The sequence below is a fragment of the Netta rufina genome, assembly GCF_964035555.1.
Source record: "Netta rufina genome assembly, chromosome: 12".
NCBI classification, from domain to species: domain Eukaryota; kingdom Metazoa; phylum Chordata; class Aves; order Anseriformes; family Anatidae; genus Netta; species Netta rufina.
In genome coordinates this window covers 4,386,227-4,514,076 of record NC_140135.1, presented here as the reverse complement: position 1 = coordinate 4,514,076, position 127,850 = coordinate 4,386,227, and the positions used below count along the sequence as shown (strand labels likewise).

Genomic DNA, 127,850 nt, shown 5'->3' with positions numbered 1-127,850 from the left:
GTTATAAATGGCTCAGTCTTCAAAATAGGACTATAATCAAAGTTTATAATTTATTAAAGGAATAGAGGTAAGCAAACAGCGCTGGGTGCGCTGGGAGTCTCTGCTTCACCAAGACACACACCAGTTACATCAAGCAGCTGATTTTTATGCTCCTAGGCTAATACATATTCTTTACTACTTCTAAAAAAAAAAAACAGCGTTGTTATAATTAGTTTCCTGAATCCAAACTCTCCTACTGGAGCATGTGTATCAGTCTCCGGTGGTCCCTCTGGGGGTCTCTCGTGCTGAAGGCTCATAGTCTTCCTCCCTCTTGTCCTTCTCCTTTGTCCAACTTGGCTGGATGTCAGAGACTTGTGCAGTGTCCCCTGCAAGCTTTGTCTTTTAGTCGTTCTTCAGCTTTCCCCGTCTCCTTAATCTTCTGGCCAGATATCAGAGACTTGCATAGTGTCCCATGCAATAGTCATAATAGTTAGCAGTTATTCTGAAACTCCCCAGATATCAGAGACTTCAAGGAAAAGCCTACAAATGCATTTCCCTTCAAGCTCTCTATTGACACGAATTGCTAAAACATTCCTTTGCAAGATACAAGAACTATATACATTAACCACTCTGGTTCTCTTAGACTTGTGGTTATACAAGGGTATGTATGACAGAAGGTCACATTCATCATACCATGCGGCCCTAGCATTGTTCCATATTGACACAAATCAGATGAACATATTTCACAAGGCTGTCACTAACATGAACTAGGATTACTGAGGTTTATCCAGCTTTCCCATAACACTGCCTTGTTTCAAGGACAGCTGCCTTTGTACTTTGCTACTGTCCCTTTTCTCTTGCTACTGTTTCATTCAGTTTCCTTCCCAGATTTCCCTGTGTGGTAAGAAGGAAAGTGTCTTCCAATGGAAAACAAATCACCAGAAGGAGCTAGATTTAAAGAGCCATTTAGTTCGTAAAAAGGTGTGATTATACGCACACACACACCCCTATATATTTGAGAAAATACCAAAATGGCTTTTTCTTAAATGGCTTTTCTTCACAAAAACTGATTAATCCAGGAAGCTTGGTTAATGCAGCTGTAAAGCTTCTGGAAGTTGAACTGTACTTGCTATTGACAGTTTGTGCTTTCTTAGCTCCCTCAGTAAGTTTACCACTGCTTTGGAAGAAGTGAAGTCTGATAGTTTGATTCTCAAAATTGAAGTTGCCTGCTAAGAAAGCATTTCTAGAATGACCACACTAAAACAAATATTGCTGCAAATATTGGTGTAAGTGAGGGCTGGAACCTGACAGCACACACTGCAGTGACAGGCTGCCTTCCCAGCTGGAGAGCTCAGGCACCATGGGGAGTCCTGGGTGTCAGACACTGGTGAAAGAAACAGCGTGAAGTCCCAGGAAAGAAAACACAACAAAATGCTCTCAGGGGAACCATTTCTGAGTTTGCTATTAATGAAGAAAACATGAGGTATCTAGGGCAGACAGACTAGAACAGACACAAGGAAAACAGGAAACTACAGACTCAGAAGCAAACAAACAAAAAACAAAGATTCTATCACTGGCTTCCACTGACATTTTACCTGTCTGAGGTGAGCAGTTCAGTAGGTTTTTGCTGAACTGGTCACCTCAGCCTATTAAGCAGGGGAGAAGTCATATCATTACAGAGCAAACGCATGGCATGCAAGCCTATCTTCAAATGACTGAAGGCAGGAGCAAATTGCACACATCTCAGTGAGTGTGCTTGGGTAATTTTTGCCATGTGGAGACCCTTCCACTGATACCACAGCAACTGGGCAAGATGGGAAACAAGGAAAAAGAGGCAAATGTGGTTTGAATGCTGCAATTTATGTTCTGCTTTTATAGAGCAGACCCTTAATAATTTTGGCTATGTACACTGTCCCCCCAAAATCACAGACACTGGCAGAGACAAATCTGTCAGAGGAGCTGAAAATGTATATTATGTCCTGATTGCAACTCAGGGAAAAAAATAGAAGCAAAATTGAAATCAGGGCTAGGAGCTGTATCCTCCTGGTTTCTTTTCTCACTCTGCCACTTACCAATGGTAACACCTCTGGGAGGTGATCTTTTCTGTTTATCCACCTGCAAGGCAGTGTTTAGCAATTTATCACCTCTAAAGAATCCTGTGGAGGTGATTATATTAATGTGTAGAGAATTAAGACATTTAAAAGTCCTCACTTTCATTTGAAGCCATTGATTATTTTTTTTTCCTCCTACCCGCCTTTACTTGATCCTTTGAAAGGTCATCATTGAATACAGGTAGGTTTTCCCTACTCCATATTGCCTTTTTTTCTAAGCACACGTCTTTCTATTTCAGGCTGTTCTTACTACCATCTTAAGAAGACTGATGAAAAACACTCCCTTGAACAAACGCATGTCAGCTCCCTATGGGATATGATCTCAAGAGCCAGGGAATCAGGCAGGAGCTGAGATGAAAGATGAAAGCCTCTTCTGAAAACAATGCTGTTCATTGCTAAACTGCATTATATCAGTTGTGAAGATGAAGTCACTGGTAGATTTATTACGTCAGGTACATTTTCCCTTTGTGATGAACATCCTGTTGGGGAGGGAGAAGGGGAGAAAGAGTGTTTTAGACTCACTAACACCACCATTAAATCTGTTAAAATAGTCTTGTCCACTGAAGGCTAGGATAATCCATTAGCAGTTGCACAAAACTGAACTGACAGTTTTCTCAAGTGTAACACATTGTGTAATTCTACAGAAAGAAGCTACTCAAGTTAAACACCTAAATCTATTTATTCCCTGAATTAAGTTTAATAGATGAGGTCACAGTTGTATACACTGCTGAGCGTTCTAAGAAAGATGCAGAAAGATCTAGCTATCCTGAGGATACCTCTGATTGCCATGTTAATGGATCATTCACAATGCTCATTAGCCCCCTGTTGCTTTCATTTAGCATAATGAGCCACACTAAAATTTATTTCTTTTTTGATTAAAGCAAATGGTGCTGACAGCAGACACGGGGGAAGGGAAGGGTATTTTATCTTGAGAAACACATTGTTAAGCAAAACAATAATCAGCCCAGAGTGCACAGGGCCTTGGTGGCACCAATCGGCCTCACCCTGCTCTTACTGCTCTCCCCCAGGAAAAGCAAGTCCAGCACCAGGTGTGGTCTGTGTGATTCAAGCCAGGCAACGACCTCACCAGGAAGACACAGACCAACAGCTCCAGAAAAAGGCAGGTAGAGCAGCAATGGGACAGGTCCTATCAGCAGTCTAGAGACCATCAGGCAAGATAACAAGACACTTATAAGTTCAAGCCAGGAAACCCAAACTGTAATTCAGGAGTAAAACTATCTGCACCTCCCTGTCTTCACTTAAAGCCTCAGCTTAAAGGAAGCCCCTTGCACATGCACATACACACACTGCCCCCCAGCAAAGGGCAGGTGATAGAAGCCCCAGGTGATGCAGGTCAGGGCAAGTAAGACCTAATTAGTGCAGCTGGGGTCCTGGCAACTGCTGAATAAGTCAGGCTTTGGAGTGAAAATAAGAATGGTAAAGTAGCAGGTGGTTCAGAGATGAGTGTCAACACATCTGTAAAACTTTCTGAGAAAAGGTAGGGATAGGATATTTGAGTTATTTTTAAATAAGGATAGAATTTAAATATATTGGATATATTGGAGTGTTTTCCTGTCTATATCTTTTTTTTTTTTTTTTTTTTCTATATATATATATTAGGGTAGGTTACTGTAGTTCAGCAATTGCTTGTTTGTAATTAAGGCTATGTAGCTCACCAGGTGCATGCTCTTGCCCTGCCCAAATGAAAAATAAGCCTCACCATGGTGAGGTAAGTCAACATATTCATTCTGCAGTTATAACAAGTTTAGAGTTATTGTCACCGTTCCTCGCCTGTGATTTCACTTTCAGCCATCCACTAGTAACTTAAAGTTCCTTTAAAGCAAGGGCCTCTCAAGAAAACATTGTATGCTATGAGCAGCACATTGTTCATGCTTTTACTATTTGCCCTGTCAAACTCCAATAGTAGAAAATGTGTATTTAGTAAATTGAAAACATTTTGAGTAGTCTTTCTAATCCTCAAGTGAGAGAGAAACTGCAATGCAGACTGCAGAGTACTGTGAGTTACATTCCTATATCTAGGTTTGCTCTACTTATTAATGTTTAGATACAGAAAACTTTTTTTTTTTTTTTTTTTTTTTAGCTAATGGTGGTACATTCTAAAATCTGCTCAATTATTCTTGACAATGCTTTAGGGTATATTCACAAATTAAATGAAACTATGGACGTTTTAGGAGAATAACCTGTTAGGTAAGAATAAACCCGTGCATCTCAAGAAGCTGAAAAAAACAAACCAAAACAAATCACTCATCCTTTCTTAATCTTAAGAAATTCAGAATAATTTCTGTCATCAAAGCACTGCTCTTCACCTTCCAAATGTAGAAGACCTGATTGCGTAAGAGCACAGTGCTTCAAGGACAGCTGACCATATTCAGCGGTTTGCAGAAACAGACCTTATGTCACCAGCCTGTCAAATAGCATCTGTCTCCAGTTTTCTCAGTCAAAAATGTCCAAGAGTGAGTGCCTGTAAGGACAGGGAGTCCTTATGCTGAATCACTTTTGAATTACCTTGTAGAAGATGTTATATGCAGTTTTGTTCAAGATAAGGGTTAAAACCGCTACTTTTAAAATGCAGCATGTTTAGGATAATGGTGCATTGGGTTTTGCATTTGCTTCCATTGCTTTTTGTTGCACAAGTGCTACAAGTGCTGAATTTCACTTTTATGGGACTCTGTTTTGCTCATTTGCTTTCTAGAATGAAGATGATTCTGAAATTGCTGAAAGAATTTCTGAGGTATAGAGAGGGTCTGTGTGATTCCAGCCTGGTATTTTCAATGTGTCCCTGAAAAGTTAGTGTCTTCTGCAGTTTGTTCTCCCAGCATCATGCTGTCTAGGGACTAGAGGGAAAAATACTATTCACAGATAACATTGCAGTGACTTCACTTTGGAGTTTTCAATTGAGCGATGGAGGATACACTCCTCTTGCACATTGAATTAGGCTTGTTAGGGTAGTCTTAAACTAAAAAGGAAAAGGAAAGATATCCATTATGGGATTAACCCCATCCTCATTTGTACCTGCTGAACACGCGTAGCATGTATGTAGAAGTGCTTATTTTCTGGTCCATGAGAACTACAGATCGTTCACACAATGAGATATTTGGAGGTGATCCCTGCAGTTCTAAGGCAGTTAAAGATCCTGTAACCCAGAGTGGGTGTTGTGCTTTGTTCCTGGGTATTCACTGCCACCCTGCTCTTGTGCTTTTACAGGTACTCATACAACCACACAGTCATCCAGCTCAGAGAGTTGGTCTGACAGAAATGTCATTTGTTTGCAGTTACATTAGTTGTCTGAGTTGCACAAACATAAGAAAAAAGGCACAATTGTGTCACCTTGTACTTAGATAGGTACAATTCCCCAGTATTTAAGCTGTTGTTCACTTCTTCCTTGCCATTAGTCGCTGGGATTGTATTCTGCAAGCCATGTGGTTCAGGCAGTGAGTGACCTTTGGGACAGAGCTTGTGTGAACCAGTCCCCAGCTTGGGCTGAAGAGTCTCTGTGGAGCTAGTTGTTTCTCTCCAGGATGCGTGTACTGAGGGGATGGAGGGTCTTTATTCAAGAAATATGGGCTCAAACTGACATAATGTAGTCAAAGACCCAAGAGAGAAGTTTTGAGAAGGCTAAAACGGAAAATAAGTTCCTCTGAGAGCTTTCATCCATCTGTGCTTTATATGGTATAATTTATGTACTGGTATTGTCTTCCCATGGCAACATCTGGGCAAAAAAATGAAGATGACCTGAGTGCAAGCTGGTTTTTGTTAAGTGAGAAATGATGTATGCTTTCTTTGAAATGTTTCTTGGTTTCTTTTGATGGCCCAGTTTTGAGCACTGTCTCTTTGTGTTCAACTCAACTTGCCACAGTTTGCCCTGAAAGCTCCATAATTATATTACTCAGGAATAAGAAAATGCATGAAAATAAAGTAGTCAGTTCAATTCTTGGTTTTTGGAAAATGATACTGCCCTCAGGTTGCTTTTGAGGGCTAAAGACTAGTCACAACTGCCACAATTAAATTTTGCCAACTCCCAAAATGCATGGGCTGAAGACACTGTATTAAATAATGAAGAAATCATTTGAAAAAAAAATACACCAACAGAAAAGTAAATAAACCTCTAAGCCTGAAAAGTCTGATTTTCTTTGAGGGGAAAAAATACGAGTGATTGGTTAATTAAAGCCACAAACGTGCCTTTCCTTTGCTTTGTATTTTGTGCACATGTTGGTTCTCCTTTTGGCAGCACTGCAGTGGATCACATGAGGCACAAGAGAGCAATTGGATTTCTCCCCACTAAATTTACATGTTCAGTTGGTAGTACATTATGTTTCATTCCTTTTTACATATTTATGAATTGGCAAAATGAGTAAAGATGGCTTTACTCCTGTTTCTAGTTGGCTTTATATGCATTTGAACTGAAAAAATGTCCACTTCCTTTTCCTCTCTCATTTAGATATAGTGCTGTCCCTGTGAGGAATGGTATTTCTCTTACTGAGGGAACCGTCAAAATTAGATGGAGAATATTTTGGGGAATAATTCCTTCATATTAATGTGATTCAGAGATGCTTGGTCTGGGAAAATGACAGAGGAGCATTTGTCAAGCAAATTTAAATGGTATACTTTGAAATATTTCATCACAACATTTCAAATTTCATTTGAATTGTCTCTTTGTGGATTTCTTATTTCACAGTGGGGTTTGTCAGCCTATGTATACACAAGGGCGTAGACTGACTGGCAACAGTAAAGGGGATGTTAGATCACCTCTTCCTCAGGGCTGACTAGCAGAAGGCAGGCACTGGAGCGGCATAGAAGAGCTGTGTCCACTTACCAAATATCTCACATTTGAGGTGGGATGCTATGGCTTAGCTAGAATGAGTGTTATATCAGTCCATGATCTGACTACTCTCACAGATTTTTTCTGAATTTTGTGCTATTTGATAGCATACTTTAAAAGCCCAGGTTCTGGATTTTTAAATGATTTTAAGGCCTTATGCTTCTGGAGAGGAGACTGAAAAAATGACTCAACTGAATCTTAAGGTCCTGAAGACTAGCACATACATAATATTTATTACATATCAATAACCATGTATCCTCTTATTACTCCCATTCTACTTTGTTTTTACAAATGTCATGATTCTTTGAGACCTGATGTTTGGAAGTTCAGGGCTTACTAATTCATGAAAGTAAAGTGCTGCTGGCCTCTGCCCTGCACATGAAGCAGGAGGTTACCTTTATACTTGGATATAGCACAGACTCTGTTTCAATCCTTGTTATATGAAGTGTGGCTCAACTGATTTGTACCAGCTGCGGAGCTGGATCTTTACTGACACTTGATGCCTTTGCTAGGTTTCTGTCAAGGATAAAATACTTGCATTCTAGAAATAGAAAGTGGACTTCATATCAAATAAATTTTCTCAAAGCTGGTAATTTCCAATGAGCACTGAGGACGTTTGGGAAATTGTAAAGGAAATAATTTGAAGAATGGTTCCAACACAGGCTGGTGTGCAGACATAGGAGGGAGCCTGAGGTCTGTTGCAAGGAGCATTATCCTGGCTGTGAAGGCTCGATGTGGTGATGTCTCTTGGCAACTGGTCTCTTCAGCTTCCCAGGGAACCTCCACTAGTGACAGCCTGGCACTACTCCTTGCTGTCTGTGGAAAACACACCCTGCTATTTCTGCCCCCTAGCTACCAGCAAACACCTTCACAGCAATCCACTGTGTGAATGCTTTGCTCTTTCATATTCCTGCATAATCCCTCTGACAACCAGATCTATTAAAATTCATTTTCATCCAGGCAAATCAGACTCAAATCAATTGAGCTTTGTTCTCTGAAGGCAGATTGCTCTGGTGCACATGCAATCAAATCCTGAGGTGGCCTTGCATGTATTTTTACAAGCACTGAGATACGCTTTGTGTTTCAATTATTCTTTTTGATGCACAGTTTTGAAGGGAATTTAAATATTATGCTCAAGTAAACAGTTTCAGATCTTTGGGAAGGATCTCCAAGTGAATGGCGTTCTGCCCTTTTCCCAGCCAGCACCAACAGTATAGGTACATAAAAATGTCTGTCCTCACCACGCAGCATAGAAATAGGAAAGGAGGTGGCCTGTGAACCCAGTTTAAATTTCACCTCCCTTGTGCTTATTGTTTTCAAATACCTGGCTCTCAGCAGCAGTACTTTCTGTAGGCATTTTGAATTGTGTTTCAGAATTCTTCAGGGATGCCTGAGTCACTCTACTGAATAAGTAAAAGGATTTTGGAAGGATGGAGACTAGCTGAATATACCGTACAGTGACTGAAAAGCTATTTTAATTCTGCCTAAAAAGAAAATAGAATATAGAAAAGCACGGGTATTGGGCAAACATGACCAGCAGCGTTCATGCCACTAGAGGGCTGCCTGCATACGCTGCATCAAGGAAATAAAAAGGCACCAAGCACGCAGGCTCATTTTCGCTTAGTCTTCCCAGCACATTGTATAAGCACCTTTGCATTTGCAATGCCTGTTTTTATCTCCTCAAGCTGGCTACCAAAACCAAAGTGAAATACTGAAAGCATATGACATGCACTGCCCGGCCCAACAACGGAGGTAGCCAACACAGCTCAGCATAAGGCCTCAAAGATCAGATTATGCCTCGTGCATCGAGTCTGCCTATTTTCAGCAAATTCCTTTTTCAAAGGAACTGTACCCTCTGCATCGTTCCCAAGCCTTTGCAACAAAGGCAGGGGTGCTAGCAGCAGCAACAGAGCCATGATTCATTAGCCTGTCATTTTTGCACTAATAAGATAATAGTTTATTATTTACAGGCTGTCTAGTTGCCGTGAGACATTTGGGATCAAAGTGGCCACTAGATATTTGCCAAAACCATTGAGTTCAACTTGGAGATTCTTAAAAAGCTCAGTCTGGGCCACCATTTTTTTGTTTGCATGTTGATATAGCAGTGAATCATACCGAGAAGAATCAATACCAGAAAAGTCTTTCTTTGCACGCATTTCCTGTTTATGGCCTTCTTTTTACCACCAGAAATGCTACAAATATTTTAGGCAGAGGCAAACCAGAAGGTTAATATTTTACAGTAAATTTCACAAAGATGTGAAGATAAAAAGTTTTGGCTTTTATTTTTTAATGTCCTAAGGACATCCTGTATGCAGAGAGAAGCATAACAGAGACATCTATTAATGTTTACAACTGGCAAACTGCTTTGAGTTTGTGTGCCTGTCTGATTTACAAATATATCCTCTTCCTTAGATACCAACATATGGTGAAAGCTTCCTTCAGGATTTCTTGCATCATAATTCCAGGATAACATTCATCTGTTAAGGATAAATAATCTTGCTAGAAGTCACTCAGAAATACTGGACCAGATTCATTCCAGGTGTAATATAACGGGCTTAGATCTAAAACAGAGCTCAGTGTTACATTTGGGAGAGTCATTATTGCTGCATGCACTAATGTCAAAACAAGGCTGTTTTGCATTATCTTGTCCCTGGAGAAAACATTACCGAACTCAGGATAGTCCTGTTTGCTTCACCTTTCAGCATAGTTACGCATGGCCACCTGTACTTCCATGTAAAATTGCCTTTTCCCTTTCCTTGATAAAACTAAGAGATGTTCAAATACAAAATGTGACTGTTCATTTACATAAGGCTTTGTGTACCAATGTTTCCTGTTAGTGGCACACTACAAAGCGCTGTTCTTGTCACTGAGCCATATTAAAACAGTGATTCATCGTTAAAGAAATCGGTCCAAATGAAAGGCCTTGGTTTTGGTTTGTCTGGTATTTAAGTATATCACAGATTGAGTTGACAGCTGAGAGTAGGCTCAGGTCTTAAATCAATCCAAAAGTGAGGTACAACACGCTTGGCAGAAGTATGTATCGGTCAACTTTTCTCTGCCTTGTTTGGAAGATATAACTATGAGGTTGAGAAAATTCTTCATACTTCACATCATGGCCCATTTCTAATCCTTTTGGTAATGACTCTGAGCTTTGAGTGGAGGTGTAAGCAATTGGCCATCAGAAATTGGACTGAGGGTACTTGCAGGCAGCTGGGCAACCATTATATAGAACTGCCTCAGGTTGCTATGTGACTGTGTTGAACTTGAGCCAATGCCTTTGCCACGAAGCAAATAAAGTTCCTTTTCTGTCCCTTATCAAGTTGATATAATTGCCTGACAGCACCCACAGTTGATGTAATTAGACTTCTGGTATAACTAGTAAAATAAGTTATTTTTTCTGAATGTAAGGAGCTTTGATGTTGAAGAAATGATTCGTATCTATGATCAAAAGGAAACATTTTCTGAAGCGGTGTCCCATTTGCCTCCACGGCCTTAGATTTCTGTCACGATGGGCAAAGTTACTCTGTTCGGGTTCTTGGAACTTGGAATTTTATTTTTTACTTTGTGAGGCAGTGACTTGGTGAGGATTCAAGTGAGATCTTCGTTGAGTCTGAGACTAGTATTACACAAGGTACTTCTGGGATATATTGTGAGTCCCTTAATGTTTTCTGTTTATGAACAGCCTACCCCAAGGTACTAATTAGCTCACGGAATTGCATATACACAGAATACTATTTTGTTCTTCCATAAAAATAAATTCACGATTGAAGTGAATTTAACTGCTTGGCTAACTTGTGAGCATCCTGAATTTCTGAAAACAGCAAAGTAATGACAAACGTTTCTGAGATTAGTATTTTTCATCTAAAAATCTAGTTACACATATTTGGTTATTTTTTAGTAACACTACTCCCCGTTAATGGTTTGTTAGATGGAATAAAACAATCCAACTATTGTTATTTGTTTTCTGCAAAGCCTGGCCTCAGCGACATCTGACTTTGGTGGTTAGTACCTTTGTTCTATAGTTGTAATCAACTATTTTCTTTGCCTGTCTACTATGTAGGCTGGAACACCTTATTTTGACATACAGATATGATTTGTGCCAGGTGAAGCATTTCTTTTCTTACTTGAGCTCAAAGATGACTGAACAAGGAACAGGGGGGCAAAGCATGTCTGGCTGAAATCTGTTGCTTCTGAATTTAAGCAATACAAATGCAACTTGTTCTAAATTTTCTTTGGGGCATTCTGTTTTTTCTTCAGACTTCTCAGACAGATGAAGTCTTGAGGATACTTGTGGGTACTAAGTATAATGACATATCAGTTTTAAACTGAACACTGTGCTTCAGAAGTGGCTGCAATAGGAGGAACCAGCATGATCTCCCTGGGTTTATATAACAAAAATGAACACCAATTACAGTGTAGTTTTTCCACTGGGACTTAGCCCATCATTTTGTCTAATTATAGCATGAATCCCACAATGGAGAAAGCCCTTCTTCTGTAAAGAACTAATTCCCTTTAGATATGCTAAAAATCTTAAGGAACTCTAATTATAATACATTTCTCAATAGATAGAGAGAGCCAGAGAGAGTCTGTGCCAGCCACTTACCACAGGGAAAAAAGAAAAAACAAAACAGAAAAGAGATAAAGGACTACCCTGGGAAACAAGGAGGGAATACGAAGTAGTTTGTATAAACTCCTTTCCTCCTTTATCTACGCTCTTAAGAAATACAATGACTTCTCTATGCCTAAAGGCATTAGTGTCAATTGAAAGCTGATAGATTTATTGACATATACTCAAGCAATAATGTTGAACTAGAGACTTGGGAAACAAATGGCCAAAACCAATTTTTACTATAATCCTAAGAAATATTGGGACACTCCAAACTAGCTTGGGTACCCAGACTGCCCAGTCAGCTTTGTGTTGTAACTTCTGTCACCAGACATGTTATATCACACAGTGGGTTTCCTGAGATAGAAAAGGGAAAAACCTCTGATTTCCTCACTCCCACTCCTATTTTTCAGACCAAGTTTCAGTACAGATTTGGTTGGGTTTCTCTAAACCTGAGATAGTTCATTAAACTGCATTAAGCTCAGCTGAAGGTTATTCTAAAGACTGCTGAACGGCAAAGTCATCATAGAGAAGAGCTGCAAAGCTTCTTCAGCACAACAGAGGATGGTTATAGATGAGAATGGCAAAGAATAGGCTATAGTCACTCAGGGATGAGGTAACCACATGTATGCATGTCACAAGACATCAGCTTATTTTTCTGATGTTCTGTTCTGAGTTTTTAAATCTGCAATATTTAATAAAGACAGTGTTTAACATTGAAAATGCCTAAAATATGCCTTCCCCAGCTGTCCAGTGTAATTGAGTCCAAACTCTTATTTTCATTCAACAGAAGGGTCTCATGTCCTTACTAACACTGAATGAAAGATCTTCCAGACTCACTTATGAGAAAGAACAAACAGCCTTCCCAGGAGGAGGAGGACTTCATGTTGTGTTTATTTACAGGTAGGTCTACTTAAAAAAAAAAAAAAAAGAAAGATGATTACTGTTGAAAGATGATACCTGGGGAAGTGAAAACCCTGTATAGCTGGAACTAATCACCTGAGAGACAGACAACAGCTCTCACTGTTTCCTGTCCTTGGAGACATTTGTTTGCCATGTTTGTCTTTCCTTGAGGGGAACAACTGAGGTGATTTACACATGCACAAAGGCAAAATCTCCAGAAAGCAAAGTTTAGCAACTCAGAGGTCTTCCCATCTCAATAACCCCAAAGTCAGAGCATGAAATAACAGTCCAGGGAAAGCTGGTTGGCTTCTCATTTTACCTTTAAATTGCATTCAAAGAGCACAAAACTTTATTTAGATAATTTTTCGCTGACAATTTCCTGTGTTCTTTCTTAAGTGGTTGACACAGTGATATCCAAAGATAAATGGAAGGAAAAGCACATGGAGCAATCACAGACAAACCATGGACAGCTGAGTTGCATTTGCTGTACCTGGCCAAAATGCAAGGAACTGCTTGTTGAAAGAGAATTTCTCAAAGCAGGTTGTACTTATGAAAATAATCTCATAGTCAGTCTGCATTCCAAAGTCTTTGTCTGGCAGTGTAACATTGACTCTTTCGTTTGGTTTGGCTACTGCTGGTGTCTCAGAGTCTATTGCCTGCTACGAGAGAGGTCACATTGCTCTAACAAATAAGAAATTACTACCCTCTGCAACCACACCATCCCTTCCCAGCTGCTATGACTCTGCTTTATCCCCATAGAGGAGATGTATGAAGGTTTGTGCAGTTACTTGTGGTGGCTGATATGTCAAGATTAGCTAAAATCTAAGCAACCACAGGCAATGTACCAAAAAGATCATCTCTGCCAGTAAGAGAGTAATTGATTCCACAGTTGTTTTTGTTTCTGAGAGTGCCACTGTGTGGCTCTTCTGCCTGTTCTTGAATTCAGAACTGAATCATGAGTAAAACATACAGTGGGAGAAAGCTAAAGCCACACATCTGTGAACACATTTACCCATAACAGACCTTCCTTTGCTTTGCATGTCTATTTCAAGGATTTCTGTTTGTGTTATGGATACTTGTGTGTCTGCATAAAATGGACACTCTGAGCTAAACTTTTAATTGTAAGTATTTAGTGTGTATCTTACTCTGTTGGCTGCTTGTGAGGTGTGAGCCATTTCCGCGATCTTGAGTTTCCTCAGCAGGAGAAAAAAAAGAGGCAATGATGCTGAACTAATCAGTATTCATAAAATGCAGAGGCTTATTCAAGCCTTTAATTGACAGGAGTGACACCAACTTTAAAGGTGTTGTCTACAAGCATTATGCCTGAACTGTGACTTGCTCATGGATAAGGAAGGCAGCTTTATAGAGAAGGGCCTTCAAGAAGACATCTGGTCCAACCCACTACCTCAAAGCCAAATCAGCTCTTCCTAATCTCTTTGTTATTTCTGTTGTCCAGCATGGGCACTGAAAACACTGAACTTCCACTAAAGCGTTATTCATTTGGAGGAATTTTAACAATTCTAAACCAGGCAAAGTATATACTCTGTCAGGATATCTTTCCCAAATTGCTTTGCTGTGAGTTATTATTCAGCCTGATGCCAGCTGAGCTTGTCATGAGTGCTGTGTGGTGCCTCCTGCTAATGGAGATGCAAATCCTTACTGAGCAGTTTGAGGGTGGAGGTTAGTAGAGCAGCGGGGCAATGGTGTATCTGGTAGGGAATTGATGCATAGCTGTAAGTCAAACAAAGGAAAAGCAGCCTCAGTATTCTGATCACAGTGGCTCCTTCCAGAGCAGCTTGCAGTTGTGCATATGGCAAATATTGCTGTGCTGTATTTATTTGTCAGCTGTCCCTTCAGTGTTGGTTATGTTGTACAATAAACAGCTTTGAAATTCGGAATGTAACATGGCACAACCTTAGGCAAAATGAAAGGCATTCGGAATGCTTCTCTTTCCTTTCTCTGTTTTGCTGGATGCTTTCAACAACAGCAAGTCACATTTCTTTCCCACTAGGTGCCAACGTGAAGTAAGTGCGAACTGGTACACTGTTATCACCTGGACTCCATATGCTGACAAAGTCAGCACCAAAAGGGCTGTTCTGAGATTTTCCAAGCTGTGGAAGCATGAAAAAAAATTGTGAACAACAGCAAACCCACATCAGTTTGATTCTGTTGTGACAAGCTGTAAGATTTGCCAGTGAGCAGCCTCCTCCTGACTCAGATGCGAGCTTCCTGGGCCATTACCTCCTAGTCATGCCACAGCTATTTGGACAGGTTCCTGGTAAATTAAAGATTATGGAGTAACATTATAAAAAGTGCTGCACATTAACTGCAATGAGCATGAATTAGGTTGAATTAGGGTTGAATTAGTTTGAATTAAGGCAAAAGGAATAAAGTGGAGATCTTGTAAATTTTGCTTCAGCATTTGGCACCAAGGTCTGTGTTTTTCAAACTAGTATTACAGATTCACATAGAAAAGTCATTTCATTGCTACCATAGTACTGGAAACACCTACCCATGAGTTCTGAGACAAAGACAGGATTCTGATATGTGCATGATGTGTAAGGGACATGGGACGAATAGTGGGAAGGTGGTGCAAAATGTCAAAAAGCCTGTGATACATTCAAATCCAGCTCTTGGCTTTATGTTTTCCTGTAAGTGGAGCCCTACCTCCACACTCACTTGTCTACACAGTTCAAAGTCCCATTTGCTTCTGAATGTTGCCTGCCTTTTAAAGAAGAACTTGTCCATCTAAAGTCAGCTCACAAGGGTGCCTAGGGTACATAGGAACATCCCAGATAGGTGCTAGCTACGTGATCCTTCTGTAATGCTGGTAGGTATGTGTGTTCTTCATAAAACCACGAGTAAACATCAGCCAGTAGCTATTGAGGTGCAAGTGTTTCATGACTAGAAGAGGAAAGAGCTTCAGGACAACAGCCAAGATTAAATAAGAGAAATTTCTTGCTAGCGGAGAGCAGATTTTAAGTAACAAAGAATGTTGCTGAGGTCTCATTTGACTTGCAGGTGCCTCTATGTTGTATCTTAATCGATTGCTGTTAAATGGGACTCTGTGAGTAGGACTTTGATCTTGAAGACAGGATTAATGTAGAGAGAGTCAGTTTCGGAAGTCTGTGGCTATTAGCTTGATCAAATTATACTTTGAAAATGGGTTAATAAATCTAGAGGAGAAGGAAGGGAGGGAAAGGTCTTCTGAATTATTCATAATTTGTTTCTCTGTTGACAAGTTTACATACAAATGAAATTCAGGTGGGAGAACAGAGAGTGTAATTTATTAATTACATATGAATTGGACAGACCTCTCCCTGCCACATCAAGATCTGCTTTCACAACTCAGCATTGCCTATGTCTGGACAACTTATTTATGCTATCTGATAAATCCAAGTTGTCAAAATTCAAAATCAGTACAGGATTGTTTTTCACACGTAGCATCGACTGTCCCCCATCCTCCGTTATCAAGGGACTGAGGGGAAATTTGCATATAGAGAATTTTAGAGATCAAGTGTGCAAGGAACCGATTTATCAGTAGTTTTTTTTTCTTTCTTTTTTTTTTTTTTAATTTTTATTTTTTTTTCCCCTCCAGGGTTTATTCTTATATCTATGCTTACAGAATGAACTTCAGCAATTTTTCTGGTGTAGACAAGACATACAAGTAAGTTTTCATCATTGCTGACAGTTAAATGGATGTGTAACTTCACATCAATTTTGGGTTTCTATACTTTTTTATCTTATTTCAAGTAAAAGCAAAAAAATATCCTTTGGGGGGCCCAAAGGTCGTAACTCAGCTGAATTATGCTGTTAGTAAAATTACATTCTTCTTTGCAGCCCTGTGAGGATATGATAATATAAGTTTATGTTTATATATTCTGACAGAAAATGAATATATTCTAAATACCATCCCTGTCTGCTCGGTATTCAAGGGTTTGTTAACGCAGGATAGTCATGAACATGGATAGAAGTCATGTGGATGGGATTACCCGAGCATAAATCCTGTGGCATATATGTGGTCTGCGGAGTTACACTGTAGTCAAAAAGTGTGGGAGGAGTCCTGATTCCTCCTGGACGAAATGCCCTGGGAGATTTGGGAGCGGAGGTGGTTTTCTGGTGCTTGTAGGTTTACCCTGACCTCACAGTCCCACCCCCAAGGAACAGGAATGCATATTTGCTGCTCCTTCAGAACAACAGGTGGCTGTCTTCCCCCACAGGTGCAGGATGGAGGAGGTGATGAATTTGCTAAATAGTCATATTTGTTTCCTGTCTAAATTGTAGCAAAGATGGGAGCAAACTGTCTTTGTTCAAGTAATAAGTACAAACACTGATAGGGGGTCTTCTTACAGAGATGCCCCCTGAGGCCAACAATTAATTTGAAATCTATGGCACCACCTGAGCCAATACCTGCACATAAGCTTTTCTCTCAGATCCACACATTGCATTCTGGAAATAGGACAGAGCAGTCAGTGACTCACCACTGATTGTAGTACAACTCCTTATTTTTGTAAAAATAAAAAACCAATTGACTGTCTCTAGCAGATGGGTAAGTGGGAAGGAAACAAACCGGTGGAGGGAAATGGTATAGATGTCACATCTACAGACCCAGAAAAATCCATGCAGAAGTTACAGTTACCATTCTTGTAGCCAAAGAAAGCTAAAGCCTGCTAAAGCCCACTCAGCAAACACAGAGCAAAACGCCCCAAGTCTTTTCTCAGAGGCACCATATCTTCAACTTTACGAATGAGAATGAAAAGGGGGGAAAGGCACACTTCTGTTTTAAAATGGGAAATGTAGGCTTTAAAATTTGCTAACATTGTGCAGACAAATGATGCACTCTGGGACTGTAGACATATCAAGTTGGAGTGTTTGAAATGGAGCTTTACCAAGGAAAATTTGCCATTTTTGTCTTAGAAGATAGGACTGCCTTCTTTAGTAGTATTGTATAGAAATACGGTTTGCCTAATATATGATGTGATATAGTGTAATGATAGATCAAAATGATTGCTATTTTATTTACAATACATTTATTGAATGAGTTTTAAACAGTTACAGGTGTCTTCTGAATTAACAGAAGGCAAAAACCCAGTCCTGACACCTACTTTTAGGGGCTTTTCAGCTGACACCAGAGCAATCAGAATGCGGATCCCAGCTCCGATTCTGATACTATCATTTTCCACTAGTGGGCCTGATATTTTTTGTTAATATTTGAATCTGTCCTGCAGCTTCTTGGAAATAAAGCTTTTCTACAGATAGTTGTGCTGAAAGGTTGATGTGTTTTAGATGCTGATTTGATATGATAGTTCATTAATGATTCAAGTAAGCTATAGCTTTCAAATTGTGCATCAAGAAAATTGAGAGGCAAGCCAGATGTTGAGCCTGAGCTAGTCTGCACCCTGATGGCTGAATGCAGGATACATACCAGGCCATATGATCTGCATATGTTTCTGTTACACTTAAATGTCATTGACTAACTTAGTAGCCATCTGGCTTAGGTGGATTAATATTCAAATCGTCATCACACAGAATTTGGGCTCTTGTACAGTGCTGAGAGTAGCGTGAAGCCACAAGTGTGCTATATTTTCCTTGCACAGTCAACATGCTATTTCACAGATTAAACCTTATGTGGGGATTAATGGTGCTATTCAATATGAGGAAGCAGTTTTAAAATATCTTCATACTAAATACATCATTGAGAAAAAAAACTAGTCCTCCTCCCCATGGACCAACAGTATGTGGTATGGACGTTCCTTGCTGTTCTGTTCTCCCCACAGAACCAGCTAAAGAAGCCATGTTTCTAGTCCAAACAGCTCACAGGCTTGTAAAGGTAAGCAAAGAACCAGATGTACACAAAGCATCTGAAAAAAAAGTTTTTGTTACTATCACAAGTCCATGGAGTCAGTGTCATCTCTAATTTTAGCACTTTTTATTTTTATTTTTATTTTTTTTTGTGGGGAGTGTACATTTCCCAGGCCTTTGGAGAGGAGGGAATTGGCAAAAAAGTGCATAGAAATGTGGAAAGTACCAGAGGTATAGCAGAAACAATCTAATTTGAAGTTTTTCTGTAAGAGGTAGCAGCTCTTCCAGAAGTGATATGCCACATTTGATTCCATCTTTCCTATCCACAGAAATGAAGTCTACCTCTGTACATCTTTCATGGGTGAGAGCATTGGGTCAGGCTGTTGTTCCATAAATTTAAGTAATCATTTTTTTCCTCACTGTTCCAAACGAGCCACCAGGATATCTGAATCCAGCCCTGTCTTTCAGTGCTCAGTTTGCTTTCCATCTGCATGTTCCCTACTAGACTATGTCCAAGGCTGTTCACACTGTTCATTATTGTAGTGCCAGGTCCTGGCATTTCTTCAGCTTTCTTTGGAGGAAAACAACTAAAAAAAGCTTTGGAAGAACTGATATGTGTTTTGAGACAGAAAACCCAACACGAATATGAGAGGAAATGTTATTCTGAATTTGTGTCTGTTAGGAGAACAATGCCCGTTTGATTCACAAACTTTACACTGCATTTTAATTACTGAGTGATACTGGGAAGGCTGAAAGATACAAATGTGTCTGTAGTCAGCTCAGTGAATATAAAGGAGAGCAAGAAAAGAGAGGTAGGGTGTCTTTTAATATTTTTTCTCTCCTGCTGCTCATTTTCTGCTGATGCTTTCTTTTTATTTTATACCTTTGGTAAAGTTTACTTTTATTTCCTTCTTTCAAAAGTGACATCTCTTTCTGATATCTGGGATGCAACTGCTCAATGTATGGTGTTTAATGTCAGAAACCAATAGATCCAGCAGGTGATGAACCATTTGTATACTTCTGAAACTCTGTTGTGCAAATCTGCCATTCAAGTGGGAAAAAAAAAAAAAAAAAGGAAAAAAAAAAAAAAAAAAAAAGCAGTTAAGCAGTTTAAGGTTTTCCTTCCTGAATGGGAGAAATGCCTGAGAATTTCTGAACCACTGACCATTTCTTTATGTGCTCTTCATTTGAATAGGCTTTTTGCAGTTACATCACTTAACTTTGTTGAGTCATCTCTTTTCACAGCCAAGGAATTTAAGGACAGAAAGATAGGTCATCAAATACAGGGTCCAGCACACATTCTGGTATGAATCTCTCTGTTTTCTATTTGTATATATATATATTTGCTGTCATTCTTGTGACTTTTGCCATTTTCTGCAAGGACTTTTGGAGAGATATGAGTCTGTTGACAGCAGTAGGTTTCCATAATGTAAATTTTATTGAGGGTGTTGCACACATGTTGCCTGTAGTGTCAACAGCCAGCGTGTCCCAGCCAGTCAGTGTCTGAGTTGCATGACACTCACCAGCTGCTCTGTGCTGCTGTTGATGGTTGTGCAATAAGTTGTAGGGCTCAACAGGCACACAGAGATTCTTTCCACCCCAATTGTGCTGAACAAAATATGTTTTACAAACACAGAGCTTTCTTTGCATTGGGGTCTCTAAGTTGTAGGAATCCTGCTGCGCATTTCCACATCTGTGAACTGCTGAGCATTCTCAGTGCTCTCTGGAGATGTGGTGATGGGAGAAACAACGTGCTTTAGGCGCAAAAGCATGGTGAAAAGCAAAATGAGAAGGATAGCCAGAAGTGTTAAGAACAACCCCACGTAAATGTACAGGCTGGAGTATTTATCTGCTGTTGTGTCTACTTCTGTAGCCAGAGTTGGAAAGTGGACACGGCCAGTCAGGTTTCCACGGAATTTGAAATAAATCTCAGTCATCGCTCTCTGTCAGCTTTGGTCCATTTTCCCTATTTGTTGTCAAATTTCGTGTCTTACCTCACCAGACTAAAAGCAGGTCAAGAGAGGAGACTTAGAACAGATGGCAGGACGTCTTCTTAGTAGAATTCAGCAAGGAATGCTCCATCTTCTTGGTCTCACAACTGTTTCACAGAGTTAAGCAGACTGCATGAGACGGGGCTCTGTAAATCATTTTTCAAGATGCTCTTACAATGATAACAGGCACAAAAGTTGTGTATTGCACTGCCACCAAGCTTCTCTTTTGTCCTGAAAATGCTCGGGTCCTTCTTTCAGTAGGTCATCTCCAGAGTGAGCTTTCTGCAGCTTCTCCCACAGCAGGTGGTTTACCCCTGTATGAGCCGAGGAAGGTTGCAATCTTTTCTCTCCTCATCCACTTTAGGTTACTGACACTTGCTTAAAATACATAGTTTTGAGCTTCTCCTTAGGAATAGTCAACAAGTTGTCTTTCTAGAAGGAAGAAGCAGAGAGAGAGAAATGAAACTATGTACCAAAATAGCCTAGCCTATATGTGCTGTCTTTGGGTAAGGAAGGAGTTAAATCCCATGTTACGCTCCTGTGAGCCACCCAGAAGCACTCAGCCTTTAATTTTAGAGAAAGACCATGAAAATTTAAATGTTAAAATATCCTCTGGTAATACTTACTTCTTACTCATGGGCAAAAAGAGGCCCTACAGTCTATGGAATTAAATGTCAGAGAAGAAGGGAAGACATGAATCTATCCAGAGTCCTCCACCGTGTGTTTCTTACTACTTAACAGGACCCCTGTTTCTGTTCCAGGGTGCACTCAGCAGGCAGCCAGAGCCCTCCATGGCTCACTGAGGCATCCCGCCCCTGGACACTACAATTCAGTCACCCCTGGCAGCAGAACATAACAGAAATCTTATTTTGTCAGCACTGTGTTTTCTTCCAGCTGGGAAGAGAAAACCTAAATGCTGAAATTTCACTGTAAACAAAAAGCATCGTGTTCTGCTTTGATAAGACCAGAACTTCATTCTTAGCTGAAGCAAAAATGATAGCACTGAAACAACGTGATGCAGTCATTTGTAATGCTCACTGTGTACACACCTACGTGAGATATAAATAGATTAATATTAATGTGGTAACATATTGTGGCAGTCAGATTAAAATGAGACCTTAGGTCAAAATGACAAAAGCTCAGATGCTTTTATTTCACCCAAAAGACATATTGCTGCAAACCATTTTTAACTTTGATGGGCCCTCAGTTTCTAAAATATAGATGTTTTATTGACAAAGCTTGGTTCAGTTCTCCCCATGCACCAATGTCTTGCTGTTCTTCAGAGGGAGGTGGTTGAAATCTGGAGGCCTGAGTCATCAGGGAGCTGATTTTCAGGCTTTCGTTACAAGCAAGACAGACCAACTTTGGTTCATGTGATGGGGAAACATCTGTTGTGTTGAGCTTTTGGAGGAGGGATGCTGGGAGCTGTCTACTCTGTTTTTACCTCCCAATTTACCTTCTTGAGTATCAAAACATTTGAGAGGACAACAATCCTATTTAGGGAATATCGGGCCAATTTAGGGAATAGTGCTTGGTAATAGGCTTGCTAGGCTGGGCCAAATTGCTGATGGAAAACATTGCCTGGGGATTTGACTTCTGCATGGGCAGTGGATTTTGTGCTGTACTTTCTGTAGGAGGGTGTAAGCAAGCACAGCAGAAGAGGGGTGCTTAGTATTTTTCCGGGGCCTGACCCAACACTTTTGGAACCTTAAAAAGTGGGGAATGGAAAAGAAGAATCTGTGGCTTAGGCAGGGCTCTTTAGCACATCTTCCACCAAAGTCAATGCTTGTATACTTCCAGTCTATCAACCTGGGCCATGATGTCTAAACTATCTGACCAGGATCGATCAGGTGCAGTCTCCAGCAGACATGAATCATGCAGGACTGGAATGAGAAAGGGGAGCAATGGAAATGAGAGGCTGATTTTCAAGAAGCATTCAGGCATCATCAATGTGATTTGCACTTCAAGAATCCCCTAGCTCTGTTTGAAAAATCTCCCCTTAAACTCTCTTGGGCAAATAACAGTCGGGTTGTCAGGGTGCCTGTATTCAGCAACACCTGTTTTTGCTAGAAAAACTGAAGTAACTCATGTGTATTGCATGTTTGCAGCAAGTGCTGCAATCCAAGCCAAAGCATGTTTTTTATGTGCAGACCACAGACTTCTCCAGAAAATAAGGTTTACAGAATACACAGAGAAAACAAGTACAGTACTGTTTTAAAAAAAAAAAAAAGATTTTTTTTTTTTTTGTGGAGGGGAGGTTACTGGCAAGAAATTGCCAGCCCATCCAAATCTAGAATATTCACAGAAAGGTTTGTTTCAAAAGGCTCAGCTTGCTGCTGAACAGCGTGGAAGGATTTTAGGTTTGAAAGCTTCAGTCAGGACGTACTGGGGTTTAGTTTGGGGTTTCCCTCCTGTACACACTTCAAACGTCTTCTGGTGATTTCTCCAAACAACTGTTATCAGGATAAAGGGCAAACAAATTAATAACCCAGCCACAACTCTATCAGACTGAGCCAAATAAGAACATCCTCAGATTTCAGTGATTCCTTTCTGCAGGTGACTTTGGGTGCTTTAAAATAAAATACTTTAGGTATATTAGATGTATTCGGTTTACACTGGAATATTCCTAGTCTTTCAAGATGTTTGTTTTCCTAGATGTGCAACCCCAAACATGAAGTAACCAGTCACCTGTGACTCTGAAACATTATCATGTAAGCCTTTCTGTGATAATGCTAGGTTATAAGCAAGAAAGGTGTCCACAAAAATGTTGTAATTAGTTAGTAATACAGCTATTAAGAACTTGGTGGCCATTTTAATCTCTTTAGCTGATCAGAGGAGACGTGCAACACGTTCCTAAAGTAAGAAATGGAAGGTGGAGGCAGTTGGTCGTGCAAGTGAATTCACAGCTAGGGTGGAGAGAGGTAGCATGAAGTGTACTTTGGGGGTGAATGGAAGCATGAGGGCTCTGCCCTATGTGCCTGTGTGGATGCCTCGCCTTCCATGTGTCTACAGGTCCCAGAGGTACGTCTGTGCTGAACCCAGAGACCGAGCTTGTGAACTGAAGGTGCAGCGTGGGCCCCCACAGCCCTCTGCCTCTTGGTGACACAGGCACCCATGTGGGTGCTGTATGACACTGCCCTGCAGTGTGCCAGTGACAGAGCAAGTGGTAAGTGTGCTTGAGCCTTCAGAGATACGGGTTGTGGAGGTTTTGTAGCCTCTTTGTCTGGTCTCAAGATCTCTGGCAGTGAGCAAAATTAAAAGTAAGGGATCCGTGTCTGCAAAACTCTTGCAACCTTGTTATATCATCTGCAGCATTGACTCCAACAGCAGGTTTAGTGCTGAGGCAGAAGTGGGGGGACATGAAGGTGAGGGTCAAGCACTTTGGCTCTCAGTTATAGAGTAATACATCTTAACTCTGTGATTTTCCCCCTTTGCATATCTAAATGGAGATTGTTCCCTCATGAGGACTATTCTGTGTTACACAGAAAGTGGAAATTAGAGGGTATGAAGGTTACTGGCCATATTAAAGCTGTGTTCTTACAGTATGATTTCTCTATTGATAATGAAATGCAGCCAGTCTGGAATCTGACATATGCATGAGTTAAAGTGCAGAGCAATGCCCTTGCCCATCTCATCTGCTGTCTTACTGAGAGCAAAAGCCAGAGCTGGTTTCACTCCTTAAGGAGCAGAGAGCCTAATGGCTTTACTTCATAACATTAGACTGCAGAATGCTAAGGACATTAATCTTAAGTTCAATAATTAACTACAAACCAAGACCTTGAATTAACAAAGCTCTACTGGGCTCTTATTAATAAAGGGCGCAGATTAATAGTAGAAAGTATTAGCAATGGGGAGTTGGCACAGCTTTCATTTTTTGTAGTCTCAACTGTAGAATTATCAGGAGCAATTAACTATTCAGGCTATTGAAAGCTGTGAAATTAACTACATCATTTCCAGAAATAGTTCAGTAGCTCCAGGCAACCCCAAAGATTTTTGCTTTTTCAGTCTACCAATTATCTCAGTGAGTGTATCTTTTTGGATATTAGCAGATTCAAATTTACACACTCCCCAGTAAGGAATGTAAGCTTGAAGACCGTAGAGACCAATGGCATGTGAACGTAAGTGGGTACACAAAGACCTTGAAAAACCCATGTATAAAGCAGGTTGGCATTAGAACCTTGTATGACTCAGAATACTGGAGGCAAAACCCCCCTGGGTACCCTGAGAAGCCCCCTAGTCCATGGCCAGAGGTAGTAAGTAGAGGTTTATCATAGAGCAGAGCAGCATAACTAGAGCCCAAATTCCCCGCGATCCAAGTTGTTGATGAAGGCTTAGTCATTCTTCTCTGGCTGGACAATACATTCATTTCTGACAAGTGCCAAGCACCGCTAGTGCTCAGTAATGCTCAGCAGATACAGACCGATTCCAAGCAGGCACTTATTTAGCAGTTTGTTCTCATTTTTAAGCAGGGATTAAACACCACCACCACCACCACAAGAACACACAACGTATTTCATTTAATAAAAAGACAGTAATGAAAATAGAAGCCCCAAACAAAACAACAGTAAGTTTTCTCTAGTGTGTGTCTCACTGAGACAGCAAATTTGTGAGCCAAAACTTCAGAGCATTGAAATTACCATCCTCCTTCTGCAGCTACCAGGGTTTGGGGAACATCAGGAGCTCTCAAGATCTGGCCTGTTCTTAGGAAGCCTGCATGGCCCCTCTGCACCGTGTAGGTCACAGAGGAGCAGAGAGAAAGGAAGATTTTCCCCAGAACAGTGCAGACAACACAAATCGATTTTGCAACTACAATAAATGTCTCGTCTCGCCTACTCCCTTCCTTTTACTCCTGTATTCAGTTTAAGTGTCACTTGCTAGCAAGGCATCTTTGAAAGTACAAGCAACTTTTCCGAGTTCCCTTTTGCATTTCCACCCAACACTAAAACTACTACAAAGAATAAAGTGGGACAGAAAAGAAAGATTACTCCAAGGCTGTTTGTTTAAACTGCTCTGTGCTGACAAGTGCAGAAAGGTTTCTTTCTGAACACAGGCACTGCCGGGTGTGTTATGTCTAGGTGACCTTTAAATTAAAAATAGCATTGAAGAAATGCAAACAAAGCATTAAAGTATCAATTCTGTTCCTGGCTTGCATTTTCTCCAGGGAGGATCTGAGGGAGAGGAAAGAAAGGGGTGTCTCTTCTTCCAGTGGCGGGCGGTGTTTTTTGTTCTCATGCTGAAGTGCAAGGTAGGATGTCAGGGTCTCAGCTGTGAGCGTGCATAGGAAGAGAACAGAATAAAGCATAGTTACCTTTCAGAGCAGGCAGGGGTGTTGGGACTAGGCACTAGAGCAGCTGTTTCAGACCATGAGCTTGCTGGTGATTTATCTAGGAACATCTCCGCCCAGGTAGTGGGATTTATGCAGGAAAGGTTTGTTGTCTTACGGCTGGAGTCAGGATATTGCCTTTTTAGCAACAGGCGTGCCAAACGCACTTTCTTCTCTGCTCTTGAATTCACATGGTTTGCTGGCAGGGGTGGCTCTTACTCCAGGTCTTGAGATGGCAACTGACTGACCCAACAGCCCCAGCGCTGATGCCCTTCCTTCGCAGGCAGCAGGAGAAGGGGCAAGGAGACTTCTCTGCGTGTGCTTCACCGCCTGGATGGAGGCAGCGTGCGGCAGGCAGTCCCCTCCCTCAGCAGCGGCAGGCAGAGCAGAGAGGATCGGGAGAGCTCCGGCGCTGCTGCATCTCGGCAGCGAGGAGGGAAGGGAGGGAGGCTGCGAGCTCAGCTCGCAGCAAAGTTTGTGCAAGGTTCTCCTTAACCCTTTCGTGCTTGCAAGTGGTAACCAAGGCTGAGCTGCCTGCTGATTGCGGAGTAAGACCTGAGCCAGGAGGAAAGGGTATCGGTTTCTCTCTCTCTGATTTTCTGGAAGTCGCAGAGGTTTTTGTTTTGTGCCTCTCGGAAAGGGTTAGCTGGGGAGGGTTCCCAGCTGGACTCCTGTCTGGAACCATGGACAGGTGTTACTTCTTACCTGAACCCTCAGGATAGTCCCCAAGCATGGCTCTTTGGCATTGGTGCCTTTGGTGTATTTGTGCCCTTGTGTTTGGTGTCTGGGGAGGGCTCTGCAGCTGGTTTAGCTGCAGAGTTGCAGTTGCAGTTTCAAACTCCCCTGAGGACTCTGTGAGTAAACATAACCCCCGCTTTGCTGTGTTGTGGATAAAAATGGTTTTCAGCAACTTATGAATGCATGAAGCACAATCTACCTTCAAGTTAGGTAGCGTGGCCAGCAGGGCTAGGGAGGTGATCGTCCCCCTGTACTCGGCTCTGGTGAGGCCGCACCTCGAGTACTGTGTTCAGTTTTGGGCCCCTCGCTACAAGAAGGACATGGAGGTGCTTGAGCGGGTGCAGAGAAGGGCGACGAAGCTGGTGAGGGGCCTGGAGAACAAGTCCTACGAGGAGTGGCTGAGGGAGCTGGGCTTGTTCAGCCTGGAGAAGAGGAGGCTCAGGGGCGACCTTATCGCTCTCTATAGGTACCTCAAGGGAGGCTGTAGCGAGGTGGGGGTTGGCCTGTTCTCCCACGTGCCTGGTGACAGGACGAGGGGGAATGGGCTTAAGTTGAGCCAGGGGAGTTTTAGGTTAGATGTTAGGAAGAACTTCTTCACTAAAAGGGTTGTGAGGCACTGGAACAGGCTGCCCAGGAAGTGGTGGAGTCACCATCCCTGGAAGTCTTCAAAAGACGTTTAGATGTAGAGCTTAGGGATATGGTTTAGTGGGGACTGCTAGCGTTAGGTCAGAGGTTGGACTCGATGATCTTGAGGTGTCTTCCAACCTAGAAATTCTGTGATTCTGTGATTCTGTGAAGGCCCCATAGAAATGAGGCAGGAGCAACCATGGTTGGTGTGAGAACCCAAACTGTCCCGATCCTTCGCATTACCAAACCTTTTGGCCTGCATTTCTTAGCCCCCTGCACAAGGAAGGATGTTTTCTGTTTCTGTCCCAGTTCCCACACAAATTAATCTCTATCAATGAAAATTATAATTTGTCGTGTGTACATTCCAGGAGGGTGCCAAGGGAACAAGGTTTCCTTTGCTTCATATGCTTTTTGCGTGGTGGCTCAGTGTGCGGGGCACAGATGTCCCTTTGGGTTGCATTGCAGCAGGCTGCTGGGTTTTGCCAGCTGGAGGTGAGCAGCAGGCAGGCAGGGTGGCCACGGTTTGCAGCTGCAAAGCACCGAGCTGCCTGCGGCTGCAGCCAGCCGGGTTTCACGCAGCCTGAGCAGCCACGCTCCGTGTCCCTTGTGCCCCAGCAGCTGGGGTGGCTGGAGGCACTCACAGGGTGAACCTGACCCACGGGCCCGTGCTGGTTTGTGGCCAGTGCCTGGAGGTTGTTTTTCCCAGAGTGTGCTTGGGGCACTGGCAGCAAGGTTCCCTTCTGGTAAACGGGTCCCACACGGCTTTGGGAAAGGGAATTTTGTTCTCTCAGAATAGCTCTCCTGCTCTGCTTCCCCATGACCACACTGAGGAAGGGGGTCAAAGGGTAATGAAACACAGAGCTGCTCAACTCTTTCATCCTCCTGGGATGGAGGGGTGTCTTATAAACCCATCTTTCCATGGCCTTCAGTCTCTGGAGCTCACAAGCACAGTATATTATTGCAGCGTTGCACTAGTTAGCTAAATAACAGATAGTCTCTATACAAACCCTGATTCCTCCACACTTTGGCACCAGGTGGAACCTTCTGAAAACCAGGACTTTATACAGCAGCTTTGATTGCTGATTTATTTCACAATTCCTTTGTTGTAATATCATGTGCATTGCCCTATATTGCAGCCTGTGTCACGATTCCCTGCTAGGTACGTAGGAATGAAAATACAGTGATAAATCAGAAGGAATACTGTGTGCATTTTTCCCTGGAATCTGTGCAATTACTCCTTTACAAACTACCTGACAGCACCTCCAAACCCTGGACACGTGTCCTTTTACTTTAGAAGAAATAAGTGAGGGCTCTATTTAACCGGGAATTATGTTGCTGGATGATTTATGAGACCCAGAAGAGGCAGGCATGTGTTGAAATCCTGCAACCCAGCTTTCTATACAATGCTAATGAGCAGTCCTGAAATGAAAGCCTCTCTCTCCCTGTCCATGCAACACAGCTTCTCCGCTCAGCTCTTTTTCCCTTTGTTGATTTTGCAGTAAATTATCTCTCTCTTTTGTGGGACCAAGCTGCTGTTTGCTGGATGGGCACTCTTAGATTTCTTGTTTCCTTTGTAGCAGGGTATAATAAAGACAGATGAATTTTAGATAATGCCACAATTTATACCAGCTGAAGCTGATGAATGCTTGAGTGACTGATTGCTGAATTCCTGAATTGTTGAGAAGCGTGTAAGGCTTTCTCCCTATGTAAATTTTGGGCCAGTCAATGACAAATTTGTGTGACATAAATGAAGGTGTACAAATTGCCTTGGAAATACCCAGAGATATGAACCCAGTGAACATAATTTTTCAAGCAGTCGTTAAGAATTGGGGGCTGAAGAGTAGAGAGCTCATTAGGCTCCTTCCTTTGAATTATTTGACCTGTGCACCACGCTTTGCATCTGCTCATTTTACACATCTTTCTCATAATAGTCCCACAGCAATCCTCGAGTGAAATTTGGTTTTAACAAGGAGCAAGTAAGATATCGGAATGATTGTTAGTGGCTATAATCTGTATGTTTCTTTAGGGATTCTTCTGTTATCCAAATTCATGAATCCTGTGAACAAACTAAAGTATACTTTGGGTCTTTAAACATTTATTTCAGTGCAGCTGCAGTGAATGGAGAGAGCTGGGCTTTCCTCTCCCCCACGTTGCTTTTGCAGCAGACACATCCCAGAGTGGTTTATTCAAGTCCTCAGCTGCAAAGATCTTCCATCATTCGTGTCTGTTTGTGTGGGGGAGGGCCAGGGCCAAGCACAGGGCTCTTTTGCTGATGAAAATCATGTTTATTGAACCCTAGAAAGAGCCATGATTTGGTAGGTGCCCGTGCACACGTCAAAGATGACAGAGAAAACAGAAACTGTGTCTGAGTTTGTAGTATTAGGGGCAGAAAGTGTGTTAAATTAGAGCAGACTGAGCTCAGAGCTGAGTCCGAAATACATTGTGTGATTGGACACGCTTTCCACCTCTTGTATAGAGGTCACAGTTAATACCAGCTCACCGGTTACCTATTTATTAGCATCCTTACCTTTTCTCCTGTTAAAACAACTTCTCTCCTCTGCCCACATGATTAATCCCTGCCTGGAGGTGAGTTTGGCTGACAGAGCTGTTGTGCTGGCCCGAGGCAGCTTGGCTTGCCAGGAGTTTCATTAGCTTCAAGGGGAAGTTCGTGGAAGTTCACCCATTTCACCCTGTGGAGGACTGCTAGAAACCTGTACCAGGTGGCTTAGAAATCAACTCAGCACCGTGAGCTTCTAGCAGCATTCAGTACATTTGGCAGTAATACTCGTACTTAGCACTTCTGTATTTTCAAGACACTTCCCAGTTATAAGTCCCTTGGTGAGGTGCAGTCAGACGGCACTGAAGAGGACTGCCAAGCATCCCATTTTCCAGCAGCTTTTTCTGCAGAGCAGCTACTCACAGGATAGATACCTCCTAGAACAGGTGCCCAGGCCCTCTCCAACCTCAGAAGCCACAAAGTCCAATTCCCCAGGTGCCCAGCTGCTATTAGACCTTCCACATGGAGAAAGACCTGTTCTTACCCTTCCTGCCTTCCTCATCCCCTGCCCCAGCCATCCAGAGGTGCTAGGAGGAGGCCCCTTGCTGCCATGAGGAGAGCGAGGTAACTGGAACTGCCTGTGGTGGTTGCTTAGGGAGTTGTTCCTCCAAAGACTGGGACGGTTCCTGGTTTGCAGCTAGACCCGTACAAATGCTAGAAACAAGAGGGTAGAAAATACTTACCCTCTTGGAGGAGATACTGAAACAAGCGACTGCACTTGGTGCTGTTTGTCTTGGCGGAGTGGAATCTGCTGTTTTTATTTGAATGTGTTTTGTTTTTAGAGCCACAGCAGACGATCTATACCACAAACAGGCATGTGGAAAACATTAAAAAAAAAATAATAATGTCATGTTTCAGTAGGTTTTAGAACTGCAGTCTAGTGCATGTTTGGACTTATAGATATTTATTGCTCATTCAGATTTGCATGAAATAGGTCTAGCTGCCATCAGCTTTACAGGAGAATATCTATAGTCCATTGGATGGAAACCAGCAAAGGAAGTTTCCTGGAGCTTGTTTCTTGCTTAGGCCACTAAGGGTCCCAAGCAAATACACTGACTTGTCTCTGCATCATTTCTATTTCAGCAGAAGGGAGAATCGTTACTACCACTCCCCCACAACCAATCTGTCAATACAAAGTGCTACGCAAATGCACGCGGTCACGAGCCCACTGCTTGAGCAGGGCTGGCTGCCTTTCCCCCTCTGCATTCCCACGCAATCTTGTTTTGTCCAGTGCAGTGTGCCTCAAAATGCTTCTGTGTTTGGACTGAAAGAGTTGTGTTGTTTTGAAAGGCTTTGGGCTATTTTGACAATTTGGCTTTGTTTGGAACTTCAAAATTTCTGCAGTGCTTTCATTTATTTATAAAAACTCATTCTCCCACAGATAACTGAAGAAATTCAGCCTGGTCTGAAGTTCCTGCTAATTTTTAGGAACACTTCTGATTTGCCTTACTGTTGTCAGTGAACAGCTACATTGTCCTGCAGAGAATTCTGTCTGAAGCAGTCCTAAGCTTTATTTTCATGAGTGAGCTCGTGAAGAAGGTCGTTGCAGATCCCCCAAATGGTTAAACACCACTCACAGAAGAGACTTGCAGTGCTCTAGTTAAGTTGCTGAGATCTAGCTCAGGTAGGGCCAGGTGGCAGAGCGGGGGCTCACGTTGAGACCCCTGGCAGGGAGGTTTATCTAAAAAGCAGCTTCCACCTGGATCCAGGCTTAAAGTACAATGCAGCGACCCTCCACCAAGGTCCCCCACACATCCTTGTGGACCCTGACAAAAATCAGTTGAGCACTGAGTTAGGGCTAGAACTTAAAACAGAGCCTGCTCTCCAGCCCATGGTCTAGAATATTATGATTATTCTCTTGTAAGTAGGACAGCTCTTGCAGCAATGCCTATTTTTAGGGAGTTCAGCACAATTCCAAGACCCAGGAGCTTCAGGTAAGTCTGGAGAAGCTTTCAGATGTGCCGATCATCAGTTTTTGGCTGGCCAGTTGCTAAGAGACAACCTGAGAGGTGCTCACATGGCGGTGAGCCACTCTGTTTTAGTCGCTTAAAGCAGACACTTGTTTTAGCACTAAGAATCAAACTTGTCTTACAGCCCATCTGCACTGCTTACCGGATGATTTTAGCACGATTGATGACAATGCATAGTAATTGCTAATAACTGGGCCTTATTTTATTGACAAGATAACAAGGAGACTAAGTTGTTTCTCTGTGTGATGGACAAATAACGCATGTGGACAGTTCAGCTTTTGCTGAGAACAGAATTTTGTTCTTTCCTGCATAGCACGGCTGTTTCCTCAGGGGAGATTCAGCACGGACCTCAGTATCAAAACCAACAGCTAAACTGTGTGCACGCATGAAATGTGCACATTTTGTGCTTTGGTGCTCTGCCTGGTTCTCCTGAAACTCGGGATATTCTTGATGGAGCCTGAAAATCTACTTGTTCATTTTTTATTCCCACATTTCTTCACAGTCTGGCTCCATGCTCTGGCTGTGGACAACTTAGCACTGCCTTCAGTGCCACTTAACAAGGGTCTACGGGCAAGTGGGTGAGTCACTTACAAGGTACTGGACGTGCTGTCGCCACAAAGCCCATCTGAGCCCACCCAGAGCTGGGCCTCTCTGTGCAGAGAACCCTTTGACTCCTGTGGGCCTCACAAAGATTTCTGCCTGCAGGAATAGCTTGCAGCATTGAGGCTTAGATGTGATTCCCTGAAAGGTGCTTCACAGCACAGATGATGCCGAGGAGAGTCTTAGACACAGTCACACATGTTAAAGCATGTGCCTTTCCTCCTGTTACGGCTCAAGATACCCCCTGAACTTGCCAGGCAGCACCGTGGTTACGAAGCTGATCAGTAAGAAGCTTTTTCTTCAGGGCTCATCCTGAGCAGAACTTTCCTAAAGCTGGAGGTCGTTGTTATGCAGGGTGGTATTTTGGTCTGGGCCCAGAGCTAGCACTCAGGTATTCACTAACTCACTCTTGGCAGGGGCCCATGAGGCATTACTTTCATAATCTTTAAAGCATGAACAGATACTACCTGAATTCCAACCAAGTCCTCCCAGGCAGACCGTAAAGCTGAATGTACAGGGGTAGAGTATTGGGAATGCTAGCTGCAAAACAGTTAAACCCTTCCCTGAAGTCTCGGATGTCACATTATTTGCATGATTCACAGTTAACAGATGGGCTTATGCCTATATTCAGGGGGACCATTCTTCAATTGCAATCATTAAATAATAATTATGACAGTTTATACTGAAAGGAAAACAATTTTGTGATGACCCCATTACATCATTTTTTATTTCTTTGGTTTGTTTGTTTTAGTTCCAGTCTTAAAGAAGAAAATCCCTTTTCTCAGTTCTCATTTGCAAAATATGCAGCTAAGAGGACTTTGCCCACCCACACACTTCAGCATTTCAGATATCAGTATTTCCATCCAGGGCTGGATGAACTCTTTCTAAACCCGTCTGGAGGAAACATGGTTGAAATCTTTGCAGCAAGAGAGTGAAAAACAGTAGTAGATGCAAACACTGCCGTCTCTGCTCTGCCACCATTTTTCACTGCAGTTTTGAATAAACTGTTCAAATAATCTGTTCTATGCAGGAAAGCACAGCAAAGAAATCCTCACCCACTGCCAAGAGTTAGCAGAGTTATCAAGCTAAAAAATTCTTCAAATGATAAAAAAAGTCCTTGCTGCATAGCATTGGATTAAAGGGCATTGGAGTAAATCTTCCAGGAGTTCAGATTATCTCACATACATCTGCTTCAGAGCTTCTGACACCTTCATCTGGAGACATGCAATCTGGCCTTGCTCAAGCATGGGACTTGATGAACTGGACCATGAGTCTGAAAAAGTGTGTGGTATCTGTGCTGCTCCTCCCCATTGTCTCTGCCTGTGGCTACCCCTACAACACAGGAAAATTCAGCTTACAATAAGATGTTCCTGACAGCCTCTGTGTGCTGAGGATTCTGCTGCAGAGGGATATGATGTGTATCCTGGGGCAAATTTCAACATCGCAAATCAGTCTGGGAATAAGGCCTCAATTACATGCAGATTTAGCTGCAGGTGGGCATGGGAGCCCCTTGGTGCTTATCGTGGAAAACAGTCAAGGTCATCAGAGTGGGAGCTTTAGTCCTTTACTGTATTGTACTCCTTTGCTTCATAAAACAGCCATTCAGGTATTTCTTTTTAATCCACTTCCCAGGAGTGACCCATCCCAATAGCAGCATCCCTTCTCTGGCCTCAAGTCCCTAAGTCGTGCTCCTGCCTCTGCCTCAAAGCACCTGTACCCTAACATCTGCTGCTTATGGCCAAAGAGCCTCAGAGCTCTCTGCTGGGGCATAGACCCCATGCATTGCTCTGCCCCTGTGCAACCGTATCCCAATTTATGCTACGACACTGATGGAGCAGGGAAAGAGTTATGGCACAAACAATTTTGAAATCTGTGATTCATTGGATGAAAAGACAATACACTATTGTTTGCCAGCTTAGGTACAACAGTAGGAACCTAACATTACCAGTGATTTCTGCTTAGAGATGGATCTCGAGCCCTAGTTCCAAAGTTAAATCTCTCAGAGTACCAAAGAGGAGCAGAGAAGGCAGCATGAAGCCAAACGAAGAACAACCGCAGAGTGTGACTGTGTTTGTTCTCACTGTTTCACTGGAGGCCTCTTCACACGACAGCTTTTAGCATGTACTCCTTTCCAACAACACTGGAGACATGATGTCAGCTGAGACAGACTCAGTCTGAGCTGTGACGGCTGTTGCTGTGTATTAATGGTACAGCCAGGGGTGTTTCCATTTAATGCCTGTCTGATAGCAGTCACAAGTTCCCTCTTCCCCAGCCTCTGGGTCAGTAACAGAACAAGCTCACCGGCCAGTTCCACTTAATTACTGTTCGTTTTTGGTGAAACAAAGAATAAATGTTGCTGTGTGACCGTGTGCTTAACTAATCTGCCTGATTATTAATAGCCAGCTTTGGTTCCCCTCCCAGCCTGGGTGCCACAAAATACATTTCCCTACTGTCTCCAGGATCAAGCTGTCTGGGAAGCCACTGTTCTGTGAGGAGACTGGACAAAGACCTTTTTGAACTTCCTTCCATTTTAACAGAAGACTGATCTCCCTCTTTATTTTTAGCATGTTATCAACAAAAGTTGCTTTATTGCTTCGCTGTTCATAGATGAGGACATAGTTCTGATACAGACAAACAGCTCTACCCAGAAAAATTCCCCACATTGTTCTCCCACATGGCACACATGAAGTGCACTGCTTGGTTGTCTGGTTCTTCTCATCACAAGCCTCTCATGCCCACCACTCCACACAACCTCTCAGTTCCTGCTGAAAGCAGGAGGTGTTATCCATGCCCCAAATCCACATTCCCAGCCTCTCCCAGCCTCTTAAAACCTAGGCTTCTGTAGTGCCCAGGCATCAGCTCCAAACGCTGACCATTTGCAGATCTTGTACTGCACTCAGGTGATGCTCTTGAAGAGGCTTCTTGTCCTGGGCAGCTGTAGGAAGCCTCCTTGCTGGGCATCAGTGGCCAAAGAAGATGTGCATTGCACAGGGGAGAAGACTGAAAAGAGAGACCTTCTGGATGCCATGCTACTGCTGAAAACGAGCCTTTTCTCTGGTGGGTCCCTCTTATTATTTCAATAGCTATTCCATGTATTTACTTTAAAGGACTTGAAAATACATCCATTCTCCATACATCTGCATGACTCCCACTGGAGACACAAAAGCATTAAACCCTTCCACTGACAACAGCTGTAGGAAATATTGTGTCAATGCTTCATTTCTACTTCTTGAAGAGAGAGCCTTTTGCTACTTTACCTGCTAATGCCAACAGAATCCCTGTATCCACTTTCTAGGATTTGAGGCTTGTGCAATAGAAGGCACACTATCTGCTTCTCCATACAATTTATCATTAATATTTCTTCCTGCTTCAACTCTTCTAATAACAAGTTCAAAACAATTAAGGAAAAGAGTAAATTTAGGAATAATTCAACAAGCTGCTGGTCCCAGGCTGTAACAGGAGCATGTACAGTGGGTATGATGTGCTGGGACTCTAGCAGGGGTCAGTCCTGCTAAGATTGTCCTGGGAATAAATGTGTGCACTTAAATGAAATTACAGTGTAAGAGATTAGACCTCTGAGGTCCACTGCTTTAAAATGAGGAAATCTCAACTTCCATGATCTTGGAGCAGCCCCAAAATCAACAGCTATAAGATTTTTTTACGCAACTCTGTAGACATCTCTTTATGTGGACCCCACCAGACTGCAGTGAGTGCTCTGCCTCGCCTAGGGCAAATGACTGAGTTAATCAGCTGGATAACTGAAGAGGTCATTCACGTTTTGGTCAGATTCAAAGCCTCTGTACTGATGACCAAAGCTTGTGATAGCAATGCTTTGCTGGGCTGCACCATGGTCACTCCTTGGCAGAGCCTCGGTTTCCTCAGCTGGGCACTTTTCCACCATCTCTGTGCTCGGTTCCCAGAACTGGACTTCTTGAAGGAGCTGTTTGTGAATGTGATGCTGCTGACTTCATCCCTCACACTGCAGCTAGCTCCCAGCCTGCACACTGAGAGTGCAGTCCTGAGCACCAAAGGGAACTTTGCTGCACTTTAACATCACCACCAGGGGCTGGAGCTAAGCTTTGTGCATCCCCTGCACAGCTAGGCTGACGTTAGCACAGGGACTGGTTCTTTGAGCATTAGCCCAGCCATCAGCACTTGATGTACTCCCGGTTCCATGACTGCCAAAGCTGAGTTGCAGAGTTCTGGACGCTAGCAGACAGCTTGCAGCACCCAAAGGTGCTGTGTCCTTGGGGTTGCGTTACCCTGCCAAACATCATCAGGTGGCAGACCTGCAGGAATTCACCGTATCAGTGTTGGATGTTAGCACTGCCAAAGCACTGAGCCTGCAGCCAGGTGTGGGCTGGTGTAGCCCACTGACAAGTTCTGGTCGCCCCGCACAGAGCAGAGTTTGGCCTGTTAGCCATGGCTCGCAGGCTTTGTAGCTTACAATATAGCAGCTCGTGCTTGTGACGCTGGAGAAGCCTCGTTCAAAACCCGCTGGCAGTCAAGATAAATGCTTTTACAAGGATGGAAGGGAGCTGGTCTACAATTTGGTCAGTTCCTCAAGTCTGAGCTACCCCTTCTTATTTTAGCACCATTTGTGTCTGCCATCCGCAGCCCCCACTCCTGCCCCGCTTAGATTTCTTTCTTTTTCCTTATATCACCGTACAGAAAGCTGTGCATTGTCCATCCTTCTTCTTTCCAAGCCATCATTCCCCACCCCCAGCCCACCTCAGGCTCACACAAAGTTCACGGGAGCAGAGCCAATTCACCGCAATGTTCATATTTCAGCGAGTGGGTCATATTGGACAGCACTGCAGTGGAAATGCAGCAGTGGGCAGCTGTTTCCCATTTATTCACATGTAACCTTCACAGCACTGTCAGCAGAATATTAAACAAGGTTTTAGCATCTGCTTTTTTGGTTGGTTGGGTATCAGCCAACTGCTCCTGAATTCCAAGATTGACTAAGTGTCTGCATATCTCATTAGCAGGGTTAGCAAATGTTTATCACTCAGTGCCACAGCAAAACCTCAGCCACCCTTAGCTCCTCTGCAGAACATTATTGTTGGTCGCAAGTATCTGATTCTTGTGGCTTCTCTTACCAAGGCCCAGCATGAGCTTTCCTCTGTTTCCTAGGGACTGTAGGAAAGCTCCAGGCCATACCAGACTGAAAAGAAATAGCCACTCTTACCAAAATGAATGTACCTTTTCTTGGTCAAAAAAAAACAACCAACCAACCAAATAAGAAGCTTTAGCCTGCCCCCCAGCTGTTTTAAACCACAGTACAGAATTAACTGGGGACAGTGCAGAAAATTACTGTCTGATTCACTCTTGCTGGCCCCAAATGACATCCAGGAATTCACATCTCTGTTCCAGGTATAACCTCAAGGACATTCTGGAAAGTCACCATCTGTGGTGGTGGGCTGCAGCTCCTTCAAGCTTCCTTGCACCGGTCAATTCACACCCAGCTTTCTCACCCACTGTATGTTCAGGTAAGCAGTGGATATTCCAAGCACTCAACTGTCAGTAAGGAAAAGCAGGTGGAAAAAAACATGCCAGAAGGGACAGATGCAATCCTACAAGTCCCCTAATTAGATTTACACCTTCTCTCTGCATCTGGTTGTGTGTCTGCCCAGCAGTGAGTTGGGTGAACATATTCCCATCTTTTGTTACTGCTCTTTTTCACAGAAAAGCAGAGTCTCAGACCTAATTGTAAGGTCTGCAAGTGAATTACTCCTTTCAAAGGAAACCTGTGTTAATAAAACTTGGCACATCTGGCTCTACATTCACACATTCCAGTATGCAGCAGTCAGGACTGCCACTTTTGGAGACGCATCCTATTTTTTCTGGTAGTGGGACACTGAGGTCTTTCTCAACTCTACTGACATCTAATGATTCTCTTTGTTGCCCTGCTTGTTACCGTCAGGGCACATCAGATTCACTGCCATCTGAGGTAAGACTTGTTTTGTGAGTCTGACAAGAAATGTTGAAGTGTCTGAGGCACTTTGGATAATTCATCTGAGAAAGAGGGTGAGCTTCTTGCACAGGAAACATGCTAACCTGTCTGAAAGAACTACAGAGAAGCAACTGAAGAGAGAGTGTACACGAACAGAAAAATTCCAGTGCCATTCATTCAAGCAGCAACAGCAGCATTTCACTTACCCCAGCCTGATCTTTCTCAGGTTTCCATGCACTGAAATACCTCCCAACATTCCTAATGACTTGAGCACCATTTTTAGTTTCTCCTGTTGAAGCTTCTTTGCCCCCTGCTGCAATCTTCAACTCACTGGGGTAAAATGGGGATAAACTGGGGTTATATTTAAGTGGTACATCAATTATTGCTAACTTAAAGCTAATGATGGGCGAGGTGGTTTGCCTTGTTTGAAAGGTACGTGAATCTGAACTGAGCTGGGTTCCTGGTTAGGATTTGGATACCAGGCCTGGAGCTAGTGCCATGAGCAAGTAAGAGCAATGGTAGTGAGCTCAGACAGTAAGCACTGAAGGTGCCTGGGAACTGTAACCATGTCTTACTAGGTTTCTATGCAGCATATCAAATGCAACACTGAAAAGCTCTGGTTATGGGTGAGATAATGTGACTGTCCCCAAAAACACTGTAGATGTGGTCAGTGCATACCAAAGGGCTGACTGACAATTCATGATCCATTTCTCTTCAATGTCAGGAAGGAGGCTGGGATGTGGATGTAATATCCTAAGAGAATAGATAATGTTGGGTTGCCCGTTATTTCCATCTCTTTTCTACTAAGCATTGCTTTTTTTCTCTTTTTCTATTTTTTTTTTCTTCTTTTTCCAGAAATCCATGCCATATTGCCAATTTTCATGCAGCTATGCTTAAAAGTTTTGAATGTATTTTTTTGATCCCACTGTTTTTGGATTCTGTACTGCTACTAGGCTGGTGCAACCAGCTTGTCTACAGTAGTCTTCTGTGCTCTCCATCTTCTCATGATGCTTTAAACTGGATGTTTGGACACCTTCTAGGTAATCCTACAAATGTCCACTAATAATATAACACTTCTTCCTAGAAATGATTCCTACTGGGTGGTATGTTGAAGATCAGGCCTGGTTTTGGTTACAGCTCTGAGCTTTGTCCTAGATTTCTCTCGGTGCCTCAGTTCACCACTTAAACTGGCTTAATTCTGTGCTCTCCCATCTTTCTGTCTGATGTGCTTTTAAAACACATGATGGTGGCTGACTGTCTTTCTTCCGGTGACAAAAATGGCCTTCCGTGCTCCGTTGTCTCTTGAATACTTTGATTTACACATTGATTTCTACGTGGCTATAGATATGTCACATTAAGCAGAAGCTGGCGCTTGGCAACACAAATGATGGCAACACATCACCTCCCCTTAATGACCTTGGCCAGACATCCACAGGTAAGGGGTGTAACTGCCAAACTGACATTTCCCTCAGGAAATGCTCTGTCCCTCCTCTGGTTCCCCCCTCCCCTTCATTTGGAAAATCTTTGATAATTAAATCACTGCAAAGGCAAGTGATCTGTTGTTATAATTCATTCGATAATTCAGCCTAAGCCCCAGGTTTCTCTTTGCACAAATGAAATTTGCTCTGTTCACAAAAGATTGACTCCCAAGCTACCTGCTTACTCACACAACCCCTTTCTTAATTAGATGGCTGAAACTAGCAAAGCATGGCCTTCTTCCCAGCATAGATGACCTTAGGGAAACAAAAAGGCTTTTCATTAAAGAGGTCCTGGAGACTCTGCCATAAAGAAGAGAGATATATTCATTTCTGGAAGAATATACAAAGATACAATTGCTGTTTGGTCACTTACTGTAGGCAGCATCTCCTGTTCTCAGGCAGCAGAGAGATGATGGGTTCAGCTGTTACACTGGGGACCCCTTATTCTGGCTTCTTACATTTTATTTTATTTTATTTATTTATTTATTTTTCCCATTACTCAGCTATGTTTCTCTTTACTTTAGTAGGTTTTGCTTGAAAGAACTGGCTAAAGTTTTAATAAGTGTTGTCTTGGACATGAAGAACAGCAAGACTTGGTCTGGAAAGCACAACCTTTTTCCCCTGTAGCTAAAAGAGCTGCTCTGTAAGTGCCAGCAGACACTTTGCACTGCATAGTCCAACTACTCCAATGTGATGCAGCACCTGCAGGCAAGTTGCCACTTGAAAAAAGAACCATGGGAATGAAGATTTCTGTTGTTGATGTCTTCAGATTAAGCTTGGATATTTTCCCATTAGAAATCATAGTGGTGCACTGGCTGTTAGCTCCATATCCGTATTGAAATGTTACACTAAGGATCCAGCTAAGGACTTGAGGATCTAACCATTCTTTTTGGCTTTCGTAAACTACCAGTCTATTTGAAGATAAATTCCACATAACCAGGGTATCAGGTCTGTGATACCAAAGGACTGTACCTGGACTGAGGCAGGCTTTGAATTGCCTGGTGGGGAAGCAGTGTAGCTCCAAACCACCCTCAAGCACTGCAGCAGCGCCTGATGCTCAGCCATGCCATGGAAGTTGTGCCAGTTGGAGAGCTGAAAGCAGGAGCAGAAGAAGAAAAGAAAGAAGAAGAGAAAAGCTGCCATACCCTTTGTTTACTGCAACAGACGTTTCTTTACCAGCCCTCATGCCATGGGGACAACTAGAAAAATTTCTGCTGAATTGCCCCTGTGGCCTGTAAAATGGACTATAACAACTTTCTGAAGATTTCACTTCTGCATCTGTAAGGGCTAGAGATCAAACTTCTGCATTTAGTTAACACTCCCTGCAAACCAGCTTGTTCTGAGTCACCCATTGCCTCTGAACTCAAAGCACATTTGGATTCCTAATAGAAACAGCTGTCAGTTTTCACTGGAAATTTCCCTTTGCTGTATCCAGAAGGTTTCCCATTTCTTAGACGACATGATGCGGATTCCTTAGCAAGCTGTTTGAATGCCAGGGCTCTTTTTTCCTTGCTACCCATCTCTTGCTCAGGACAGTTGTTGAGGTACAGAGGGTAGAACCACATTCCATTTCCATTTATGTGTGAAATCCCTGCAGCGATAAAAGGTTGGTTCAGCTCTCACCAAGTACAGGATCTGGCTGATGTTTAAACTCACAGCAATAACAATTTCATTACCTTTGAGATTTCTGTCACTGAAAAAGAATGGATTGACATGCTAGAAGCCAAAAATATCACCCACATCTTCACTGCATATCCCATCACATTCTTTTATTTGGTGTCAATACTCATTTGCAAACAGCAGTAAGCATCAATAGGCAGTAATAAACTGGAATATCCAGTGACAACCACTTTGTATAGTAGATGCTAGCTGGAAGTTTTGAAATAACATCTCAGATTCATTGTTTCTGGATCCTGTCAAGTATCCCAGGGCTCCGAAACATTTCAGAGGTTGTTTAGACAATAAATACTACAAAAGAAGTATTTATAGATTTATAATTGAGTAGAAGGACCCCCAAACCTTTACAGCATGGAGCAACCACTAACCATCTGGAGCTGGCAAACATCCCAGGGGTAGGTTAGTGCCCAAGTGTTACTGCTGAGGTTTTACAGCAGCTTCAGAAAGCATCTGTCTTGCAGTGTCTGAGGGACACAGAACTGGATGAACCCTGACCTGACCTAGCTTTCTAGTTTGTGGCCAACCAAATCAGTTTTATCTGCTGGCCTCCTGATTGGTGATATAACTTTTCCTCCCTAGAATCAGCCCAAGCTAGCACATTTTCATTTTGGGGAAAAGGGCAAAAGTTTTTGTCATGTTTCATCTAAAAGACAGCTTGCCTCTTCCTTACAGAGAAAGCTTTGTTCTCATCTGCTTCCAGAGAAAGCATCCCAGCCCTGCAGCACAGCAATATTGCATTAGCGTTCTGCAGGCATGACTCTCACATGCAGTTTCATAAACAGTAATTTTCTTTAGGGAGCCTGAGGGAAAGAGGAGGGAAAAATAGGGGAGAATAGTGGGAAGACACTCACTAGACAACTTGACTTTTCAGGAAGATAGAGCCATAGGCTGATTTATATCCTTTTGCCAAGGGAACGCAAACGTGGTTGTCTTGACTTCTATATTTATTAGACTTGAACTGCCATTCCTTGCAGCACAAAGAACTCAGATTTTAAGAGCCCATAATAGCAGGAAAGTAAACCAGCATTCTTGTGTAGCAAGCTGTTGTAAAGTTTAAACAATATTTAAGTATTGCAATTTATCCACTATAGCCTGATACCAGTAAACAGCAGGGAAATCAGCCCGCCCAATTTCCTTTCAGTACTCTGAGCAGCTCCACCTGGCCTCTGCTCTGAACCAATCCTTGCCAGCAAGCCTCTGTTTAGAAGGTATGTAAACCTTTACCAGGGGCTGTTATTTGGTGTGTTCTGTAGGTGACTTTTTCCTCTGTTAGAGCCACCAAAAATTGGGAATCACTAAAAATTAGGACTTTAGAGCATGTTTCTGTATAAGACAAATAGCATTGTTTTAGCTTATGTTGCTGGAAAAAGCTTGCGTGTTGTCAGATTGTCAGACAGTGGCTGTTCTTGTGCTGGTGAGCTAGTTAGTCACAATACGGAGTTTTAATCTGAAAACAAATTTTGGGCTGTGAAAAAGACGTAGCTTCACCTGTGTGCTTTTCATACTGCAGCATCAGAATATCAAGTAAGGAAAATCTCTGATGGCATGAGCCACTTGGGCTAAAGACAACACGCAGTGTTCAGGAGGGCTGTACACCAAATATTAGACTCTGGGCTCCATCAGTGGGAGAAACAAAGTCTGCATGCAAATATGGCAGAAAATCATGCTGTGATGGCCCTGCTGTGCTTCTGGTGCTTGGGTCAGGGCATTTACAGTGTTCTGGAGTTTCCCAACTCAGTATGGGGGGGGGTGTGGTGTGAATATTTTCCTAAATGGTTCTTTAGCTTCTATACTTTTTTTTTTTTTTTTTTTCCAATCCTCCTCTGTGGTAAGGTCACCTCTTTATTTATCTTATGCTAGCAACCAGACTGGTAATCAGCTTGTTTCCAACATCTGCTCCTCTTAGGCATCACTTACAGCTTCTTTAAGAGTACTTCTCTCTTCCTTATTTTTTCTTATATGTCCTTTCCCTTGCTCTCCCTTCAGTCTCTCCTGTGCTTGTGCTCATTGCTCTAACTCACCCCTGCTCTCCACCTCTTCCAAAGCATCACAGCTCTGCTGGCAGTGGGCCAGCTAGCACTCCAGATGGCTGGCACTTGCTGCTTCTGCCACAGGCTGGGGTAACGAGCTAGCTATTTCAGTAACAAATCCAATGCGATTTGCTTCAGGGAATAGCTATACCAGAATGAGTTATTGCCTGCTTCATTTCTGAAGGATGTGTTTTCTGCTAGCAAAGACCTCTTTCATTAAGGTTCCTCTGAATCTACTCCAGAACTCCCTGGCTGAGGTGTGGAGCAGCTCGGTTTCTCATGAAGGTATAGTAGCACCCCTCCTCCACTCTGGGACTGCTCACCCTTAGCATCATACCACCCCATGGCTGGTTTTTTTTTTTTTTTTTTTTTTTCCAGCTGGTATGTAGAACAGAAAGGAATCAAAAGCTCTTTTGCCAGCCTGTGCCGTGATGCAGCCTATTCCGACTTGTGAATTCGTGCAGTATGCTAGGTTTCAGTGCTCTAGAGATCTTTTATGTTCTTAGAACCCGGGCATTAGGTCTCGTATATGACTGACTCTCCTCGTGGATCCCATTCTGTAGCTTCTGAACATTTTGCAAACAGCAGAGACTTTGCAGTAGTTGAGCCAAAATTTTACCTTGAAACCAGTTCTGATCCCTGGGAAAGTGAGTGGCAGCGTGTGGAATGGGCAGTGCATGGTGATGGGGCTGTGTATGGTGGGGAAAAGGCGTGTCTATAACATCGTGCCTCTTCTTGGGTGTCTGTACTCTGATGGGCTCTAGATGAACTGGAGAGGAGAGTTTTGGTGGGGAGCAGCAAAGCTTAAACTGATGGTCAGTTGCTTTCTAACAAATGCAGTCTGGTTTAGAGCTATCTACCTCCTTTTGGGGCAAAGGTGTACAAATGTAGTTACTAAACATGAGTGTGAGAAGCAAAGGAGAGGCTCTGAAACAGTTTCTCTGTGAGGGATGAGAGAGGCCATGAAGAAACATAAGGAAAAAGCTGGGAGCTGCCTGCTCTGCTGGGAACAGTAACTTGAAGTTGGTATGGAAAGCCCAGGAGGTGAAGACTGTACTTGCAGCAGCTGCTTGAGACGTCATGTGTGCTTGTCCTGGGGCCTGCCAAGTAACTTATCACTCTAGCACAAACACAAATATACCGCCTTCCACAGCACAGCTAGTGAGTTATCATCCATCCCTGTCACAGCGTGGGCTCACTCCTCTCTTAGAGACCCACATGACCCAACACAACCCCCTGCTCTGTAACAAATCGAATGTGCACAATGACACATCCACAGCCCAGTAAATCCTGCGGTGGATTAGGAATGTATTTATAGAAGCCAAAATGAATATTAACAAGCTGTCCTCTGAAATCTAATTGTGTCTCCTAAAATTGCTAGGTTTTTGGCCAACATAAATTAACATAAAACCACTGCTAACATCTCCCCTGGATGAGGGGGTGGAAAGCAGCCCTCCAACACAGTGACTCCAGATCCTAATTAAAAGCAGTAGTTCAATGAATGGGACCTCCTGTCTCCTCCCCTACTAATTAGCAGGATGTTGCTGTAATCTCCTCCCTTGCTAGACAGCTTACTCATCTCCCCCTTAATGACTCCAAAATGGTTGCTTTTTCAGTAGTACTTCCCTGCTGAGTTCTGCTTGGGAGTTACCATTCTATATGGGAAAAAATCATGTTTTTCAGTTCTTCAAACCTTCTCCAAACCAAAATAAAAACCTCAAGTTCCTGAAGCACTGTCAGGGTTTAATTGCTGGGAAGACTGATCAGTTTTTGCGGTTGCAGATCTAAACTTTCCCTTTGGAAATGCAGAAGCACAGGCTCTACAAAAGGCTGGGCTCCCGTATGAGGGGAGAAACATTCTGCATGTGCTCTGTTTGTGGGGGCCAGGCTGGCAAGGCGTAGCCGGCAGGCAGCATCTTTCTCCTGGCTCTCAGCATACAGCTTAGCTGCTGCCAGCTACATGGATGCAGAGCGGGTTGTGGCTTGTCTGAATTCGTGTGCTGGCTCTGGTCCTGGAGGTTCTGATGTACACCTGGACACCCTGCTCCTGTGTGTGGCTGGAATAAAGCATTGCTCCTACTAAAGAAGCTTTCATTTTAGCTTTGCAAGGACCATCAGACCCATTGACCCCTAGCCTTTAAATGTCTAGGAAGAATGCGAACACTTAAAGCACTATTCAAAATGTTTTCTGCGCATAAACCCTAAAACACCTCATGTCATGAATTGCTGGAGGTAAGGAAATGTCTGAACAGTAATTTACAGCGTAAAGTAGAGGTTCTCCTAGAGCTGGTTAAAAGGAAACCTCGGGCATGGGGACATGTAGAAAATGGTCTGTGTGTGGCTGTATAATCTGCCTGAAATGCCAGTGGGTGTCAATATAAACATGCACTTCAGAAGGTGCTGCTCAGAGGAAACTGCTCTTCTGCAAGGGTTTGGGGAGTAAAAAGGGAGACTGACACTGAGCCACGCCAAGCAGCAGCCACCTCAGGGTGAGGGAAGGAATTAGACTATCAGAGTGGGTTGTCAGTAATACTGCAGAGTGGCTGAAGTAGAGGCCAAACCAGCTGGATATCCTCCAGAGCCTCTGATCTCCTCCCAGGATTCAATTGCAGTGACAAAACTGCTCAAGTCCTCTCTCTGCCTTGCCAAGGCAGGGAGGCAGCTGCCCTGGGCTGCCCTCGCTGCTGGCCAGCAGGGCTCCAGCAGGCACGGCAAAGCTCTGAGTGGGTTGCCATCTGCTGGCTCTGCCTCTCACTGCTCCCTACCGGGGGGAGCAAAGAGAAGGGCATCTGCAAAGGGGGTGTGAGGCAAGCAAGCCTGAACTGGAACTGCCTGAGAACTTATTTTCTCGAAGTGTGAGCCACTCAACCAATTGCCTGCTGGTTTAGCAGGCCTTGCACTAAGGAGAAGAAAGCTTTGTTGGCCTGTTGGGAGCCTGTTCCTAGGATCTGTTCCGATTTGAAATGATTTACCACCACCACCCAACAGGCCATGTGAAACAGAACAATAATTTAGCTTCTGCAAAGCCTTCATTTTGTCTGACACGAATCAAATAAGTCCCATCACAATTAATGTTTTAATGTAATACTAAGCTAGAACTCTGCCTCTGGAGCTTGTTTCCTCACAGAATAGCTCAAAGCATAAACTGGTACAGCTTGAGCAAGGGGCATTCTGATTTTGAAGATCCTATAATGGGGAAAAAAAAAAAAAGTTCCTTTTCCAGTTTAGGCATAAATCACTTAATCCTGCTGTGCAAACTGGAAAAGGTGTGTGTAAATCTGGCTGTATCACTGCCAAGAAGCAGCGGCCTGGGCCTGACTAAGCACTGAGGATGATTTGAGAACTCAAACTCCCAGGCCCAGGTGAGCTTCCTGAGGCTGAGTTTGCTGTTGATGTTGTTGCAAATTATATTGCAGGTTATTGCAAATGTATAGTCTGTGCTGAAACTTGGACGAAGAATAGCCAGCCTATAGGAATTGGATTGCTGGGAGGAAGTCAAAACAAGTCTATCAGATTAGTTCCCTGAATTAAATCATTGTAGTTAAGTACTAAGAGTGTTGTTCAGGTTTTCCTGAATTTCTGGTCACAGGTGATCACTTCTAGCAGGAAGTAATGTGGTGCTGTACAGACACTGCATGTTATGGTGATGAATACTCATCGTATGGCCATCAGTTCTGTATCTGGGTAAGGAACAGCCCTCTGTGGGTGCTACCGCTCACTGAGCTGAGGGGAAGTGACCGTATTGCAGAGCTTGCAGTGTCCTTGCATAATTCCAAGGCAGAAAGCCAAGATCTTTCCTGTTCTAGCATCTTGCTTCTCCGCAAAGCGGGTAGGAGGGTGTGAAATGCAGTGTGTAAGGAGAGGTCATTCATTTCTTTTTGGCCACAGCAATTCATCTAAACAGGCATGCCTGCAAGTCCCTCCCAGCATTTCATGGCCCACAGCTACTGCACTGCTGCTGGAGCATGGTGCCTGCTTATCAGCACCCGTGTCCTTCCCTTCCCTTCCCTTCTAGGGACCAAACAGCACGTTTGGGAGCAGCAGTCACTCCTAACCGATTAAGGCTTGAGCAGGGATCACTTTTTTTCACTCCTGATGCTCAGTATTGCCACAGGGTGGCATCATTGTTGTCTTACAGACACCTATGGCCTAAAGAAGTGGCCCAAAGCAAGAACGGTTTGCAGTGAGGTCCTGATGATGACTGCTGCCAGCAGATGAGCTCTCATGGCTCTCCGCAGGTCTCTGCTGCTTTGCGAGGCACAGTGGAGGCACCTTTTGTGCACTGAACTTCTGCAGTCGCTCTCATCTGTGGCGCACAACCTCCCGGGGAGCCAAAGTGCACTGGTGCTACTGGCACTGTGAGAGTGATGTGTGTGATGTGGGTAATCTCTGTTGTGATTAACACTGCCCATGGTAAAAGGAGACCTCTCGCAAGGTTCCTCTTTCACACCTGTATGGAAGAAGCAAGGAAGGAGGCCTAAAATGGCTATCCCAAAGTGGAATGTGGGAAGTACGTAAAGTAGAGAATAAGAAATTTTCTCCAGTGTGACCAGCCCAGAGGTGAGTGGGTTTGTATAGGGCTTGAAAGTAAGGCAAGCCCTACTTTAATGACCGGCTGTCAGGGTTATGTCTGCAAGAAGTGGCCCACAACCTAGAGATTTGGGCCAGTGGCATGTAATAGCTTTATCTTAAATTGGGGGGGGGAGTTCATAATGAACAGAACATGTGTAATCTGAAGATGAAATGCCAGCAGAATCAACAGTGGAGTTTCTGGTGTCAGCTTCAGGAGAACTTCTGCCTGACGCCATCTCTCACTTGTCAGCACAACTCAGGCATGCATGCAGGGAGCAGATGAGCTGCTGAAGTTCAGATCAGAGTTTCAATGCTTTTAAGTGCAGCTATTTGGAAGGCAGTGTCTTAAAGTGTTTCCGTACCTTAACCCTTGTTTCAGAGATAAAACCTACGTGTAGCTCTTAGTCGGTTCTCAGGAGATATCTAAAATCACTGGATAGCTGCTAGAGGCAGGACTTTGCCTATCACATTTTTCTGAAACCTGCTTCCTTCATGTGCTTAGAGTACTCAAGGATGCCTTGTACCACAAACAGACAGGGAGCTGCTGGCTCCTGCATGCAATGCCCAGCTTTCCAAAGCCTTGTAGTAATTTAGGAGATCTGGTTCAGTTTAGCATGGTGTCTGCAGAGTTGGATCTGGTTGTTGGAGAAAGGTGACTGAAGATGTCAGCTACAGTGTATTTTTTCAACTATAGTGTATTTTTTTCATTCTGGCTGACTGTAATGAGTCTGTGTCCTCCTAGAGTGAGGGACTACATCTATGCAAACAAGAACGTGCTCATTGGTATTTTAACAACAATCTTTTTGTGCTTGTGTATTCTAATTTGTATGGGGTTTTGAGCAGATAACATCTCAGATTAAAATACATTTGTTCATTTCTGTATCTATCTTTAAATTTCAGTGTAGAATCAAAGTAATGATTATCAGTTTCTTAGATAAATGTGTGCCTGAAGAACAATAGCAAAATAGCTAAGCTGTATATGCAGCCATAAAAATAGCATTTGCTACTGTTCTCTGTGATTTTTTTTAGGATAAAACAGGTTGGAACCATCCCCTGGAAGCAATAAGACACCAGCACAAAAGCACTTTCCCACTCTGCTCTCTTCATTCTTGGAGAGTGTAAAAACCTTTGAGCTGCCTCTATCTCAGCTGTTACACTGGTGGAGGTGAGCAAGCTGAATGACAATTATTTCTACTATGTAGCTGACAGCTCAGCACCTCTGCACAGCAGCTGAGCTCAGCCAGAATCCGCACTCTAAATACTGATTGCTCATCTGCCAGCAGACAGGTTTCCTCAGAGCCTTTTACCTTCCCTGGGAGTTTGTCTCCCATGTGCTGCTGCTGGAGGTCGGGTGTGTTGGCACAAACATGGGCTGAAGGTGAGCCCTCTACTAGGAAGGGCTGTGTGCTCCGAAGACAGTGTGGGCATCAACTGAGAGTACTTACGGGCAATGTGTTGGGGTACATGGACATGAGAAATGCTTAGGACTGTGGAAAAGGAGGATCTGTATAGGATGGGGACTTCTTCACACACTAGGATGAGTTGTGATTCAAAACCAAGAGCATTGAGCTTGCCTTCCTACTCCTCTTGTAAACTTTGTAAAGTCTGCCAATCATACAGGATGATCACGATTTTCTTGCAACTCCAAAGTTCAAAATGAGCCTCAGAGGCTGAGAACTCCAGGTTGGTGTAATTTGCCCTCTTATTACTTATAGTCTCTGTCCTGTGCCGTGCTGAATATCCTCTCATATCATCCAGGAGTTCAAAAGTTCCTCATGTCTATTGAGGCCACAGAAGGCATTTTTCATCTGTTTAAAATTTTAGTCTTGTAGGTCAATTATCAAGAAACTTCTAGTCTTGGTCATGAGTCTCCTGTTATGATGCAGCCCGTGGACAACCTCTGTGAAAGGAGACATCTGGATTTCTTGTGGTTCCATTTGTCTTGACCTTAGCTAGAACTTGCAAGCCGTATATCATACTTAGCTTGGTCAGCAAAAACGTACTGTCAACCTCTGGGAGGCTCTGCATGTCCCCCAGGGTAGAGGCCATGCACGTGGCAGATGTTTCCATGGCTTTCTGCAAGCTTTGCAAATTGCTGTTAAGGAAAACCAGTGCCACTGCACTGCCACCAACACTTGGATTGTGGAACCCCCTGGATCTGGCAAGATTTGTGTGGGATAACACGGGGTGTTGTGTGTAATGTGTTGCATTTTCTGCTATCAGGAAATTTGTTTTCTGCTGCAGAAAAAAAACATTGATTTAGGTGGTTTGCTTGTAATAGGGAGGGGATGAGCCAGATGAGACCCAGTGCAAAAGGTTTTCTTTGGATGACGGTCGTGTGTTTTAGTGCTTTTTCATATCTGGATGTGTAGGGAATGTCTTCAGTGAGTCATTGAATTACTCATTATGAGCTGCATTGTTTCCAGATCCTTACGAAGGGTTTATTAGCCCAGGGAATGGCCTTTTCCCTTGCAGCATGCTTCCTGTTGATCCCACAGCGTATGCATGGCCCGTTTCTCCCAAATTTCAGCAGAACTTTATCTGAAGCCAAAGTAATCTGCTGAAGTTGAGGGGGGTTTGCCAAGGGTACAGGGCTGCAGCATGGAAACTCAGCACAGCTGGTGGGATCTGGAGGCTGGCTCCGGAGCAGTGACAAGTCCCATCCGAGGGGCGCTGGTGCTGGGAGGTGCAGGTGAGGAGCTCCACACGGTCAGGCTGCTGGAGGTGGCCGTAGAGCTCAGCCAAACAGTTGGAAGCTTCAGCTCGCACCCTCGCCTCCTTCCCCAGGCAGAAAGCTTTGTCCCTGCTGCTCCCTGGGATTTTTAAAGGTTCAGGCCATCTGTGACTTGAGTCTGAACCGCCTCTGCAGAGGTTACAAGGCTCGGAGTGGTGAAGCCATGCTGCGGAGGTATTCCTCCACCCTTCTCTCCCCAGCAGCAAGCTGACTTTGGCTCACTAGCATTGGTATTTAAAAGACTTTCAGATGTGTGTGGTCCCTGTAAAAATAAATCTCCAAAGGAAACAAATGTTATGTGGTGAAAGTCTGCCAAGTCCCCCTTGCTTATTAGCTCACAGTATCATGTAGGAGGGACTTAACTCTATAGGTTAGTACAGGATAGCTCCTCAACGAACTGTCAGCTCCTCTGAAAATTCAGGCTTAAAGCCTGTTGCTCTATAGGGTCGAGAGTGAGCCACTGACCTTACAGGCCTTACTCTTTGACTGCTCTGAGACATTTAGCAGAGCCCTGAAATGGTCACGTGTGATTTCAGGGGGCTCTGGCATATAAGATCTCATCAAACAAGGCTTTGAAAGGAGTGATCAAGGACGACATTTTGAAAGCAGTCCAAAGACACAGAGGTTAAAATAAGAAAAGTAATTAAACATGTGCATCTAAATAGACTGACTGGAGTACGATGACCCAAGACTTCCTTCAAAAGCAATGATTGTTTGATTTAATTTTTTCCAGAATTCTCATCTGTGGTGCAGCCAGACTTCAGCTGCTTATCACCCAAACTTACGTCCTGATGGGTGAAACGTGCTGTGCAACAGGGGGGTGGTGTTGACACAGAAAGCACTTAAGACTGACTTGTGATGATAGCAACTGGATTTTCTGCTTATATGTAGAGAAGTTAGCAGAGAAATAGTCACAAAATCCCTTTTACCTGCAGTCTGCTCCTCTCCAAAGTACCGCAGTTGCCCGGCAATGTCAACAAACATGTCTTCTTCCAGATTTAGTTATACAGGCAGAAGTTTAAATGTTAGCTTCCTGGAGGAAAGATGATTCACCTGATTTAAAGCAGATATTTTAATCCGAAAAGCTAAATTTATCTTTTCCTTTTATCTAGATGAAGTTATTGATGGGAAGATACTTTCCAATTCTCAGTATCTCATGCTGCCTAATATGGTTCAGATTAGTGTCTCAGAGGATACTCTTTTCTGAAGTTTTGACCAGCATTAACTCCTTGGGGGTCTCTGAAGAATCTCATCTGCCTGACCAATAAAACCAGTCAGAGTAGGCCCTTATACTCACCAAGAAAGGGTTATTTCTACACCATGTTGTGTAGCCCAGGAGCAAATGCCAGGTTTCTTGCCGGAGTAGTTCTGCTTAAATCTGAATGCTTTTAAACACAAGTGCCCACGCTCCACGAAGCTTCTGGCAGTGTCCTAAGCAAGCATGTCCATATACACACACTTCATCTTCTTACCAGTGGGCATGGGCTCAGATGTGGAAAGAAGTCAAAAGCCACCTGTTAGTGCTGTTTGAGACCACGTGCTGTCCTTGGCATGCCCCAAACAAGTCAAACTTGGGAGAAAAGTTGTACAATTCCACTGACTTCATGAATTTTTGTCATCCTGCCACGTTGCCTCTGACTAGTATCCAGATGCCTCATCCTGATCCCAAAGTTTGCCTCCTCTGTGTCAAAGTTATGTGCACCACTGAAGACTAAGTTTGTTTTTCTCCGTTCTTGCTCTTACTGCACTCAGCACATGCATAATAATTTGTACCTTTGCATTTAAAAAATATGAATACATATATGGTTACAACAGTACTATAGGGAAGAATTGATAATCCTGGACAGATTAAGCACATGGTGATGCATGTCCAGATATTTTCTAATTTGGGAATGGGAAGGAGAATCCTTGAACTCTTGCATCTGCATGTAGAGACCTACTGACGTGCCCTGGGAAGCACAGGTCCTGCTCTCTCCTGTGGTCCCCTCAAGTGCGAATTGCTGAGGAAGGAGAGCAGATCTGTGGCTTCCTCGTTAGTGATCCCACCAAGCACAAAGGGCAGCAGCTGACAGCTTTTGCAGAGGGTGCAGGGAACCTTATATGAATAAAGGGATGGTTTCAGGGAGTAAGGAAACTTTACAAATGTCATGTGTGAAAGTTGCTGGGGAAACAAAGAGGAGTTTTTAGTGGATTTGTCAGCATTCCTGGACTGTCATATACAGGGCAGACAAAGCTGGAATAAATACTAAATTTTTCTGTATAAATGAGCAATGCGCCAGAATGACAAAATCTGATGTTTTCACTCAAAACAGACACAGCATTGTTAGGAAAGATTTCCTTCTACAGATGGGTAGACCCTCCCATTTCCAAGGCTTATTCTTTTCTAACATAAAGAGGGGACCGGCACCAACAGGGTCAGGAGTGGGGCTCGCAGTGTTGCTCTTCCCCTGGCAGAATGGAAATCTTTGTCCAGAAAGCAGGTGAAAGATTTTGCTGTCTCAGGGAAGGAGCCTCTTGCGATTTTGCGACAGCTGAATCCTTCTGCAGTGGAATCCAAACTTCTCTTCGCTTGGGATTTGAGCCAGGTTGAATCCGTTGGGTTAAGCTTGTGGTGATTGACTCCATCCCCAACCCCGTGGGTACTTGAATGAATTCAGAGCTCTGGCTTTGGCTTATGTCCAATGTTAACGGAGAAAAATTATTCAGGGCCACTGCATGCAGAACCACCAAGTGAATTGTCCCTTCCTCCTTGCCAGTGTAAACCATGAAAGCTGTGTAAAACCCATACAGCAGCAAGACTGGGCCCAGTGCCACTGGTCAACTGTTTTCTTAGTTGCTTTCCTAACACACTGGAGTCCTGTGCCAGCATTGTAACGCATCGTAGGCTTGTAGCCATGACCTCCCTGTACTGGTAATCCTATAAAATTGGTGCATCAGTCTAATTAAGCTCTTTTTTCAGTGGGGCCAGATGCTTTCTTGGTGAAGCTGGAGCTAAGAATTTATTTCCCTTCAGAACACAAGCTCCAAATTTGCCCCCTTAAACTCTTTGTTTACCTGGCTATTAACATATCCAGAGCTGGAAAGAACACACCCGTTTTTGTTTTTCCCCCTCAGATACAGAGAAGACCACAAGCAGCTGAATGATGAGAGAGTAAAACCCACCGAGGCAAAGTTAGCATGAAGGGATCGAACAAGGCACTAGGACCTAGGAGGCGTCTCATCCACCCTGGCAGGAATTTCTTGCTTGGAGCTCAGACAACAAAGGCAGAGTGAGCCTGGTTTTCTTTCTCTCAGCATCTCCACCCTGTGCGCTGAAAACCGGTGAGTAGAGCTCTTTCGAGTGACTTGCATGCCGAAAAGTAACAGATGTCAGATGGAAGGAGGAATCTTTCTCTTAGTATCTTGCAGCATCTGCAGAGCATTTTTAAAACAAAACCCTTGCATCCTCTGATTCATTCCCAAAGTTGCTTGGATGTTTCATTGTTCAGCACATGACACAAGCCTGAATCTCCCCCAGCTAGCATCGTGGGGAAAACGTTCCAAATTTGGGGTTTTTGCATGGATTGCCTGCATTGTCATCTGCTTTACCGCGGGCTGGGGACAATGATTTTTTACGTACAGGTCACGGTGACATTGTAAAATGCAGGCAAGCAGCTCAGTTCTGGCAAATGTGAGGGGCGGGGAAGAGATAGCAACAGCTTTTCCTACATTTATACCTGGCTGCCGAGTGCGGGCTGTGAATGCAATTTCTGCCCCGTGTTAACATGCAAGCGACATACATGAGTTGCATGTTCCTGGCTGCGCCGAGGGAGTGGAAATCTTTCTGTTGCAGGGCTGGGGGATTCCTCCTCCTTTTGTGCTGGGGTTTGGTGCGGGAGGAAGGTTGTTCTTGGGCATAAACTAAGGGCTATGCGGAAATTCCTGATTAGTGGCTGTCAGCTCAAGTCCCCGCTTTTCTCTGCTCTTCCCCTGCGCTAGGAGCCCCCTGCGCTCAGAACAATGAAAGGTGAGCTGGCAGGGGCGGCGTGTCCCTTGGGCAGGGGCACTTCCAGCAATTAAATCACTTACGGCTGGAAGGGGGTTGGAAATAGCCCCTTTATTTTCTCCTCCTCATTAAACAGGAGCAGAAATGCAATTCAGAAGCGGCTCAGGCTGCTGAAAAGGGTTCATAGAAGCCTCGTTTCAATGACAGATTTTTTTTCTTTCCAGTCATTTCTTCTTAGAGATGTAGGCTGGTCCTGGGAATTGATTGATGGGCTAGGAGGGGGCTGCGGATAGGGGGAAGGGTGGGCTGGATCTCATTGCTAACCCTTATTGAACAGGCTGTCACAAAGAAACTGCTTATTCCCCTGTGACCATTCTTTCATAAATGCCAGTTTATTCTAATGTTAAATATTCAGATGCTCTGGTTCCTTCCGTGATTCGACAGATTGAAGGGCTGACTCACTGGGATCTCCTTGTTTTCTGTTGCCAAAGGAAACCTCACAGGGCTCAGAGGTTTAATTCATTGCCAACTGGTGTTTGGATGAGTTTTTTGGGGCCAAGCTGCAACTGTCATGTGTCCCTTTTGGCCCCGAGTCCCCTTTTACTGCACTTTGAAAACTCCCAGGTGCAGGAGCAGACTGCTCTCTGGAAATGTGTTCCCTGCCCCCAGTAGTTGGATCCCTTTCAAAAGGCGAGGACCACTCCTACCCTCAGCCCCCAGAATCGATACAAATCTGGGTCAGGGGAGGGGACGCTTCCCAAATACATCTGTCCTGCTCCAGGCACAGCGCTTGCATTAGTGTTGTTTTTCTCTGGCTCGTGGCTCTGCTTGGCTCTAACCTGTTCCCTTCACACTCCTTCTCTCCCCATCTTCCCGCTCAGCCTCAGATCTTTAGGGTTCACCAAACTATGGAACTTGATTTTGGACACTTTGACGAAAGAGACAAGGCGTCCAGAAACATGCGAGGCTCACGGATGAACGGGTTGCCCAGCCCCACTCACAGCGCTCACTGTAGCTTCTACAGAACCAGGACCTTACAGGCGCTGAGCAACGAGAAGAAAGCCAAGAAGGTGCGTTTCTATCGCAACGGGGACCGCTACTTCAAGGGGATTGTATACGCCGTGTCCTCCGACCGCTTCCGAAGTTTTGATGCTCTCCTGGCTGACCTGACCCGCTCCCTGTCCGACAACATCAACCTGCCCCAGGGAGTCCGCTACATTTACACCATCGACGGGGCGCGGAAGATCGGGAGCATGGATGAGCTGGAGGAAGGTAATTAGCATCGCCGCCTGGTGCAGTGAGGAGGCGGGGTGAGGAGGGGGCTGCACCACTCGGTCTGCTGCGAAGGTCACGTTTCCCAGGGGCTCGGGGATGCTTCTGCCCCTCTGGGCTGGACCTGCCCAAGCTCCTTTTACCCCTGGAGAGGTGGCAGCCCCCGGGGAGCACCCGGCACGCTGGCTCTGGTGCAGATGTGGAGCTGGAGGGGTGTGTCTGCCTCTTGGCGAGACGTGGCGGTATCCAGTGCTCAGGGGGCTGTCTGAGGGTGTCCCTGTGTCTGTCCAGGCTGCCGGGGGGGGGGTCCCACTGGGGTGGGTAGGTGTGAATGGAGAAAGGGGAGGTGCTGGGGGTGTCACGCAGCGTGTGTGTAACGCTGGGTGGGCTCCTGCAGTGTGTGTGATGGGGGTGGCAGGGATTTATGCAGTCGAGGGGTGCAGCGGGTGGTTTGTGCACAAGGTGGGGGGGGGACGGACGTGGGCTGGGCTGTGCAGGGGTGTTGGGAGTGGAGTCGAGTGGTGGGGTTCCTGCAGGGTGCCCGTGGTGGGGGTGTGGAAGGGGTGTGCGAGCGGTTCACGCCGCATTTGGGAGCGTGGAGGGGTGTGTCGGGTGCTCGCGCAGTGCGTTGGGGTTAATGAACAAAGCGCGCGCACGGAGAGGGGATTTTAGGGGGTGGCACTCGGCAAAATTTGGGGATTTATAGATTTGTGTGGAAGAATGTGCAAGGATGGTTAACTGCAGAGGAGGCGCTGGGATTCCTTGGGGGGGGTCATGCTCGGGGTGCGCCGCAGTGGCGGTGTGTGAAGGGGAGAGAGCCGGGGGCTCCTGCGTGGGGCTGTGCACGGGGGGAGGTTGGGTGGGGGGTGTAGGCGGGGGGATCTGGGGAGTGCTCCTGCAGGGGCTGCTGTGAGGTGGGCTGCTGTGGTAGGTTTGTGGGGAAGTGTGGAAAGGCATCTAAAGGTGGAAGGTGTGAGCGTGCGGGGGATGCTCGGGGCAGGTTTGCGCGTTCCCTGCTTCTAGAGGGGCTGGCAGTGTTGCCTGTTCCTCTGGGCATCGCTTAGGCTGTGGGATGAAGGATGAGCCAAAAATCCATCCTGTCTGGGATGGGTTTGCTCCCACGGAGCTCAGTGCCAGCTGTGCCCGTGTGTGGGGAGCTCCCTCTGCAGCGGGTGGGTGCTGCCAGGAGGATGCCCAGGATGAAATTGCTGCGTGGCTGTGCCCTGCCAGCAGCACAGCCTGAGCGGGGTGCATGGAGGACACCCACAGCGACTGCTTTTCTCTGCCTGGAACGGTTCAAATACTCCATCCTTTGTCTGGATGTACCCTGTTGCAAGACAAGAGGTGCCTTTCCCTGTTCTGTTTCCTCCCAAGCAGATCACCGGCTGATTCGGCTACCTCAGAAAAAGCACAGGGCTTTTGCTGTCAGTAAGACAATGGCTGTGAGCCTGTGTGAGCCACCGAGCTGCAGGGGCAGCCTCACAGCGAGTCATTGTGCGACCTTGACTTGAGCCTCTTTCCCTAGCTGTCTCTATCTGCAAGTGGGATACTCGTTTCCCCAAGATACTTGGTGGGGAAAAGCACACCATGGAGTGATACCGGTCTGCATAGAAGATTTTTACTGGGAACAAGTTGGTGCCTTTCAGAGAGATGACGCAGTCCTAGTGGAGTTATTCTCAGCTGAGTTACCATACAGCTGTCAAACGGAGGAGTGGCCTCCCTTAATTCTAGAGATTCTGCTCTTTGTTTCTGTGCTCTCTGTAATATGGCTACAGCCTTTCTCTAACGACAGCTCTCAGTCCTGCTTGTCCTAGCTTTTGTGTATGTCTTCAGGAGTAACTCTATAGGGGAAAATGCAGTTCTCTTACACTCTTCCTACTTTTTGTCAGAAGTTAACGGGCCTTTCATTATTATGCCTGGTTTTCACTTTTTTTCTTTCTGCAGATAAGTACTTAATTCCTGAAATAAATAAATAAATAAATAAATAAATAAATAAATAAATAAATAAATTTCCTGGTTGGGGTACAGGCAGGATGTGCTGACATCTGGGTTCTGGCTTTGTTCTGCCAAAACAGTAGCTGGAAGCAGCACTGAAGACGTGTCACTGCAACCAGGATGGGATTGTGTTGCGGTATCCCCAGCAGAGCATCAGCAAGGAAAATGCAATGAGCAGCATGAAAACAAAAGGATCCAGTGTCTCAAAATGCAACGGCAGACCTGTATGCTGTTACTGACTGTTTAATGATAACATTCCCGTCCTGCTGGAATGCCCCACGCGTCTATTGTAGAAAAGCAATCTTGAAGAGATGTTGCTTTTGGTTATTAATACTGTGGTTGCAGCCAGCCTTGTGGTGAGCGATGCTGTTAGCTTGGGTGTTCACATAGCTGCGTGCTAGGTGCACATGGGAACAGAACTTCAGAGCATTTACACTGTGGCATGCAAGCACAGGGTGGGTACTAACAGTACGTTTCCCAGATAAATTAGCTTTCTGGTTGGGGACTGAGAGCATCTAAAGCAGTTTAAGTTGTTGTAATGTGACTACTCTTGTAATTTCCTATGAACAAGTAGAACCTAGGAAAAAAGTCATGAAAGAGGGGTTAATCTCCGTTTGATCTGCACTCGCTGGTAAATGACCGATATTCTTTCACATCACACTTCCTACTTGATTACTTCAGCATGATTAAAAATGTTTGTTTGGTGTAGCCTGAGTGCACTTCTTTCTGTAGGGCAGAGGGGTGATGTTGCATAGTGTCAGTAACCTTGAGGCAGCATCTATTTCAGGTGAGTGAAAACACTCGGTGTGCTGCTAATTAAATGGTCCTTGGAAGTAACCCTTCTGGTCTCCAGAGCCAGACTTTGTAGGCTTTCCTCACCTGGCCTTAGGGGCCTTTCTCCTGAAGTTCTGGATAAACGTTTTACTTCCTAATCCGTCCAAAATGGAACGAGTGAAGTCTCTTCTGTTCTTCTGATCACATCTCTCCTGCCCATCAGTTGGGATGTGCCTCCTGCTCCTTTCCAGTACTGACCCCTAAAGCCTTTCTCATTTTGGAGGCCCACCAGGACTCTGCGAACTACGGAGTGCTTTCTGCTGCCTGCTGAGCTCTCACCTGTCACTGCTGCTTGTTCCATGCTGCCTCCTGTGCCAGAGTTGTCTATGTCCATGTCTCGCAGTGACCTTCTCTCAAAATCCACCATTGTTTTTTCTCTCCCTTTCACTTATAATGGCAGCCCCCCATCACTGCAGTCATTACCTTAATCTTGACCCCCCAGTTTTGATCATCGGTTTTAACGTATCTGTAAATAGTGCCCAAGTACGTGCTGCCATTTTCCAGGACTGCATTCCTCCTTAATCTACATGTTGCTTTAATGCAATACAGCATCCTCTTACTTCCCTCTTACAGCTGATCCTGACTTGTCGGTCAGTTGCTGACAGCACCCTCTCCTTGCATGCTCTCTTTGCTAAGTCAGGAGTGAGTGCTGGGCCCAAGTGCTGCTGTCTAGCATGGTCGTTCTGGTCAATGAGTGAATCTTGGAAAAGAGCACCAGGTGAACTTCATATTATAAGGGGTTCTAGTGATAGAGGCTTTAGGAAAAACATGAAGTTGCCTTTATAGATTACTGCTGAGCCACCGTTGTAACAGTTAATTCTGCACCTGGCGCTGTGAGAACTTGGATAGGAAAGATGCTAAAAAGGAAAGCAGCCACCTTTTCCAGCCTTGTTCACATTGATATTAGGGCAGCTTACATTGTCACTCAAGTTTCTACGAAAATCCTCGTGCCTTCGACAGGGTGACTTGTTCCTTGGTTCATTTTGAGCACCCACGTGCTTATAGACCCATTGCAATGAGATGGCAAATCCTCCCTGCCTCAGCTCCAGCTGCTCTTTTTCTTTGAAAGGAGGGCTGGGTAAAGGTGGAAGCAGATGCTACACACTGACTTCAGCAGCAAGATGTCTTCAGAAACTCCATGCTTGGCCATGTGTTCCGAACTCGGGTTACAACTTCTTGTCTCTGTTGTCCCACAGATGAGCTCTCTGTGGGATGAAAGATTATTTTTAGCCCACTCCATAATTCTGCTGCTTTCTCATGTGGCCCCACTAGCTTTTTCTTGACATAACGCAAAGGACAGTGAGCTGTGACTCGAGACAAAGCCCAAGCCCAGGGCAGACACTTTGCTGTTGAAGGCAGCACAGCCCTGAGTTAACTTCACCCCTGGTGGAGGCCGTGATACGTCAGTGAAGCGAGGAACTGATGCTTCCCCCAGAAGCTGGATTCCCCACCGTGCCCAGGTTAGATCTTTGTCGCTGCTTAGAGGCACTGACCAAACCGGGCAGCCTACTGTGCAAGGCACCATACAAATGTGTACAAAGAGAGCTTCCAGCCCAGGGAAGTTACAGTCTGAACATGTCAAGGTGGAAGAAGTTGTTGTCACTGCTGAGGAACTGAGATGCAGAAGGGCAGCCTGACTTGTTTGTCCCAGTTCTGTAAGATGGAAGTCAGAGCTCTGAGCTTTCTTGTTCAAGTGCTTTCATTTGTTTCCTGAGTCTTTCAGGGTCTGGTGAGAGGTCTGGAGGTACTTGCATGGTTCAGATATTCTATTAAAAGTGGACTTTGGACCTATTTCCAGAGAGTGATTTCATGTGAAGAAAAGGTCCTTTGCTGCATGTGAGCAGGGTCAGAAATAAGTGTGAAGTACGCATTTACTGAATCCAAATATCATGTAGGCATGGTGAGTAAAGGCAAAAATGCAGACTGTAGATGAAAATTAATACTTGAGAGACAGCGAGCAGTTGAAGCTGTAGAAATTTTCCCGTCTGAGCTCCTGGTGTGCCCAGGCCATTAGGCAGGGCAGAGCCCCCCTTGCGTTGTGGTTGGAGTGCCCATAGAGTGGATTCATGCCCTTGTCCTGTGCTGGGCTGCTCTAGTCTGAAATGAGTTTTTGCCTCAGTTTAAACGTTACAAAAAGCTGAATGGATTTTTTGTTTTGCTCGGTAGGGTTTAATTGCAAACGTTCTTGGGTTGTGTGAGATATTCCAGGAAGTGTTTCCAAGCTTTTGTATCCTGTCGTGCCCTGGGGAGTCTTTTCCAAAATCTTCTCCAGGAGTGTTTAAAGTAATCACAGGAGAGGCTCCACCCTGGAGCTGTACAGTGCCTGGTGTGCGCTGGGAGTGCGGGGTTTGTAGGAAGCATGATGAAGTCCCCACCCAATGTGTGTGTGCTGCAGTTTGCGTGGAAAGCTGAAGCTCGTGTAATCCAATATTGAAGCCTTGGTAACTTGTGGGATTGTTTTCTATGGCTGTTTTCCTAAGAGCTTGGCTAATTACATCCCATATAACAAAACACCTTCTTGTGGTTCTATTTCCTTGCTCATCCTGGCCACCACGCCAGAACTGGTATGGTCCCTGCAGGTAATCTGGCACGACAAATTCTTTATGGGCATCACATGGCTGTGACGGCAATTTGGTAATCACACATTTCTTTATTTCTATTTTTTTTCAAGAGAACAAGAGGAGCTTCTCTCATGGGAAAGCTCCCCATGGAACAGCCAGGGGGGAAGGAAGCTCTTCCACGGTTCATTTTGCTATGGTGGAGTAGGTCTTGAAGCAGAGGAAGATCATTTGTAATGCATAAAGTAGCAAGAAGTTCATGCATTTGATTTTAAAGGCCTGCTTCAACACAATATATAGTGAACTCTGCAAGGCATGCAGTCCATTAAATTCCTACTGGAGTAATGGTAAATCCCACGAAACACGAAAGCTGGGCACAGTAGCAAAGCCTCAACTTTGAGACAGTCGAGCTAACGACCAGAATAATTGACTGCGGCCTACAGAGACAGTTTTTGGAATACCTGTTAGCAGTAACACTTTCAAAATGGCCTCAGTCCAGCTTTTCCATTTTTTCTCCAGTACTGCACGTAGTTCATTACACTTGAAAACTTGCTGGTGCATGCAAAACTTGCTGGTGCATGCTGAGAGAGGATAACTTTTTTGAAAGCGCAGCCTGTCGTATTTAGTATTGTCAAAAAGAGCTGCTGTAAGAGGGTTGAAGGCTTAGCACTCATCTTGAGCTTAGAGTCTCGCTAAGAAACCTTCTCTAAGGCAAACCTTATCTTTGCTGAGATCATCCCTTCTGTAGGAGCTGAATAATCGCCTTGTGCTTCTATCAAATTGGCAGCACAGTGCCGGGTAACGCACTTGGAGCCAGAACAGTTGTGTGATACGAGCCATGGCTTCAAATGGCAAATGCGCTGATGACCTAAGGGCAAAGCTCCGCTTGCAGTCCCTCTATTGCTTAGGGCAGGACAGAAGGCACAAATAAATGCCTTGGCTGCTTTGGTGGCACGACACAAACAGTGACACCTCCGGAGCACGCTGCCGTGATGCCAAGTACACGTTGTCCTGCAGGGCTTTGGCTTCGCGATGCAGAAAGGGCATCTTGCACTGACCCAGCACTGCACGAGAAAGCTGCTGTCCTTCTCACCACTGGTGTCATGCCTGCAGTCACCACCAGCAGCAGTTTGGGTGTTGTCAGGGATGCTCCTAGCTTTTACCGAAGCCTCCTAGCTCTCGTGCAAGGCTCTCTTTGGGGCTGCTGCTCAGGGCTCTGTTGGAAGCAGTGACATGGCCGTTCATCATACCTCCTCAGGGCTTCTGGCTGTGCTTCTGCACGTGCACACAGCTGCTTGCTGTCTAACGACGTGCTCCTGAAAATATTTGTGCACAGATTTTTATATTCAGGGCTGGCGAGCAATGTACTTCTTGGAGCCGTTTCTTTTGCTCTTGTGTGGATCTCATATCTGCTTCTTCCCCTTCTTTGTTACGCTGTGCACTTCTACAGCCATGCTGTGCTGATCAGGTACATTTCTGATGGAGCTGTACACCTTCAGTTCTCACCATAGGCTTAGTACAGATGGATGTAGCAAAGAAAACGCTCCTCTCTGATCGAAATATCCTCCATGAGATTTCTCTCCTTAGAGATCCTCTGGGCACAACACGTGTTCAAAGCTGGAAAGTTCTTGTGACTTCAGACCATTTTTCTTGGTCCTGCTACTACCTTCTGGTAAAATTTGTGTGAAGCTCAGCTGTAGGAAGTAAAATAGCAAATGTTCCAGGCTGGCAATTGGTAAAAGAGATATGTCTTACTGAGGAACTTCAGTTATGTGGTTATTATTTGAGAGCCATAAACTGGATTTGGAAAGACATAAATTGTTATCTTTAAATGAAATTAACACTTCAGGTTACATCTGTAGGTCAGGGGAAGAAGGAAATGCCTCTTCCCTGGAGCTATCCTGCTCTAACTGGAAATGATGCTGAGAAGAGCTGCTATGCTGAAGGGCAGAGCCATGTCACTCCAAGCAAATTTTGGGCCAGTTTTAGAATTCAGTAAAATATCCACTAGGGGTTGGTTACATGAAACAAAGTGAAAAAGCTGATTAGATTTTCCACTTGTGACTGTGATGTAATCTCGAAGTGTGTATACAGTGACCTAATACTGCATTTGTGGAAACAAAGCCTAGCAGAGGAGTATTGCCTTATGCCATTACTGCCTTCAGCGTATGCTGTTCTAAATACACTGGACAGCTAGCTCTACTAAACAGACCAATAATCTCTTTTGCTTAATATAAAATATGGACTTATTAATAGAAAATATACTGTAAGACCTCATGGTTTGATAGGACACAGCACAAATACATACATTTTTCGTTGTTGCATCCCAAAGTATTATGTAAACAGCTTGTAGTCAAGCCTGGCAGCTCTTCAGCAGCAGGTATTGCTACTTCTACTTTTCAGGTAGGGAAGCAGAGGCACAGGTCAGGAGCTTCCACAGGGAGGCCTAGGGCAGAGGTAAGAGTAGTACTCAAGTCACTTATTCCTAGTATTGCATTTAAACACAGGAATCCCTTTTCTCAGAGCATCATGTTACTGTTCCATGGAGCGCCTCTGCCTGGGAGTTATTGGCTCAGGGAGGCTCAGGTTCTTGGAGTTAATTCCCCAATTTGAGCATCCCAAACTCTGCTGTGCTTCATGCTTTGTTGTGAAACTTGAGAGAAGCACAGGCACCCTCCACACCAGATGCCGCTTGGCTGAAGCAGGTAGATAAACCACAGCTTATCACTTATTAATGAGAAAGATTCATCGAATTGAGTGCTTTTGAAAAACAATCTATTTCCAGTGGGAATTCCTTACAGTGTATGGAACACTTTGGGGTATCTGTGCTTCTATTGCATCCAATTTGAGCAATGTGAGACACTAAGGAGCTTCAGCTATGAGAACCTCATAGTCTGAGTTTTTTTTTTTTTTCTGGCAGCATGCATGCCCCAAATATAGATTGGTATTCTTTGGTCAGGCCACCAGGACCTCCTGATAGGGTTATGTTAGTGTGGGGTACACGAGTTGAAAAAATGCCCAACTAGTAGTGTTCAACATGAAGCCTGGCAGCTTCCTGCATTCTGTATTTCTGTTGTAGTTCTGTTCTTCCTTCAGAAGGGAAAACAATATCTCCTTCTTGGTGATAGATGATCTCGGTCACTACATGGCTGCTGCTGGTGGTGTAATCACTCACCACTCACCACTTTCTGGCAAACAGGATACAAAATCAGGGAAAAACAAACAAACAAACAAACAAACAAAAACCTAAAACCATTCTGCATTGTTTCCATGGCTGCTAGTGACATCAAACAGCACAGTAGGAAGGACATAAGTACTATGTATCCCTTTGTTTTAAGCCTATTAAAAGGCTTCTATGGCATTTTATCTGTTAGTTGTCTTCCCATGTAGTCTTTGAACGGATCATAGGAGTATGTCCATCAAAAATGCGATTTAGTCAGCTGGAGAATAACTACATGAACACTGTGTACCAGGTATGCGTTACATGCCTGGACCATAACTTCTTCATGGAAATTGGTGGGCTCTTTGGAAATCCATATTTATACCCCAGCTGATTAGACATCAGATCCTGTCCTATAAGATCCCCTGGTAGAAGGCAAGGTTCAGGTGCTAGGCAGACTTTTCAAAGTTATTCAGGCCACAGAGTTTGCAGTAGGTAACCGATAAGGAAATGCAGCTAGTCTGCATTTGAAGAAGGATTTTTTTCTTATTCAAAATAGTTAAATCTATATTTTGATTTAAAAGCTATCACATTGTTTAAAGAACTTCATTCTGTAAGATCAATCCAATAAAGCACCAAAAGAAACTCCCTAAGACCCTACAGGTACCCATGTTATGCCTTCAGTTCCTATTAAAATTTTGTCTAATGGTGAGACAAAGGACAAAAGCTTCTTCCTCTAGCAATGACTGCTGTTTTTATTTTTTTATTTTTTTTTAGTGCATTCTCAAATGCTCAGCAGCCTGAGTCATTTCAGACTAGACAGCTACATTCCCTTAGGGAGACTGTTTTTACAGTCTCATTCTAGTAATAAGTCCTCTAGGATCCATCAGATTTGCAGGCCCCAAAGAAGATCCTACAAATCCTTCTTTAAGGTGATCATAAAACCTTAGGTAGATAGGATCCTATAAATTACAGACAAAGCTTGAAACTAATTTTGGATGGGAGATATCTATATATATGTATATATATATATAGTGAATTACTAATAAGACTGTGCAACATTTAACCCTTCTCTACTATGTCTAATTTTGGATTGAGTGTATTTTTGGTTGGTACCAGCCATTTTAAAGCAAGCAGTGGTATTTGGTGTAGTATTCTATCTCAGCTGCCAGTAGGTCTGACTTCTAATAGACCAATGACATTACAGCGAAGCATATTTGCTCTGCCTGCTAGCTTTATCAAAGCTGCTTTTGGTAGAGGTTACTCAGTACTGGATTTTCATCATTCTTCAGCCTTGACAAAAGAGGTGCCTTGTGGACGGATGTTGATACCCTCTTAGTAAGGGGTGACAGACTGTAGCCGTAGCTAGGTCTGTAAAGATGGAGAGGGAGCTGGTAGATTTACAAAATAATTTAGGTGATTAAATTAATTAGGTGGTTAGGAGCTTTTAGACAGCTTAGTTGCATCTTCAGGTACCTAATATCTTTACGATTCTCAATCTTGTTTAACCCCTGGTTCACGTGACTGAGTGATGGTATGTATTTGCTGATGCAAGTTGTGTGACTTGCTTACTTTCAGGAAATGCTAGATTATATTTCAAATAAGCATATACATTATAAAATTGACTTTTAATAACAAGCTGACATGGAAGTTCTAATGAAAACAATGAGTAATGTTTTGCATAGTTAATGGGAGAAAGATGTGTAGTTTCTGTTTCTCAGGAGTCTAATGGAAAGAACTGTGTGTTTATTTCTTTCAAAAGGTGAAAGTTATGTCTGCTCATCTGACAACTTCTTCAAGAAGGTGGAATACACCAAGAATGTCAATCCGAACTGGTCTGTCAACGTGAAGACGTCTGCCAACCAGAAAGCACCTCAGTCTCTGGCCAGCAGCAACAGCGCCCAGGCAAAGGAGAACAAAGATTTTGTGCGGCCCAAGCTGGTAACCATCATCCGTAGCGGGGTGAAGCCCCGGAAAGCAGTCCGTGTGCTCTTGAACAAGAAGACTGCCCATTCGTTTGAGCAAGTTCTCACTGATATCACTGAAGCTATCAAGCTGGAGACAGGAGTGGTCAAAAAGCTGTATACTCTGGACGGGAAACAGGTAGGAGATTTTACAGATGTTGCCTTTTATTTTCCTCTTATCTTGACACTTTGCTGACTAAGAGCAATTTTTGAAGCCTAAAATTAACCTGAGATGATCACTGCCATCTGTTCTCTTAAAATTCAGACTTCCCATGCCAGTGGTTAAGTTGCTAAATTTTCACTGATATTAATATCAAGTAAAGAATGCAGCCAACCGTCTGAGTGAAACAGATGCTTTGTCCTGCACGCCAGTGTGCAGTGCGTGTCTTCCGGACTAGCTAAATAAATAACATGGGGAGTTCGGCTCGCAGCCACCAGTTGATTTAGCTCTGAAGTAATTGCAGGAGCTCTCAAGCTCTGGATTCACTAAGTGAATGTGTTGTTTGACTTGCTTTGGCCTTGCTAAGATAAAGCAGTTGATACACGCATTCTCTTTTGGCTAGCTCAGTAATTAGCAGGAAAAATATGGAACTATGTTGCATTTTCTTGACTAAATGCATAAAGAGATAACATGCAGAAAGGGATTTGGGTCAAAAATATTTAGTGGGTTGTCATAATGTGCTTCATGTCTACATTTTCCTGGAACTGAATGACACATCTGTCTCTTATTAGCAGCTATACAGCAATAAGACATTTCATATTACTGTATCTATGAAAACACTTAAAGGAATGTGGAGGATAACTCAGAGGACTGGGAAGAGCTAGGTTCTTCAAGGAAAATTCTGAGCTTAATTTAATAGTTCTGTGTCTTCTGGAACTGAGAGATAATCTTATTTTTGCATCTGTTTTTCCTGCTCCACCTCTTGTGTTGGGGTAGGACACTGGCCATTCTAAGGTTTACTACTATTGCTTTAAATTAACTCTCGCTCCTGTCTTTGGAGAAAATTATTCAAATACCTTGCCAACACTAGGCAGTGTGTTCAAACAACATGTAGCCTTTACAAATGAAAATGTTCGTCCTTCCAGCACCAAACGTTTGTTCATGAGGTGTCCCAGTCCAGGTGCAGTATTTGGGAGCTTGAACGGAGCATGTCACTCTAGCCTGTTGGATATTCAGCACTTTTTCTTCATAAGTTGCATAGCTTATACAGGGGTGGGTGACTTTCCAGCTAAGCTGGCAGTGTGTTGTAAGTAAGCAGGGATACAGGGAGCGTTGTACTGGGAACCCTGAAAGTGGCTGGGGGAAGAGGGAGGGGCGGGACAAGTGATCCTTCCTCTTTGAGGAAAATGGTATGTGGGCACAAGACCATGCATCTTGAATCACGGCAGCTTTAAAAAGTGCTTGATGGATGGATCTGACCCGAAAGCAGTTGCCTCCTCCTGCTGACAGAGTGCTGTTGCACTGACAGTTGTGGATCAAGATCTTAATCTGAAGCACTAAATGGTTTCAGTTGTTTGAAATAGCCAACATGTTGGAGGTGAGGTGCTGCTTTGGACAGAGCATGGAAATAAGAATGCTTCATGAATTTGTCAGACCATTCTGTTCTCCTTCTCTAAGCTATTTGCAGGAGTAAGAATAGTTTTCCTCTCCAGCTCCGTGAGCAAGACTGAATCAGATGATAAGTTGGACTGTACTTATGGCCTGTTGGCTGGACCAGCCTGTGACATTGTGCTAATTCCTAAACAGAAATTTGGGAAATGCTGCTTGCTCTTCAGTTACAGATTGCCTAGAGAAATGCTGCTGCAGGGCAGAAAGCGATCCAGTGCTCAAGTCGCTGCCTTGCATGGGGACATGGCTGAGCATGGGGCTCAAAGATCTAGGGAATTTAGCAATTCCTACTGCAGACTGTTGTCCATAGCAGCCACAGACATATGATTCTCCTTGAATCCCAAAATAGAAGGCAACTTTGCTTTCCTCATAGCAAGCTCTGATACCCATATGGGGACTCGTGCCTTGGTACTTTGTTCACTGGGGTGGTGTGAGAACTTCACAATTGCTTCTTGTTGCAGGAATCTGATTTCAGTGAGTGAAGACACCCCATTCAGCTTGTTTTACTGGCTTTAAAATTCACCATTTTATGACGTGATATTTCATTGTGTTAGAGAGCTACCACCAGCAGTTTCACTGCATGCAAATGTGCATTTAGTATTGTGGTTAATGAGAGGAATGAGATTTTGTGATTTGACAGCAATGGAATGTTTGATATTTGTGGCATCAATTATTGTTGCAGATCCCTGAGGATCAAATCTATTTACCAGTGCTTTGTTCTTATTGGAAGGTTTCCTTCGATGTTTGTATTTTAATCTAAGTTCATTTGAAATCTCCCCCCCATGTGTGTTCTCAGGGTTGCAAGCTAAAGCCAGGAGCTTCTGCTGTGAGAGCAGTGTTTGCTGTTAAGGTTTCCATGACATACTGCTCCATAAAGTCTGACCTTCTGATGTGATACTAAAGGTTTTTGCATGTCTGAATCTGACATTAGAAAAACAGTCTTGAATGCCTAATTCTGACAAACGGCACTTTATTTTCAGGAGAAAATATTCATACAGAAGTGCAAGCCGCTCGCAGCTGAAATGCTGACAAGAATCCTGACAGTCTGTCTCTTTGAGTGTCATCAGAGGCATGTTACTCCCTCTGTTGTGAAACGATAAAATTTACGAAAGGAACATACAAAGGAAAATCATCCTTCCCCACTCCATGAACTGTAACTTAATGAGGGGAGATGATTATTTATAGGCATTTCCATGGTGCTCATCAGTAGAGTAATCAAGATGCTTTAGAAGTACAGACAGTAGTGGCAATGATGGAGTGGTGTGTAAATAATTACACTTCTCTGCACTGCAGACCTGCATTTGGAAATGAGAAAGCAGTTAATTGAGAGCCGGATGGGGTACATTTGAATAAATATAGCACTCAAAACAGCAGTGGGATGAGGTCATTTTAGGAAGTTGTGCTTCTTGTATCTTGGATTGTTGCCTTTTTGAGTACTGTTGTCCTTTTGAAATTGCTAAATTCGCATCTTGTGTTTAAGTAGCTTATTTCACTTGGTCTCGTGTGTATCTCTAATGCCTTGTGCCCAGTCTTGTCTGTACTCGAGCTCCTTCTCTTCTCGGAATATATTACCAGCTCTTGACAAAAGCCCCAGAACTCAAAAGGGGCTTCAAACTGTTGGCCAAAGAAGAGTCATGACAGAATCACAATAGACACTTAGCTTTTGAACTATTTTTATATGGCTGTATAGGATATGGTATATGCCAAAGAATTTGATGCTTTAAACAAAAACTTATACGGGGGATCACATTCAGTGTTTGATTTTATGTCTACAGGTTCTGTTGTGCTGAGATATGTATAATATAATTTCTGTGTGTATTCAGGATTGAATTTGGTGTGATCTGTGGGCCATGTTGGAAAACAGTTGTATTGGCAGATTCCCTTTTTTAAACTGTTAGTTATATCAGTGTCCCAAATAAGTCTGGATTCTTGGGAGCACCGGCTATTTTGTAAACACATGATGGCAGTTTCTTCCTCTTGTAGCTGAACTGAATTAGAAAACGGAATTTGAGTTTGTGGATGAAGTTGTATTCAAATATTTTGAATACAGTAGTCTCAACTAGAGCTTGCAAATGCTGTATAGATTTACTGTCCCGTTTGTGCTTGAGCTTCTCACTGTGGTGTACAATAAATAGGTGTTTGTAAGGAAGAGAGGAGGCTATTTCATGACTGACAGCCCATCTTCTTTCTGCGTCTTGCTTTGCAGGTGGTGTTTGTCAGCACTCATTCCTGCTTTAAGAAATGAACTGTGAAAGTTAATGTCTTCTGTACATACTGAACTTCTCTTCTCCTGCCCAGTCTTGCATTCCAAAGTCTGAGACATTCAGCAAGTATACAAAGAGATGTAGCAACAAAAATTAATGTCCTACCTTACATTAAGATACTTTCAGTGGTATGGAAGTCCTTCTAGTTTTTCCTCTAGCTGATATATTGCCATGTCTTAATTAACTAAATACTCCTTTCCATCAATTACTATCACCAAATAAGCAGAATAAGGTGCTGCTCAGGTGGTTTGAGCTTGCAGGCTCTAGTTCCCTATAGTTACAGAGATTCTGGTTAACAAGCAGGGCAACTGAATGTCTTCTTAGTCATAACAACATACGATGACCTCTTCTGGACTTCAAAATCTTCATGCACAGGGAGGAGTTAGACATGTGCTATTTATTGGTTTTTATCTAACCCAGACAAAGTGCTTCTGTTCCATCCGAGTGTTAGTTGTCTCGCTAGATGAAGTTATATACATTTTTATATGTCAGGGCACTTGTGACTGTGCTCCCGAAAGAATTTCTAGTCTTAATGAAATGCTCCCCTCTAGCAATCTTTGCTTTGATAAGGATTCCATGTGGCAGGTGATGAGTGGAGTTCATCTTTCTGTTTGCAAAGCAGATGCAAATGCATAGGAGGCCAGCCCACCTCTCCTGTCCAGAGGAGAAGTTGCCATTTCAGTTTAGATGACTTGCATCGCAGGAAGGGCAGCAGCAGCAAAGAGGGAGAAGCAGGATTACTAGGCTCACAGTAAGTTAAAGGTTGATACTTCCAGGTAACAGCTAACAAAGTAGTTGGTAAAGCAGCTTCTGGTGCTGCACTACTTGTAAAAAGCTACTCTGGATGTATCTATGCAAGCTGCACTTGAGAAACTAGATAAACTTTGGAGTTGCTGCATTGATTTTAAGCTGGTATTTGGAAAAAAATCAGTAAAATTTTCCCTGCTCAAGTGTCAGTGCTGGCAATGGACTCTGTTGCCAGGTTAGTGTAGCTCTATTGATTATATTTACTTTTGTTAATGTGACACAGGATGAGATTTGTACCAAAAATACAAATGTTTCCAACTGCTGTGACTTGTAGTTGATGCTCAGGAAGGTGAATAACTCCTAGTAACATCTGCATTGCTGAAGGATCAGGTTAAAAAAAAAACACACAACAACCAACCTTCCCTCTAGAGAGAGCCCTGCAGATAGTTAACTTACACCCTGAGGCATGAGGTTCAGGGCTTTAAAGCAAACAAATGGGTTTGCTTTGTTTGACACATCCTGCGGTAGGATGGGGAACTCCTCATCCATCTGAGACTTCACAACTGCCCATGTGGATACTGAAAAACTGCATTGAAGCAACCCCAGAACAAAGTTTCATGCACTGCTGCAAAGCTGGGGAAGATTTAGCCCCAAAACAAATGGGAGGGAAGAATAGGAGATGGGTGCACATGTATTTTGTATTCTGCCTCCTGCAAAAGGCTCTACAACAGCTGGTGCTAATGGGGAGAGGTGAGTCCTGTCTTCCTTCCCTGCTGCATAAAGCCGTAACAATGAAACTGTATCTGCTTTGCATCGTTCTCTTAGTCCTTTGTAAGCGCTTCTTGTTAACTGCTGAGATTTGGCAGGCCTTTCATAGGCCTCCCATCCTGATACCAGGACAGGTCTGGCTCAGCACTAGCAGAGGAATAGCCCAGGCGGATTTGCCCATAGCCACCTCCCCCGCCAGAGCATTTCAAATGAAGATTAAGTCCCTGCTTCATTCCTCCTCGTTGCATTTGCAGACTGCCCTGACTCAGGCTGTTTGTGTGAGATGATTCCTCACTAGCAACTGTCATGGCAAGAAGGGTAAGTAATAATGCATGGGCTGAAGAACTTCTGAACCCAAACCACTTACACGGCCAGACAAGGCAGCCTGGTTCTCTATCTTTAGGGAGCTCTTAGTCTAAGCTCGAAATTCAGCATTGCCTGATTCATGCAATGACTAGACACTAACACAGACAAAACCAATTAGTCCTCAGGTATCCCTCCAGGATTTGATTATACACTACAGTGAATAAGCCAGGCTTCCATGAACGTGTATCTAAGTACTTAAGATAAAATATTCAGAAGATTTTCTGAGATATTATTCAGAAACCTTATGCTTCTTAATTTTTGTTTATATAGGTCTGTAGGCCACAGAATCTGGGCTAAAAGGGCCTGGCTGGGACACCGATGTCTGCCCCAGAGTGGCCCCATCAGGCACTATTGCTGAAACCTTGCTAGCCAAACTACCTAGCTGGTGCCTTCAGTACGGTGCCAACTACAGACAGGTGGCAAATGCCCTAACCCTGTCACACTGATGCCGTGGTAACTGCTGCCAACGAGAGAACAGTGCCCTCCACCTCTAGTCAATCTGAAGAGTTACTGCTTTAAACAGGTTTATTAAATAGCTACAACTAAATAGCTGGTCAATTGTTTTGCATTGTAGTCTGTTTAAAAACAAGTCAACAAAGAGTGTCCTGCTTCAGGGATTTAGCAGATCACAATGTTATAAGCATTTTGTCCAATTCCTGCTCGTGTATATGGCTTTGGATCAATCCTTGCCAGAGGTGGCTCTGGGAGTAAATAATGCTTTGCCTCAGACCTGCTGCCCATGGCTGGAGCTGTTCCTGGAGCAGACAGATAAATTAGTAAATCAAGTCTTTCATTCTTATTCCCCACTGAGGACGGGCTGTTTGAAGTGTTGGGGTCTATGGACAGACTTCAGTCAGTTTTCCTGTCCTACTTTTTTTTTTTTTTTTTTTTTTTTTTTTTTTTTTTAACCTGGCTCTGTTGTGTGCAGTTTGAAGGTGACACTCTCAGAAAAGGTGACACTTCTTATTTTTTTGAGAGGCTGCCCTGTGTGCAGCCTCTGTGTGCTAATTCCCGTATTTATTAAAGCAGAAGCAGTCTGATCTCAGCAGCTCAAGTCTTGATCATGTCTCCTCTCATGTGGGCATTGGGGCTGATGTGATTGCCGTTGGTGTCGTCTCCAAAAAAAATCTCCCCAAGCCGTGTGCAGAAAACAGGGAGACAGCGAAGGAGCTCATCATCTTTAAACCTTTGGCAGATATTTTTCCATTGCTTTCCCTCAGCCTCCTGTTTTGGAAGAAGGTGTCGTGCTCCTGCTTGCCATCCAGCAGGCCTCTGGCACTATTTGTTGGCGTTTTTTTGTTCTGTAAACACTGGCAAAAGCTGTGATGACTCTATCGTCCACTTAAGGCAGTGAGAATCCAAGTCCAGAAGCAGGCTTCAGTGCTGCTTGCTAAAAATTGTGGGTTTTCTAAAAATGCAAGCCTTGCTAGTAGACATGTATTGACCGAGATACACATGAACACCTGCTACTTACATCACAGATGGCAGGCTGTCAAAATTATTGGAGGATGCAGTCAGATCTGACCTGGTGACCTAGAAGTACATGGCCCCTATTACTGAATCCTGGTGCTATTCACACCCCGAAAGAGATGTACGTTAAAAATTCAGTCCTCACCAGCATCTTTATTTTGGCAGTTCTTTCTGTCATAGACTGACATGTTCCCTTTTCACTCTGAATCCCAGGAGAGAAGAGGATTATTCACTGTAGTGCCAGAGGGTTTATCTAGGAATAAATGGGCTGAAAATGAGCAAGGGAAAATTAGGTTGAATATCAGGAGCTGAGACAGGCCAAGAAAGACTTCTATTTATTTTTTTTTTTTCATTGGTAATTTGTATCATTACGTGAAGCAGAAGATTCTGGTTGCTTTTTGGTCCTCAGGTAGAAATCCCATCAGTGTGAATAGGATACCTCTGAGAGGCAGCAGGTATGCTGAACGTATTCTGAGCAAACATCTACCTCAATGCTTGGAATCCAGTAGACGTCTCATTTTGGTCACAAGGTAGAAACAAATGCACGTAGTCTTTCCCCTGTGTACTGGGGAAATGCCCTGTTCATTCTGATGGGGCTGAGTCCTTAGTTCTTATGCTCTGAGTGGCATCGTGTACGGTACGTTTGCTCATGTCTCCCAACCTGCTCTAGTGCCCCAAAACAACAAACACTCCCCTGACCATACCCAGCACGAGAGACCTCAAGAATCTGATTGCAGTTGGTGCTGCATTCCACACCTCGTGGCAAGTTCCACCTCTTCTTGTCCGTCTGAATCCATTTGTTCCCTTCCCAGCTCTTCTTGGCCTTTGATCAAAAGCCTGTTTTCACTCTATAGTGGGTAAGCTACGACAGCTCATCTTCTTTTCGGAAGAGCTTGCACTAGCTCTGGGTAAGGCATGCAGCCAAACTGCAGGGGCTGGCAAGAAATAGCGTGATAGTGCTATCAGCCAGCACAACAGTAGTTCCTTCCTTGTCTCTGAAACTACACGCAAAACCGAACTAGTGATTTTTACTGTATGTAGTACGTGTGTCTTGATGGAGCCTAGGTGTTAGGAAATGAATCCATGGTACAAGGGGCACAGATTGAGCAGGAGAGCTTGTCCAGAGCCTCATGTGTTTGTACATACTGCAAGCATCGTTCAAAGGTCTCTGTTTGGGGCAAGTGATAGCGTTGCTCGTGTGCAGAGGATAACAGCTTCCAGCCACCCTTGTGTCTGCCAGGGGTGACGAAAGATATTGGCACAGAAATGTAATAAAAGCATGTCTAAAGGAGTTTAGGAGGAAAAAAGTTGGATCCAGTCCATCCAGATTTTCAGAATTGGCTAAGGTAGGCCTGCATATGTGGAGAAGTGCAAAGACAAGCCATGAAAGCTAAGGGCTATTCCAGCTTGTGTTCAGGGCTTCTCAAGCTGCATCGAATTGATTAGCATACAGAGCTGGAATTGCAGGCCTGCTCCTGGAAATTTGCTTAGCTCTGAATTCAGACTGAATAGGGAAAAATGAGCAAGGCTAATAACCAGAGCATTCAGCACTGCAAGCCAGGAGACACACCCTCTCCCCTGTGAACACAGCCTTTTCTGAATCAATAGACGTACTTCTCATTTTCTGGTTAACAGCAAACAGGGTGTGTAAGAGTGTATGGACGTGTATCTATCCCTGTAAATAAATTTTAGTGCTACAGGACACAACTCTGCAGCTCAGCTTGCTGTCCAAGTAATCAAAGTTCTCCTCTTAAAGAAACCCAGGGACTGTTGTGCTCTGAAGGTGAGAACCTTGAGTCATGTTAGTTGTTGTTTCTTCTTCTCTTACTCGAATAAACAAAAGGCATTTTAACAGAGTTTTTAACTGCGCTTTGAAAGCATATTTCATTACTTGTACATTATGCTTTGAAATAAATGCAAATCTTTGTTATTAACAGCTTTCAATTTATCCAGCTATCCTAAAATAAATAGGAAGTATGTATGTGTTGGTTCATGATGCTTTTCTATTGCTTTCTATCTTGAAAAATGCCACACACACATTTTCAGGACATTTTTCAACTAGTGAGTGTAAGATGTAACCTGTTTTTCAGTCATTTTTCTCTTCTTCCCCCAGTGGAGGACCTAGTTATGAACAAAAACTAGACATGGGGAGGATGAGATAATGTGCACCATTCATTAGAAGGATTTTTTTTTTTTTTCAGGGCATTTTGCTTCAGTCAGAATTGGCATGAGGGGTCAATCCTTCCCGTCCCCAGGTCTGGGCTGTTATCTGAAGGACAATGAACACAGCGAGCTTTAGTGGCTCTGCAGGAATAATTATGCAGCCAGTGAGCCTGCAGGGCAGCAGGGAGAGCAGGACTCCGAGCTCCCTCCCTGTGCTCCCCTGGCCTCGCCATCTGCTCTGTGCTGCCTGTCTGGGGCTCCGTCCCCTGCGGCTGCCAGGGTCCCCAGCGCTGGTGCTGCTGCTGCCTCGCTGCAGACACTGCTCCCTGGTTGGGAGGGATCAGTCCAAGCCACCACGTGAAACACCCAGCCAGGCTAACTGATACTGGGAGAGCAGCTGTCTTTTATTTGGGTTCTCTGAACAGGAAAGAGTAATTGGCTTAGGAAAGCATCTTGTGGCATGTGTGTGTTGCTGTGAAAGAAGCATTGCTTCGAGCTATCGCTACCCTCGTGCTCCAGACGTAACCTCTCGGGCCCTTCCCCAGGCCCTCGTGCTCATGGTGTTGCTGAAGGGTGACTGATGGGTGTACCCATTCTCCTCTGTAGGGCTGGTGCTGAAAGTTCCCTAGGAAACACACCTGATATACTAGATAAATCAACTGGAATGAAAGTTAAAATGAATCATGAAATACGCAGCATAACGCAGTATGAATAAATGGAAATTTGCAAGAAAAGCTTTCACTTTGTTAATCTATTAACACAGAGGAATGGGACAGTGGCATGGGGAGAGGGAGAGAGCCAGTGGATATCTGGACTTAAACTCATGAGGAAAAGCTGTGTTGAGAACTTATTAAGGAATATAAAGTAGTGAAGTGAAGGGAAAATACTATCACAGATTGGAGACATGTTTAGAAGAAACTAGGGCAAAAATACAACTTTTTTTTTTTTTTTTTTGTCAGTAAAATTAAGTATCAAGATATCAGTGTTTTTTGTCTTGAGTGATCTGGACATGGATGTTCTTGGTGAAGAAGATGAAAGAATTATTGCAATAAAGCAACTTTGGAGAAAAGTGGGAGACTTACCAAGGTGAACAGGCAGTGTAACGGAAGATCGTTAAGTGCAAAATAATGCACAGTTCTAGTAATTACTCTTATACTTGGCTTTTAAATTAAATATAATTATTCAGCAGAGAGGATTGGCATTGATGAAACAGGCTAGTACCATTGTCTTAGCAGAGATTCAGAACAAAATAACATCCTAGAACACACAGCATGCATTCCAAATTTAGAAAGGAACATTCTTTTAAATGCCCTTCCACTTTACTTCTCCATGTTTGCAAGTGGCCCTCAGAAGACGGAAGCAAATAAATTCTGCCTTGCAGCTCTCCAATCTTCACTAGGAGGTGTAGGATAGCATAGAAAGGTGTATGGAAGCTCCTTTGTGAATGCATTATGCTAGGAATGGGATATGGGTGAAACACGAAGTAAGTTGAAGTGGTCAGTGTGTACCATGGAGTGCTCAGTGCTAAATCACCTGGGCTTACGTGGCTCTTCATGGCTTCTACGTTGTGGTATATGCCTATGAATATGAAACTGGGAGTCTGCCTGCGCCTGGGGTATCAGAATGACATGGCACCCAGTAAGGTAGCTTCCTTTGGGGGTCCAGGGTGTCTAGTTATGTAAAGAGGTTGAGAGAAGCTGTAGCTACACTGATGGCGAGTACCATCTATACTAATACTAAAGACAGAGGTGACTTCACCCCACTGCGTGATGAAACATTTGAAATGGTTTTATCAGAACTGTGTCGTCCTGTTCTTTACATTTGGGGCACAGAAACTGAGTGCTTGTTAAAATCCTGCTCTTAATGAGTGCTTGTCCATTCTTCAGTCAAGTGTGTCTTATAGACATTATCTCGGGATTTGTAGCATCTGTCAACCACTCCTTTGATATGTCTAATTTTCACACTTTGTCTTTATGTCTCCAAAATAGTATCATCGGAGTGGAGAGGAATTATGCCCTTCATCCTGCTTTCCATTCTGCCTGGTATTTACAGGAGTCTGTGAAGTATTTTAATAATGGAAGCAGAACCAAAAAATGCAGTGCAGCTATTTCAACATTTCAATAATTTTAAAGCTATTTGGGGACGTATGTATCAGGCTAAGAAGCAAAAATCTGTTTGAAAACTTAAACCTGAGTATCCTTCCATCATGGAGCTCAGCTGCCTAGAAAGGCAGTAAGAAGACTGAACTTCTCTTCCTCAAAAGTGCACGTATCAGGAACCTTATCAACTGCTGGCAGACTGCAGGATTACATGTAAATTAAGTGTATCAAAGAGTTGAGCTAGATAGCCAACGTTAGGAGCTATGAATGTTATTCCTGCCTACTTGAAAGCCCTTCATTATGGATTAGAAACAAGAACTTACATCTCTTAATACCGTCTAAAAATTGAGGCATATTTTTGCTTCCAGTGAATTTTAATATCTGAGAGAAAATGGGATGGGGGATTTTCCTTCACTTTAGACAACCCTAGTGAGAGGGTTGCAAAACGCTCATGTGTCACACTCCAAATGAAAGCCATAAGGCTGCCTGAATTTGTGTAAGAGTCTTGATAGAGGCTGTTGGTGAGTGTTATTTTTAGTTCTCTAAAGCAACAGAGATATTTGCACCCTTGGCATTTCTTGCAGGTTTAAAGTGGATCATTTTCTGAAATGTCCGCTTTTCCTTGAATTTTTGTCCACCTCGTGAGATTCTTCATAAAGTTTTTGCACCGCTGTTGGCAGCAGGTAGCGATTTAGTGCCAAACAGTGCAGCATTGCTCCATTTTACAGTGTTTCTTCAAAATGCTTTCTCTTCCAGAAAGCAGATGCTGGAAACAATCCCATCTGATCCTGATACTCATTGTTTGGGTTGTTTCCAGCTGCATGTGTGAAGCGTTCAGCTTAGTGTAAAATAGGCAGTAAACAAGGAAAAATAAAGTTAAGCCCAAAAGTGGATACACTGCGCTCTAACGTACAGATCTCCTAATATTTAATACGGGTGAAAACCAACCTGTGTGTGTGTTTTTTTTTTAAGCATAACTCACCAAAGACTTACTTTCAAAAGCAGGAGGTAGACGATGCTACAGGATATATTTTATATGATGGAAGAGAGGCAGTGTGCTTCAGATACTCAAGCAGCAGAAGTGGGTCTCAGGGCTCCTGGCATCGCTCCCACATTGCTCCCATTTCAGCTGCAGTGTGTGACCCAGGTTTAGGCAATTAATGTGCCATTTTCAGGTAGGTGTGATTTGCCTCATTTAAACTCATGTGGAGACTGAAATGAGGTTGTTAATTTGTGTTTAATGTTCAAATTCAAAAAATTTTTCATGTCCTAGCTGTTTTTTTTTGGTTAAAAAAAAAAAAAAAAGACTCAGCTGTAAGACTTAAATGATACTACAGATTGCTTGGGGGATGATATAGGCCAGGTATCTCAACCTCCTTTTTTTTCTTTTTTAATCAAGGACTGCCCAGATTCTGTAAGAAGAATAGCCACTACCTACTTCTAGCAGTTTTCTAAGAGCTAACATGGCTACAGCAATCAGTAAAGCATTGTTGACAGTTTGAATGTTCATTTATCAACCCATTTTTTCTCCCATTTTATTGATTCCCTGCTGGCGTGCATGGGGATTTGCCTGTCTGCTTTGCTTTCTTTGCCATATTGTTCCAATTATCAGATGATCTTTTTTCACTTCCACTTGCCTTATATGTAGGTTTAACTTACAACTGGGACAATAGAGCCGTCTTGGCAGAGGTACTGTGGACCACCTTGTGCTGGTTTTTGGACCACCAGCTAAGGCTGATGAAGAATACTAAGTCTCAACAGCATCATAACAGACTCAATCTCTTATCTTTTCATTGTGTCCTGATATTGTGCATGGGATACCTGAGTTCAGTACTCCAAGGGTCTGGCTTCTAACACAAAACAAGCGTCCGGGTTCTGCCCCCTCAGCGGGTGAGTCCCATTGACGGTGATCTCCTTTTTTTTTATCTGGTGCTGTATTTAGGCCAGGAGACAAAGCAGAGATTGATTCGGTCCCAACCTTTATCCCCTTCACATGTGCTTCCTTTCCATAAGTCATGCTCTCACTTCTTTTTTGTCGTCTGGCAGCTGCAAGGGCTGGTTGCTTGGTGACGCTCTCAGCAGCACAAAGAGCTCTCAGCTGGGAGGCCAGGTCTGCTGCCCACAAACAGCTGGGATAATTTTATTTGTCTTTCTCTTGTTCCTGTTAATCGCAGGGAGCTGAATCAAAGTCAACTTGTAATAGAAATGGGAGCACCATCAAATGCTTTTTATGGCTTCTTTAACATCCACCTTTTCTGCCTGAGTCAGAGAAGTGGCAGTGTGTGCCAGAAATGGGCTGGTATTGCACAAATGGAGGAGGAAAACTGAAAGACATGATTTCCAGTTCTGCTTCAAATGGGATTTTACCAGACCCCATACAAAAGCAAGATGTCAGACTGTGTTTTGGATTTATGAATCGTTGTTCCTTAATTTGATGTGTGCCTGGTTGCTTGTTCTTTATAATAATCGTAAGCTGTGTGGGTCACATCTATGAAATAGCTGCTAATGACTTTCTTTTACCTCAGAAGGATACACCACTCAGACTTCACGCAAGAGAAAAACAATGAATAACTTCCAGAGCTGAGAGTGTTGTGATTTAATGATCTGGGCAAAGGTCTTGGTTTTATGAACTCTGGTTTCTTATTACTGCTCCTATGTAGGCTATGGCATCTCAAGTTAATAAGAACTATTATTGTCTCTAAAGAGATTTTGAGGGGGTTGATTTCCACTTAGGCCCAGACTTGGTGTACCTGGCTGCACGAAGGTACAGAGGGAGAGGTGACAGGGGACGAATGCTGCTCGGCTTGCACTTTGCAGCACTTCTGAAGCCAGTGCCAGCATCAGGCATGCGCGTTGGGTCTCGGCCGAGCATGCCAGCTTAGAGGCATCAAAGCTCTTAAGCACGTGAAGAGCTTCCTGCAGGCTGGCTTGTGCAGAGGTGCTCACGGGGTTTGAGAAGCTGTGTTCACCACTTCAAGGGGAAAGGCAAGAAAACTGCCAAGGCTGAAGCTGGTCTCTCCTTACTTCTACTGTTACGGTTAAAAATGGCCACTGAATGTATTCCTAAATTACTGAGTCTATAAACTCTGCTTCTGCAGGACTTTTTTCTTATTTCAGGTATAAATCATAATAAGATGACTCCCATCAGGTGTTAATTTTATGCTTTGGGGTAATTTAATTATGCAAGTTGCTATACAATGCTAAACGGGTAAACACTAGCACTGAATATTTATGTTTGGCTGATGAAGCATACTGAAGTGGATAAACAAGAATATAATATATTACATACGCTAAAGGATCCGCTATTAAACTCACAAGAGCAGAAAGCACTATAGGTTCATGGTTTTTCTTCCTTGATGAAAAGCCCTGAGGTTCAAAGAAATAAAAGTATCTTTGGAGAGTTTGGGCTGCTCTGTTCCTAGGGCTAAGTGAAGGAAGATTGAGGAATGGGAACCGAAGCGGAAATGTACCTGCTTACCACTGCTAAATGTAGCATGCAGAATTGTCGAGGGAAAAGACTAAGTTTGTGGAGCAGTCTTCTGATCCGATCATGAAAAGGAGGGCTCTGAATTTCAGTTCTTCATCTTCATGAGTTGTAATAATAGGTGTTACAGCAGGCACTTTGGGTTGCTTTGGTCCATTTTTTTTTTCTTATGTCCACATGCCTGCACAGCTTTACCTTTCATGGCCTTACTACATAAACCATTCAGTGAAGAGCAACTCAGACAGTATTTTTTTTTGTTAAAAAATGTGTTTGAGCTATAGTCTCTCTTTTTTCTTTTTTCTTTTTTTCTTTTTTTTTTTTTCTTCCCATTTTAAATGACCTCATCACTCTAATCTATGTACTTGTGCCATAGTTTTCATCCCTGAGCTACTGCTTCACAGACTTTTTTTTTAATGTGTAGTAATTCCTTGCCTTTCATCAATTCCAAATCTAACAGTTTTTCTTGTCTCCTACCTTCTCATTTCCTTCTACAGATGTAAATGTATGGAGGCAATAGTCAGGACAATCCTGTAGCTCATTCTTTAGTGTTTAGAGTGATCACTGGAGGGATCAGGGACTTTGCCTCCCCACGCAGCACCATGCAAAAAGACAGAAGTGTATTATTTGTGAAGGAGCAGCTTTCCCCCTCCTCTGAAACATCAGCTATTAGCCCCTGCAGAGGCTGTGCACCAGCCTGTGTACACCAATGAACTGATCCTCTGTGTCAAATCCTTATGTAAATGCAGCAGCCTAATCCTCTTGCCCTAATAGGAATTTCACACCTTAATCCTCACTATGAACAGGGGCAAAGGCATTCCTACTAGGCAGTTCGATGCATCCTATTTTGAGAAAAATCACTGTATGTGGGCTTGTGGAAATAGGGGAACTGTAGTCCCCTGTTTGTGTGGAAGACTGAAGCATGTCATTCTAATAGAAGCGAGGGGATTATGTTCCTAAATTGTCAGTGGATTTCAGGGGATTTGCTACACCAAATGACACCATTAGCCTCCCAAGTCCTTCATTTTGCCCCTGGCCCTGACTGGCTCTTCTTGCTTTAGCTGGAAACGCTCCCTGGGTGATAGAGTTGACTCTACAGGAGGGGGAGGAAAAGAATTCTCTCCTGACCCCTGCAGCCATCCAGGTTATGCCTCGCAGCTTGGCACTGCTCCTTGTGTGCTGGGCTTGCACTGCTCGAGTTGAACGAAGTGTCAGTCAGTGCGTGCGGTGTCATTCTGCATAACCCCCTGCTTTATGTTGTTACGTAACCTCAGAGAAGGCTGAATTGTAGCAGTAGCACACAGGGAGCCTAGACAGTGCCCTGAACTCAGCTTTGTCTAGCTACATGTGATTTAATCTCTCAGGTATGGATACTTATTTCTTAACCAGCTGCAGGGCCTCATCCAAAGCGCACTGAAGTTTCCAGAAGACTTTCACAGGCCCTGAAGACCACTTCAGCGTGACGGTCCGATGTACTCAGGGCATTCTGTGACAGATGGGGTGACCAGCCTTGTTCCTGAATTGCCACCTTGGAAAAGAAAGGTGCAACAGCATTCTTCATGCCACAGCCAAGAATTAATTGCTTTACACAGAGAGCATCAGACTCAGACCACAGTTGTACCTCTTCTGCTCCTGGTTTCAAAGATGATGATGGGTGCAGATCAGGCAGCTGGATGTGCTGTTACTCAGCGTCGTTCCCCCAGCCTGTTTGCGAGATGCCTCTGCTGCACGCACAGACAGGGTGGGTCTTAATCAGCTGCGGATCAACCACTAACACGGAGCACAATGTGTGCACAGCTTTACAAGCAACTGGGGTTTGCTGGCCATTTGGAAGAAATGTGTGCACATGCGTCCTGTTATTTCCACTGCCAAAGTTTTTCCAAACCAGCCTTTTGTTTTAGTTTATTTCTCACTGCAGAAGCTTTTCATTCCTTGTCCCGTTCTCTTCTTGCAGTTCCAGTCTCTCTTGTCTGCTCTTTGTTTGCCCTGCTGTTACTAGATGCTGCAGTTTGGATTTGCCTCTCACTGGTGCACGAACGAAGCTCCTCAACAGTCAGGCCTTTATATCTATTCTTTGCAGAGTTCATTCTACTAGTGCCACCCTTTGAGCATTTGCATCCAAAATGCCAGTGCACTGTGTCAAATCTACCACTGCACAAGACAGCCTGACTTTGATTTTTCCCAGGCCAGCTGGCTGTGGAAAGTTTTGTTCTTTGCAACTCTAAAAACTTGTGTTGTTTTAAATCAAATTTGACTGTAGCTCACATAAACATTTGTGGCTTTTCCTTCAAAATGATATCACTGTCCCAGCTCGATCCTGTGGAGTAAGGACTGGAAAATCCACTTTATGGCAAACTATAATTTAAGAGTCAGCAATGTCTCATATAGCAAGAAATGCAGTTTTGGAGGTAACTGTTACCCAGTTATTTAAATGCTTCTGTCATTTAGAATAAACCCATCTGTAACAACATAGTAACCCCAAGAGCTCTATTTTTTTCTCTCTCGTGCCTGTATGTAGCTGAAGTGACCCGTGTCCATTCAGCCCCATGGAAGGGCCATTCCCTCACGCAGGTGTCCCTGTCCTGGCTGGGTTCACTCCGTGACACTGAGGAACCCCTGAGAAACCTAGAGGAAGCTGCAACAGTTATCAAGTCTCTGTGTGGATCTCCTGCAAATGCAGACTTTTCTGGGCTTTTCTGATGTTTTTGATAATTGCATGTCATTTTTGCTGCCTGACTAAAGAAACGTTGATATTTCCTGTTTTGATGCCCTGCACCAGCATTTTTTTGTACTAAAGAGTACCAAAGGTGCCTAAACTGATTGTGTTTGTCTTTACCACATACCTCAGCCAAAGAGCTTAAAAGAATTTATTATGAAAATTATAAGGAAGAACAAAATATTTCATTGCAAGTCAAGCCAGAAATGACAAAATCCAGAAATTTCTTCCAGCCTCACTGAATCATATCTTGAACGGAGCTCCAGTACCTATGTCCAACCTGCATCTCAAGCCAGTACAAGGAAGAATTGAAAAGGGAGGAGAAATGTTCACTCTCTCCAGGCCTTCCCAGTTCTGATTCCTCACAGTGCACTTCACTGATACTGTCCTGTGTTGCTTTGTGCTATCTATCTCAGCTCTTTCTACTTGTTCTCACACAAAAATAGTATCTCTTGTTGATTGCAAAAAAGTATATGACTATAGTGCCTTCCCAACATTGTACCAGATTTAAAATGGTAGCTGCAAGATAGAAACCATCCTAGAGAGCCTGTAAGCTTAGGGAGAAAAGAGCCTGTGAAGACTGGGAGCATCCCTGTGGCTCCAGGTGTGACAGCCACGCTGTTCACAAGCGCAGGGTTTAAACTCAGCCACAGGCCAGGCTTTTTTAACTCACTTAACTAGTTTGTACAGCCGGGCTAAGGCTTCCTACCTTGCCTGTAAAATGAGGAGTTACACCAGCTGCCAGTACAAGGGGCTGGTGAGCCAGGTCCCCAGCAGTTGCCCATGAACCTCGCTCAACACGAGGCACTCCCAGGCACCATCCTAACGGGGGCTCAGCAGCAGCACGTGCACCGCCAGCAGCTCCCGAGGGCATCACGCCTGAGGCAGGTGCCATGCTGCTGGGATCCCAGGGGCAGCAGAGATTCAAATAGCCACCGCCACACCATTTTGTAGGGCCCGGAGTGCATCTCTTCTCGTGCCTGCCAGATGGTGCAGAGGGATCTTTGCCTTCCCCTCTGTGCTCTGTCTCATCTGCTCCAGCTGCTAACTGCAGATCTGGGAGGGGGCTCGATTTCCCTGCTCCTTGCACATCAGTGAAGTTGATGGCAGGTCACACTGGGCTCTGACTGGCGTCCTTTGGGCATCTCGCGTCAATATTTGAACACCTCCCTGACACGGTTAGCTATTTGTGTGCTGCTCTTGGGTCTGGTCTCAATGGGAGACACAGGGGGCTGTATCCTCAGCTACCTTTATTTGCAAAGGTAAGGTGGGATACTCTAGGTTTTTATCCCTTTATCTGGATATTTGGGAGGAAGATGCTGAATTCTCAGTGGAGAGCTGTAAAAGAATTACTTGTGGCTGGCACCCGTGTAATTCTCCCTGAGCTGGCACAGTGGTAGAGATGCTATTTCTGACACCACTCGAAGCAAACATATTCCCAAAGCACAATGTGTGTGGGTCTTGAACTTGCAGAAATCCATTAATGGGGCTGGCATGGGAGTTGCCTGGCTGTCACATGCTGGGTTGTGTTTGCAAGAATCCTGTTGGAAAAATAGATCCTTCTTGACAATAGAGCATCCTCAAAGCACCATTTTAAGATGCTGTAAATGGGAAGGTCTGAGGTGCTATTTGCAGAGCAAGAAAGCCTGGAAAGCTCTATTAAAAGCAGCGCAGATTTATTGATTTATACTAGCTGATAATCTGTTCCTAAAGCTGCTTTTTAAGCCAAGTAATGTATTTATTATTGCTTCTCCTCATCCTTCCTCACACTGTTGTTTCTGTCACTTGCTTAAGTGCTGACAATTTAAAAAGGCATTAGGAAGGGGAGTGTTTGGTGGATTTAGAACATGATACCATTAAAAGGAGCATTGTTCTACCAGTCTCAGCAATTACCCCGTTTCCTCTTCAGGGCAAATCTGTCATTTTATCCACACAGGCACGAGATTACCACCTTGTGAAACGGTATGACAATTTTCTCCCAGACCAATTACAGCCAGCATCCGTTGCTGCTCCGGGCAGCAAGCTAGGTGTTTGTCTACCTCATTTCTGCAGTGGAAAAATAAATATGCAGAAGGAAAATCTTTCCTGACTATTCTGACCTGAAGAGGTCGGAACAGTTTTTAAGTAACTGCATCCTTGTAGCACACTTTTCCCAGCAGAATGCAGCTCAGTGCAGCCAGCCTGCCAGCGCTGACCATTCAGCATCTCTGCTGACATGTTAATCACACCCTCCTCAGCAGCCTGCCCGAAGCAGCAGCAATGATGTAACCGAGCTCCCAGCAAATCCTTTGTTTAAGCAGTTGCTTCTGCTCAGTGGAAAAGCTGAGCCGCTTGGGCTGTGGCAAACGAGCTGTGTTTAACAGGAAAGAAAGGGCCTCCAAGAAATGACTTATCCCGATTGCTGTAGAAGAAAAATTTTCCTCAGAGGTGCTTTCCTAATTCTATTGCTTTTGTTCTGTTTGCACGGCTGGGAGGGACTGTGAGCCATCCACGATCCTGCTGTTGAAGGCTTTCCTTAGCTCAGGATACAGCCCCTTTTCCTCTGCTCCATCAGCAGGGGGGTAAGGGAATTAGCTTTAGATTTGATTTTGGCTCAGTAATTCACAGGGCATTTACAGAGATACAGCACGCAGAGCAGAGCAGGGAGGCAGTGCTGAGGTGTCCCTGCCTCATCAGGGGATCTGGTATGCAGAACTGGACTTTATCAGTCCAACCAGCTCTCCGTTTACATGGCAGGAAATAGATTTCTGAAGAAATTCCAGATTTCCTCTATTCCTATGGAGGAAATTATGAATCTTTACTTACTTAGGAGACATCTGCTCCATGCTGTTCTCCACTTGTGTGCTGGGCAGAGGCCGTTAACAAGCACGTACCTCTAACGCAGTAACAGGCTGTAAGGGCACTGAACCTGCTCAGAGGGGGATGAGGTAGGAATCTGATTCATGTGCTGAATGGAAAATGGTTGGCGAGAAGAGAAGAAGAAATGGTTGAGAAGCAGAGTGCCATGTCTTGAACTTCCAAATGTGAGTATGGTTGTACCAGAAAGCTTGATGTGCTCACCTCAGAGTATCAGCTGCTACAAACCGGGGGCTTGGCCCCAGCTGGATAATTTGTAAACATGACACACCTCTGATTTAGCAGAAAGACTTTTATTTTCTACCTTCCTTTGTGGTTTGCACTTGCCCTGTATTGGTGTAAGTCTCTGAATGAAGCTTGTGGCTAGTGTGATCTAAGGAGAGGTCTGGTGTGGGTTCGTTCTCCAGAGCTACAGAATCAGCAGTGAAAACGGGGCTCTTCTGCTATGGTGGCATCTCTCAGGAGGCAGCCTTGGTTCACACAGGCTCTCGTCAAGGCGCTTCACCAGCTTGTGTTCGTACAGCTGCCGGGGAGGTGGTGAACAGCAGCTTCCACGTGCAGCTGTGGAAGCTGGAAAGGAAGGACATGTGTCTGCACACCCCAATGGGCAGAGAAGTCAATCTCAGAGAAATAAAACACGCATCAATCGGGTGAGCAAAGGGGGGCCTGAGGGGCATGGTGCTTCTTTCTTGCAAATGTAAATGCTTATGAGGCTTCCTGTACAATAGGTAGCTGTGCACAAAAACACAGCTGCTGTGGGTAAAGGGGTTTTACACAGCTACCACTAAAGGCCAGATCCCCTGCGGGCAGTACAAGTGTCCTAACCTGAGAAGTTTATCTTATTCTCTTGCACAGGTGTATCAGCAAGGTTCAAAAGTTTTAACTGTTTGGTTATAAGAGAGATCCAATCCTATTGTTATTTCAGCCTTACTGAATAGGTCACCGGCATTTGCTCGCTAGAGTTTGGTGTGAAGGGACTTAGAGTGCCCTGCCCTTGCTCTGCTGGGGTTTTGCTCATGAGGAGCAAGGAAAGTAAACAGTACCTTTTTCCTTGGCACCTGTATCTGTGCTACTCCAAGACTTATCACAGGGGGAATCATAAAGTATACTGGATCTTGAAAGCTTAAACAATATTACTAGGAGGTAAATGTCTGATGCCATATTTACCTAGTTCAGTGCATTCGGCCAGGTTTTCCTCCCCTTTTCTCCAGCTTTTATATAAATTGGTAGACTGAGGAGTAAACTCAAACGGGATTTAGCCCTTGAACATCAGTAATCAAATTTAGCATTGTAAGACAAGCAGTATTTGCTTTGTGGGGTGTTGCTATAATGACTCCTCTTGCTTTCTATCCATCTTTTTTTTTTCTTTTTTTCCGCCTGGGATACGAAGGCATATGGCTATTGAAGTATGCAAGTTACCATGAGAATTGGGCTTTTTTTGGTATTTGCACAGAGGAAAGAAAAGGTGTGTAGGGGGGTTGTAAGTGATATGCTGACTTAATGCAAATTAGTCTCGTTTATTTGCCTGAAGTAATGGAATAAAAGGAAAGCAGGGGAAGAGGAGCCAAGTCATTTTCTTGTAGGCTGCAGGAGGGAAGTTCAGTGCATCTGGAAGGCAGCAGTGAAGGGGGAGAGCCTTTGTAATCGAACTGGCGTATGGCAAAAGAAGTGCAGTGGCAAATTTGCGTCAAAATAAGGGTGCTTTCAAATTGAGCTCAAATTCAGTAATCACAGGTGCCAAGTGGATGAATTTAAGTTAAAAGCTAAGAATTGTTGTGATTACTGTGGTTACTCTGGTTGCTCAGATTGTCCCAGCAGGCGGCATGAAAGATTAAAAATTTTAATGCAAGGATGGTGACAGAAACTCTGTCTGACAGAGAGACTCCTGGTGACAGGAATCTGGAGTGGAAAGTTCACACAATGTTGATGAAATGGAAAAGCACTTGCAGTTCAGTTCAATATAGAACACTCGAGTTCTGCAGTCCTCAAGAAATGGATGATAATTCGCATCAATGGATTTATGCCTCAACAAAATAGGATTACTTTGGACAAACATACCTTTTGATTTGGGGGAAAAACAAGAGTACCTGCCAGAACAAGTAATTAGTCCAGCATAACAGTATTTTAGGCACCTCATGGTTGGTTAGGTTATTCAAGGGAGAGCAAATTAAAAATCTAGGAAAAGCAAGTACATTTGGAGAGCAGCATCAGATACTGGTGTTGGATATGGCAGGGAAAGCTGCATCCTCAGGAAGGACATGGTCGGTGCAGCTCAGGTACATCACAAAATAAGGCTGTGTTGTTGTCCTCATTGTGCAGATAGAAAATGCTCAGGCAGATCCTCAGGCTGGCCAAGTGCCCTTCCCTCCCTCATCTCTCCCTGCCTCACGCCCTCAGCCTGGCTTGCCGAGGTCACGCAGCAGGTATGACAGAAAGGAGGTGACTTCAGCATCCTCCCCTCTCCACATCGCTGATTCTTTCCCTCGCCTTTCTCTCTTCCTCTGCTAACGTAATGCTTTTCCCTACAGCACATGGAAGGCTTATTTCTATTTTTCCTTGCCAATTAAACTAAACTCCCAGCTGCATTGTGCACAGCTCTTACAGTATGTGCACTCCCTGCCTTTTCAAAATTGCCATTCCCGGACAAAGCATCCAGGCAAACTTCATTATCATGTGAGGACTTTGGGGAGAGGTCAATTAATCCTGATTCATCCCCGGAGAGCTGCGAGGTGGAAGCCTGTCTGAAGGTGTGAATAGCTGAAATAACTTGATTTTTTCACAGCCATGAAATGCACAAAGAATTCCTTGTGGGAAAGAGGCATGTGTGGAAAATAATACAAGATGAAAGAAGAGGAGAGCTAATGCACTGGTGACCTGAGGCTGGGGTTACTACTTGCCCAAGTGTGGTGTGGCGGGAGAGCATTTTTTCTACATCATCCGTCTGTCACAAGGAGCACAACGACTTGAAAGACCAGGAGAAAGAGAATGAGATGGCTGAAATGGAGTCAGCAATACTTTTTCAGCACCCTTTGCAAATATCACAGCTTACTATTTATTCTATTTATTATACAAGAATAGTGGAAGATGTTTTTCAAGCTTTTTACTTATTTATTTATTTATGTATTTTTTTGGTGATATGATTAATGGCCTTGCCTGATAGTGGGGGTATTTGGAGGCAGGGAATACCCTGGCCTTCTGGCAGTAGGAGCAGTTGGATGTCTGCACTCCACCTGCCCCAGCTGGTGCTCTGAGGCACTGTGTGTTCACCCGTAAGGGGTGGGGACAGGGTATCTGCTCAGGGTTTTTATCCTTGCATTTTCACGGTAGATCTCTGGAACATCACTTGTGTCTGTCTTCTTTAGCGGTGTGTGGATAAGGATGTGCAGTGGATGGTGGGGAACAAGCTGCATTGCTTTGCCTTCAGTGAGATACCGAAATGCCTAATTTTAGTGAAATTCAGTCAGTTTAGGATCAGTGCTCTGCCAGCCAAAGAGCAAACTAGCTGGAGCCCATCCAGACAAGATGCTGGTCAGCAGCAGGATTGTGGAAGGGGTCTGGAGCCTGCTCTCAGTGCACACTTATCACCGCCGGATGGGCTTTGTGCTTTGCTTTGCCCAAGTGGTTGAGTGTCTGTGATACACAGCCCCAGGAGGCTCCTGTGGCCATCTGCTTCTGGAGAACTGGGTCTCAATACACTAATCCATCCTTCTGTAACCTGTGAATTTGGGCTTTGTTGTCTTGTGTTCTTCTTTGGGAACATCAGGAGTTAAAAAAACAATAAAAAAGAAGAAAGTGCAAGGCTTTGCACGTGTTTTTTCCTTCCGCCCTCTCACCTTTGGAGTGCAAATTCAAGGTACTGGCTTGGATTTGCAAAACTGCAGATAATTCCTAATAAATCTCCTTTTACCTTGGGTGCTGGGGCACCAGGGAGGATCAACCAGGTGCCCTGAACGCTTCTTGGATCTAATACCGCAGTGATAATCTTACACCGAGGGCTCTGCCATTTAAAAGCTGCCTTGCCCAGTGGCCCAGGAATGTCTGAATAACTTGATGTTGAAGAGATGTCAATATTCATTCAATGAATATTCATAAATGTCATTTATTCTCTCTCCTGTGTATCCCTGGGCAGGGCTGGGTGACTGCAAAGATGGTAGCTCTTCCCCTTGGGTGGAAGCAGAGAACAGTGTGCGTTACTTGTGGTTTTTAATTAGTTTGTATACCTCTAGTATACTGTTTTTAGTTATTTTGATAATTACATGGAGCTTTTTTTCCCCTCAAATGCTTTAAATCTTAACATGAGTCCTTAAAACCACTGGTGATTTTTCTACGCAGTGAAGAACTTCCTGACGGGAACCATTTGAGAGCACAGCAAATTTCCCAGCTGCTTTCACCTCTGGTCCTTGCAGATCTGATGGTGAAACTACCTTGTAGACAGGTTCTCTGTAATATTTTAAAATATTACATTTTCTTTCCAGATGTGAAATGATCTTTGTGCACATAAATATGTGTACAAACACATACACATGTACAGCCTTGCAGATATGCACTTGTGTGGACTTTCAGAGAGCCCTTTGTAGTGTTAGCTTGGACTATGGAACCAGACAGCTGAAACATCTGACTCCTCTATATATTTTTCCTGCAACTCTTGAAATTTAGGAGACTTCTTGGTTGTGTTAAATAATGTCTTGAAAATAACGTACTTCAAGGTTCACAGTTTTCTTTGCCTGGTGTCACTGTGTGGTTCATTGCTGGCGATGCCACAGCCTGTCCCATTTCAGAAGTAGCAGCTCAGAAAAAGGATGATGGCAAGCTTTGGCTTATCTTGTATACATTTTTCCCTACTATTTTACTGCATAATAATCTATATTTCTATGAATAAAACTTCCTGCAACCAGGAGGACTGTGGCTGCAAGCAGAAGTCGCACGGCCTGGCTTACATGGGTACAGTGCAGGGCTTGGCCCTAGACGTTGCCTTTAAGAAAGCTGAATGAGGTAAGGCTGTAGGAATGGCTGGAGTGAAGTTGGGCAGACATGAGATGGAGTTACTCATGTTACGTGTAGAATATGTGAGCTGAGAAACCCCTGAAGAGAGCTGTTCAGCTCACTGCAAGCAGTACACAGAAAAAGTGGGAGTGTGGAAGGATCAGTCCTCCTAGGGACGGGAGGAAATCGCACAAGTCACAAACATGCACACATGCAATCATGGGCTATTAGGCACCATTGCAAAAGCAAAATGTTGGAGGAATTGGTACAAAAAGTGCAATAAAATATGTATTAACACAATGAAATATGTATTGGAACGAATGCTAAGTGGGATAAGCGTGGCTCTCGGCTGAAACAAATCTGGCAGGCTCTAACTGTGGCTGATGGAGAAACCCCATTGCATGTGAGCCTGGTGCAGATGTTGGAGAGCTTCCACACTGTCTCACTGCACAAAGCACTCCTTCTATATGTTGAGGCCATGCTTCAAAGGGGAATTTAGCACCCTTTGATTTCCCCTTCAAAAGGCGGTGAGCTGTCGTGGCCTCCTGGAGAAGGACAAACTGCTACGCAGGCTTTAAGCCATAAAGGAGGCCAGCCTGGAAAGGAAGTGTTTTGGATGCGTGCACACTGCGATGGTCTTTTCCATGGCAGCTTTTTCAGAAGGTAGGAGGGATGAAATGTTTTGTGTCACTCAATCCCATTCCCACACGTTGAGAGAAGGCTGGGAAGACCACAGCATGCCCCAGAAGGAGTTGTTCTGCTGTTAAAAGCCCTGGGCCCAGTTCTACCCTGACTTACATCATCTTCAGTTTCACCAAAGGCATTGAAGTTGCACAGGGCATAACTGAGGCAATAGTTTTGGATCCTGCAGGACGCTGTGTGATTCTGGAAGTGCAATGAAACTCCAGTGCTAAGGCTCCTTATCACCAGCTCTTCAACTTGGTATGTTAGCATTTTCAAAAGTCTCTGGCACAAAGGGCCGTAGGCTCTGAATACATCCCTGCCAAACAGGATCCCTGTGGGAGTGAAGCTCCAGGGCTTCTGTGGTCACGTTTCTCAGGAGCTGTTTACAGTTCAGGCCATAATCCTATTGTAACTATTACTATTCAGTCATATTCCTGCAAAGCATCAGGGAAGGTTTTCCAGACAGATTAATCGCTAATGAATTTGTAATCTGGCTTTGATCACTCATTCCTTTTGAATGCTGGTAGGTGGAGTTTACATGCCAAGATTTTCTGAATAATGAAGATGCTGCCTCTTAGGATTCTTTGGAATTAATGTTTCAAATTTGGATCTAATACGTATGCTGGGCTCCTAGAGCTGTTCTTCTCTTAACTTACAGTTGAGAAGACACTTTGGCAAACTGTACAGATCTGCAGGCTTCCACATGCACCTAGTGATATAAAAAGCAAGATTCCCTCTTCTTTTGGGGAAAATTGAAGCAAATAGGCAGAAGTACTTGCAAGGCAGACAGGCTGTTATCTGAGGAGTTTGAGCAAATGGCTCTTGAAAGTGACTGACAGAGGTTCAGTCTCTAATCCTTCTCCATGTAGGTTTACAGCACTGAAACCTTTTGCAATGACAGCAGCATCTGACATTGAATACCCAGCAAATAATTACGGTCACCTTTGACACAGCAAAGTATAAATCTCATTTCTGTTGAGGCATAAACACCAGAATACTGTCTGTACTATAGCTAAAGGCTGTGTAAATTGTAATTAAAAGCATTTCATATAAATTAATCTTCATTAGGAATATAATTATGTCCACACACAAATTGCTTCAGTGTAATTGTCACAGTTGTAAATAACTAGTTGTATTAACCAGCTTTTCTTCAGGGATAAACTAGGTTTATAAACTGTTTTAGAACCAAATATCCTTGTCTCCACATGCTGTAGAGAGGCGCCAGCTTACACATTCCCCATGGCTCCAAGTGAGTCCTCATGAAGAGGTGAAGGGATATTGTGCTGGCAGTTCAGTAAGTCATGACAATTTGGTTGTAGAGAGCCATACTCAAAGGTTCTCCACACAAAATGGATCAGACCTGAATTTCCAAGGGACAGAAGTGTTTTAATCTGGACTGGCACCTGTTTCAGCTTTGTCCCTGTTTTATAGCATGAGAACTTATGGGAAAAGTCTACGTCTTATACAGATGTCACTTTCTAATCAGGGTACCAATGAGATTTGTGCATGGACTTTGCTGTCCTGATGCCCACAGGGAAAGTGCCCGTTGCAGAAGCCTGGAGCTATGTCCTGTCATCAGCAATTCTCTGGTGGAGACGGGCTGATGTCTTCCACTGGTCAGGTGGCATCAACCAATAAATTACTGTAATTTTTTCCTTCAGATCTCTTGATTGCTCTGGGGGGTTAGGGTCTGATCCAATGCATGTTGAAGTCAGTGGGGAATTTTCCCACTGACCTCTGTGTGATCAGAATCATACCTCATGTAGAGGAGTGAAGAATGTGATGCACGTTGGATTCTGCTGAGAGCAATCTGACCTGAATCTAAAGAGACCGTGAGTAGCTGCTGCAAGACTGAGCTTAGGAAAGGAATGATTTAGTCTTCTTCACTGCCTTGGGAAGCAATGCCATGAATGAAAATGAAATATCAAATGAAATGTATGAAAAAAAAAGTATAAAATGAAATAGCGCTTGGGAGATGTGTAAAAAATAGTCTTAAGTGGACACAAATGCTTGAAATGGGTGTCCTAACAACATAGTTTAAAAGTAGAAGCTTCTAATTGTTGTGAATGATCTTCCCAAATAATCTATGCTATTACTGCTAATTGGCATAAATCTTACTCATAATACCCGTAGCAGAGATTTGCACTGAATCCATTGCTAATCCTGTAAATTTAGGAGTTTGATAAAGTTTGTTGCTCGGGGCATTGCTAATTTTATTGTCATGCTTCCATTTGCTATCATTCATTAACCCTCAAATGGTGAGTTGGTCTGCATACACAAATGAGAAACCAGTAGTCATCTTCTTAGCAGCTATAACCTTGAGCAGAAAATGACAATAAAATGAATACCTATACAGCCTAAATAGAATGCCTCCTCATGTGTGTCGGTATGCTACCTGCTGAAAAAGGGCCAGGTCCTCATCAGCATGTACAAAATTAAGTCCAGTACAAGGAAATTCTATATTGGATGACATTATTTTTCATATGGCTTACTACTATACCCCAGGCACCACGATATGTAATACTACTGCTCCTGGCATCTCGTTGTCTTACTCATTTAAAAGTGTATATGTCATAGTGTTTAAACTGTGCACAGTTATTAGTGCAGCTACCAGACACTGCCAGCATGATGTCTGGGACTCAGACCTGACCATCTGACTCACTGGGTAAGTTCTAAGACCAAGTTCTGGCACTACAGTGGATGAGACATCCATCAGCAGTATTACAGGAGATGCAAAAGACAGAGTAAGCACCGCTAGGGTCTCTTCACATGTGTCTAAGGCAGAATCAGTGTATCATTGGGGCAAGGAGGAAAGGCTTGCAATATTGATGCCTTATTTTTTATTTGATATATGTAAGGAAGGCACCTTAAAGAGGTTTAAAGAGATGATGATTTGGTCCGTGTTTTCCATTTGCATCCCGAAGAGAAGAAAAAAAAACAACCAACTGTTCAGGGAAAGATTGGAATCTTGATCTGCCAACCATTGGCCTAAACTTTACACCTAAGTGCCACGATAACACTGAAATCCACCTTTTCATATGAGTCAACATCATTCTGTGATATAGCACTTACACAATCACTTGTTAATCTTTAAATAATTGCATACTGATACAGTCTGGGTCTGCTTCCAAAAGAGAAGTTTGGATGCAAAATAGCTTCTCCCTAAACTGATGGGAACTGGAAGAGTTGAGCATGCACAATGCTACCAGGAAGCTCTGCGCTAGGGAGCTGCCCGCTGCTCTTCCAGGGCCCTGCGGCTCCCGAGCAGCGTGGTCCTACACCCAGCAGGGCCTCCATGCAGAACAGGTCATGTGTGCCAGAAGGTGATTTCCACGGCCAAATCAAATAAAAACGTGACTTAATGCCACGTTGTGAGAGGGACAGCAGTTACAGAACCACATCAGGTTACTAGGGAAAATGATTGAGTAGAATTTCTTTCATACAGGTCAGCTTGGATAAGAAAATTTAATACTTCCCTAGTTATTGCAAAAAAGTGCAAATTAGTAGCAGAGAAGACTATACTGTTTGTTATTTGAGGCCAATCTTCAAAGCTTTTATTTATTTATTTATTTATTTATTTCCTCCAAGAAAGCTCCTCGGAACAAACAAAAACTATACAATGGTGTGCGTTATGTATTCTCTCGAGTAAAGAAACAAAATATTTAGACTGGACTACAAACAGAAAACCATTTTTTAAAATTACTTCAGCATGTTTGAGTTCAAGACAGCAGAGCAAAAGAAAAATGCTTGTTAAATCACTCTAATGTGCACATATCATGGTAGATTTGATGTTCCAAGAATTGACTGCACCAGCATGTTAATTGTCAGGATACGATAGATTTTTTTAAAGGATATTCTGGTGTTGCCTTATTTGGTCACAGATGCTTTACTGCTTCTCGGTACAGAGGGAGAATAAGGGAAAGAAAAAGGGCAGTTGGATTAGCACAGTGACATCTTGGTGAACTAGCACCACGTTCCCTACGGAAATCTATCTTCTGGGCTGCACAGTATTTCTTCAGAGACAAAAAAATTGCCAACATATTGTAGGAAGGCTCAAAGAGCTGGTCTTGTTACAATTACCTCTCTGCTTATTCCTGCTCTCACATGCTTCAGAGATGCTGTGTATCTGTAGTTCATTTTAAAACCAACTGGAATCACAGACGTTCAGTATTTCTTAAAAAAGCCCAGCCTGTGCTGTCTGGACTGGGTGTTTATTAGAGTGCTGGAGCAAATTGAAAGCACACTGCTCTGGGTATAGGGATCTCCTCAGGAGAGGCTGATGTTGCTGGATTACCTGTCAAAAACTATCAGAGATGAAAGGGGAAGGGAGCAAAGGGAAGCTATAAAGCATTTGAGGGGGAAAAAAAGAAAAAAAAGTAAAAAAAAAAAAAGTTCTAGAAGTGCTATCAGTATATTTAATCAGGGAATAAAGTCAGAGTGATGCTTTGTATAATTCTCCTGACTTCAGTAGATTTGTACCAAGAGGCTTGCATAGCAGTACGGGTTTGGCCCTTTTGTTTACGTTTTGTTCACATTTCTTTTCATAACTGTATTTTCAGTCTTTTTGCAGTATCTACATCTGAGTTTACATGTGAGCAGCATATCCACCAGGAACAGACAGGAAGCCTTGCTTCTTTCTTGGCATCCATAAGAAAATTACAATCAAAATAAAACAAAAAAATTACACATTATAACTGATATTAAGCTATCCCCAACCCTACCAAAAGATTATTTATTGTCTCTTGGTTTTAAGCGTCGTTGCAAAGTTACTAATCCCCACAGTCACAATGAGGATTCAGAATTGGTTCTTCGACCCAGAGTTGTTGGGTCCATAAATGATCAGCAGCTGCCTCGACGCCTGTAAGGAACAAGAATTTCTTTCTTTTTTGGGGAGGTGAGGCTCAGCACACCAGGTCTGAGCAGGGGGAAATATCTGCAGTGCCTGGCCCTGGGAGGACAAGGGCTGCTGCAGCATGTGCTCTGTGCTTGTGACTCTCACAGCAGCACCATGGTGCTGTTGAGGATGAACAGCCCCGTACAGTCCTTGGTAGTGGCAGTGGCAGCCGGGAAAAGCCCTGCATGGGCAGCTGCTGGGCTCATGTTCTTTACACCAGCGGAAAGGATCCGTTTGTCATGGAAATGACATAGTCAGTCTGGAGGGTTGAAGGATGAGGAAGAGATGGAGGGTGAATGATGTGTGGAGAGCTGATGAGCTCATGCAGCAAAGGAGAAGAGAGAGGAAAAAGTCCAGATGTGTTCTTTCTGTGGTTCAAATAAGAGAAGCAGTACCCAATTATCCCAGACAGCGCACAAAGGGAATGTAAATGCGTATAACCATCTGCAGCTGATGTGTGAGCTCGTGGAGTCACCCTGGCACCTGTAGAAGTGGAACTTGCTATTTCTGACAGATTGGGGAGGAAACAGATAGAGTTCTGCTTCCAAGTCTCTGGCTGTCTCCTGTTTCTTTTATCTTGCATCTCTTGGGGGGATCTTTCAGCAATTAGTTTCTAATTGCTTCAGCAGCTTACAACTCATTTTATGAGAAATACCAAGCAAATGTAATGGCTCTTGCATATTTCACAGAAGCAGAAATTAATTGCATCATAAGTTTTAAAATTCCTTCCTGCTCCCCCTTCCTCCATCACATAATACTTCACATTTTGAAAAGAAAGGTAATATATATATATATATAAGGTGTTTTGTCATCTACTGTTTTGTCACTGCTGAATGACAAAGATTCAGCCTGATGTGCAATACCTTCATTAAAATGATATAATTCGAACAATACTGCCAAAATTAGCGTGGATCCATTGATACCTCTCCCAGGTGCTGTTAAGTTGGGGCAAGAAGGCTTTAACCTTCAGCCTTTAGGAATCCCCTTGGTAAATCAATGGCATCCTGGGATCCTCTCCAAATGAAATTTGCCTGCTACACAGCAGCAAGGAGACGTGAGAGGATTATAAAACAGGACTATTTTTCACTGCAGAAATGCTTGAACTCACTCCAGACAATTATGCAGCCTGCCATTTTACACATCATCTATTTCAGTATTCCTGCATCAATTATTCCATTAACATTACTGCATACTAGGCTAGAACTTGTCATTGGTCTGTAGGAATGGAAGGGACTGGACATATTTCAAATTAAAAGTAAAATAAAGAAAGCATTTTCATCTGAGAAGCTTTGAGACTTTCATTTCAGCAGCATTGCTATATGTTCTCTACAAAGTATTTTTATCTCACAGCCTGCTTAACATTGTTAATTTCTACCCTAATTTGGTTTAGTTCAGAACATAATGCTGAATTTTCCATTACTCTCTTAGCTGTCAGCTGAATTGAAAAGACCTGGTTAATTAGAAAAAAATAATAGCTTTATCCAAAGATTAACAGAAATTAAGGTGAAAACAAAATTTTGCCGATAGGGAGGACATATGCATTTGCTGTGATTTTAGGAAATCTCCCAAAACACAAAGAACATGTTCAGAATTATAATTAAGGAAGTTATTTTATCTCCCTGAAAGAACAGCTTGGTGGCAATTGTTACTTTCCTTTAGATTTAATGTAGCATCTGTTACAATTTAATTTTTAAAGGACACCATTTTTAATTCCCATTAATCTCCAAAATTAAGAGTGCAATAAAGATCCTTGCAAACATTGAAGTTTGACTAGTCAAAATGCCTTTTAGAGTCTTTTCAGAATATTTTAGCTATTGAGCAAAAGCTTCGATGCTTATGAGTGGGGTGAAATCCAAAGGCAGTGTTAATTAGATACAGAACCAGTTGCATCTTCTGGTCTTCAGAAATTAGGTTGAGTTGGATCCATAGGCTGCAAATAAAGTTACAGCTGGAGGACAGGGCAATTTGGTCATTGTCAGGTTTGGAGATGTGTATTAGGAAGAATGACTTGAAGGTCCAATACTTTGTATTCGTGTCTTGTTTTCATTAATGGTGTCTGCAGTGAAAATGTTTTCCTTTTGGCATCTCTTTTGGTGAGAAAGTATTTTGGATTTTGTGGAAGTTGAACAAAATGGAGGGGATCCTGTACAAAATATGAGCTCAGTGCCACAGCTAAGAATTAATTAACAGAAAAGGATTTTTTTCAGATATGATGAAAATAGCAGATGTGTTTTGAAAGCCTGTGTATTTGGAGACCCCAGATAGCAGAAGTTGCAAGCAACCCAGTGCAGGCTGAGATACAGGTATGTGGTGAGTTGAGTTGGCAGAGGAGTCTTGTCTGGTCAGAAAAGATTGTTAATTGCAACTAAGTTAAAACACATCTTCTTCAGGAAAAAATGTGCTAATTTGTTGCCATAATCCTAATAAACTTTTCACCACAAATGCCAGGGAAGACGAGGTTATCTGTAGTGAATTGTGCTAGCGTGCTGCTGCTGCTGTGCTAGGGAAGGCACAGACAGTTCAAAACCTGCTGCCTTCAGTGTCAGTGCTGATGCCTGACTTGAACTGAAGTGTCCTCCAGCTCTCCTGATGCGTTAATAATAATGGCAAATCTGACACTGACTTTTCCCTAGTGCTTATTTTGGAAAGAAGTTACTGAAGTCAGCAGGGCACACGGCGATGTCGAATAGTTGCAGTTCTCACGGAGAGGCTTCCTCAGTTGGTAAAACACATCCACTTGTTGCATGGAAACCAGATCTGTTCATATTAAATATGATTTCCTTTGTCACTCAGAGTGATTATCAAAGACAGAAATTCCTCTCTTATGTCATCTTACACCACATCACAGAGAGGCTGTTGGAACAAATCCTGCTATTTTGGACACCTGTGTAATCCTCTTCATTTTGCCATAACTTAATTCTGCCTGAAGGCACCGTGCAGGGCTGCTGTCCTCTGCTTCCATGGCTACACTCTAGGCGATAGTTAGGGAGAATGGGGTTGCAAGAGCAAGGGATGTATCCCCAGAAAAGGGAAAGACATAAATGAATCCGTTCTGTACCCCTGTGAAAGTTCATCTATAGCCACTATTGCTGCGGTGCTGGGCTGCAGTCCAGACCTGTACCCAGGTGGGTGAAAGCCCACAAAGAAATCTCTCTTGTAGCTGGCCAGTGTACCATACTTTGAAACATTTGGGCTGATAGTTAAGTTCTTGATGCATCTAACCATGGCATAATTAACTGGCAGAGGTATTTTTACATAGTGCTGGCTGGTAAGGGAAAGGAGACGGAGCAAGGAACATTTATATGACAATGAGGGATGGAAAAGACTCTTCTAGGGCACCCTTCAAGCGGGTAAGGAAAGCAGAGATGTCATAGTCTTTTAAGTAGGGTACACACACTGAGTGTGGGGATGGGAGCAGCTCTCTCAGAAAAAATAGTTTTACTCCCTCCTTCCCCAGCATCTTCCACACCTGAAAGTCAGCAGGCAGAGGGGTGGCTGTGAGGATGCTGCTGCTCACCTCCTCATGCACCGGGTAGGTGCTGCAGTCTGGTGTATGGAAATACAGCTTCCTGGGGACACGGGGATCAGTTGTGAGAGTAAGGAAGTAAGGCTTAGCTCTTGGTCTCCTCCAGCCCCTCAGAGCCTGCTTACAAGTGGTAAATGCTTGGCGTAGCTTTTCATTCCTCTGGGCCTGCTGGTTGGCTAATGGTAATGTTATTTCTGTGCTCTCTGAAGATGGCGGGGTTGCTTGTGGGCATGCATCCAACGTATTCAATTCTGGTACATGGGTTTTTTGTTGTTGGGGTTTGTATTTTATTTATTTATTTAGCCAGGGTGAGGATCTGTTTACCAGCTCCTCTCCATCACAATCAGTGCCATTGTGACAGTTAAAGAAAAACTTGCACAAAGCTGAACAGCCGCCTTTCTCTTTTATGAAGATATGCACAATAGGATCAGTAACAGCTATTGGTTTTTAAGAGCTTGTTTCTGGCAATCCCATTAACTGGAAATTTCAGCCCATTGGTTTTTCAGCCTGACCCTGAGCAGGTTGACAGACTCTCTGTGCCCCTTCTTTCAAGGCTGCCATTTCGAGCAGTGTTGCTTGACTTTGGCCATATAATCATGCTGCTTCCAAAGTCCCTGATCCTTTATGGTTTTCTGACTGGAAGAAGGGTAATTTTTTAATACATTGATGATTGCCGTGGTGCTCATGCCCCCGAACTGCACAGCACATTTGTCCTCAGTGTTAATACCCTCTTGAATGCAAGAACAAGCCTTTCTCCTAGGCAAAAAGAGCCAACAGCCTGAATACATGTATCTGTTTCATAGTCACCTCCATATGTATGGGGAAAGGCGATAACAAACTAACCTTTCTTCCAGGGACTAATTGGATTTCACATGGTTTGGAAGCACCACTAATTCACCAGATATATTAAATTCAGCTTTAACATTCCTACTGGGTAGCTTGGCTACTTTCCTTCCCCCCCCCCCCCCCCCCCATCCTATCCTATCCTATCCTATCCTATCCTATCCTATCCTATCCTATCCTATCCTATCCTATCCTATCCTATCCTATCCTATCCTACTATTCCATCTCCAGTACTTAAACAAATAGGCACCTTGTGCTGCAGCCCTTTTGAGAGCAACGTTTCTTCTTGCATCAAGTCTTACAAGCTGCCATGTATGTACATGCATGAATATTTCTTCTTCCGCTTGAATAAGTAGCACAAAATCAGTCCAAAAAATGCATGTTGGTTGGAAGCTGGTTTAGGTGCAATATAGCAAAATACTCCATGTGGACATAAAGCACTCAGAATCAACTTACTCCACTATGCAGCCTAATTAAGGGCATCTGCATTTTTCATCAATAAAAAGATGTTAAGTTGGAAAAATTAAGGAAAGGGGTGTAAAAATTCCCTCATGCATCAAAGAAAACATTTGATCATGCTGATTTGCCCAGAATTTTCTCTCCTGAAGGTGAAAAAGGAGGGGAAAAAAAAATCTATACAGAAGAGTTCATAGTTTGATTGAAACAAATGCAGGTTTAAATGTGAGCCCTGGGTCTCTGTGAATACAAAAGAAAGCTGAGGTCTCTGAGCAATGTTTAAAAAATGGAAATCTCACTGCAGCCCTTTATAGAGCGGACAAATTATGCATGCTGAAACCTAGATGATAGAGGTGATGTTTCCTTCCCCTCGTGATGTGCACTACATCGTGAAGGGCCAGCATGACCTTGCTCTCGACAGCTTTCCACATGGATGTTTGGCACAGCAGGGATGGAAGAGCAGATGACAAAGACCCCTTGCCTTGCTGCTGGGCAGCTCAGAGAGGGTCCCCAGAGACTGTGTAATATTGCACACGCATCCTTGGCATTGACTTGGGTATGCTGGCATGCTCTCGATCCATTTGTGGATGCCAACATCCATGCTTTTTTTGCATCTTTAAGCATCTTTCTATTGCTTATCCATTTTAAGCAGTATTTTTTTCCTAAAAGCAGATAAGTAATTTTCTTTCTGTGAATGCAAATGTGGAATCTATTGAGTGGGTGTGTGCATACTTTAAAGAAGTAATTGAATCCAAACATCCCTTCTTTTTAAATGCAGGAAACCAGAATCTAATAAAATGTAAATCAATTTGGTGTCTGCTTTGGGCTTTCAGTCTTCAGACTGTTACCAAAAAAAACTGTATTAAGTGCTGTGCATTCCAATATTAACATCTTTCTTTTCCATTATATCTGCTCAACCCCTTAAGTCATCAGAAATCTTATTCTTTCTGGCCGTGTGGTGAAGAGGTTGTCGGAGAAAAGAAAGCAGTTCATTTAAAGTCTACTCAGTGTGTCCATTAGTTCCTGATATTCACTCTGAAACATGACCTTGCTGAGCCTTCGTGTGGACAAGTCTGGATGTGTTCGGTTTCTGCATCACGCTTTGTTGATTGCAAGCACACCACTGATTAATTGTAAAGCATGGCAGCCTTTGTGACTTAGGACTTTGTTTTTTTGGACCTGAAATAAACATACCACTGCCAATTTGACTTGTAGTACAGGTCTTGGAGTATAAATAAGTCCATCAGATCTCCAGTTTGGGTTAAAGGAGAGTTTAAACAGAATTTAGATATGTTCTCAGCTCAGTTAACTCTTAGTGCTTGTTTAGCTGCTGGTCCAACATCCTCAGCTCCATCTGGCACTTGAGTGTTGAAAGAGAAAGGCCATTAGCAAGCATCTAAAATACATTGCCTTCAGCTGACAGGTGGTCAGGTGTGTTCAATCTTATAGCATTTACCATAGCACCTCAGAAAAGAAAAGTAGGTCTTCTCTCCGTTCTGCTTTTGATAGGCTTTGAGTGCATGGCATGCAGATTGTCTTCTGTGGTCTTTCTGGTATTAAAGGGAACTCTTTCTGAAGGCAATTTTTACCCTGTTCTGAACTCTGGAGGCTTCTAAGCTGAAGTATCATGATGATCCAAAGAAAGCAAATAGACATCTCTGCTCTTTGAGCATAACTATTAGGGAACAGTTTCAGCTTGCCTATGTACGTTCTGTTTTGCTATCTAAATCCTTAAACAGGAGGGTTATTACAGAGAGAAGAGTTAACCGAGTTTTTATGACCAAGGGAGAGGATCAGAGGTAGAAGTCTTGCCCTGGCCCTCACTTACCCTAAGACTTATGCAGAATCAAATAGTTAAAGATAAAAATCCTGGAGACAGAAGACGTTCAGCCCACGGGTCAGACCTGTGGTGATTATTCCAAATCTCCTTTCCAGATCTCTGCTGGCCATTTAAGCAGAGGTCTTTGCTCATTCTGTGATGTAAGGAAGAGATGGAAAATCTGGGAGCAGGATTATGGACATAAATCACTGCTGTGAATAATCACTGGCTACAGTGTCTGACCATTTATCATGCAGCCTCACCTGGCTCTGTCGGCTAAAAATAGAAACCTCTGATAATATGAAGACATTTCTCAGAAAGGTGAAAAAGACAGTGAAGTTAACCCTCCTGGTGATGTCCTCCTCTTCAGACACATGCCCTGTGTTATTCTTGGCAAATGCTGGTGGCCAATCCAGGCTACCAGAAGCCTCCTACTAAAGAGCCAGCCACAGAAGCTGCAAAGCTTGATCCAGCAGTGAAAGCAACCAAAATGTGGCTGGAGCCTGCTACTGCTGTGACAATCTTCATACTGGTGGTAGGAGTGACAGTGTGGGCAACCCATTAGCCATGCAGACACAGCAAACTCGGTCATTCTGCAGATTAAGAATGGGAACAAAAGGTCCTCATAACACCCTTATAAAGCACAGGAGTTTTTGCACTGGTAGGTGACTCAGACTAAGGTTTTAAGCCTTCAGATCATTGTTTCCTAATTGTTTTTAGCTATTTCATTCGTTTCTGAATGATAATTTTGAAATACTTCTGCTGCCTCCTGGAGGATGGTAGAAATAGCTGGTTATTCTCAGCTGTGCACACATACCCTGCATATTTACTGCTCCTTTTCCAGGTGAACTCCGAATACCTACAGCATCAAAGACATAAAAGCAAACCATGAGCTCACATCCAGGGAGATGTTTGAGGCAAGCTCCATTTTGTCAAAATCCTGATAAATAGTTCTACAGCTACTGTGGTAAAAGGAATTAGAAGGCTCAGCATCCCTCAGAAGGCCATACCTTTCCTTTCTGCAATTAAAATTGCTGCAGCAGACAGTAATGGAGTGTCACTGCAGAAATTCCCTCCTGGAAATCCTAGCTACATTGTCTGCTCAGGGAAGGTTTCTCTAATATAAGCAGAGGATTTCATCTAACAAGGAAAGAAACTATACTTGGTGAAAACGCAAGGAATTACAAGTAGTCTTGTGTTCCCTTAAATCTATTAATCTCTGCCAACTTCTATTTCTTCCCTTATATATACTATAAAATCTAAAAAAAAATCAAAACTTGACACAAAGAAAAAATTTACCATCAAATGTATTAGAAATAATTACTTTCTAAGAAATAAATTTGTGCCTCATCTACTGGAGTGTGAAGATTTAGCTTTCTTTATTGGCGTTGCTTAAGCTGCAGGAAATGGAGAGAAAACATTTAATGCAATATGATCCGTTTTATGTCAATATTATCTTTTTAATCCTGAATTGCAAATTAAAATTCCTCCTTTAAACAAAGGCATGGACATTCAGCTTGGAAACCAATGCCTTCTATCTACTGTAACTATACAGACAAGTTTAATTCTCCATTGTAAATAATAATAATAAAGTGCATAGATTTTTTTTAAAATGTAAAACCAAACCCAAAATCTTAGTAATTTCATGGTTTCCAATGCCATTGCTAATTGTGCAAGGTAACAGTCACCAACAAAATCCTCATTTCCAGGTAGCAGCACAGGTCTTTGCACTAGCAGGCTGCTACCATTTTCCTGTCCTGTTTTAATGAATTCATAGCTAAGAGCAAGATGCAGCGTATAAAAACAATGATTTTTAGCTTGTCCACTGGGATAAATTTTTCCAGGGTTTTCATGGTGTTCCAGGCTAATTATTGGATATAATTAGAACAGTTGATTAGGGTAAACTAAAGCAGAAAATGTACTTGTAAAATGGTCCTGACAGCCTGGGGAGAGACTTGTAGTATTCATTTTTATACTTTTTTTTTTTTTTTTCCCTGAAAAAATACTTTTGAAGAATAGAGATCAGAAGATTTTTAGGGTTATTCTGGAGTCACTAAAAATCCCTGAGCCAGGTAATGCAAGGCAGAAGTTCAGGACAAGAAGTGGTCCATGCTGGCTAATGAAGTTTCCAATGGGTTGTCCCAGCAGAGCAGCTCGCAGTCCCTTTTTCCCAGCTTAATGTCCCTCAGGGAAATGTATCTAGGGCTTTCTCCAAATGTTTTTTCTTTTTCTATGCACACTGAGGCAAGCTGGCTCTGCTGCAGTAAGATCATCCAGCACTTAAGTTGCATATTTGCATGAACAAATTTTGTTCCAGCAGCTTTGTGTAGACAGTGATGTGTATGGAGCATGCTGCAGGGACATACAGTATTGGTCAGGGATTTAAGTTTGCTAATCAAAAGGTAAATGGGAAATACCACACACGGTGAACAGAAGCAATGTGGCTATCTTAGAACTGCATGAAGGGACGTTATTTTCTGAATTTTGCAATGTTTCCATTGTTTGATGAGAATAGGGTTAGTTTGTGGCTGTCTTTTCCACCATATTATGGTGAGTTCTTAATAGTGAAAATTATGTCAGAAAATGAAAGAGAAGTGAAATGAAATGTGAAACGAATACAGAAGTTATTGTTTCCTGAATATTAGGAGCACAACAAATAAGTTATCTAGTTCATTTACTAGCCTAAAAGGACAAGAATGAAACAAAGTGAAGTCTGCTTGACACGTAATCAGGTCCCTGTCCTTGTGCATGCTGGTAGCTTTCCATCGCATTTGGACCCTTGATCTGAAGGTTTCCTTGGTTGCCTGGATTTCCTTTTTGCTTGTGGTGATCATGGGGAGCCCAAGGACAAAATACACACTTGTGACCTGCAGATGGTGAAAGCGCCTCTGGATTCTTTCTGATTTTGTCTAAAAGGCTGTGAACTTGCTGAACCTTTCTGCTGTGATCCAGCTTTGCATGAAGTTTAAGTGTACAGCAGTTTTCCATACTGAAGGGTGAGCCAAGCAACCCACGAGTCTTTTCCATGGCATAGGTATAGCACTTAGCAGGCAGATGGGAACTCGTGTATTGAGCCAAAGCCACTTATTTGCAAATGAATCAGTGCCATACACCCTTGGGGAGGACTGTAATAACAAATGCTGGTTTGAAATGTCATCTTTTCTGTGGGAAAATTCTCAATAGGTAATGTGTTAACTATTTTCAGCCTAATTTTAAGCAAATAGAAATTGGTATTCACTGAAGTCTGTAAAGAATATTCTATCTTTAACCAATGCCACAGCAGATTTCATCTTGCTCCATTCTGAAAGTCACACTGATGAGAAAAGGAGGTTTTTTCCCTCATGTTTGGCATTGTAAACAGAGCCTGCACTCTTAGGCAGTGCTTTAATTATACATTATATTAACCAGTGTGAAATACTGAGATTTTTAGGATAGCCAAAAACCTTCTTTATATTTTATTTTTTAGAGCTTGAAATTAACTTTTCACAGTCCGGCACAAACTGATCAGTAGATACGAAAATTCGCCCTGTCTGCAGTAAGTTTCTCCAGTGCTCACTCCAGTCCCTTGCAAAGCATCCTCTGTAAAGACCCCAGTGGGCAGACATCCCAAAGCACTGGGCTTCAGCTGTCAGGCTGATATCTCCGTTATAAATGTTGGTGCCAATCTTGCAGGCACTTGGAATGGCCTTGTGAAAAAGCTGAACTCTTTGTTTTTAAACTTCACCCCTTGGCAGTAGGTCTGTGCCCACACTGTTGGGCTCACCAAGGTGTACAGATGTGCTGCTGGTGGGCTGCACCTGGCTGGCCGATGCTGGAGATGCCCCAGGTTGGTGTGCTGCTGGATGAGCATTTTTTCTACCTCCTGCCACAGTGCTTAATCAGGATCTCAGGCTGAAGCTCTGGCCTGTCAACTGGGTAGAGGTACTTAGGTGTCTCTCCAGCCTGCGGAGGCAGTTTCAGGACTGAACACACTTGCCTCTTGAACATTAAGGTCTTGTGGTTGGACTTTCCAACATTGTCTCAGTAGTGTTTTTCCCCCTCTTGAAAATAAGCGTTACTTTGCACTTTATGAGTTTTCAAAGCAGTCTGTGAAGATGGAAGAGCACCTGTCAGCTTGCCAGGAGCCTGATCAGATTTCTGCAAGATGCCGATGACAAGTCTGGCTGTTAAAGGGTCTCTGCAAAGAGCATCTCCTTGCATGGAGATGACTTGAATTAACTTTCAGTACTGGAGATTACACAATATCATTAACATGAGTTAATGTGTCATAACCGCTGGCTCCAGTGGCATTACCATTAGCATAGTTATCTTGCTGCTGTTGTGTAATTGCATCCATTATTTCACTGGCAATTGTGCGAATTACCATGACTGTAACTGTGTAAATATCTGAATTGCTCATTCACAGAGCAGCACCTAGAAAAATGGATGTTGAACAGCCACCAGCAGTACTGTCCTGGCTGACTCAAACAGGGCACAACTGTGCTCCCAGCTTTTCAGGCCAAGCAGCACACAAGTGGTAGAGGGATGTGGGAGAGGAGGGGAAGACAGGTGTTATTAAGGTCTCCTGACCAGCTCCATAACTATCTGCAGGTTCAAACTACCTGCTTGAAGCGCTAATGGTGTTGGAGACATCTTCTGTAGCGTGCCCAACCACTCGTTCTCTTCTTGGCAGACCTTGAGTTTTTGGCTGTGTTGGTATTAAGAGACTCATCAGCATAGGCAGTGGTGTCACAGCCTCGCCTACCAACCCTGTGAGGGGTCACCCCTGCTTCTTATTGTAGAAGTAGCTCAGGAATGCCTGGACCATTCACTAGGATGATTAACGTAGCCTGTCAGCTCCTGAAAGGATTGGAAATGCCATACTTCATTGGATTTTGCAGGGTATTTGGGATCCTTTTCCTTCTTCTTCTACTTTTTTTTTTTTTAATTACACTGTTCTGCTTGACTTGCCCAGAGAAGCTGTGCTGTGCACCAAGGAGCGCATTAGCATGGGGAAACAGCGGAAAGGCAGCGCCCTCCTGTTTAAATTAAAGCTGAGCCACATCAGAATGTTGCCAATTAAAAATAAAATGAATGACTTTGCTCTCTCTGTAGGTGACCTGTCTCCACGATTTCTTTGGGGATGATGATGTGTTTATCGCCTGTGGTCCAGAAAAATTCCGCTATGCACAGGATGACTTTTCTCTGGATGAAAGCGGTAACATTAAACACACACTACTCTCCAGTCTGTTTTTATTTGATTACAATTTATTTGATTACCATTCGGTTGCTTGTAACAGATAATAATGCTGCATGCTTTTGTTCTGTTCTTTAAGGCCAAGTACATGGTATTCAACATCCTTTCGTGATACTAATACAGTCAGTGGATATTTTAATTAGGCAAACATTGACTGAGATACTCCATGTCAAAGTAGGTGGACTGCTACACTGTACCATTACTTTGATATTTATTGCAAAGTCTGGTCTTGTATATCCTTTAAACTTTATCCAGTTGCAATCAGATGAAAATATTTTTCTTGAGACCTAAACAGTAGAAGAATAGTCTCTACTTTTCTATTTGAAACACATACCCACTGTTTGTCGATCTTGTCCTTAGGTGTGCTTGTGAATATTAAAAATGAGAACAAGCACAGTTAAAAAGAAAAATCACTCCCTCTACTTCTTTCTTCTGCTGATTCAAAAAGCAGAGCAGTAATTCCCTTGTTAGATGGGACCGGGACGGCACCGTTATTTGTCCCTGTTATGATTGTAACCACAAATCTGTAATAATGTGAGACTCTGTGATGAATTAAACCATTAAATTTTTGATTTCACAGAATATACAGAGCTTGCTTGTAGGAGTTACCACCTACCCTACCTGGCAACTGTATATACCAACAGCACAGGGTGTCAGCTGGTGCCAGTGAGTGCAGCAAGTCAACAAATGCAGCTTTGACTATTTAAACTAGAAGAAAATGTGGTCTCCAAACATTCAGACTTATTTCTGAAAGCTTGTAGGTATCCTGTGTAGGGAGCAGGACCTACATGCTATCTTGTATGCTACAAACTGGCTCAGCACCGAAGACCAAAGAGAACTCTTGCTGTATACCAGGGGGTAAAGCAGCTTCTAATGGTCAAACACCACATTTTTATGACTTCTTAGCAAGACCGATTTTATTTGACACTGGTACTTCTCACCCGTGTAGTCCAGATGAACCCATTTGGTGGTCTTGGGTATTTCAGTGCTTCCAAGCTTCAACTGAAACTTTGCAGACAGAGAGCTGTGTCAGGCTGGAGGAGTGATCTGTAATGTGAGCTTCATATTTTATTTTAACGCTCTGCATTTGAGTCAGCTCCATGGGGAGTCCCGCACTGTAAAACAGATTGCATGCAGTCCTAGCAGAACAACTTGATGGAAAGCCCAGCTCTCTGCCTACACTCCTGGTTTCTGCTAATTTTTCCAGCTTGGATTTCTCTAATAAAAATAAGCCAAGTTTGCTGTTGGGCTGGCACTGAGCAACTGCAGCTCTCCGTTTTATTTTCAGGGGGGTGGGGGTGCCCTGCACCTCTCAAGGAACAGATGAGGAGCCATTAGCCAGCAGCGTTTTCCCATTATCCGCTCATCATCGTTCCTTGTTATGAGTCAGATGCTGCAAGGAGAAGCCGAGGTCTTAGAGATGAATGTCACTTATTAAAATTTCCTCTGTCACGGGTACTTTTTCTTGCCTGTTTGGATGACAAGCACTTGGATTGCTGGCTTTTATGTTCACTCTGGCAGCACATCAGGAAACAAAACGAGAAATACCATAACAGCAGATTATGTCATCTTTTTCCTCCTGACTGGCCACCACAGCTTCTGCCCTATAATCCCTTTTGCTGAGCACCTTCCAGATGTTGTTGCTCTGTTTCATTCATACCCGCTGGTTTCAGTATCAGCACACTGAAATCTCACCCCCATGATGTTAAGAGACCTGTTTATACTGATGTCAGCACAATCAGATCCCCACATTTACTACCTTGTTTCAAGATGTACAAATGCCCAGTAATTGCCTTTGGTGTACTGGCACTTGCCAATGGCTGAGCTGGAGAAATCCCTCCGTCAGCTTTTCTGTGCTGGAAAATGCAAAGCTGAGTTTCTTTGAATTACTCCTTTGGGGAGAAAATAAATCTGGATTCTCTCTTGGAAGGAGGCAACATAAAGTATTTTCCCTTTTTAGCTTTATATTTACGGAGTAATTCAGGTGACTAAAAACTGATGTTTCACACCCTTTTAAACTCCCTTGGTTTCTGAGAACCTGTACCTGACTTACAGATACCACACAGGGGCACCTGGAGACTCACTCTACCCCTGTGAGGCACCTCACATAGCATTTGCTGCCTTGGTCTGGGCAAAAGAATTGCTCTCTGAGATCCAAATGTTGCATTGTTTTTGTTACACAGCTATGTGTAAGAGCCATAAAAAATATTACTTCTCGAGTGCCCGAAGATGATTTTTTCCCATGTTTTGGTCTGGCTGATTAATACCAGGAACAGTAATTTGCACACTCTCCTGAGTGGCTATCTCACAGTGCCTCATCAGACATGATTATTTAGTACCAAGGAGAAATAGTCAACTTCTCCCACCATCATTTCTCCTATACATGTTTAAAAAATCGTGATATATCTGTCTGAAGCCCTAGAAGCCTTTCTGTAGCATCATCTTTAAGAAGTCGGGTACTTCAGGGGAGAAAACAAAAACAAAACAAAACACACCTATTTTTAACCTGACTTACAGTTTACAAATTCTATTTAGTAGGAGAGAGAATAAACTTATTGTAGATTTAATTATCACCATGCAATATCTCTGGAGCACAAGGAATCATCTCCTCACATTCTTGTACTGCATGACCCAACAGCAAACTCTCCCACAAACCGTCTGGAAGAAAAAGAGACTGGCTTTTGACTGTCTGAAAATGAGGAAGGCCTGGAGAAAAATTTAGGGCAATTACATGTTCATAGATATTCTGATATATAAGTAAATAGCACATACATTTAGGTCAGACAACTTGTTTTTGGTTGACCAATTACTGATCCGCCTTGTACTGCGTTTGTTCATTCCCATCAGGGAATGCAGTCCGGGGAATTCTCAGTCCAGCCCATGCATGCTGAGCTGAACTGCCCAATGAAAACCTGCGTGTATGTGGAACATCTAATTCACCTGTAAAAAAAAACAAACACTCTTTTTCACCGCCTGGTGAGGACAATCTGTTGTAGGAGGTTAGGTGAGACCAGTTAGCGTTTGATAAAAAAGGGAATTCCCTTTTTACTGCCACCATCCTAACTGAGTAAAGTTAGCTTCAAGGATGGCAACGTTCTTTTTCTATGAACTCTCTATGTAAATAAATCTTGGTTTTGAAGATCTGACATGCCTGAATTCCTGGGACACATGTGAGTTTGTCAGCATTTAGTTTAGAAAACACAGTCTCATCTGCTCTTATCTTTAAGCACATAAATCTACTAGATTTCTTTATGTAAACCTTTCAGAAAGGGATGACTGGCCAGGACAGAGGACATGTTCTTTAGAACCAGTTTGTCATCTTTGCTTTCTGCATCTGTAAAGTTGCAGCTTGTTGAAACACAGAAAGAGGTTGGTTCAGGCTGAGTGAATGCCTCTTGGGGCAGGTGTCCCAGGCACAACTTGGAGGTATTTAAGTCATGCCACGAGCTATTTGCTGGCTTCCTACACCTGCGTAAATGGCACTCATCATTACTACCACTAGGTCTTCACGGGATATATGCTTCCCTTATAGGTGCTGACTGTTTTCACTGTGCTTACTAATTGGTGGGCTCCAAGGCAAGGGGAAGGGCAGAAAATCCTTGATAGAACCCAGGTAGAACGATGGGCCCTGCCAGGGAGAACAGCCTGACCTAGATGTACAGTCTCAGCAACTCCTCTAGAGGAGCAAAGCTGTTCCCTTAGCTCTCCCCCTAAAATGTCACCTTTCTGTCCTGAAGAAAATGTGGAAATGCCAGTTTTTCCCTTGGTGTTGAGGTTTTTACAGGTCTTTGGAGACAAAAGTCCCTAAGGCACCCATGGGTGTTTCACGCCTAGTGTCCATAGACAGTGAGATTAGGTAGGGACATGACCATGGTTGCTGTTTGTTTCCTCAGAGTGCCGGGTGATGAAAGGGAGCCCGGCGACCGCCACGGGCAGTAAGTCATCTCCCACCCCTCAGAAGAGCTCAGCAAAGAGTCCAGCTCCTATGCGCCGCAGCAAGTCTCCAGCTGATTCAGGTAACCATCAAGATGGTGAGTGATTGTTTTCTGGTGTCTGAATATTAAATCTGCTCAGGAGGAAAACATGCAGTGTGTGTCTTTGGATATGCTGACCATTGGTGTTTGCATTTGAGACTTTGGCACAAGAAGCTGGTGCTAGCTTACAGGGTCACTAAATAAATACTGGAGAGGAATTCCCTGTCAGATAAGTGTAATCATGGCTTTGGGATGGCACCAGCCACAGTCTCACAGCCTCTTGCTCTAAAAAATCTTTAAAAACAAGTGTTTCCTATTTGCAGGCAGGAAATCAAGGCCCACAATGTTCCTGTATGTTTGCTTTAGGTACAGACTGAGTTGGAATAACTTCTTGTGCAATGCAAATGGTAATTATTGTACAAGTCAGAAGTGTCCCCTTTTAATCACTATTTAAAGAAGACCAGTGACCTACCAGCTAGAGAACTGGTGGTGGGCTTATTGTTGTGATAGAGACATTCATTCAGTAGAACAGAGAAGCAAAATGACAATCCTGATTTGCTGCAGCTGCATTCACCATTTGAAATGCCTCCCTCCCTCTTCAGTAGCAACTGGATTGGCAGTGCAGCACACATGGAGAGCTGCAGAGACTATAAATTAAAGGCCTGGCTGAATATCACACCTCTTGTAATTGGTGGTTTTTACAGTCATACAATGGAGAGATTGGGTCTCTAGGTTTATCATCTGTCCTGCTACTTTTTCCAAAAGAGAGGCAGACACGGCCTTTCATTAAAATGGCCAAATCACCAATTAAGCATTTCAGGATTCCAGGAAAGCTTCATAGATTGAATTCAAGTGACCCACAGTATTAACACAGGTGATATAAAGCAGAAACTGCTTTTCACCTTAATGGTGTCACATTGTATTTTCTATGTGAACACCATTCAACAATTGACCATCAGTAGATATTGGATTACTAGATTTAAAATTCTCCTAATGGTATTCAGAAGGCTTTTCGCCATGAAGCAGTTAATTTGTTTAGGGTCTCTGGATGTTCTTCAGCTACTTAAAAAGACAATGTGAAATTGGTTGGCACATGCCAAGACTTTGGTTTAAATAATTACTTATTTATAAGGTGATTCTGCATTCAGAGTTTTCCTTCAATTTTCCAGTACGCACTGTTCTTAAACTCAGGCTTGCTTAATCTAAAAAGCTTTTACAATACCAAATGCATGGTGGAGTTGTGTAGGTGTATTGAAAATGGGTTTGAAAATCTGCTGTTGATTAAAAACAAAACCAAACAATCTCCTATTCAGTGACCTAGGAGTCAGGCCATGCATGAGTTCTGAGACATCATTTAAACTCCATAAGTATCAGGTGCTAATTGCCACCAGAACTAGATTTTGTTGCATGAGCATGCAGTCTAATGTGAAATGGCAACTATTGTGTTCTTGATTTTAACTGATTGAATGACTCATGAGAACAAAACAGTGAGTCATCTGATGAAGTCTGATGAACACAGTTGAGCCTTTCAGAGGGAGATTAAAATGTCAAACAATAGCCAGCTCCTGGAGTTAAGGCTTGTAATGAAGGACAAATCAAGTTTCTTAAATCCATGTAGACAAAGGTCTTTCGTACTTTCCTCGATGTCCATACAGGAGAAGTAGCAGCCTGTCCTGTTTAATGAGAATAGAAAATGACCAAACTCTTAGCGCTGGAAAGTTAATCAAAGACGGTTGTTTTCTCAGGACAGAGAAAAAAAAGAATATCACCATCTTGTCTTCTTGTCCCTTGAATTTCTAATAAAGAAAGTGTGTCTACACATCACCTGAGAGTCAATATTTACATAAACAATCAACAGGCTTGTCTGGATTTTGAAGTTATCACCTTGAGAAAGGCAGGGAATGCTGAATGAAGCCTGATTAATAAAAGATGATCTGACCCATTTTTTTTTTCAGAATTCTCACCTATTTCTTCTGTGAAAATAGTTTTGTTTTAAAAGCCGTTTTGTTTCAAGTACGTTAAGTATTTCTCCAGTATGCTTGATCTCCTACCTAGTTGTACCTTTTGTCTTTGCTGCCTTTCACTCTGTTGTGGTTGTCATTTCAGATCTTGGAGTTTCTTTGATTCTATGTTATTAGATTTTATTCTTTTCAGTTCTTTTCCATGTAGTATTTTTGATCCTTTTTTCCACCTTTGAGAAATCTCTTGATTTTAATTCAGGTTCTGAGGTGAGTCTCCTAACCGCTTGTGTGAAAGAATTCTGAACCTTTCTTATTACGAACACACTACACTTACAGGATGTTACTTTCTTTCATTTCTTACTCCATTTTCCCATGACAACAGCTGGGAAAATGGTGCATAATTTATCAGCAGCAAAAAAGAGAATGCAGTGAATTTACATCTGGACAGTGGTCAGTAGCATTTGCCAGTGCACGTGTGGTGCCCACACAGGCAGCTAAGGCTTAGGGCAGATTGTGCATGCACAGCTGTTCCTCACTCCTTGGCAACAGCTCTGATGCCAGTAGATAGCAGACAAAAGTACTACATCGCTGTTACAGCACAGGGGGAACAGAAAAAGCCTGCTTCAGCACAGCCTGGTAGTGTTGCTAATTCTGGGGATGTAACATTGACAGCATGACAACATTCCATATATTTCCCCCACCACTCACTGTTTCTCACTCCACTTTGTGTGTCAACATCAATAAAACACTTCTCCTTTAAAGCTGTGGAAATGCTTTGTGCCCAAATAGCAGCAGCTATCCTCCACACAGGCTGGGGTATTTGGGGACTTGTGTTTTATTCCAGTCTCCTCCACTAACTCTCTCATTTGAGCTGATCAAGCCTTCTTTACCAATGCATTCTCCAATAGAGTAATACCAATGTGTATACAAAGCAGATGGAATCATTAAAAAAAAAAAAAAAAGCTTTCAGACTAATTGTTTGGGGCTATTTCTGAAAACAAGAGTGTATTCTGAAAACATTTGTAAAATAATATTGCTAAAACAAAAGCTACCAGCTCTCAGATTTCCAGTGACAAGAGACATCTCCATCAGCAGAGTGATGTCAGTATATACTCCAGACTTCCACCAGAAGCAAGGCACACAGCACACAGCAGCCAGGACACTGTCAACCCTCCAGCTGATCAAGACTGCTTCACTGACCTGCACACTAACATGTTCATCTCAGTCGTTCAATCATGCTGCAGGATTATGCAGGTGAATTAATACAACTGTGTGGCCTTATGCTGTGAAAGCCATCATCATAGACTCTGTAGATTCCCAGGTAAGCTGATTTGTCAGCCTGGAAGTGTAGGGATCTGCCTTCTGTGCCAGATGATCTACATTCATTGCTAGCCTTTGCTCCTTTTGGTTTTGGCTATGGGTTTAGTGATCTACGTCTCAATGAGAAACATAGGACCTGGTGTAACCAGCTTTCTGTGAGAGACACAGAGAGTACTGCTGGCTGGAGTTCACTTTCTCCTGATGGCACCGAAAACGTTGTTCCTGACAGTGGTCTCTGGAGCCACCTGAGTCAGAATAATAGAAGAATACAGAAGGAAATATATGTAAAAGTTTGGAAATCCAGCATTGAAAAGAAAGAAGTTTCTAAGCCATTTAATTGGTCTTATCACCAGCTAGATGTCAATTGTAATGTTTTCTTTCGTTGTCTTGTTACAGCCATCCTGGTAATGAGCCAGCCAAGTATGTAAGTGGTAAGATCCCATTCTAAGATAACAAAGATTAACATGGAGCAACAGAAGACACAAACAAAACATTTTGTTAAAAAAAAACACAAACACATCAGGATGAAAGCCTATGCGCAGAATTACAGCTGCATGGAGAATATGAGCTCCAGCTGCAGTGATTCGACTTCACCAGTCAAGTTGCTACCTTCTGCCGGAGGCAATTTGCCTCCTGCCTAGACATGTCATGGCCTTGATGTGAAAAGCTCAATTCCCCCTAGGCAGCCAGAGCCCTTCAGCTCCAACAATATTTTAAAAATGAAGCAGGTAATCCACAGAAACATGTTAAACACTGTTTTCTTGGCATGGAACTTTTATCTCTTCATTTACCATGCAGTCATTGAAATGAATGAACGAAGGTGGGATGAATGAATGAAAAATGAAGAAGTGTCTTGCTATAACCAGATGGTAACAGACCACAATCCTTTTTTTCCCAAGGGGAATCCTTTCTTCCTTATCTCGTTAACCCCCAACCCATATATACACCTTCTTAGCAACGCCAGTGTATTTCTGTTTTGATTCAGCTATTTCTTCAGGCACCACAATGATCGCTCCATTCTGGTACGGACAGAACATGCTAAGAAACGTCTAGGCAAACTAGAGAAAATCCAGAAGAAAATCCCTTAGGTTCAAAAACGACTCTTGGAAGAAAAGTTGAGGGAAATGGACTGATTCAGGTCAGAAAAAAGGACGATCGGGTAGGCACTATTTAATACTCTCCAAGCGCATTTGAAGTATTAAAAAGAGGATAAGGATCAATTTTCTTGTGTGCTCATCAGGGACAGGACAGGACATTGGTTTAATTTTTAATAAGGGGCATATAGATTATGCATTAGAATACCTTCCCATCATATGGATCTTATTCACTGGAACAGGTCTCCTAGGGAGTTTGTGAGTCCCTGTCAGACTTGGTGCTTTTACAAAATAATTTAGACAGATCTCTATTGAGGGTGACCCAAATACACCTGCTTGCGATTTAGTGCACAGAATTAGAATTACAAAGCTTTTGTGGTCCTTTCCAGCCTCTATGTTTCTTTCCATGAAGTCAGCTTTGCTAAATGACATAGCATAGGGAATTAAAAAAAATCAGACTAAGCTATACCTGCAGAAAACCATCCAGTTCCTACTCCTGGCATGACAGAAAAAGACTGGTCATGAGGAGACTCGTCTGTGTTCCTGCTTCTGTGTCCTGCCACAGCAACTCACAGATGGGTTTATGTGCTGGCGTAATTGAGAAAACCCAATGGTAATTCCAAGATATGGTGTATATGAGGCAGCCATCTGGTATTGTCTAGGAGGATGGACTAAGGTGTCATACAGGTTCCATGAAATTCAAATGGGTAAGGTCAGCATGAAGTTTGGGAGAATTAGGACTAAGGATTTCTTTACCAGACTGCTCCAACAAGAAGTCAAATCAAATGAAAGACGGAGCTAAATCTCAGGTGAGGAACATGGAGTGAAAATAATGATGTCTTTTCCCCTTACTTCTTTGTTATAAAAATCTGAATGTATCTTAGAGTAGCTCACATAATAAACAAGAGTTTAATTGTGCGTACATGTGCTGTGGTAGGAAAGTTTAAAATCCAGCATGATCTTAGTCCCTCAGTCTAGAGCCACAGGTACTTGAGATGAAATTTGAAGATGTCTTTTCCCCAGTTTTGCCTTGATTTGGCTTAGGGACCCTATGAGCAGGGCTCTGAGGCACTGCTACAAGACTTTAATTTCTTACTCCTCTAATGGGAGGGTTTGGATAGAGGGACAAAAGCATATTCACAGAGCAGCAGCAATTAGCAAAACAGATACAGAATGTCAGTCTGTCGTGACAGCAGATCTAGCTCCCTGGGGTCATTATCTATGAATGTGTTAAAAAGGCAGCAGATGTATTTTGGATTGCACAGAGGATAGAGCAGCTTGTTATAGCACTTACACTTACTTATGTTCTGCTGGCTGACAATCCGCAGTACACATCCAGTGGGCAGATCACCCTCACAAAATGCAGTGAGAAAGGGGTACCAACAGTGCAGAGCTGAGTGCTTGGAAGCTGGGAGGTGCCTGAGTGAAGGATGCCTGTGCAATCTGAATTCTTACATTCCTGAATAAATGCTACAGTGGAGTCAATATGTTTTCTGCAGGCTCTTCTGACCTGGAGGGCAGGATGGCTTGTGCTTGGTAAATGAGCTGCTATTTCCATGTTTGTTCTATGCTCTCCTTGTTCTGGCTGTTACCTCTCTTATTTTCTTGGTGTCTCTTCAAACCCTGACCTGGACTATCCACATATTTCACGCATTTTTTCCCCCTCTCCTGTGGTGTAGGAGCATGTCCTCCCCACACTAGGAAGTCATCCACAAAACTGTGGAAACCCCGATGGAGCAAGCAGTGTTAGCTTTATTTTCCTAAATGCAAGAGATATAGGTATCTCCACAGATTTGAAGCACTTACTGTAATCTTTTGGCCCTGCTTTTTCCTGTTCTGTTCATCGATAGAAATTTGAACTCTAAAGATGGATCTCACTAACCTCATTTAGAGGTCTTAGTGCTTTGTCATTGCTGGAAATCCAGACCTAGAGACTGAGTCAGCCAAGCAAACCTGAGCAGCACTCAGGGAATGATTGTATATGAGAAGCTTGGCTAAAATATCTGGGGAGAGGCAGGCAGAGAATTCAGTTTACCTGGATCTCTCATAGCCACCTCAAACATGACATGATGCTATATTCTCCATAATCCCTCTCATTTGCTGGACAAACCTTATTTATCTCCCAAGTACAAATTGTCTTGTGCACTGAAGGAGGAACAGATCCTTTGAAAAAAGGTAACACGTGTTCATGCAATTAAAGGATGTGTTGTATGCACAGAGGAGCTTTAAAGCAAATTGAGGTTGCAAAGCAAATACAATGACATAAGTAACATTCAATATGCAAACAATAAACTGACAGAAAAAAGAAAGAAAGAAAGAAAGAAAGAAAGAAAGAAAGAAAGAAAGAAAGAAAGAAAGAAAGAAAGAAAGAAAGAAAGAAAGAAAGAAAGAAAGAAAGAAAGAAAGAAAAAGAATTCTAATGAAAGATGGTTATAAAGAGTGGTTTCCAACAGCCAAGCTTATGTGGGACCCTCAGCTACCGTAAGTCATCAGCAGATTTCAGTGGAGCAACAGCGTTATACACCACCTGGGATCTGCCCTTTGCCTCTTGTTATTTCCTTGCATTTGAGTTCCAAAGAAGTGTATGCAAGTTTGATTATGAACACTATTCTTCATTAGCAGACAGAGAAAATTAAACTGGGCTTCTTAATTGTTGCTCCTGCTGCAAAACTCTATGTGAGCGTCTGTAATGATACACATCCGTCTTGTTGGATTTCTGATTTGGATGTCACATCTGCTTTTCATTGGTGCACATAAAATATTAATATCCCTACTGCAGCACTTAAAAGTCTTGCTGTATTAGGGAATTTCTGTCCTTCCCTGCAGCAATTACATCTTTTTGCTGCGTACTGTTTGCCGTTATCTCGGTATTTCTGTTTGTGGAAGGAATATTTGGGTTCTTTGTACAGTTAGGTGGCTTTCTTCATCTTAGGAAGGATTATTTCCTGCCTCAGGATCAGTGATAACTGGAAATAAAGGAAGAGGTGTTTTAGAAAACAGAGATGGATTCCAGCTAATAAAGATTGTATTAGTACTTTTTTTTTTAAATAAAAAACCTAAGGTCACTTGTTTTTTTTTTCCTGAATTGCCTTCATTACATGGCACATAGTGAACTCTACGTTTTTCCCCACCAATCTCAAGGGCAGCTCACTCTGTAGAACTGCCGCAAAGTGAAAAGTGGCCTGTCGCAGAGCAGGGAGCAGTGCGTAACAGTTGCTGGATTTCTCTAACTAGTTTTTCTTCCAATCAATAAAGAATGGCCTGAGTTGGAACAGGGAGGTAGGGAGGCACTTTATGCCCCAATTATCTACAAATCATTACTTTTACCATCTTTTAGGAAATATCTGTTTTCTTGTTAACATGCATTTATAATGGGGGGAAAAAAAAAAAAAAAAAAAAAAGCTTTCTGCAATGAATAGCCTCTTTGCAATAGTGCCTTCTACATCAAAGGTACCTCGCTAAGAATTGGTTAAATCTGAGCTGCTCTAACAAGCCAAATTATAGATTTAGTCTCTCATGAATATTTTTGCAACTAGAAAAACTTGAATGAAGCCAAAAGTTATAGCTGGAAGTCCATGGATGTAGTGGAAAAAAAAAAAAAGTCTGAGTTCCAATATGGAATTACTCATCAGTAGATAACACAGAAGGAATGTAACTGCTCACATGACATGTAAGAAATAGCTGTTTGGTCCTGGCTCCAGTGATTTATTTTTATTTAAATACTGAATGGTTTGTACAAGATGGAGCACTTCTGAGGAAGGGCTGAGCAGGCTGCGCGCCTTCAGCTAGGTCTGAAGCCTGGGGCTGAGCTCTGGAGTGGGGCATCCTGCAGCCCTGAGGCCAAGCCAGACTCTGCCATTGAGCGTTAGAGGTGTTTAATTGAGCTTATGCTTAACTGTGCCCGTGCAGCAGTCCCCCAAAGTAATGCACTCGAGGTTAATCATATACCTGCACGGCTGGGACCAGACTCTGCAACTGATGTAAAAGCCAGACACATTTTAGCCCCACTGGCTGCAGTGTGTGCATAGACCTGAGGAAGGGAATGTGTTCACGTGTTTACATGAGAATTAAATTCAGCTTGGCCCAGCACCACCAGGGGCAGGACTGCAGCACTGCGAGGCAGCTCCCTGCTTTCCCAGCCCGGGCAGGCGTCCCCAGCCTAGCACAGCTGCAGAGCACAGATATTCCAAATCCTCACATCCTCTTTCCATAGCAGTGGAGATGAAAAGAAGCTGCAAGGTGGGTTCAGGTACATATCTTGCTGCTCTGCTTTTGATAGTTATACCTTTGTCAGTTACACCTGAGTTTGCTCTTAAAAATACAGTTGCATACACTGTTGTTACTTATGCATTTTTTAGGTCTCCTCCAGACACTCAAATACTTGCTTAATTGCAAGTATCTAATTTGCATATTCAGCTATTACAATTGAAAGTGTAAGTGCCATACACTGAAGTCCTCGTTTTCCTGTTCATGTGCCTTTGTAGCTAGAGTAATGATGCACAGAGGTAGCAGGCACTTAGAGAGCAGGACAGCAATCCTGGGTCATGATAAGCTTGTCTTTCATTGTGAAACATCAACACAAGTAAAAATACTTTCTTTAAGGGGGTAGGAACGTGTATAGTTAACTGAGGGAAGGCAACATTACTGCCATTTAAGGAAATGACAATCAAAATATTTGGGGTTTAGTTTTGTGGCTTGTGCTGAATATGTTAACATCTGGAGTAGGTTTTGGAAATGTCACTTTCTGTACATTTGACTGGGATGTTGTAGTTTAATGCTGATAAGGCCTCCAGCTTGCTGCTGATTGGATTGCAAAAAGAAGAGACCGGGGAAGGTAATACAGTTTGACATAGACAGCATGAGTTGGAATTTCCTTCCCGCAAGAAATGCTGCTTGTGCTGGTGGAGCTGTGTGTTTATAACCCCTGGTGGCAGGAGCAGGGTGAGGCTCTGTGTCCCTGGAGTTGGTACACAGCACATGAATGACCAAGTTCGCTCGGAGTAACTATGTCTGTATGAAATCTGTAGTGTGACACTTGGAAATTATCAAATACATTAGCTTTCTTCAAAGGACATCAATGGCAGGAAGAAAACAATTTATCCCGATTCCATTTTGTTTGCCTTCACTTTTCTGCACAGTATGCTATTTCCTCAGGTTCCTTTTTAATCCAATAAATACATAATGACTCTGACAGAGGCCTGGACTCCTTCATTTCGACTACAAGCTGGGTCTGTGAAGGCCTCACAGAAGCACCCTTCCTAAAGCTCTTTAGTTTAAATGGACCTGGTTTTTAATGACGAGAAACACGGAGAGTAACTATGTTTTCTTCAAAACAAAGTGAATAAACAGAGCAACCAGAAAGGCCAGATTCTGATCTCTGAGAGGGCAAGAGGGACATACCACCCTCTGCTTGTCCCAGGGCTTTGGAAGGTCTCTTTTGGTCATTTAGGCCCAGCCACAGCTAACGACATCCAGGGCATTCCAGGCAGCTGTTTATCTAATTTGCAATATGTTTATTTGACTCTAACGTTTCTTCTGTTGGATCCAGGATTTCTGCAGCCTCTGGTCTCCACTCATGCCTTAAGTACCATGTGGTTTCAATTGTGTTAAACTGTCGGAGAGCACAGAAATTGTCTTTCTGATTTTCTGTTGATGTATGTCTTGGATCAATTTGGTGAATATTTGTATTGTAAAATATTGCTCCTTTGTATTTCACTGTCATTTACAGCTGAGTATCCTGAATAGTTGAAAGCCTTAGGTCAGGTGAATACCCATGCTGTTCACATATATATATATTTTTTTTTTCTCCTGACTAACACAAATAAACAATAGCATTTCTGTATTGACTGTTTGGATATCTTCCAGCTCCCCAAAGGACAGAAATGATCTTTCTTTTGCTTGTGTAATTACTAGCTTCTGTCTTATTTTCTGACAGCAAATGGGACCTCAAGCAGTCAGTTGTCTACACCCAAATCCAAGCAGTCCCCGATCTCCACACCTACCAGCCCAGGGAGCCTCCGTAAGCACAAGGTATTACGTTTCTTATACCTTACTAAATCAGTTTCTTCCTTGGTCTACTCAGATGTGTAATGCATTTAAGTAAAGTCCATATTCTCTTGAAGCACAACTCCTAAAGTTGAAATAGTGGAGAATTTGGCCCATTACCTAAAAGGATTGTTACTTTGGTCTATAGCAAGAAGATGAGTCCAGTCTGAACATTTACATGGGCTTTCTCATTTCTGTAGTAGCCACAGTGTTGCTTTTCTCCTCTTTGAACAGTCTTTGCTTGATATCAAAACTGGAATTTGGATGTAAACTTAAGTACAAGTGAAGGTCAGTGGGATTTCTGCTTTCGTAATCAGAATGTACCTCAGCCTGAGCATGATTTTAAAAGCATTGCCTTGAAATTCTGGAAGAGTAATTAAAAAATTCTGGTGGTGGTGAGGTTTTGCAGTCAGCTAGCCACATGCCATCCCCTGTGAGCTAGATTGCACAAGCTGAGCTGATTTTGTTTGAGGATTATGGTTTACCTCAAAGCAAGGAGTGGTAGCAGAAGTTGAACTGCAGTTGTTACGATGGTGGCACAAAGCACAGAGAAGTCAATGTGAAGAATCCCCAGAAGTCCAGTGGGCTTTGGACTACATCTCTAGCATGAGGACTTTGGACATAGGACTGAATGGCATTGGGAGAGCCTGGGGTGGACTTTTGGCTTCTCGAAAATCAGATCCTTAAAATATTCCCAACATATGGAGAGGCTGTAGTCACTCACCCTTCCTTTAACAAAGGCATAGCTTAATCCAGATGAAATCAGTTTTTTTTTTTTTTTCCCCCCCCTAGGATTTCACTCTGGTCTCAGCTGCTTAGCTTGAAGTCTAAGGACATGCACCAATTTTAACACAGTGCTTTCAAATTTATTATTAATTTATAATCAAGAACAGAATCAAGCCCATGGTCTGCACTCAGCAATTGCTTGTGTGTATTTCAATGAAAGTAGTGCTGCAAACTGCATCCCTTGCTTCAGCACCCAAGGACCTAAAATACTTTCTCAACACTGTCTCATCCAGGGCTTTGGAGATTAGGATTGGCTTTCTAGTAAAGATGAGTAAAGCTCACCTATAACATTTTATGTATGTTTTCAGCTGGCTGACTTAGGATCTTTCCAGTGAGGGCCGTAGAACATTTATAATAGATGGTGACTGCTGAGGGCAAAGCCAATCCATCTATGAGCTAAATTAAGCCAATCAGAAAACATGAATGTAGCATTTTAGGTTCCCAGAATATTCATGCATCATTGTTTTCCTCCCAGGAGCAATTTTCCACTTATGATGAAATCACTTTTCTCTTTTTCCCCTAAAGCTCAAATGGTAAATGCTTAGAATGAGTTCACCACGAAGTCATATTTTACCTTGTCTTATATCAAGATGGCTGTGAATTCCCTTTCTGTGTATTTGTGCTTTGCTTCATTTTGCTCAGTTATTGCAGGGGGAGGGGATGTGTGTGTGGGGGGGTGATGTCAAGGTTCAAAAAAGTCCAAAGAGAGCTTTAGTCTTTAGGATGGTGGTATACCTAGTTCCATGCAAAACTTCAAAGAAGTGGAATAAGATGGTTACCCAGAAAGAGACCTTGAAAAAGGTTTATATTCAGTGTTTGATCCAATGAATATACTTGGGATTATGTTCTTAACCCTTCTGAACAATCAGAAATGGTGTAAAATAAAGAATAAATCACAAAAGGTGATATTCCTAGAGATTTGTCCTAAGGGTAGCTGTCAAATAAAGGTAAGACTTGTTATTGTGGACTTAAGTTCAGTGAGACCTGTTTAAGGAAAGATTCTGTTCTTTCATGCATGTACTGCAATGGGCACATTGATCCAGAAGCGATAAAAAAAATTCTTCTCAAACTTTTCATTAAACAGTCATCTTTCTTTTGGTACCAAGGTGCACCTGCTTCACTGTGCAAGTAACCTGCCTTGATTTTTGCCTTGATCTAACTGGATAACTATCCAGTAACCAATGCATGAGAATTCCACACTGTCCCCTCAGCTGCGCAGAGCTGGACCACTTGACTGTCTCCTTGTGCATGACCAGAAGTGGAAAACGATTGTGTGAGTTAACATTTTTTTCTTTCTTCCCACAGGACTTGTATCTGCCTCTGTCTTTGGATGACTCTGATTCCCTTGGAGATTCCATGTAAAGCGACATGAAGATAATTGTCCATATTGCGAGCTATGTTTAAGATACAGTAGAGTACTTCTGCCAAAATAAGCAGATAGGTGACTGGTGCTTTCAAATCAGACAAAGGACACACAGTTATATGTCATTTTTTTTCTGTGATTTATCCTCTGTGCCACAAACCAACACTTGCCAGTCTATAGAGATAGAGGGATACCATTCTTCTAATAGGGATGCAAAATGGATATTGCCAGCAATTTTGGGCCAGTATGCCAACGATCCTGTGTATTTCCCATTTTATTCTATTATTTCTTCTGCTGCTGCAAATATGTAATTTTCCTAATGATAGTAAAGTAGCTCCTCCTGGTATGGGGCAAATCAATTTTTTGCTGACCAATTTGAAAGCTCAAGTAAAGCACATTCTATTCTTTACCTGTCCAAACTGCCAACATTTGCTTGCTCACCTGCTCCTCATTTGCAGCTCTGATTTTAGAACCTGCATACTAACTAGTACTGTTTTTATTGTTACAGGGCAGGAAGGGAAATGACTTATTATTTTGATGCTTAATATGCCAGCAGAAGCTTGGACGAGTTTAGGAATGATTGCATGAGATGCTAAGTAAGGTTAGTGCAAGAGTGATTCTTCAGATATTGAAATACTGGGATTTGTTAAATGATTAATCAAAAAAATAAAAATAAAAACAAAACAAAACAGTTTCTGGAGCTGAAGAGCTTTCACATATGGTCCAAAGACACTATTAGCTGGTAACAAATTTTTATAATTACCCTATGGTATCTCTCTATCTCTGTTTATAACAGTAATGCCTTTTGAACAGCCAACACTGAAAACACTGTGAAAATTTGTTTTCAGGTCTGACATCCTATAGGTCGCTTTTTATAGCAAAAAAAATCAATACACTTTTTATAAAGGAAAACCTTGTATCTGTGTTTTGGGAGTAAGGATTCAAGCTCCTTCTTTTTTATAAAAGCTGGTAATTTTGTTTTGTTTAAAAAAACACATTCAGAAAAATGTACAAAAAAAACCAACCAACAACTGCAGAACAGTAATAACAACAAATCAGTTTAGAAAACTTGTCATCACTGCCAAAACAGACACTTGTAGGGGAAAAAAAGTTAATTCAAAATATTGAATGTTTTGATAGTTTTTGTAATGTTTAAGACTACGTATTTGGTTTTTTACACTTCAGTATTCATAACTATGGCCAGATTCTCTACTTATATAACATAGAACTTTGTGGTGTTCAAAAACACGTATTTTAAGAAACTCTTCTATCTGATAAAAGCAAACTTATTGTATTTAGAGAAACCTTTCGCTTTTATTAATCAGTAATGACTCCTACAGAATGCAAAGTTCATCTATTCACGCAGGGCTGGTGGTTTTTACTACGCCGAAGCTTTGTCATAGGCTAGCTGGCATTGCCTCTCTTTCTCATGGAATAAGCTTTCGATAAAACTGATTATTACAGAACTTTACTTAAATGAAGTCCGTGCAATCAAATCTTTCTTTGTTGCTCTATTTGCCTTTGTTTCAATGTATACACCTACTCCTTATTCTCTTGCAACCCCTTGTGATTAGAATGAATTATAATGTTGTGATGTTTGATGCTATATGAATGCTGGGTTGTTCCCAAAGCCACTCCACATTTTGTTTGCTTGCACTGCTGGTATGAAACAATCTGTGCAGGCTGTGTCTTTATATGTGATGATACATATAAGGCAACTTAAAAAAGATGCATCTGAGAGAGGACAGAATCGGGAATTACCACGGGGTAAGAGTTATGCACCAAATTTGCACCCTGTAGTTTTAGTGCATGATCATTTACACACAGAGTTTTGCACAAGAAATCGTTGGTGCCCACAAATAACTTCATTGAATTGAGTAATTTGCTGACTATGCGACTGCTAAATGAACATTTCACCTGTTGTATATAGCATTCTGGTTTCAGTTCAAAAGGCTAGAGGCTCATGTTGAAGCTCTGGAGTGTGTGGGGGAAAGGATGGTATTGTGGACCAAGCATAGGTGCAGTAGTCAGGACGCCTTCATTCGAGCTTTGGCACTCCTAGATT

General features: G+C 43.1%; 2 protein-coding genes across 3 annotated transcripts; one reads left to right on the top strand and one right to left on the bottom strand.

The window, feature by feature from the left end:
- Nucleotides 1–19,899: 19,899 nt before the first annotated feature.
- Nucleotides 19,900–20,178, bottom strand: SERTM2 (serine rich and transmembrane domain containing 2; the record flags this gene model as incomplete). The annotated part of the gene is made up of 1 exon (XM_084293923.1): nt 19,900–20,178. The coding sequence occupies one exon, from the start codon at nt 20,176–20,178 to the stop codon at nt 19,900–19,902; it is 279 nt and encodes a 92-aa protein (XP_084150049.1).
- Nucleotides 20,179–55,372: 35,194 nt separating this feature from the next.
- DCX (doublecortin) lies at nt 55,373–125,784 on the top strand (the record flags this gene model as incomplete). Of its 2 annotated transcripts, none has more annotated exons than XM_084293919.1 (6): nt 55,373–55,751; nt 66,061–66,401; nt 109,101–109,203; nt 113,136–113,273; nt 123,527–123,621; nt 125,728–125,784. In XM_084293919.1, the coding sequence occupies exons 1-6, from the start codon at nt 55,388–55,390 to the stop codon at nt 125,782–125,784; spliced, it is 1,098 nt and encodes a 365-aa protein (XP_084150045.1). In that variant the 5' UTR covers nt 55,373–55,387. The 2 variants fall into 2 exon arrangements, with proteins under 2 accessions (XP_084150045.1, XP_084150046.1); XM_084293920.1 differs by having other exon boundaries at nt 55,385–55,751; nt 113,136–113,258.
- Nucleotides 125,785–127,850: the final 2,066 nt, after the last annotated feature.